The sequence below is a fragment of the Pituophis catenifer genome, unplaced genomic scaffold (genome assembly GCF_029215685.1).
Source record: "Pituophis catenifer annectens isolate HBS135680 unplaced genomic scaffold, rPitCat1.0.hap2 SCAF_7, whole genome shotgun sequence".
Taxonomy (NCBI): domain Eukaryota; kingdom Metazoa; phylum Chordata; class Lepidosauria; order Squamata; family Colubridae; genus Pituophis; species Pituophis catenifer.
Genome location: NW_027256887.1, coordinates 26,108,082 through 26,252,260, shown reverse-complemented (window position 1 = coordinate 26,252,260; position 144,179 = coordinate 26,108,082). Strand labels below are relative to the sequence as shown.

The 144,179-nt window shown below is 40.4% G+C and overlaps 2 protein-coding genes across 4 annotated transcripts; both read left to right on the top strand.

Moving 5' to 3' along the window:
• Positions 1-49,748: 49,748 nt before the first annotated feature.
• On the top strand, positions 49,749-61,278 carry CAV2 (caveolin 2). Its single transcript, XM_070946934.1, has 3 exons — positions 49,749-49,968; positions 50,455-50,642; positions 57,537-61,278. Exons 1-3 carry the CDS (start codon positions 49,819-49,821, stop codon positions 57,685-57,687), a joined length of 489 nt encoding a protein of 162 aa, XP_070803035.1. The 5' UTR covers positions 49,749-49,818; the 3' UTR covers positions 57,688-61,278.
• A 6,147-nt stretch (positions 61,279-67,425) lies between these two features.
• CAV1 (caveolin 1) lies at positions 67,426-121,091 on the top strand. Of its 3 annotated transcripts, none has more exons than XM_070946753.1 (3): positions 67,426-67,568; positions 69,304-69,468; positions 116,662-121,091. In XM_070946753.1, exons 1-3 carry the CDS (start codon positions 67,539-67,541, stop codon positions 117,001-117,003), a joined length of 537 nt encoding a protein of 178 aa, XP_070802854.1. In that variant the 5' UTR covers positions 67,426-67,538; the 3' UTR covers positions 117,004-121,091. The 3 variants fall into 3 exon arrangements, with proteins under 3 accessions (XP_070802854.1, XP_070802853.1, XP_070802852.1); XM_070946752.1 differs by lacking the exon at positions 67,426-67,568 and adding an exon at positions 67,849-67,913; XM_070946751.1 differs by lacking the exon at positions 67,426-67,568 and adding an exon at positions 69,076-69,178.
• Positions 121,092-144,179: the final 23,088 nt, after the last annotated feature.

Sequence of the window (144,179 nt, the reverse complement as noted above, 5' to 3'; positions counted from 1 at the left end):
GTTTTTACTCCCTCTGTGCTGGACATTTCTGGACAAAATACAACTTAAGTTGAGCCCCTTATTTGCTTGTAGATGGTAACAGATTTAAAATCATTTTTATGTATTGTTACCTTGCAAAATCATCTAAACACCATTAATAAATAAATGCTGATATAGATACATTTTATTTATTTAAATTTATTGGCTGCCAACTCAGCGAACTCTGAGAAGTGTACTAAACCAGAAAAAACATGAAAACAGTTAAAACATTAAATCAGATAAGTTAGACTAAAATGAATCAATAAACAGAATCTACAAAATAAAACAGGTGCTTTAGACAAATAATAAGCTTCAACCCCACATTTGGGATGAAAGCCAGGTTTTCAAGTTTATTGGAATCCTACGGGAGAGGGAGACATCCTTATCTCTGTGTGGATGCTATTTCTGAAGCTGGGGAGTGCATAGAAAAGGCATGCTTCCTAGGTCCCACAAAATGTCAATCTTTAATGGAGGGGACCTGCAGTACATCCATTCTGCTGGAACATACTGGGTGAGCAGAAACAGCTGGAGACAAGCAATCTCTCAGATGTCCAGCCCTGAACAATACAGGGCTTTATAGGCAAGAATCAGCTAGTTGAATTGCACTCAGAAGCTGAATGGGAACCAATGTAACTCACGTAGTAGTGATGACACATGGGCATACCAAGAGGTACCTGTTACTGTTCATACCACTACATTTTGAACCTACTGTAGCTTCTAAGTAGTGGTCAAGGGCAGCCCCATGTAGAGCACATTGCAATAATCCAAACCAGCTAACATATAATAAATGGTAGATAGCAAAGTTTATTTATTTATATTATTTATTTATTTATTTATTTATTTATTTATTTATTTATTTATTTATTTATTCAAATTTCTATACCACCCTTCTCCTTTCGGACTCAGGGCGGTGAACAGCCAAGATAAAAACATCTATACAAAACATCACAGTTAAAAAATAAAGTTAAAATAATTTATAAATTTGGCCCATAATTTAAAACTTGTCAATTAAAATCAATATTAAAATTTTAAAACTAACCCTAAAATCAAGACAGACCGGCTAACTGGAAAAAATGAGTTTTTAGGGCCCGACGAAAAATCCGAAGGTCGGAGATCACTCGTATCTCTGGGGGTAGATTGTTCCATAGGGTAGGTGCCACCACAGAGAAGGCTCTCCTCCTGGGGGTCGTCAGCCGGCATTGTCTGGCCGACGGCACCCTGAGGAGGCCCTCTCTGTGGGAGCGAACCGGCCGGTGGGAGGCTATTGGTGGCAGAAGGCAGTCCCGTAAGTACCCTGGCCCTAAGCCATGGAGCGCTTTAAAGGTGATCACCAACACCTTGAAGCGCACCCGGAAGTCCACCGGAAGCCAATGCAGCTCGCGCAGGAGAGGAGTCACATGGGAGCGCCCCGTCGCTCCCATAATCCCCCGCGCAGCCACATTCTGCACCAGTTGGAGCCTCCGGGTGTACCCCAAGGGGAGCCCCATGTAGAGAGCGTTACAATAGTCCAGACGAGAAGTGACGAGTGCTTGAGTGACCGTGCGTAGGGAGTCCCGGTCCAGAAAGGGGTGCAACTGGCGTATCAGGCGAACCTGACAAAAAGCCCCCCTGGCCACGGCTGTCATATGCCCTTCTAAAGACAGCCGCGCATCCAGGAGGACACCCAAGTTGCGGGCCCTCTCCGTGGGGGCCAATGATTCGCCCCCAATAACCAGCGATGGCGTCAGCTGGCTATACCGGGACGCCGGCAGCCACAGCCACTCGGTCTTGGAAGGGTTGAGTCGAAGCCTGTTTCTCCCCATCCAGACCCGCATGGCCTCCAGGCACTGGGACATCACTTCCAAGGCATCATTGGGATGGTCTGGGGTGGAAATGTACAGCTGAGTATCATCAGCGTACTGATGGAACTCCACCCCAAAAACCACGGATGATCTCACCCAGCGGCTTCACATAAATGTTGAACAGGAGGGGAGAGAGGACCGACCCTTGCGGCACCCCACAAACAAGGTGCCTTGGGGTCGACCGCTGCCCCCCTGTCAACACGGATTGCGACCGGTCGGAGAGATAGGAGGAGAACCACCGCAAAACGGTGCCCCCCACTCCCAGTCCCTCCAGCCGGCGCAACATGATACCATGGTCGATGGTATCAAAAGCCGCTGAGAGGTCTAATAGGACCAGGATAGAGGAAGAACCCCTATCCCGGGCCCTCCAGAGATCATCCACCAACGCGACCAATGCCGTTTCCGTGCTGTACCCAGGTCTGAAGCCGGACTGGAGCGGATCCAGATAGACAGCTTCATCCAGGTACTGGGGAAGCTATCGCGCCACCACACTCTCAACAACCTTCGCAATAAAGCGAAGGTTGGAGACTGGACGATAGTTAGCCAAAACAGCCGGATCCAGGGATGGCTTCTTGAGGAGAGGCCTCACCACCGCCTCTTTCAAGGCGGCCGGCAGGACACCCTCGCTCAAAGAAGCGTTAATAATCCCCTGGAGCCAGCCTCGTGTAACCTCCCGGGAAGCCAGCACCAACCAGGAGGGACACGGGTCCAATAAACATGTGGTTGCGTTCAGCCGCCCCAAGATCCTGTCCACGTCCTCGGGAGCCACAGGATCGAACTCCTCCCAGATAACACTCTCAAGGCCTGCCTCAGTCATCTCGTCTGAACTAACCCAGTCGGCGGCCAAGTCTTCCCGAATCTGAGTTATTTTATCATCCAGATACTGTACAAAATCCTCAGCTCGGCCCTGCAAGGGGTCCTCCCGCGCTCCCAGATGGAGGAGGGAGCGGGTCACCCTAAACAGGGCGGCTGGGTGGTTATCTGATGACGCGATAAGAGCGGCAAAATAGCTAGATTTCGCCGCTTTTATCGCCACTAGGTAGGTCTTAATATGAGACCTTACCAGTGTCAAGTCAGACTCGGAACGACTGGCCCTCCAACCGCTCTCTAGGCGTCTTTTCCAGCGCTTCATCACCCTCAGCTCCTCGGAAAACCAAGGAGCTAAGTGAGTTCGGTGCCGGGTCAGAGGCCGCAAAGGCACGACCCAGGCGGCCACCAGGTCATCAGCCGAGTCATGAGCTAGAGTCTCAGGAAATGGCCCAAGCTCCACCTGGAACCTATCAGGGTCCATCAGGCGCCTGGGGCGGAACCACCTGGTCGGTTCCACCTCCCTGCGATGGGGTACAGCGGTCAGAAAGTCAAGTCAAAGGAGCGAGTGGTCAGACCATGACAAGGGTTCAATATCTACATCCCCTATATCAAGGCCACTCAACCACTGACCAGAGATAAAAACTAAGTCCAGAGTGTGTCCCCCCATATGAGTAGGGCCATGAATTACTTGGGTCAGGTCCATGGCCGTCATGGAAGCCATGAACTCCCGAGCTACCTCAGATGTCTCACCGATGGATGGCAGGTTGAAATCCCCCATGACCACAAGTCTGGGGGTATCAGCCGCCACCTCGGCTATAACATTGAGGAGTTCGGGCAGGGTCATTGCCACGTGGCAGGGAGCCAGGTACGTGATCAACAGACCCATCTGCACCCCACGACCCCACTTCACAAAAAGGGACTCACATCCGGCTATCTGAGGTACAGTGGTCTCCCTCGGATCAAGACCTTCTTTTAAAATGACCGCCACCCCCCCGCCCCTGCCCTGAGCTCTCGGCTGATGAAATGCACGGAAGCCTGATGGGCACATCTCCACGAGGGGAACTCCCCCCTCATGGCCCAACCAGGTCTCTGTGATACCTGCCAGGTCCGCTCCCCCCTCCTGAATAAGATCACAAATGAGGGGGGCTTTATTTACTACAGACCTGGCATTACATAACATCAGCCGGAGACTCGGGCGCTGAGACTCTAAGCAGCCTGGGGAACGGGAAGAGCTAAGGGGACCGGGGCATGCAATCGCTCGGAGATAGCGAGCACGTGCCCCCACCACATGATATGGCCCCCTGCTCCCGCCATACCTGCCCCTCCCACTCAGCGTGTTAATAGAGAAGCCCTCACTAGAGGGCATTCTAACAGTCCCCTTTCCCCCAGAGTCCGTACCCCCTACGGCACCATTAATAGCAGCCGGATTGGTCTCCAACCCCCGTGGGTTTTCCCCCAAACCCACATAACCTCCACTACCCTCAGAACCCCTTAAAAGTCTAATTAAAAAAGTCTTTAAGAAACCCCTCAATCCCCTTTTTGCGACATGCCACCTCTCGGGGTCCCAAGATCCATCATTAAGGTGGGCCCTCGATAACATAGAGGGCCAGGCCTGCGAGAGGGGGGAATCTCGCAGCACAAGAAGCTTTGCCCTAGAATACATTTTAACACTAGAGTGATAATACAAGTTTAGCCTAGACATGGCCTAGGGGTCGATAATGATGGTTTCAAATGTCCAGGAAGCAAGACTAAGATATTATCTATATGGCCGCCTATCTGATCTTCCTAAGTAGCTCACAGCTATCTAAAATAGAGGTAAAAACAATACTCTTCTCACCAGGCCAAATGGCCTCCATGGTTAAACCTCTCTTAGCCGAATGCTGGGACAGAACCAGATCTTTGTAGCTTTCAATGGAGCTGTAAAATCTGAAGCTGACCTGGCTGAAGCCATCTTGAAGCTTCAGTGTTCCCACACTGGAGCGAGGGATAGGGAGTGGGGATTAGAGATAGCTGGGGATGTGTAGTCAAAATAAAATACTTTCTCCTGGGAACTAAGGATGTTCTCGCACCTGGCCAGGAGAAGGAGAAATGTGATGTCACCAGACGAGCAGATGCTGCATTTATTGGGCCATGTGACTGATTGTTTGGGACTGGGGAGAAAACTTTTACTTTTAATTAAGTGAAAACCAATGGATTTATTACTTGGAACCCTGACAGGAGCGCTATTCCAGAAATCCTGCTTTCTAGCGAATCTAAATTGCGCAGCACAGCTGTCCCCCCCCCTTGCTGTTCTACTTACCTTCAAAAGGCTCCTTTTTCTGTGTGAAGCACATATTTGGTGTGCAGTGCGCATGTGCATGCAGTGCATGTTTGGCGTGCACCATGCATGTGTGAGCAGAGAACTGGTAGCAACCCATGGAGGATTTTCCCATTGGGTTGCATCAATACATCCCAAACTGATAGCCATCCGGCATTTGCTTAAACATACAGTATCCAGAATTAACCATCTCTCTATGTATGTGATTCCACATCAGACTATTTTCACAATCAATGCAATCAGCATTCAGGAAATAACTTTGAAACCTACCTCTTCTGTAGTTACTCTCTTTTGTACTGAACTCCATTTGCAACAATAGATAATTTATTTAATTAATTAAATAATTGTATACTGCCTGAGTCTCAATAATTCTGAAAAAGAAAAGAGTAACACTATAAACGTATACATGATGATGATCCTGATTAAACCACTGCAAGTTGAAGGTCTCTTTAGTTAAAGTTAGGGGGCATAATCAATATTGTGGGTTAGTAAATAAATATTTTTCAGCCTTCTCATCAAGGACTGAGACTGAGCGACTGGCCCAAAGTTACCCAGAGGGAATCACATGGCCAAATGAAATAGAATAGAGGATGCACTGTCAGCTTATCAACCTATTATGATCAAGCCCATGCTGAATAAGCAGTAACAGTGCATTGCTGCTACCTAGTAAAACTATGCTGTGGAAGTCACAGGAGAAAAAAGTCATTTGCAAATGTTCCAGTTATGTGCCCAATAACCATTAAAAAGTAATACCCCAAACTCTTAACTCCTTGCTGTCATCTATTGCAGTTTGGGTTTGTACAGCCCAGATGCATTAGTCCTAGGTATGAATAAGGTACAGGTTTTGTGCAGTGCAGTTTATTTTCCTGTTTTACTGCATTTGGGAACAGATTTATATCAGAATTTATGCCCATGCATTGGTGTGTATTTGTTTAAAATGGTGGGGGAGAACCGACAAATGGGTGTTCTTAGTGTGTTTTAGTCTAGAACTCACATAATCTCTTATCACTGGCCTACTAACCGGAGTCAAAATTCAAAAGTTCTCAAGGCATTTGCTTACATTAATTTAAAACCCTCTCTAGTTATTATGAGACCTTGTTTTCAAAGTATCACTTAGAAACAAGAGACAATTCAAAGCAGCATGATGCAGGGAGTCCAGAATAGCCATACAATACATTCAACGTTGTCTTACAGCAGATGAACATGCATATATGAAAGGAGTGGAGCCTGTGTCTTGATGGTGTAGTACAGCTAATCCTCAATTTACAACCAATTGTTTAACAAGCTTTCAAAATTATGACAGTGCTGAAAAAAGTGATTTACAACTAATTCTTGTACTTACAACTGTTGCAGTGTGTTATGTGTTAAAATTCAGGCACTTGGCAACCAACATGGTTTTACAATGGTTGCAGGATTCCAGGGTCATGTGATCACCAATTTCCCAGGGAGGTTCTGCCAAGCAAAGTCATAAGGAAACTCAGATTCAATTAACAACCATGGTGACTCGCTTAAAAAAATAGCAGTAAAAAGAGCATATCTTGCCCAGCCTGTACTTTGCATTGTATTGCACATGTACACACAGTATTCAACTTGCATTCACAACATATATCTTTGTTACAAGAAGAAAATATAAATACTTCATATGACCACTGTTAATTAAAGAGTTGGGAGAATTTAAGAAGCTGCCTATTTTCCTATACTGTATATTGTTTTCTTGATGCAAACAATAGCATTCCCATCCGATCAAAAGAGACCCAATCACCTATAGAACTGCTCAACAAATAATAACTCGGTTGCCAGCCAAGTAGTTGCCAGCTGCATCTTGGAACTAATTCCAATGATACTCTTGATACTTATAGTATGTGGGAGAGCAGGCTGCCCAGACAATTGCTGGCACCTGTGCTATTTTCATCGCCACTCCCCTTTAAACCCAGTGTCAGCACGACAGCAACAGGAGACAATATAAACTAGAGACAATAACAAACCCTCACAATTTATCATCAGTTCCCAAACACAAAATTCACGAGCCTGTTCCCCACATGCATACATACACTACCCATACATACTGAAATTGCTCCTTTTTTGGCAAGGAAACAATATTTTAACAGATACATTAATTATTCCCAGCTGTAAGAAGATTGTTTCTTTGGTAACTATGTATTTCTTCTCTGACTAAAGTGTTTTCTTCTCTGACTAAAGAGATTGTGAAACAGATCTTCCACAGTTGCTATGCTTTAATAGCAGCTGCAAAGTACTGATAAAAACAGAGTCTGAATCATCCTGAGTAGGCTTTTTAAAAAATAATTTGATATTCTAACCCTTGTTCTTATGTAGTTTTCTTGATTAACCCCTACCTCCCTCTCCCTTTCCCATAAAGCTGTTATTTATCTTATACTTAGTTGTATGTTTTGATCTGAAAGACAAATGATAGCTAGTAAAGATAAAACTGGAGAAATGTTTGCAGAGGACTGTTAAGCATCATTTCAATCCTGATTCAGCCTTATCATTAAGCAAAGTAAATGATACTTTGGATAGCAGAGATGGAGAAATTGTACAGTCACAACAAATATTAATCTGTAGGACCCATCACAAATCTCTTGCTTTGGGGAGCTGTCTGAGGATAGTTGTTTGGCTATGTTTGTCATGGTCACTGACCTGCAATAAATGTTCTATTAAACCCATGACTGTTCAGGTTTAAAGTCTGACAATGCCTACTAAGGAACTTAACTTGGAATTGAGGCACTGTTTGAAGGTCTGTGTGGTGTATATACACTGATCAAAAAAATAAAGAGAACACAAGCAGAAGACATCCGAGATCTGAATGAATGAAATAGCTGTATTAAATACTTTGTCCATTACATACAGTAGTTTTGTGTTCCCCTTAGTTGTTTGAGCAGTGTATAAACTACTGTATGTAAAGAACAAAGTATTTAATAAGGCTATTTCATTCATTCAGATCTCGGATGTCTTCTGCTTGTGTTCCCTTTATTTTTTTGAGCAGTATAGTTCTTAAGGGATTGGATTTGGATTAAAGATACTTTTTAATCACAGAACTCATTGGATCAATTATTCTCTCTTAGTCCAAACTTACCCATAGAATTGTTGTAGACAGAGACATCTATGGGGAGGTTTAAAAATAAAATCAAGATGGCAGCCATGACCATCAACATGGATCCAAGTCCAGCCCCTTGTGCAATATCATATGCAAATACAAAAGATTGTAATTGTAACTGCCAGCCTGACACATACCTTTGGCTGAATAAGTAACATTTGGAAAGATCCCCTGTATCCTGCTTTGAGCTAACATAGTAAATATGGAATAAAAAATTATCCATTATTTATTAACTGCTTTGTCTCAGGTAGTAAACTGCATTGAATGGAGTTTCATTTTGTGGATAGTTTAGAAACTAGAATACTTTGACCACTATCCTATTTTTAAACATGATGAGATTTACAGAGTTTCAAAATAGCATCTGCTTGTTGAAAACAACAATTGAGCCTTTTTTCAAATTTAAAGCCAGGCAAAATTTAACTCTGCATGCTGAAATAAATTCATTTATTCATTTAGTCAATTTTTATAGCCATCTATCTCAGCAAAGCGCTCTGGCGGTTAACAATTATAAAACTATAAAACAGCTATTCCAAAAAAATAAAACATCCAAAAATAAATACATATGGTAGCTGAGATAGTTAGCCAACTATCACTTAAGTCAAGAAATGGCCCTTAACATATTCCAAGCCTCAGGCTTGAGTACATAACGAAATTCTGAAACCTTGCAAAAAGCCAACATGATTGGAGCCATTCTAATCTGAGGGGAGAATACCGTATTCTCCTCCAGTCGGGCACGGCAGTCAGGATGGGTGGTGACTTGGTAGAGTTGCTATTGGACCGGGTTAACTTGGAAAATCGGAAGTCCCTCCTCCTGCCTGCTGACTGACAGTTTTTCGACTCGGTCGAGTCAGGACCGGTCGTGTTTAGGGAGACTTCTGCAGCCTTAGCAAAAAAAAAAAAAAAAAAAAAAAAGAACAAGGCGAAAGACATCGGAAGGCAGAGATCAAGCGAGGCGGCTTCTATCCTCAGCGTGGCAGCTGCTTAGCTCCGCTGTGCCTCGCTAGGTGGATTTGCCGGCTGGCGATCCACCTGCCGCGCGCACGAGTTCGCTCCGTCGCGTCGGCCATTCTGCCCTGCAGCCGAAGGGAGCGCTAATTGGCATCGAGCGCCGGCTGCTAAATATTGGCGCGAAGAGTTCCCGCGCCATTCCAGTGCTTTGCCGGCTGGCTAGCACTCGAATTAATATTCCGCCTGCAAAGGGAGCCTCTGGACGTCGGATCGAGGCTTATAGTGTCAGCGGCGGCAACGGGGGCTCTGGAGACAGCAGCGAAGCCCATGGTGACAGCTCCTGCCTAATTGGCACGTGAGCGGCCTCTGCTCTGGTTCAAAGTGCTACGACCGGCTGGCTAGCACTTTGCGTGTATTGCCCTGACCATTTATCACCGTTGGGACGCAGTGAGTACTTGGTGACTGTAGAGGCTTATTAAGCAGTGAGTGAGCCTCCCTTTATAGCCTTGGCCTGATTAGCCTCCATTTTGTATCCTGCTTGGCTTCCTAGCTGTCCCAGCGGCCATTTTCTACAGGCTTCTATTATGGCTGATTCCATTACTAATAAGGGCAAGAAGGGAAAACGCCCTCACCATCAGCGTGACCCTGAGAGGGAAACTTCCTCTGACTCTCAAGCTAAAAAATCCAAAACGAGCAGTTCTCAGGATCCTCCTAGGTCCAGGGATGAACAGAGGAGACACAAGGCCATAGAAAAAGCATGTAATAAAGCAGCTTCTTCTTCTAGAGTGATTCCAGAGCCTTCCCCAGATCCAGAGTCTCCTCAGGCTTCTTCTAGAGGCGAGGCCTTACCACTATCCAACCCGATACCTCCCCTTTCTCCAGATATCTCCGTCACAGGGGATTCCTGGGTACCTGACTTAGCCACAGTTTTCCTACTGAACCTGCTGGGGTAGCTCCTGCCCAAAGGGCTCGCAACTCAGAGGAGGTCTCTGGTGAATTGAAAGATCCTGAGCGGCAGGCCTCTCAAAGTCATAAGCTGGATGTCACCCCGGCCTTAGCTCAGTTAATTGCTGATTCCATACGACAAGGCATTGCCCAGGGGTTACAAGAGAGAGCGTCATCCAAAGTTTCTGAATACTTAAGCCACCAGGCACCTTCAGTTAGCTCTCAGCCATTGCAGACCTCTGCTCAGGCTCCTACCAGGGCACCTTCCCCTTCTAGGGATAGTCAGGGATCCCTTTCGGGGGAGGAAGACCAGGCCGTTATAGACAATGATTTGTCGGAGGATGAGGGCTTGGAGCCTGATCAGCCCTCCTTTGTCGGTTTGTTCCGGCCCCAGATGTTTCGATCTCTCTTACACAAGGCCCAGATCACCACAGGGCTTGGCCTCCCTGCAGCTTCTGACCAACCTCAGCCTGGAACTTCAACATCTTCTTCCTCCTTATTTGATGTGCCTACAGTGCAAACTGAGATAGTTCCAGCCCCTAAATTATTTACAGATGTTTTGCAGAGGCAATGGAAGAATCCCAGTACAGGGCCAATCCCTAACAGCTTGGATAGACGCTTATTTAATTTGGCGGCAGAATATGCCTCTCTCTTGCAGATCCCCTCCGTGGACGCACCGGTGGCAGCTTTATGCTCTCCTTCACCTTCTTCGGGTCCCGCTGAGGAGTCCCTCCGTCCGGAGGAGAGAAAGGCAGAACGTACCCTCATCAAGGGCCACCAGGCGGCTGCCTGGTCCGTCCAGGCTTCTTCCGCTGCATCGTTCTTTAACCGGGCGTCGATCCTATGGCTCAAACAATTGCAAGAACGAATACCGGCCTCTGAGGTGAGAACACACCAAGACATTAACAAGATACTGGCGGCAGTAGAATATTCTGCGGACGCCACATTGTCTGCAGCCAGGTTTTCAGCCAAGGCCATTGGTTCCGTGGTCACCTCTCGACGGCTGCTTTGGCTGAAATATTGGCAAGCCGACGTTCGTAATAAATGGCGCCTGGCTTCAGCCCCATACTCATGTGACAAGCTCTTTGGCTCTTCTCTGGAGCCTCTCTTAATCGAGACCCGAGATCACCGGAAGATACTACCAGCCATTTCACGTCGATCGGAGGGTCGCTCGTCGGGCTCCTTTCGTACGCAGTCCTTTCGAGCTTCAGCCGCCGGTTATTTCCAGCAGAGGTCCCACCGTGCCTTCCAACAGCGTGGGACCTTCCAGCACGATAATCAGGTCAGACAAGGCCCCAGATTTCCCCCCAATAGAGGCCAGAGGGGCGGTAGGGGCCGTTCCTTCCGACGGTCTCGTTAGTAGCTCTTCGCCGGAGGAACTTGGGGGTCGTCTGGCATTTTTCTCCCAGGCCTGGGAGGATACGGTTTCTGACGCCTGGGTAAAGGACACCATTAAATTGGGCCTTTCCCTGGAATTTTTGTCTAGTCCACCTAATAGGTTTATTCGTTGTCCAGTGTCCCTCGATAGCGCCAAAGGTCCCCTGGTCTCTGCGGCGATCCATCACTTATTATCCATAAAAGCGATCGAACCAGTGCCTCCCTCCGAATTAGGTCAAGGCTTTTACTCTAGATTATTTTTAGTTCAAAAGGCTTCGGGGGGTTGGCGTCCTATCCTGGACTTGAAATCCTTGAACCGGCATATAACTTACCGCCGGTTCAAGATGCACTCCTTGCAGTCGATTTTACTTGGCGTTCGGGAAGGGGATTTTTTATGTTCCGTGGATTTAACTGAAGCCTACCTCCACGTCCCTATCCTTCCCGCACACCGTAAATTCCTTAGATTTTGTTTCAACAATAAGCATTACCAATATAGGGCCTTGCCCTTTGGGTTATCCTCGGCCCCTAGAGCCTTTACCAAAATAATGGCAGCCCTTATGGGTTACGTAGCTACGCTTCCTATTAGAGTATCCTTTTACCTGGACGATGTTTTGATCTTATCGAGATCGTTACAACAAGCACAGGCTGACCTATCTAGGACCCTTCAAATTCTCCAGTCTCATGGCTTCTCTGTAAATGTCGCTAAGAGCCATTTATCTCCTTCTACCCGGATCCTTCACCTGGGGGCGGTGATTGACACTTTGTCATCGGAGGTGTCTCTATCTCCTGACCGGGTTGATAGTCTTTGGAGTCTAGCGGGCCGGGTTCAGAGCCAAGGGTCTTCTTCTATCTTAATCTTATCCCGACTGCTGGGCAAAATGGTTTCCACCTTTGGGATAGTTCCTTGGGCCCGTTTGCACAGTAGGGATTTACAATGGGCCCTACTGCCCTTCCAACGCTCACACAGGGACTCTTCAGCCACGAATCTGGTGCTTCCTCCCTCGGTGTTACGGTCTCTGTCCTGGTGGACGTCAGCAGCACTACTAAAGGGAACCAGGTTCCGAGAACCGAGCCGTCTCCAAATCACAACAGACGCCAGCTTGTCCGGCTGGGGAGCTCACCTGGGGCCCCTCCTGGCCCAGGGCCTTTGGTCAGCGCACGAGCGGAGGATGAACATCAATGTGCTAGAACTGCGGGCCATTTTCATGGCTCTAAAGGCCTTCGAAGCCCAGGTGCTCGGTCGGGACGTCTTAATCTTAACCGACAATGTAACAGCCAAGGCGCATGTGAACCGTCTCGGGGGCACCCGCTCCAGAGCTCTAATGAAGGAGGCTCGGAAGTTAGGCCTCTGGGCGGAGGACCACTTGGCGTCAATTCAAGCAGCCCATATCTCCGGAGTTCTGAATCGCACAGCCGACTCCCTCAGTCGGGCACCAGTCGACCACTCAGAATGGTCCATTTCTCCTCGACTGTTTCAGGAAGTGGTCCGCCGCTTCGGGCTTCCAACGGTGGATCTATTCGCCAGTGCCACCAACCACCAGCTGCCTCGGTTCTTCACCAGGTTTCCCTGTCCCGGGGCAGAGGCGGTGGATGCCCTGCGGAGTCCGTGGCCAGCCAATCAACTTCTTTATGCCTTTCCTCCAGTCAACCTGCTTCCCAGAGTGGTACGGAAGTTGCTCCAGGAACGCGCGGAACTGATACTCATCGCTCCTTCTTGGAACCGTCGCCCCTGGTTCGCAGATCTCAGATCTCTGTCGGTGGTGCCCCCTTGGCGGATACCAGACAATCTGTTGGTTCTCAAACAGGGACAACTGGAACATCCAGATCCGCTATGGTACCATCTCACCGCGTGGCGATTGAGCGGGAGTTTATGACCAGGCTTCCCCTTTCGGCCGGTGCTATTGCAACCATCCAAGCGGCACGACGAGCCTCGACCACCCGCATTTATGATGCTACCTGGCGGGCTTTCTCTCTGTGGTGTGGAAGGCACCTTATATCTCCGACATCGGCATCAGTTCCCTGCGTCATCGAATTCCTACAGGAAGGCTTTGTCTCTGGCCTTTCTCCTAATACGCTTCGGCGACAGGTAGCGGCACTTTCCACGGTCTTGTCCGGTTCCTCGTCTGAGCCACTGTCACGGGATTCTCTGATTCGCCAGTTTCTCCGAGGCGCTACCAACATCCGCCCTCCGGCAATCCACCGCTACCCATCTTGGGATTTACCCAAAGTCCTCCGGGCTCTTACAGGCCCCCCGTTCGAGCCTCTACGGGACGTTTCTTTGAAATACCTTTCTTTCAAGGTCGCCTTCCTAGTGGCAGTCACCTCCGCACGCCGGATCTCTGAAATGGCAGCTCTGTCCGTTCGTAAGGAGCTCTGTATTTTCCACCAGGATCGGGTGGTACTGAGATTGGATCCATCTTTCATCCCCAAAGTAAATTCCATTTTCCATCGAGCACAAGAGGTGGTGCTCCCGAATTTCTGCCCTAACCCTCGGCATCCTCTCGAGAAGCGATGGCATACTCTTGACGTTCGTCGAGCATTAAAAGTGTATGTTTCCCGTACGGCGACTTTCCGGCGATCGGACGCCCTCTTCGTATCTTTCTTACCAGCTTCCTTGGGATCAAAAATTTCCTCTACCACCTTGGGACGATGGATTCGGGCGTGCATTTCGGCGGCGTATGAAGCCTCGGATCTGCCGGTACCACGCAGGATAACTGCTCATTCAACAAGGAGCGCGGCCACTTCGGCAGCATGGTCTACCAGAGCCTCCATTGAAGAGATTTGTCGGGCGGCTGCCTGGACATCGCCTTCCCCTTTTGTGCGCCACTATCGCTTGGACACGTTTGCATCGGCGGATGCAGCCTTCGGACGTAGAGTCCTCCAAGGGGTCCATTCAGCCTCCTAACTTGGGACCGGCCTCCTCCCTCCCGACTGGACACATGGCTTTGGTATGTCCCATCCTGACTGCCGTGCCCGACTGGAGGAGAATGGGCGTTGGTACCTACCTGATACGCCTCTTCTCGGACTGTCGGGCACGGCAGTCAGCCCCACCCTGCGTGGGGAGTCCGGTCCCGGCACTGTCTCCTCCGGGAGGGGGTTGGGGTCTTCTAATGTTGTTGATTTCTCTCCCTAGACACGTCTTCCTTATTACTCCCTCGTCTCAAAACTGTCAGTCAGCAGGCAGGAGGAGGGACTTCCGATTTTCCAAGTTAACCCGGTCCAATAGCAACTCTACCAAGTCACCACCCATCCTGACTGCCGTGCCCGACAGTCCGAGAAGAGGCGTATCAGGTAGGTACCAACGCCCATTCTGCAAAGCTATAGCAGAGAAAGCTCTTCTAGTTCCTGCCAGTTGACAGTCTTTAGCTGTTGCGATGTGCAGCACGCCCAATCTGCTGGATCAAATTGGGTGGGTAGAGACTCTTAGAAAAAGACGATTCCTCAGGTTATGATCAATTATTTCCTATTGAGTTCATATTTGCCCTTTTTTCCTCACTGTATTGTGTTTCTCCCAATAATCACAGGACTGGGATTATGTAAACAGGTGCAAACATTTGTGATTAATATTGTAGAGCACTTAGTACAGATCCAGTTCAATTCTTAAAAATAAAATAATTGCATGCAGTTTTGTAAATATTACACACATTTCTCTGTGGTTTTGTTCAAAAGGCTCTTAAGGCATTTATGAGAAGTTTTTCCATTGGATCCAAAGATCCAAAGCTGAAGAGATAGAACCATTTTCCTTCCATGACCTTTCTTATGTTAAAAGTATCTTAGCCTTTGGGAATGGGCTGCATGGAAATGAAATGAATAAAATAAAGTATGTATTCATGCTTTTTCTAAATTGAATAAACAACTTATGATAAAACCCATGTCAAAAAAAGAATTCTTTCATCCAATTGATGGACAATGCTAATAATGAAATATTTGAATTGTTACATGAAAGACTACACTGTTCAGAATGTTTATGCTAAACTATGAGCTATGCTTACTTTTTGCTCCAAAACAGTCTTTTTGTGTTTGCTGGAAAGCTGGCTTTAGTTCTGTTTGCTCAGAATGGACTAGAATGAGGTTGAAAGCAGGCATTTTATTGAGGCTTTTCATTACTTCCCCAAAAGTCTTTAAAAGGGGGATAGTTCCTTGCTAAACTTTTAAGTTAGGGTGAGTCATAGTTGCTATTGTACACGGGATTCCTTTCTGGAATTCATACAAGGTACAAATTATCTGTGTACATTTGGATCAGATGCAGGAAGAGATTATCAACCTCCTTTCATTAATTCTAAACAACTCTGGTCTTCCAAAATTGTAAATTAGTGTCAGAATAACACTCTGAGCTCTGTAGGGAACAAGAATAAATGTATTATTACTAGGGAAAAACATGATCTTTTGATTCAGCTCATGATACTCTTATTGATGAATTTCCCAGAAATAAAATGGAGCTTGCACAGACATGAAATCAGTCAGATGCTTTTAAATTCTGGGTGTGTTCCCTTTCTATGTTTTAAATGCACAGTGAAACAATGCAAAGTCTATATATTTGCATACAAACCACAACTATTCCATAATGAAATGGCAATATGAAAAAGATGTGAAAATTATTAAATTTGGGTGATCTTCACTGCATGATTGCTAATCTGCAGTTGTATATTAAGAGAACAGAGTAAACAGAATTTTAATTACATTTGCAGATACTACTTCACAAGAATATGTTGGGAACACAGGAAGCAAACAGGACAGGATTTAAAATTCTGTATAGAGGTGTAAGTTAAAAAAAGAAGGTGACTAAATATGTGTGTGAGAGATCAGGATAAGAGAACTTTTATCTGTCAAATTCTGCACCAACATTTTTAAAAAGATATACCGTATTTTTTACTCCATAAGATGCTCCGGAACATAAGATGCACCTAGCTTTTGGGGAGGAAAACAAGAAAACAAAAAAGCTGTCTCTGCCTCCCAACCGCAGCACGTGGCTCATCAGGGCTCCACTCCATTGTGTCCACTACCAGTCAGTTGAGTGACAGCTGGATCCTGGCCTCCTGTAGCCCCATAAATCAGCAGGTTGGCCGACCAGAAACAGCACTATTGCTGCCTCCTCTGTGTCTGCTGCCTCCGCCATGGAATGCTGGAGCCTTCACCAACATTCCACAACTATCGCTGCCGCTTGCCATCACTGCCACTGCTCACTGCTGCCTATCGCTGCTGCTCACCGCTGCCACCATTCACTACAATGGCCTATCGGAGGTTGGATCGGCCTCCCGGAATACCACCAATCAGCTGTTCCAGGTGGTGGGGATTGCCGCCGCCTGTCACTGCTGCCTGTTGCCATTGCCGTTCACTGGCTGTGGTGGCAACAGGCGACGGTGATGGGCAGCAGCGATCCCCACTGCCTGGAACAGTTGATTAGTGGTATTCCAGGAGGCTGATCCAACCGCCGATAGGCGGTGGCAGTGAATGACAGCGATAGGCAGTGGCAGGCATCCTGTGCAGAGGCTGAAAACGGGATGCGCGGTGGCCAAAAATGGGACCCGCAGAGCCAAAAACGGGGCCCGCGGAGGCCAAAAATGGCCAAAGGGTGGGGACTGACAGGTGGGCGAGGCTTCAACAGTATTCGCTCCATAAGACGGACAAACATTTCCACCCACTTTTGAGAAACAAAAAAGTGTGTTTTATGGAGCAAAAAATACGGTAAGTCTACATTGTGCCTAGAAGAGCATATCTGATATAGTAGTTTCTCTGGAACCATTGGAAAGCAGTAGTAATTGAAAAAAACTCAACAACTCATTCCTTCTTGGCATACAATTTTCAAAAGCACCCAAAATCAAACTAAGTCAGTAATTGGCAATAGATAACACATAGTCACAAGTGATATTTAAAGAGCTTTTGAAACATTCATGTATATATAGATATGAATGACGTATGATATTCCAAACAATGTAATTTTGATGTGATACATGCCAGTCCATCAGGGGTGGATTCTAACATTTTTTACTGCCGGTTCTGTGGACGTGGCTTATTTTGTGGGCGTGGCTTGACGGTCATGTGACAATTATTTAGGATTTAGCAGAGGTACTGGTCTACCAGGCTTTTAACTGCTTGCAGAGCTGTACCGATCTACCCATTTATTTTTGCAGGCACTGGTCTACCCATTTATTTTTGCAGGCACTGATCTACTCATGTATTTTTGCAGGCATTGATCTACTCATGTATTTTTGCAGGCTCTGGTCTACCCATTTATTTTTGCAGGCACTGATCTACTCATGTATTTTTGCAGGCACCGGTCTACTCATTTGTTTTCTTTTAACACTGATCAGCTGTAGGGCGGCCCTTTGAAGCCCCGCGGCAAGAGTTTAAACAGTTTTTCCCCCTCTAGCCATCAGTTGGGACTCAGGAGGCAGCAATAGATTGGGGGTGGGGCCAAATAAAAGATAAAGAATAATGCAGGGGGGAGGCAGAATCGGTTCGGTGACGTTATATCGTCACCACTACCGGCTCAGCGGAACCGGGCCGAACCGGGAGGAACCCACCACTGCAGTCCGTACACCTTTTAGATTTCAATTCAAATCTTGTGGTATCTTTAAAAATTCTTACACTGTATGAATCCAACTTTTTAAAATTATCAAAAGACTTTTAGATGCAAAAGTGTATCGCTAAGCAGAAGGCCACTGTGATTTATTAAACAAAGCATGTGTTTAAGTATCTTAGTATGATATTTAAACCCAGCTAATATATTCCACTGAGTTCAGTTGAGTTTGCTTTCTAGGCTGGGCTGTTTATTCTTGCAATGTTTGTGTTGCATACTGTATGATGACACCAGTTTAAAAGCACAACTTCTACCTATTTAGGAGAAACAGCCCAATAGTGTTTCACTGTCTCTTTATTTCGTAGCTAGATATTATGCTTAACATAATTGCACAATTGTATGCAAATATACCAATCTTCTCCCGCTAGTCCAATTTGAGTAATAATACATTATATATCCTCACAACTGATTTCATTAGGAGTGAAATAGCAGTTTGTTTCCATTGAATGTGATCTTAACAGTTGTTAGTTTGAACCTACCAACATGGTCCACTTTGTCTACAGGGGCTCAATTTATAATTATTATAGTTGGTTCCATTGTCAGCCACACGTTTAGACTGGATTTGTCATTTTTATTCCCTATTGAGTCCTTCCCAAGGTGGTGTTAAAAGTATTGCTGCAGGATGTAAGCTGTTCTGAGTAAAGCTGCCTTTTGAATATGACTGATGGTGATTTTGTCATGCCAATGTTGTTCAAGTGGTACTCCAGATATTTTGGGATTGCACTCAAGGAACCTATTATTATTGGTACTATCATTGCTTTCTTTTGCCACAGTCTTCTACTTCTATTTGCAGGTCTTTGTATTTTGTGATTTTCTCCAGTTCTTTCTCCTCTATTCTGCTGTCTCCAGGTAGTACCGTGTTTCCCCGAAAATAAGACCCTGTCTTATATTTTTTTTGAACCTTAAAATAAGCGCTTGGCCTTATTGCCATGTGCTCAAAAGCCCAATTGGGCTTATTATCAGGGGATGTCTTATTTTGGGGAAAACAGGGTACAACGTCCACTATTCTGACTTTAGTCTTTTTTACTAACAATTGTTAATTCTGGAATATCACGTGACAAGTGTTTATCTATTTGAATTCTAAAGTCCAGAGCAATTTAGCTTCTTCATTTTCTATTATTTTGTCTATTTTGCAGTCCTCCCAGTTCTTGCTTGTAATGTTATTTCTTGCAGATCTCTCAATGCACCATTGTTGCTACTTTCTCAACCCATTGTTTTTAGTCAGTCTGTGCAATCTTCTTGCAAGCAGCTATTTGGCTGATCCACTATTTCTTCAGTCTCCATTTGGTGTCTGTTGCTGCCTTCTCAATACTGTCTTTGTATGCATTTATTCTTAAGGCTTGGTCTTATGCAGCCACAATTAGTCCCTATATCTCTTTCTTCAACTTTCCTGCTCTTAGCCATTGCCAGGTCTTTTTGTTCCCTGCTTTGCCTGCTATTTTTCCTTTTAGGTACTGCCCATGTTATGCTTTGTCTTGCCACATCTCTTCTTCATTTGGTCTTTCTTACAGGCTACTTTAGTCAATTTAGTATTCAGTAAATCTTCATGATATACCAGCTTCACTGCAACTTTCCCCCCATCTTTCAGATATTCTTCCAATGTCCCTTTTTCTTCTTCAATTCTCTGGCGTACTTGTATCATTTCATGGCCACCTGCGTTCCATGGTAAGTACTCTGTCAACATCAGTGAGTGGAAGAAGGACATGATTTATTGTCATTATTTTTCTGATCTTCCTATCCAAGGCTTTTAGTTCTACTTGAGCCCTGTCCACTATTCCAGGTGTGTATCCGGAACTGCCCAGGTATTACTTGCTTTGATGATATTTCTCCATGGAATTTGAATGTTAATATTTTGAGATCTTTTCTACTCTCGTGATGTATTCACTTCTAACACTTTTTTTTTTTTAACTTCAGTATGTGTTAATTACAGCATGTGTAATTAAAATTTGGGATTTGCTACCGTGGCAAGCATGGTAGAGATTTGCTACCATGCTTGCCTGGCTTCAAAAAGATTGTGAATATATGCCCTATTTGATTTTGCTTCTTTTTTAGTTTTATTTTCTTCTTTCTACTTTTCTTTTCTCCTTGTTTTTTTGTGCTAAATTAATGACAGCAAATATTTAAAAAATAAGCAAATTTTGCAAACCAAACATAATGCTTCCCTGTCTAGCTGTGCATATTTTTTTTTCTCTATAGCTATAAGTGAACCTAACACAGTGTTGAACATTCACTACTATCTTTCATGACATGTGACACAAGGCATACACCCCTGGGTAAGGCATTGTAGTACCATTGCCAAAAGTATTTGTTATGGCATGGAAATGTAATGGTATAGATCAATTATCCCCAATGCCTTTAGGCATAAAACTACTGCATATTCCACCATTTTCTCATTAACTAGATATCTAGGGGTTTGGGTGGGGATATGTATCGCTTGTGAATATTTTTATATTTCTTAAAAACCAATATATCCTACAGTACTTGTAAAGTATATTTATATATGCAACTGCTGAAAATGTTTGATCCTTGGACCATTGTGGTGCTCAGAAATGGTTGGAAATATAAGAGCAACTGTAGAGGAGTACATCCAGAGTTATTTATTTCTTTGGAAGGATGCAAAGAATATCAAATACAAATATTTCCTGTTTTGATTGCGCTTGAAAAATACAGAATGTTGATTGCTATGACAGCCATAAGAATAGTGAGATATTGCTGGAGATTTGTTATTTGCACTATAATCCAAGAAACATTTGCTATTTTGAAGCCTTACAATTATGTAGACATGCCTTGAAATGGATATCAAGAACACTGTGTCCTAAATTCACCTCCATCCAATTAATTGTTTCAAAGTACAGGACATGGAATAATGTATTTATATTACAGGAATGTGGATTCCAAATTGGTGGGAGGACAGAGAAACTTTCTTAACTGTAAATGTTATTTGACAGTGATACCCCAAGAGGTGATGGGCATGGGCTCTGCTCCATGTATGTTCACATAGAAACTAGACAACTATCTGCTGGGGCATTTGAATTTGATGGAGCTGGGCACTGATCTTCCAACTCTTACATTCCACAAAATAGACAGTTGCATACCATCTAACTAGCCATTCCATACCCTTCTCTACTCTTCAAGACAAGTCAAGTCCTTAAAGCAGGGGTCCTCAACCCCCAGGCTGTGGCCCACTACTAGGTTGTGGCTTGTTTGAAACCGGCCTTGCAAGTGATGGGCAAGCATATGTGTGAATCTCTACTTGCGCGATCAGAGGGTGCTTGAGTGGAGGGCGCTTGTGCTCATGCACAAAGCTCCACTTGCTTGAGCAGAGGGCACTCCCGCACAAAGCTCAATTTGCACGAATGGAGCTTCACGCACAAGCACTCTCTGCTTGCATGAGTGGAGCTTTGCATGTGAGGACAAGCACCCTCCACTCATGCACAAAGCTCCACTTGCTGCCTTAAAGCACTAGTAAAACTGTTAAAATCGATTAATAAAATAGTTTAATCTAATTATTGGATTCTTAGCTACAAATGTATTTATATTTAGGGCCAAACTGGTTTTTCTCATTTATGATTGGTCACTCGTTCCATTTAATACACATATACTTAATGCACATTTGTTTTTGACCCTATCTTTTCTTGTTTTTAATACATACACTGCTTAAGTTAGTGGTCCCCAACCTTTCCATCTTGGTGGCCTGGCCTGGCTTGGCACGGGAGGGGGCATGTGAGTGGCAGGCACCCAAGTGCACCTACAGCTCCATTGGTGCGAGAAGCATGTGCCCGCCTCTCACACAAATGGAGCTTCATATGTGAGCAGAAGATGCTTGCACTCATGTACAAAGCTCCGCTCGCACAAGCAGTGAGCACTTACACTCACACACAAAGCTCCACTTGCACAAGAGGAGGGTGCTTGTGCTTGCACATGAAGCTCCACTCGCGTGAGTGGAGATGCTTGTGTGTGAAGCTCCAATTGTGTGAATGGAACTTCGCATGCAAGCGCACTCCGCTTGCGCGAGTGGAGTTCCACACACAAACACACACACTTGCCCATTGTTCGCACAGCCCGGTAGTGGGTCACAGCTCAGGGGTTGGGGACCCCAGCGTAAGTATCTCATTCCCATTGTATTCAGCATATTTTTATATTTTTGTCTGCCATACCTGGCTCTTACTTCCATATTAAAAAGTAGACATGAAACCTCTTAGTTATTTTTGCTTCCTTTAACAAACATTAATTCCTTGCAACAGACCATACGTTAATAGCCTTTCCATCAGGATGTCAAATGTCACCCAATGTGGAAATAGAAGACACCCAGCTCTTGATAAGTTAATTTTATTTCTAGGAAAATCTGAGATTGTATAAAGGCAGACTCTGAGACTCAAGCTTTATATATACAGGACCAACGTTCAACTCTGACATTTCTTTATCCTGTCCATTTGTCGTGACAAGCTGAAGGCCATTTGTTCTTGGGTGGGAGAAACAGTTGACAGTGATGCATTGTTTTTGCAATGGATCAGCCTGCTCTCAGGCCCTGTGCTTCTGCCTTTGCCCTCACAGAACCTTTTCGTAAAATCTCTTCATTCATTTTCCCATCTTTGGTAAGCATTCTATTTTAAGGCAGCGTTTCTCAATCTTGTCAACTTAAAGATGTGTAAGTTCCCAGGATTCCCCAGTCAAGATGCTATATTAAACTATACCAACCAATCTCCCTCTTCAAGAAGATGTATAGCTTGTAATGATTCACTCCAATTATTTTCTCAGGCACAAGTATTTTGGTCTTTGATACATTAATTTTTAGATCCACATTTCTCATTGCATTCTACTGTGAAACATTTGACTCCTAAACACAGTATCATTTTTATATGAAAGTATAAGTCCACCCATATTCACATCTCCAACAAACATAACACAAAAATCAACATTTATACATAAACATATGTATAAACATATAAAATAACTAAGGGATATCACATTCTCTGTGTTATTCCCTGCTCAATTTGTTGAAACATTTACCATTACATACAAGTAGTCCACACTTACCAACCCCTCATTCAGGGACTGTTCAAAGATACAATGGTACTGCAAAATGAGATTTAGGACCAGCTGCAGCTGTCATAGTGTTCCCAAGATCATATGATCACAATTCAGGTACTTGGCAACTGGTGTACATTTACAGCAGTTACAACATCCTGTGCTCACATGATCACCACTTGCAACCTTCCTGCTGGCTTTTGACAAGCAGTGAGGAAGCTGGCAGGAAGTCGCAAGTCGTAGAAACATGATGTTGCACTTAACAGCCTGCTGTGATTTGCTTAATAACTTAGCCAGAATTGACATAAGTCAATGTGGACCTGTGATGCCATACTTAAAAACCATGTTGCTGCTGCGAATTGTGGTTAGTAAGTGAGAACTACCTACAGTATATTCCATTTACTCTCACACAGCCTTACTTCCATCATATACCATTCTTGCCATATTTAAACAAACCATCAACTCCGTATTCATGCCAGGTAATCCATAATTCAAGCCCATTCAGTTTATCACATACTTTCTATAATTGAACAAAGATACAATACATGCTTTTTCTCACATCCATTCATTTCTCATAATTTTTCATTGCTAATATCTTTGATGGCTGAGGTATAGCAATTATTACAAACGGCAGGGTCATCTAAAGTATGAGTAAAATTGAAGAGCCCTCTGAGTACTTGGGAGGACCCTATCTTTACTACTAAGTAACCAAAGGCCAAGGCTTAGTTTAAGCACCATGGGATAATCACATCAGATGCTATGAAAGGCAGATGGCAGTCACCCAGAGAATTCTCCTGAATTTCTTTTGTAGTTCTACACGTTTAGAAAATCTGCTCTTCCTTTGTATTCATTTAAGAAATAATTATTTGTCATCAGCAAACTTTTGTACCTAAGCTAAAACTATTTTGATGCTATTTTTAAAACAAGGTTTTGGAAGAGGAAAAACAAAACAAAATTATTGATGGAGTATGGCAAGTGGGGGAAGAAAGCAGAAAAACAGATGAATAGAAGATAGAAAAAGTATCTTTATCCTTCTTCAAAGTATGTAGGAATGGAGGAAGAATGAATGGGAAAATGTTAAGCACTCTCTGCTTCTTACTACAGTTATATTCAGTCCTAAAAGTGACTTTGCATTGCTGTTTTTGAAAAAGGATGTTTATTTTTATCATTTTTTAAAATGTAAAATGTATTTACTTCTAATTTGTGATATTGGGATGACAAAAACGATTGGGAGGGGGGGTAAGCTATGTAAGATTCCAGATATTACTAATATTGCCTCACTACATACCAAGTGTGAAATCCAGGAGGTTCTGACAGGTTCTGGAGAACCAGTAGCGGAAATTTTGAGCCCCGGCAAATACCACCTCTGGCTGGTCCCAGAGTGGGGTGGGAATGGAGATTTTGCAATAGCCTTCCCCTGGAGTGGGATGGGAATGGAGATTTTATAGTATCCTTCCCCTGTCACACCCACCAAGCCACACCACACCCACCAAGCCACGCCCACAGAACTGGTAGTAAAAAAAATTGGATTTCACCACTGCTACGTAGTCTACTATAGATTCATTTTCCAATCTTGCTGAGAGTGATATTCCAGATATAGTTTTTCTCTTGCACATACAGCCAGGTTCCATTTGTGCTTAAATATAAATCTCATAATCAGAACCTGTCAATGCCATTGTTTAGAACAGTGTTTCTCAAACTTGGCAACTTGAAAATGCATGGACATGCTGGCTAGGCAATTATGAGAGTTGAAATCCATGTATCGTCAAGCTACCCAGGTTGAGAAACAGAGTGTTGGAGAATTTAATGACTATAGCTTGTGTTTTTAACAAACAGATCCATAATTTTCAATGATGTCAATGACACAGATGTCTAGCTTCTCTAACCTTCAGAACAAGCCTATTATTTATTTAGAGTTTCTTCATACACGAATAAGGTTATAGTTAGGAAGTCCAGCTAAATTCTTGGTCATTCAATCTGTGCCTGTCTTTTACATGCATGTAATCTTGATTATTTGGATAGATATTCAATTTGGAATGAATTGAACAACCTGCACCTATGTTGCCTCTCTAAAAAAGATTGGGGCTTTGAAAAAATAGCTCTACCTTTTGTTTTCTTCAGAAAAATGTCTACAATGGCTTCTGAGGCAAGATGGTACCTGCAAGGGCGCAATCAAAAACTCTACCTCTTTTTTATATAGCCCATATATGCAATACTTAAAAAAAAAGTGGAAACTCTAGATATAGCTGCCACTTTGACTTTTTTAACCCCCTACAGATGTCACTTTACCTATGCACTACAGCTTTTCTTAGCATAAATCTACTAAATTGTTTTAGGTTGCTATATTGCACTTACATGCAATAGTAAGCATGAAGTTAATGGCTTCTGCAGTATTAGACTATAATCACAGAGATCAAAGTAACAAATCAAAAGAGTATATACAACTTCACAAATATAAATTTCCAGATTCTTATTTCCTAATGTTGTTGGACTAATAATAAAATAAGACTCTTTCTCCTAAATTCACATTTTAAAAAAAATGTTTTTTTATTGGTGATCTTGCTGAGCTGCCATGTTGAAATCAATATGCTGTTGCTGGCAGCCATACTGTGGTTATCAGATCCATTAGGTAAATGAGGTTGAAGGTGCCTGTACTGTGTTGCATCACTGTGAGAGGGAAGAATTGGCTTTTACAAGTTGGCATGGAGCCAGCGGATCAGTCCACACTGAGGCCTTTTCCCCATTGCCTCCTCCATCTCTGTTCTTTCAAGGTACCTCATTACTTTCTGAAGAATTTCTCCCACACTGTAGCCCTTTTGGGTTGCTTTCTGAGCCACTTGTGGAAGATCAGCCAGTTCTCCTTCTCTGTCATTTAAGAATGTCAGGTTGGGAACATTGAAATGAGAAGCCACCATCCACTGGAGGACAGCCTGGAGTTCTTTGTTCAAAGAGCCATTTTCACCATTCTGATTAGTTACTATAACTCCATTTGTGCCACCTTGTCTCATATTAGATCTGACTAAAGCAGCTGTTCTTGGTCCTCCTAAATTTTGAGATGAACCATTATATTGTTTGTGTGATGTATCTCCACTGCCTAAATTTGAACCATTGCTTCCAGTCTCTAAAAGACACAATTTAGTCATAGATTTCACCAACTGGTCAATATCTAGCATGTTCATACGGTCCACATTGCCACACATATCCAGTGGTCCACTGGGCAGTTTTGAGGTAGCCTTTATTCTCTGAGGCTTGCTTTCAGGAGGAGGGGCTTGCCAAAGACTTCTATTCATGTTGTTGCTATTGTTGTCTACATTAGAAACAGCTTCACGCATGACCTTCTGGATGGTTGATGTGAGGATGCTTGAAATATCTTCTTTTCTTGATTCTTGGTACTGAGCTTCCTGCCACCCCCCTCCTCGTTTTGAAGGGCTAAAATTAGGGATAGTGACACCCATGGTCATCCCTGTCCTCTCGTAACTGGAATCCTGACGTTTGTAGCCAAGTGAAGGATTATTTGACATACACGGTCCACCTTGCTTTGCTTTTTTCATTAGCTGCTGCTGAATCTTCATTAACGCACTGTCAATAATAAGTTTGGCACAGTCATCCATTGAAATGATTTGTTCTAAACTTTTGCTTCCACAAGGATAAGGCTCTGCTTGTCGATTTCTCTTTTCCTGTCCATTATTACGGGTATACATTATGCTGTTTTGAAGCTGAGCTTTTCTGATGACCCTGCCAGACTCAAGATGTTGTCTCTTCTCTCAGCTTTCTAAGCTCTCCTGCTCATATCTAGGGTATGCCCAGTGTAGACTAATCGTTTCTATGGTAGCAGTGACATCACAAAGCACCAGTGTATTATCCAGTAGCTCTGGCCTGATGACAATGCTCCCATAATGATTTATTTTTTAAAATATCATCTCTTACTCCATAATTAGTACTTAGTGTTGTTGAAGAATATGAACGTCTATTATTTCAGTAATTGTTGAAATGTGGAAAACCATTACATTAGCAGTATTAAGCTACTACTCCAAGAATCTAAATATAAACTTTCTGCCATGATTTGGAGCTTCCGTCCCATGATAGTCTTTGTTAATAGAGTTTCAGATATCATCCTACAATAGGTACAAATAAATGATGGCTCTTAAATGTTGGACTGTAATCTTTATATTCTTTGTCATTCCAGCTCGCTTTAATAAGAGTAGGTGTGAGGCTTATCTTCTCAGTAGGGTTGGACCTTACAAGTAAACTTTTTATAATAATTCCCATTTTAGAACTGCTATATAAAAGTTAAATATGACTCTTTTTTAAATGAGTCACCAGCAACCAAATTAACATATTTGCTGATAACATTTTTCTTATAGTAACACTGTTGAAATGTATTTGAATATAAGTAGCTCAGGTTGGTAGTAGGGTTGTTGGCCTCAGCTCCAAGCTTGGCAATTTGGTTGCAAATGTTTCATCAACATTCAAGGAGACATTGTTGGTGCGCTTTGAATTGTGCTAGTCTGTCAGAGCATTGGTCTTTAAATACCTTTTTATGTGATGCAAATTAGTGTGGATGTTGTTTGTTCGGCTACTTCTGAGTCTTGGTCTGACTTTGGACTGTTTGGCTGGCTGTTACTTAGGCATGGTCTTTGGTTTAAGTATTATCTGTGTGATATAAATTAGTGTTGTTTGTTATGATACTGCTGAATCATGATCTGGTTTCGGTCTGTTTGAATGGCTGGTTATTGTTACTGAGATGTGGTCCAATTTCTTGTGAGCTGATGGGTTATGATTTTTGTTGTTGCGTAGTGGGGTGCCTGTTGTTCACTTGAAATGCTATCTTCAGGATTGCAGTTGATGCACTTCTTTCGTTCTCAGTGATTGGTAGACTGGATCAATGTCAAAATGTCTGTTTCTTGACTTATTGGTGGAAAACTAGGCTTTGAGGAATTCTCTTTCTCTCCTTGATTTCGCCTGGGTTACAAAAGTGGTTCTGGTTAGATCAAATTTGTGTCCTGTTTTGTTTTGTACTGTTTTGTAGATGCTCTATCAAATAAATATATCATCTGTATGCTCTCAAAAGCAGCCCTCTAAATATACACATTCAATATAGAAGCAAAATTACACAGACAAAAATGGTTTAAAAGATACCAAATCATATTCAATGTGATTTGTAAAAAAAAAAAAAAAACCATTCACATATAATATCAAGTCATAATCTGTGGTTTACAATTCACAGTGGCTGGATTCATACAAAACTGAACAAGTAAATCATCCAGAAATTTCAATTGGTCCAGAATTCAGTGTGCATAGTATGCATAGTTTGGGGGACCTTGCATTTCATATCATATCACTGCTGTGTTAGCATTGAATTCCACTTTCTTTCCAGATGCAGTTCAAGATATTGGCTATCCCCAGTGGTGAAATCCATTTTTTTTTACTGCAGGTTCTGTGGGTGTGGCTTGGTAGGCGTGGTGTGGCTTGGTGGGCGTGGCTTGGTGGGCGTGGCAGGGGAAGGATACTGCAAAATCCCCATTCCCACCCCACTCTGGGGCCAGCCAGAGGTGGTACTTGCCAGTTCTCTGAACTACTCAAAATTTCCGCTACCGGTTCTCCAGAACCTGTCAGAACCTGCTGGATTTCATCCCTGGTTATCCCCATTAAAGCTCTATATGGCAAGGGTCAGATTATTTGAGGGACCAGCTCTCTCTGAGAATATCTACCCATTCCATTAGATTAGATAAGATATAGTGGGATAACTTCAGATCCAAGTGTTATCTGGCAAGAACTAGGAAGTGAGCCTTTTCCATAACTGAGTTTTACAAAGTAAGGGAGATTGTCTTGCAAGAAATATATAAGCACCATTACTCAAGTAAAAAGAGCTGAAATAGTCTTTATGTCCTGAGAAGCAATATAATACTGAGAAGTGGCTCAGACAAACACTTCCCTGATTCGCTGATATATAATAGTGAGGAAACAAAAGTATAATTAGACTTGTTAAATTCAGTCATTATACCTTACCCCAATTTATTGTTCAAGTTTTCCTGTGCAACTGATTTTCTGGTCAGGTTTACACAGTGGGGCTGACAACAAGTCTCTTTTTTTAAAAAAAGAAAGAAAAGAAAAGCTGAAGATCTCATATTTGTTAGTGGAGAAGTTCTCCAACCTGAGGGCACTCCACTGTCTAGAGAATATCTTGGTGAAATTTTTTTGCAAAACCAACAACTTGTGAATTTACAAGTAATTTGTAAATCCACAAGTGTATAAATAATTTATAACAAAATGCTACCATGCAATTAAGACAACAGTTGGAAGAGAATTTACTTTACCATCAGCAGCAGAGCAGCCTGCAGGACAGATGGTATTTCTGCATTCTCATGGGAATTTACAAAAGAAGTCTGGAGGATACCTAACCTTCACAACTGTGTGTGACTTTTTATGGCAGGTCAGCCAGCAGAGTTTATATTATGCAGAAGTATTTGTTATGTTGAGTTTGCTGAAAGAAGTGGCAACCAAATGGGCCATACCTATCATTAAGGGTAGTGATCCCAGGCTGGACAAATAGCAAAATCTAATGCAAAATTTATTTATTTATTTATTTATTTATTTATTTATTTATTTATTTATTTATTTATTTTTTATTTATTTATTTATTCGATTTATATGCCGCCCTTTTTCCCGAGACTCAGGGCAGCTTACAATGTGTTAAGCAATAGCCTTCATACTTTTGTATATACCTGCTTAGTAGGGCTTTCGGTCCCCCCAAGCGGTGTTCTATTTTATACAAAGTCAGCTTATTGCCGCCACAATCCGGGTCTTCATTTTACCTACCTCGAAAGGATGGAAGGCTGAGTCAACCTTGAGCCTGGTGAGATTTGAACTTGCAGTAATTGCAGGCAACTGGTGCTACTTAATAGCACTTTAGTCTGCTGCGCCACCAATTTAGAGGTTTCTTTATGATTCTATGAGATGAGCGACCACTAAATGTACAATTTGCAAACTGAAACAATATAGGTATAAAGTGCAGGGACAGATAGCGGATCTTATTGGCCAGAAAATACTAGGTGGACTAAAGCACTTTTCAGTAAAGTTTTTCAAAATGTTATACTTATCAATGTCCTAAAGAACTTTAATAAAGATACAAATAAACTTGTTCTTCGTAAACAGATTCTTAGTAATGTACTATTAAATTAAAGAACATATTTAAACTTAATTTCTATTTAGAATAGTTATTAGTATTAATATAATTAAATAGATGAAGAGAAGTCTTCTCACAAGTTTTCTACTTGTGTACATTCAAGATCTTAGAATAAGTTTTAATTAATATTTATTCAATATAAAGAAGAAAAATGGTCAAAATATATACCTATGGCTTTCACTGAAAGATGTTAATATATGCTGTCAAAATGAACAAAATGAAATTTATGTGTTTCACCCCACAGCCTCTTGGCCTTTTATCTGTATTATTAATTTTCCATTTGATCCCAGAAGAGTATAAAATATTATTTGGGATCTCATTTATCCTACCTTGCAATGTATTCACTAACCAGGCCTTATAAATTTATCTTCATGGTAGAATATCAAAATGTTTCAGACAACCCATTTTATGCTTCTGTGTCAAACTGTCAGCACATGGTATCAAAGTTTCATGCTGACTCTATGCCTACAATAGCAGAAGAGATACAGTAGATAGAGCAATTTGCAAGTCTCCATATGTTTTGGTGGCCAAGACAGCTGGAATAATACATTTTATTTAAAATTGAATTGTGACCCAACTGCTGCCGAAATCATCTTCTGATGGTTAGCTTTGTCAAGATTTGCTATTGTTAAGAGAACAGAAAGCTAACAGAACACTGGTTGAATAAACAAGAATGTATATTTACATGATCTTCTGGCTTGCTTCAGATATTTCTTATATTTAGAACATAGAACCAGTTCTTACTTCTCAGGAAAGTCTCACACACAAAAAAGTACATTCCTTATTGTTATCCTACATCATAGGCTTAGTGACCCCAAATGAGAGTCCAAAGTTAAAATTCTATTTTTAAAACAACATGCCTTCTTAGTAATTTTCCATGTCCCCAAATATTTCTTTATTACTAGCTATTAATAATTCATAATATAATCAGAATACTTCTTGTTTGGGAAAAACCTTCCCAGGGCAAAAGCATGTTTTTGATAATGTCACCTAGATGCAATTATTCAGAAACAGTTGTAAACCTAATACCAGAAACCACTCCCATTGGACAGGAAAATTCCTCATTTTGGTCCAGTTGATATCCATAGGCATCATTTAGAAAGCTTCTTGTCTTGTTGAAAATAATATATAATAAAGTGCATTGTATAGAAGTTGCAATCTGAAATGGGCACAGGTCCATTATTTCTTTGACTAAAAACCTTCCTTATGCTGCTTTTCAGCAGCATTTGTGGTTGATCAAAATCAGCAAAATAGTGGAAGGAACATCATTGTGTCACAAGCTTTGCCCATGTTGAAGGTGCACTTTCAAAAAGAGGTGTGGCTTCCATCCAGTCATCATCTTGTTGATTTTGACCTTCCCTCTCTGGATATCATTGCTGCTATTCTCCTTGCAGGAAAACAGATATGGATAAAAGCCATGCAGCCCAATCACACTAGAACCTTGCTGAAGATCATATCGTGTGCTTTTAGAATATAGGAATGACTTCATAACAGATTTGTGAAACACAACAAAGGCCTTGTTGTCGTTGTCTCATAAACATTTACTATTGATTTCATTCTATGAAGGCAGTTGACTGTGCCTTGATTTCATTTTGATTTCAGCAACAACAAGAGTCCTTCCACATTTCAGATAACCTAACTTCCCCAGGATATGCATTTGAATAAAAGCTTTACATGCATGAGATTTATATTAAGAGAATCAATAACTAAGCAATCTAAAAACTTAGTGAATTCATGACAAAGAGATCCACAAAGGGATCCATTGCCTTGCATTTTATGATTAGCTAAAGCTGTTGAAGATCAAATACTGTATTTAAGCATTTACAGCATTTTTTATATTTTAAGATACAATTTAAAATACAAGTAAATGTTTATGATTTTTTTTTGCAGAATTTGTTACAGCACATTTCCATTAACAGTTTTTAAAGTCTGTATCTTATACCACAAGAAGTCAGCTTTTATTTCAATGCAAACTGGATCCATAATTTTTGGCATGGGAATAAAGTCCTTATATTGTGTAACATTTTATGTTTTTGACTCAAAACAAAGTGCCTAAAATATATACAGGGATTCCAAAGGCTATCTCCATTATTGTTATGACAAAAATATTTTGATAATATCAGGCATATGTTTTAGTTCTTGATTTCTTGCATACTTCATAAATGAATGTCCATACAATCTGCACCTGCATACAGGATCCAGAAGACAATGGACTTGCTGGAAGTAGCAGCTTAATTTTTGCTTTGTCTACATTGTTTGGGGGAGGTTCATTTTTTTAATACAGGAAGCAGCAAATCATTTATATTATTAATGGAGAAAGGCAAATTCTGGAAGAGATCCATTCATTCAGGGTAGTTGAGGGAAAGGCAATAAGGAGGACGTTTGTACAGGCCCGGAAATAAGGGCAGGGCTTAATTGTGCTGACAGCATGACGAAGACTAAGAAACTTCAAAGACTTGACCCTATGTACCACAAGAACAGAGGGAGGTGGGGGAGAGGCTCTAGAAGAAAGCTGGAAGAATATCTTGAAGAATTGCATCTCTTGGAAGCCACTAATTTCTGCATCTGATTGAACAATATAGCTCAATTATTGCAACAAGTTGTAAGCAAAAACAGCCAGAAAGTTCCTAATTACTGTGCTTGAAATGGAAGACCTCTGCAATGGGATTGTGAAAATAGTATTCTTTTCTGGCATTGTTATTGTGCTGATAACAAATATGCATCCTTAGTAAGGTTCAACTGGTAAACTTTTGTAGATGATACAAATATGCAACTAGTTTAGCAGCTTAATTTCTACATACATATATGTCACTCAGCAACTGAAGACAAAGAATTAGAATTCCTAGGCTGATCAAAGGAGGAGGCACATGATGCTTGGTGGACAGCAACCAAAACAGAACTGGAGGAGATTTCAAAATATAATCCCAGGGGGTATTCCCCTGAAAGCCCTAAACTCTTTAGCTCCCTATTGTTTGAATAAATGATTGTGATCAGGAAGTGAAATTTTGCTTCACATATCACAATCTAAAAAAAATAATTTTTTAGATCAAAAAACAGATCTGTGAACATCTAAAAACAAATAAAGTTATAACTAGTAGTCAGCATGCCAAACCAAATTTATTTCATTCTTTGACAGAGTGACTAAATTAGTAGACCAGCGAAATGCTGTGGATATAGTATACTTAGACTTCAGCAAGGCATTTGACAAAGTAGACCACAACCTACTTCTTGATAAACTAGAAAAATGTGGGATAGATAGCATTACCACCAGATGGATTTGTAATTGACTCACAAACCGTACTCAATGAGTAGTCCTTAATGGTACTACATCTACATGGAAGAAAGTAAGCAGTGGGGTACCACAAGGTTTCGTCTTAGGGCCAGTACTCTTCAATATCTTCGTACATGACTTGGATGAAGGAATAGAAAGGGAGCGCATCAAATTTGTAGATGACGCTAAGCTTGCAGGAATAGCCAATATCCCAGAAGACAAGCTCAGGATCCAAAAGATCTTGACACACTTGAACCATGGGCCCTATCCAACAACATGAAATTTAATGTGGAGAAAAGCAAGGTTTTACACGTAGGTGGGAAAAATCAAAGATACAACTACAGTTTAGGTGAAATCTGGCTCAAAACCAGTAATTGTGAGAGGGACTTAGAGTCCTAGTGGATGATCACATAAATATAGTTTGGCACTTAAACTGTAGTTTACCATACTATGAAAACTAAAAGCAATTGTGTTCAGCTTCATAAACAGCAGCTCGAGGATCTAGCTCAGTGGTTCCCAAAGTGGGCAGTACTGCCCCCTGGGGGGTGGTAGGATGACTTAGGGGGGCACTAAGAGGCAAGGGGGGCAGCAGGGGGAGCTAAGAGGCAAGGCGGGGTGGCAGAGAAGCGCTGGAGGTGGGCTCATGCGGCATTGGCCATTCCTCATCCGGGTTCGCAACCTGAAGCTCAGATCATCAGACTAGCTGGCCAGTGCGCATGCGTGCACCAGGAACTGAAAAATTGTTTCCCGGCATGCCCACTGGGGAGCTTCTTTTACCACACGTGTGAGGCTGAACTGCTGGATGCTTTCTTATTGGTCTCCTTGCTTGCTATTAGTCACTGCTTGGCCGAACCACCCAGCCCAGGCCCAGCTGCTCTGCTCCTCACCTGACTGACTGCCGTCGCCTTCCTGATTTTTGGTAAATTGCAGGTGGGCTGCTATGGGGGGAGAGCCTGGGGGGCAGCATGCTTGGCTCACTGGTGCCATGTCATGCCGCCCAGGAAGGAGGGCTGCGGGGGGAGGAGGCCTGGGGAGGGCGACAGGCCTGGCTGGCCACCGGCAGTGCCGTGCTGCCCAGGATCAAGGTAACTGCCACGGGGAGGGGAGCAGGCCTGGCTGGCTGGCTGGATGCATACTAGCCATCCCAGGAAGGCCTCTGGTGACATCAGGGTCAGTGGCAAAGCTCCCAATTTCACCTAATGCCTCTTTCTTACCATGGTAAGGGGATGGGCTGGGGTACAAAATGTCAGCAGCTGTTGCGCTGACGCCTGCACCGCTTGCTTGGAGCTGGTTTGGAAAGGGAAAAAACACAGTCAAATTAGATGGGACATGCCCCACCCAGATCCCTCCAAATGGGTCTCCCTACGATAGCCTCTCTGCTAAAAAGTGCTTCTTGCTTCTCCTCTACCTGCATGCTGTTATAGGCTCTGCACCCAGGTAATGGCCGGTGGCCCCAAGTAGCAGCGTCTTGGTCTTGGGGGGTGCAACAACATGCAGCGAATGAGCTGGGGGCTTTTCGCGCCCCCAGCTCATTCGCTGCAAGAAAGACCGGGCGCTCGGAAGAGCGGGCTCCGTTTGGGTGGGCGGTCACTTTTGGATCATGTAGTTCAATGAGGAGGCTACCAAAGGAAGACCCGTTTGGAGAGATCTGGGTGGGGCATGTCCCTCCTAATTTGGCTGTGGTTTTTTTCCTTTCCAAACCAGCGCCAAGCAAGCGATGCAGGCAGCGGCGCAAGAGCTGTTGAAGTTTGTGCACCGCTTGCTTGGAGCTGGTCTGGAAAGGAAAAAAACTGCAGCCGAATTAGGCGGGATATCCCCCACCCAGATCCCTCCAAACGGGTCTCCCTTAGGTAGCCTCCCCGCTGAACTACATGACCCAACAGTGATCGCCCACCCAAACGAAGCCCGCTCTTCCAAGTGCCCGGTCTTTCTTGCAGTGAATGAGCTGGGGGCGTGAAAAGCATTTCCCAATTCTCTACTGCATACTGTTACTGGCTCTGCAACCCCTCAAGACCAACAAGACGCCACTCCTCGGGGTCACCGGCTGCTACCTGGGTGCAGAGCCGGTAACAGAATGCAGGCAAAGGAGAAGCAGGAAAGCTTTTCAGTGGGGAGGCTACCGTAGAGAGACCCGTTTGGAGGGACCTGGGTGGGGCATGTCTCACCTAATTCTGCTGCATTTTTTCCCTTTCCAAACCAGCTCCAAGCAAGCGGTGCAGGCAGCGGCACAGGAGCTTTTGAAGTTTGCGCACCGCAGCCCGTCCCTTACAATGGTAAGAAAGAGGCATTTGGAGAAATTGGGAGCTTTGCTGCAGGCCCTGATGTCACCAGAGGCCTTCCTGGGGTGGCTAGTATGAGGCCAGCCAGGCCTGGTGCCCCCCTGCCGAGGATCCAGGTGGGCTGCCGTGTGAGTGTGGGGGGGGGGAGCTGTTGCTGCCGCCATTGCCGCCGTTCCGCCTGGAAAGCCAGGGCCAGTATCAGTAAGAGTTGGAAGGGACCTTGGAGGTCATCTAGCAACCCCCTTCTCACGCAGGAGGGCTATACTAGGGATTTGAACCACCTTTTAATTCTAGACACCTGCAGCCCATCCCTACCTCCTCTGAATAAAACATATGTCTGAAAAAAGTACTTGCAAAACTTTGACAGAAGGAAAAGAAAGGCTGGACTGGACTCATTATCAGTAGCTAGTAGTTCATTGTTATCAGTGACTCCCACTGATTCTAAACTCATTTTAAGTCTGGGATTGGTGACTACTGAAATTTAAGTATTCAACATTGGTCTCAGAAATCTTTGAGAACCTGCAGAGGTGAAGACATTAGGTGGCCATCAGTCATTACTTTAGTGATGAATTCAAAGAGATCAGGCATGACATTGCTTATTTATCAGAACTGTTTGCAAAGTTCAATGAAGTGAATTTGCAGTTGCAAGGAAATGAGGTCAATCTTATTAAGGCCAAATCTGTCATCTCTACATTTATTTCAAAGTTAACTCTATTCAAGTGCAATATAGGCCATCGCGAGCTATACCAATTTCCGAGCTTGTCCGAGCTAGAAGAGAAAGGCGGGATACAAGATGATGATCTGCAGGTTTTTTGTGACCATTTGGACATGCTGCATAAAGATATGTCTGAGCAATATCAGGATCTTCTTTTGATGGAAATTCCAGATTGGGTGATATTTTCAGTATTTTCAGATACTGAGGAAGATGGGGTAGTGGAGGAACAACTAATAGAGCTGCAAAATGCGTTTCCAACATCATAGTTGGTGGAACGTGGTTTCAGTGTGGTCATCCAACCACTCTCCAAGCAAAGAAATCGACTCCAGATTACTGAACGTAGTGATTTAAGATTTCTGGTAAGTGACTTAAAACCAGACATTGGGAAACTGGTATCACTTCATCAAGCCCATCCATCACATTAAGAATTTACTGAACAGTGAAGTAGTTACTAAATTTACTGAGTTTACTAAGTTAGTAGTTACTAAGGTTCTGGAGAAATGACTATCAGACTTTGAAAACCTGGTATCACTGGATCATGTTCAACATTTTTGTTCAATTAACAAAAGATTTTTAAATTGGATTTTAAATAAATGTGCAATTAATTATTACAGTTTTGAATTTTACTGTTACTATCTTCCTTAGTGGGTCATGCAAACCGCTATTCCAAACAATGCTATTTATAGGAGTGGGGGTGGGGGGCACTGAGGATGAATTTGTAGCACCAAGGGGGTGGTGGACTGAAAAAGTTTTGGAACCACTGATCTAGCTGGTATTGTTTATGATATTAAAACTTGTCAATAGATTTTTCAAACAAAGCAAAAAGCAAATCAAACAACCCCTCTGAAACAATATCAAGCAGATATGCAAAGTTGATTGTATTGGTCACAAATAAGGAAACTTAACAAATGTACATAAAACAATTCATAAAACACTGTGTGTGTGTGTGTCTGTGTTTGATAACAAACAAAGATAGCTTACTACCATTTAACTATTTAACTACACCAAAAGGTGTAAGTTAAAACCAAAGAGAAAAAAACAAAGGTACACATATAAACTGGGTGAAACCAGACTTAATAGCAGTGACTGTGAGAGGGATCTTGGAATTTTAGCGGACAACCAGCTAAATATGAGCCAGCAGTGTGCAGTGGCAGCCCAAAAAGCCAATGCAATCCCAAATTGCATTAACAGAAGGATACAATCAAGATCAAGTGAGGTACTAATACCACTCTATAATGCCCTAGTAAGACCACACCTAGAGTACTCCATCCAGCTTTGGCCACCCCACTATAAAAAAAAGATGTTGAGACTCTAGAAAAAGTGCAGAGGAGAGCAACCAGAATGATTAGGGGACTGGAGACTAAAACTTATAAAGAACGGTTACAGGAACTGGGCATGGCTAGTCTAGTGAAGAGAAGGACCAGGGGAGACATGATAGCAGTGTTCCAATATTTGAGAGGCTGCCACAGAGAGGAGGGGGTCAAGCTATTTTCCAAAGCACCTGAAGGCCAGACAAGGAATAATGGATGGAAACTGACCAAGGAGGGATTCAACCTAGAAATGAGGAGAAACTTTCTGACAGTGAGAACAATCAACCAATGGAACAGCTTGCCTTCAGAAGTTGTGGAAGCTTCATCACTTGAGACTTTCAAGAAAAGATTGGACTGCCATTTATCAGAAATGGTGTAGGGTCTCCTGCTTCTCTGTTAATCTGTTATTTGTGACTCTAGTGTGAAAGCAGCAACAGTTCATATTTAACCATATTAACAGATGCTATCTTGTCAAAACCAGAGCAGTAACTTGTACTTAAAATAATCAATGTTTAATGCTGAAATCTTTGAGTTGAACACTCTGATTTCTACACGTATATCTCTAGATGTGACTGTAGATGGTTTTGGACCTGTTGAAGTTCTCCATGCAGAGTTGCCTAACTAGGTTATGTTGCATCACATACTTTCATTGGAACATTCATCAGATGATTGGGAAAGCAGCACTTAATGAATCTCCCTCTCCAACATGGGGTTGATATTGTGGTTCTTTGGACCCTGATATGTAAAGACATAAGAGTGCATGAGACTTTGCAAAGTATTTGCATTTTATATGGCATGAAATATTCAAAGAAGGTCTGAATCTTTCATTTCCTGGAGCACAAGTGGAACTTACTTTAAACTGTTGCTGTGGAACCTCAATTTACTTGGCAGTTGTTCAATTGAAATAAGTGGGGCTTACTTTCAGGTAAATATATGGAAGCTCTGAGTTGTTAATAAACAAGAGCAACCCTATTGGATCATCCCCAAAGATTCACTACTCTGTATCCAATTCCCTGTGCTATTAGCTGCTTGCAAGAACTCTAAAAGTAGGGAGTTGGTTGTATCCTTTCTCACTGAGTTACCGTATTGTATTGGGGTGAATTGGAATATGCCTTCTGTAAATTCTATACAGTTTTTGCAACCTTTCATTTCTGAAATATTGCTCTCTCTATCTCTCCCTCCTATAATTCCCACTGTCTTACTAGCTGTAAAAATGCATGGGAGAACCAAACAGCCTTTATTTAGAAACCTTTGTTTCCCTCAGTACATTGAGGGAAGTTTGCATGGCACCATTCTTCAAAAGAGGGTTGCTCAAAGGTGTTTTGTCCTCAAGCTTACCTAAATATTATTGCTAAAGCATGCCACATCTTGTTTCTGCCATCTGTGGCTATGCTAAGAGAATTAACCCACAAAGCCCAACCCAGGCATACTCACTATATTTACCTTTCATAAAAAAAATCCATGCACTTCTGCAAGCAAATTCAAAACATAATTTGAACATTTGTGTTTCTTTATGCTGGTCAAATTCTTTTTGGTTTGGATTCCTGCCTTTCTTAATCTCAACCTTCATAAGGGAGATTCATGTTTTCTTCATGCAACACTTTCTTGGACTTCTTAATTACAGAGATAACAACCCTACTCTAACATTCTTGGTGTGGCCTCTGGCATTAAAGGTGGTTTCTAGTGATGAATCATACTTCAAAACTCTCAATTCTTGATGCTTAAATAAGGTTCATGCCACATATTGCCTGATATTTAAATATAACTAAAGGTTATTTCTTTTCAAGAATCAAGTGATTTCATCTGTTTCACTTCAGGTCAGCAAGGCACCTTAGAAGAGATGAGAGCTGTACTGCTATCCTTGTAACAACTGAAATACCATGAAAAATATTTCAGAAATGATGAAGAGGAGTTTACCTGTCATCTGGACCAAGCATCACAATCTACTGAACTTCAACATTTGATTCTGCTTTATAGTGTTATTTGGTACCAACTCTCCCAGAGTCATAATGGTAATCTCCTGAGAGGCACGGAATTTGTATACAGACAGATAGTATCCATATGTCTGCATTTCACAAGTTTCTCATACATAGATGTCTAAAATACTATCAAAATGAATAAATAAAGGTCAACAGAATTATAATAAATTCTAAACCTAAACCACACATGGCATGCTGTTTTTAAAAATTAAGATGTATGTTGGAAGTTAGAGGAAGGAATAAAAACTGAGAAGAGTTTCTTAATTGTTTTCCCTCCAGTTAAAATTTCAAGCTGCTTTTTATTCTGAAGAAGAGAGATCTAACACTTGAAGATGTGTTATCAACAATAAATGCATATATTTATTCAGCCAGTTAATCAATCTAATTTCTAGGCAACCTAGCTCCCAAAATGACTCTGAGTGACTTCACAAAATTAAAAATAACAAGATGCAACATAATATTTTTAAAAAAATTCCCTCAAGGGAACAATAAAAAAACCAATATTTTATAACACAATTATCAAATTGAATCTTTATTATAGTCATAGACCAGCTATCAGCACTAATCTAGAGGAGCCCATCAGACACCCCAAACCAAGGCTGAGGAAGAAACAGCTTTTTTAGGGCTCATTTGAAACCAGATAGTGTGGGAGCCAATAAAATTTCCAGGAGGAATCCTGTTAGTCTCAGGAATCCAACAAAGATTGTATGGTGGATACACCTAGATAACAGTGCTTAATTGCTAAGATTCTGAAGAAGGCATCTCTGTCTGATCATACAGGATGGGCAGATACCATGAGAGACAGACAATTAGATAGCTAGGCTTTATTCATGTCAGGATTTATAGATAACAACAAACATCTTGAATTGCACCTGGAAGCTCCCTGGTAATCAGTGCAGCTCATGAAACAGAGGTGCTATATGGGCATAGAAAGGGCCGCCTATCCCTGCTTATGCCACTGCATTCTGAACCAGATGTGGTTTTGAATAGTTTTCCATGGCAGCCCCATATAAAGTATATCACAATAATCCACTTGCAAGATACCAGTTGTGCCCATTCCTGACCAAAAGATAGTCCATACAGTCAGTCACTCATGTCTGACAAAACCTATAGGATTTGTGTAAAGGGTATTCTGGCCACAGCTACCACTCTTCTTTGAGTAGGATTCAAAAGTCTAGGAAGACCCTTAGATTACACAGTAGTCACAAATGGGAAAGTACCATCCCATTCAGGTGCAAGGATGACAAATATCCAAAATCAGAAGATCCAAGTACTGTTAACCACTTTGTTTTGCTAGGATTGAGCTAAGCCTGTTCAAGGAAGGCCAGATCAGATGTATCACTACCATTATAGCTCCCACAGGTAATCAACAAGTATGACCAATGCTATCTCCACACTATGTCCAACCTGATGCCTAACTGACAAAAAGATCAGAATAATCTGTTTCCTCCAACTTGTAACTTTCAATAATTTGGGATAGATCCTTTGTTGTTGTCCTCACATGAACTCAATTGAGTCACCCCAGATTCTTTGTCTATTAGGCCACCAGACTTGGGAATTCCGTTGCCAGCCCAGCAATAGAATCAAGCAGACAGGAATTTCACTGCCCAGCTGGTATGCCAGTACAACAGCAACAAATTTAAGTGCAATTTCAACACATGTTCTCACATTCCATTATTTGTGGTGCAGAACCTCTGAAAGCCATCACATATTCCTGTATGACAACTGCCACCCTTCTCCTCATACCGATATTTCAATTGTTGCCAAACACAAACCCAAGTGAACACATCTCCAAGTGGAGTAACACATATACACCAACCCACTCGGCCTCAATTATACAAGCAATGTCAGCCGACTCCTGCACAATCAAGTCATGGAGGCAGATGGATTTATTTATTCCTCAGTCTGCCATTTAATAGTAGTGTCTAGAGGATAGGATATAAAGAATCCAGTAACCTAGCACTGGGTTTAAATGCAGAGGACTAGGCTGGCAAATGGGAATGATGTATCATCACATCCATTCACTTTGTGAGTGTCTGCTCTCAGGTTCTTCTCATATCTTCCCCTTCCCATCTCTAACAGCAGTTCTTGCCCACAGCTCCCCATACCCCAAATCTCAGCCTCCCAGGCCATGGATCTAAATCAGTAGTGGGTTTCACTTACCTTTGCTACCGGTTTGCAAATGTGACCGCATGCACCACATCTGTGCATGAGCAGAAACTTCTGCACATGCGCAGAGCATCCGTGATGAAGTCCGGGCAGGTGGGCAGAGCTACCCGCCGCCACTACCAGTTCGCCCAATCCGGTGCGAACTGATAACAACCCACCACTGGTCTAAATCCACACATATCTCCAAGCCACATACACACTCCAGAGCCAGCAGTTAGGCTGAAACAAAGTAGATGTCTCTCAATTTTCATTCCCTACAAATCTCCAATCCATTAATCCAATTCTGAGGAAAAACAGCTAGAAAAAATAAATGGTGAGGAAAAATAAATAATTAAAACAGGCTTCTTCTGTATTCTTTTTCAGAATTGCCACTTCCTTTTGCTGGCTGATTTTGTCACATATTGTATTGACCCATCATCTATTCCAGTGTTTCTCAATCTTGGCCACTCAAAGTTCACTGGCTAGGGAATTCTAGGAGTTTAACTCTATAGATCTTCAAATGCACAAGGTGAGAAACACTGATCTATCTATCCATTCACATCCAAGATCAAACTAAAATTGAGATGTGGGAGCACTGCAAATATGATGCAGAACAATGAGTCCTGCTTTTGCCGGGTGGGAAAAAATCATAATAAAAGTTCTTGCACCTCTTATTGCTCTATCTGTTTTGGGCAATAATAGAAACAGCAGATATTTCTAATCTTTGTGGGACAAAGAGGTAGTAATTGTAATGGAACAGGCTTAGAAAGGAAACAGACTACAATTCCTGAACCAAATTGCCAAGCTCACTGCTTCACTTTTAACATCAAACTAACTAATCCCAATGACAATAATTAATGAAATAATATAATTGCTTACCTATTAGTTATTAGAACAGTAGTTTAGAAAATCTTGCAGAGTCCAGAGTTGCATTGTACATTGTCTTTTAATATTAATATAGTAACCCATTTACTTGTTTGTTTGAAGATTTTTTTTTTATTTATTTATTTTTTTGCTCTTCAGCAAACAGAATTGCAAAGCAGTTGTTACATAATTAATGAAAAAAATCCTTGTCTGCAGGCTGATGGTCTAATCCAGTGATGATAAACCTTTTGGGCTTGGCATGTCAAAAATTTGAAAAATAATTCCTATCCTCTAATAATTAGAGCCTAATTTGACTCTGCTAGCATGTAACAAACACATATGCCCTGAACAAAAGAGAAACAATTCTCTAACTTCCCCCCAGTCTAGGCCACTCTAAACAGCAGTGACAGAGTGAAGTTAGGCCTCATCCTTGACTTCAGCCCTAGTGCCATCTCTGCCATTCAAATAGGTCTTTTGTTGTTCTCCAAGATGTGCAAGACTTAGGCAACATGTGATTGCTTCTGTAGGCCAGCACTCCCCAGTATTTGCCACACTCCACTTATGGTATCTTCAGATGGTGTTCTCTTCCTGTTGACAGGCCTCTGTGGCCTACCCAAGGCTGCTCTAGGCCACACGAAGCCTTCACCCTGGAAACAGCTTTGGAGAATGCTTTTCTGTGGCCTCTGAAGCCTCCAAAACTATCCAAACGCATGCATCATTCTGTTGTGATTTTTCAGAGGCTCTGCAAACCGTGTGAGTGAATGGCCCTCATGCATGACTTCAAGAGGCTTGTGCAAGAACGCACCCCATTCTCACACAGTCTCCGCAGCTTCTGAAAATCACCCAAGAATAGAGCAAGCTTTTGTTGTTGGATGCTTTTGAATACTGGCATGTCATCCAAAACATGGTGGAGTGTCTCCTTTGGCATACATGTCATAAATTCGCCATCACTGATCTAATCTCAATAAACCAGGAGTGCTTTTCTGTACTGAATGTGTATAATAATTTAGGGGCACTCAGACCTTTGAAGTTAGTCAGCACCAGGGGTGGGTTCTACTTACCTTTACTAGTGGTTCAAACGGGGCCGCGCACAAGCGCAGAAGCTTCTGCGCATGCGCAGAAGCATTTTGATGACATCAGGGTCAGTGGGCGCAGCCTCCCGCCGGTTTTACTACCGGTTCTATAGAACCAGTGCGAACTGGGGGCAACCCACCACTGGTCAGCACCTTTAACATCTTGAAAGGCTGCCAAAGAGAAATGGAGCTTCCCATTCACAAACTGCCTAAGTGATTCAATTGGTACATGAAAAATGTTTTGTCCAAGTAAGAGTATTATTCATGATTAAAAGACATCTCAATTGTTATAACAGTTGTTAGTTGATTAAAAATATATGCATATAACACAGATTGCCATGATTTCCAAAAAGAAGGGTGCTTTTTCTTTTCTTTTTTGGTTGAAGAATCGATGACTCAGCAGGTGCCTAGCAGAACAATATGACCAGTTTCTGTTAGGGAAATCCTTCCTACAAAAACAAATGTAGTCCTAAACTTTTACTACTTTAGGAATATGAAGAATCCTTTTTATGTTTAGGGAAGATAGCTGTTTTGTGTATGAAATACAGAAGTCTGTCTCTTGCAGATTAAACAGGAATATCCTCTATTTGTGGATCAAAAGATAAATGAATGAACTTTACCATTTTCAGTGCAGTTCCCATTGTTTAGCTTTTGACTAGTGCTGACTTGTCTCCTTTTCACCCCTATACAACCTACAAGTTAAGTAAAGTTGTTAATGTTTTCTTTTTAAAACTGCTTATCTTATTTCTAAAGGAAAAACTTGGAATCAAGTGAGATCACAGAGGAAGAAATACTGAGAACAATACGTGAGAACACAATTTGGTGCAATTGTAGAAATTGATACAAAATGAATTCATATTGCCAGTCTTTCGTTCTAATACTCATTGAACACTTCAAGAAATTTCAAGAAACAAGAAAAAAGCTATTTGTTTTTCCTTCTTTCCTTCTTTTCTAGTGAAGCAAGCAAAAAATGTGCATGCACTATTTATTTAAATTGGCAGAAAGTAACTGTCACCAAGAAAATCAAAGGAAGATAGAAGCAGCATAATGAAATTCTATATAGTAGAGAGGTCTTCTAAGATACCTTAAAACAGTGATGGCTAACCTTTCCAGACTGAGTGCCAAAAGCACATGTGCGTGTGTGCGAATGCATGCATGTGCACCTGAACCCCCAAGATGCAATTAGCATGTAGCCCCTGTGCATGTGGCCTGCCCCCCACGCATGCATGTGTACCCCCCCTGCATGCACCCTGCCTCCCTGCCCATATGTGCGCACATCTCCCCACACACGCCCCCTGCGCATGCGGGCGCACACCCCATGCGCCCCATCTTCTTCCGCATGTGCACACAGCCCTCCCACACGCACCCCACCCCCCGTGCATGCATGGCAGAGACCCGAAGACCAGCTGGCTGGTGGGAGGCATGCGCATATGTGCAGCAGAGCACAGCAGAGCTAAACTGGGGCGATGGCTTGTGTGCCATCAGAGAGGGCGCTGCATGCCACCTCTGGCACACGTGCCATAGGTTCGCCATCATGGCCTTAGAAGATGTAATTTATTTATGAGAACCTCTAATATTAGAAGATAAAGTTTAGATTAGCAAACCAGTCATTAACAAACCAGAAGGCTATAGAATTTTTTTTAAATCAAGTTTTATTGATTTTTTTTCTTTCACACACACACACATATTTTATGAACAGAGTATTGACCATATCATAACTTATGCAACTTATCATATCCAATTTCATTTTATATAGTTACCAGTTTTGCCAAAATATTCTTTTTCCATACTTTTTTAATCTTATCTTAACACTTCTATATTTATTATATAAACAGCATCACCATCTGCCCTCAAATCCTAGTTTCTTAACATTATTTCAATTAATTATCTTATCTTATCCATTGTTAATTATATATATTCCTTTTTAACTTTCATATTAATTCATTCTTCATCCTAATAAATTTGCACATTTCTACCATTTCATCTCCCTTGTTTTACAACAATTTTTCTTCTCCTCTCCTCTCTTTCTCTTCCCTCCCTTCTTCTATCCTTTTCTACTTTCCTCTTTCCTCCTCTCCTATTCCTTCTCTACTTCCCCTTCCTCCCCCCCTCCTCTATTCCTTCCTCCCTTTCTAACCTTGTCTCCTACTCTTATTTCCCCTCCTTCTTCTCTCCTTTTCCCTTTCTTTTATTCCTCTCTCTCCTTCCTCTCTTCTCCTTCTTCCCTCTACTCCTCCTTCCATTCTCTTTCTATTGTTGTACTTCTTTTTGTTTACTTCTTACATACAATTTCTACTATTAATACATTTCCCTTAAATCAACTAATAAATGTTTTACTTCCCTTCCTTCTCTCCATTATTCTTCCCCATTTATCCATTTTCTTTTGGTCTCTCCAAAATTCCACTTCTTTCTCCCTTTCTCCCATTCTCTTAGTTTCTTCTTATTGTATCTTTTCCCCTGAATCCTTTCTCTCATTTTTAAAATTGTTACCCTTTTAATTATCTCCCTCAGTCTTTTCCCATTTCCTTCTCTTCCTTTCTTTTTTGGGTGATATTCCCCCCTATCCACATTTTGTTTTTCACTTTCAATCCCAGTGTAATCTTCAATTATTTTCCTTTCAACATTATGTTCTTGCTTCACATTTATATTCTCTTTTTCCTTTTTTTTTGTACACTAACCAGATTTCCGCTTATCACCCTTAAACGCTTCACGCACCTTCTTAAACATTTCCATTAATTCCTCATATTCCCAATGTTCCATATTGTCAATTCAAAAAATTTCTCATTTTAATTTATATGTAGTTAAAATTCAAGTCCATATAGTGTCTCTCTTCTTTTTTATTTCCAAATAGTATCCAATTCAAATATTTATCTAAACTATTCCAGTTTAAGGCTTTGTTCTTCTTTTCAAGGTCGGGATCCAGCTGTTTAAAAAAGTACTCCTTCAATATTTAAAGCGTTCGTTGTAGTACTTTCTTCTCTCTCCAGTTCACAAATTCCCAGGCAACAAAATATCACTATTAAATCCACATTGAAAATACTTTTTCTTTAATTTGTTTTCCTTTTATTGTTAAAAAATGCTTTCTCTCAGTTTTCTTTTTCTTGTATTATTTTTAATTTCTCCAAATTCAATTTTAAGTCCAGGTAGAAAGTAGGGTTTTTTGGGCTTTAGTCTTTTAATTTCCTCTTTGTTCTTTTCCCTCCAATTAACATTCCAAAGTGCTAATTAGCCGCTCATTTCACGCTGGGACCTCTTTCAAGCTTTTTCCAAAGAATTTCTTTTTACCTTTAAATTGGCCAAATCATTCATCTGGTACAATATTCCATTCAAATATCATTCCTGCACAAATCTTAGTCCGGTTGCCCCAACTTAGAGCAGTTGTTTTTATGGCCGCCACCCTCGCTGCCGGATCAAAGAGCTGCCTCGGACCCTTCGAGGAACTTGCCTCTCGGAACCCTTCCGAGGTGCCTCTCTTTCTTCACTGTCCCTCCAAGACAGTTCTGGTCCAAAGACCCCCAGCAGCTGTTTGTCTGGCTGGATTTTCGCGAAGCTCATCAGAGCTTCGCTATTTTCCAGCCAGTCTCACTGCGACGCTTCCGGTTCTGCTCGAACAAGATATTCCATCTTTGGTTATAGGGGGTGAGGTGTTGCCCCCTGTAGATAGGGCGCGCAACCTGAACGTCCTCCTGGATTCACGGTTAAATCTGAAAGATCATATAATGACCGTGACCAGGGGGGCATTTGCCCAGGTTCGCCTGGTGCGCCAGTTGCGCCCCTACTTGGACCGTGATGCCCTACGCACAGTCACTCATGCACTTGTCACCTCCCGTATTGATGACTGCAATGCTCTCTACATGGGGCTGCCCTTGAAGACCACTCGGAGGCTTCAGCTGGTGCAGAATGCGGCCGCGCGAATAGTGATGGGAGTGTCCCGACATTGCCACGTTACACCTCTCCTGTATGACTTGCATTGGCTCACCACACCCTGCCTCACCCCACCCTGCCACGCCTGGCCTTGCCACGCCATACCTCAATCTGCCATACCACACCTCGCACAGCTTCACCTTGCCCAGCTCCGCCCTGCCTTGCCCTGCCCCACCTTGCCCAGCCTGTGCCACGAGCCCCCCCTTTGAATTAATATTTTGAACCAAAGACACATGATCACAATTAATAGATTTCTACAGTATCATGGACGCTGGTTTGATTCAAAGAAATAGCGGGCTTAAAAGCCTAAGCCCATTTTTAAATGAGTTTGCAAGGGGTAAAGTTCCTTCCTCAGTTGTGCGTAGCTTAGGAGGCTCCATTTCAGAAAAATTGGAAGAAAAAATTCCAGTTTAAAAATTCCAGAAGCCTGAACTCAACTATAGAGAAGGCTGGCCTCTCTTGCATGCTTCTTTAGGAATAAATCATTTTGCATCAGAGTGTTTTTGTGGTGTCTCCTTTTTCTGGCTTCACCTATGCCCAAAATACCAGTCTAGCAAAATCATGTACCTGAACTACCAGAGAATTCAATGAGAAAGTTACCAATGGTTGCGAGAAGTAATGGAAGGCAAAAGGATTAAAACCCAGGCAGTTAAATTAGTCTGTTTGCTCTGCAAATGCAGAGTTTTCCAAATCACCCAGTTTTTGCATTCCATTTTAGACCCAGGTAAAGGTTCTTTGCCAAGGTAGATGCCATATCTGGGCAATGCCCTTCTTCTCACCTTTCTCCCTTCCTTTCCCTTCCCTTCCCTCTTCTCTCCTCCCTCCCTCCCTTCTCTTACCATTTCTTTTCCCCTCCCTTTCCTTTTTTTTTCAATTAATCTTTCCTTTTCCCTTTCCTTTTCTCAACTCTGTCCTTACACTTTTCTCTTTCCTCTTTCTTTCCTTTGTTTTACATATTTTTTCCTTTTCTTTCTAGTATATTTTATTTGTTTCCACTCCCTTTCTCTTACCCCATTTAAGGGAGGAAATCCAAGATTTAAGGGAGCTAAATCTGGACCTTGTGGGTGGACAATAACCCAGGAAGTGGCCCCAGCCCACCCCAGCCCAGGCAGGCACTACCCCTGTGCATGTGCATAAGGAGCAACGTCGAGCTGGCCATACCCACCCAGCCACACCTACCTGACCACTGTGACTCATCATAGTCTTACATGCAACTGGCCCTTTGAGGGCAACCATAATGCTGATGAAACTGAGTTTGATTCCCCTATTTTAGAGAGTCATTGAGGTCACCTGGATTGAGTTTATCTGTCTTCAGGGTCACATGAGTGGTTCAAATGAATGTGGAGCCTTCTTGGGACTGTTGAAAGGATTGTGTTGTAGACTGGAGATAGATGATATTGTATCCCTCCCCCTCTGTTGAGAGAGGGCTGTTCAATTTTGACTAGATGGCCTCTTTGACCCCTCTTTCAACCAGCAGTCCTCTCTGTCCAAAATGTGAACTTTGCTGTCTTCAAAAGAATGGTCTTTGTCTTTTAAATGCAAATAGACTGCTGAATTTTGTCCTGATGGGTTTGTTCTATATTGTGCCATGAGTTTATGAAGTGTTTATGAACCACTTTATGAAGCTTTTACGAACCACTTCGTAACCGTATGGCACAACATAGGAGAACAATTGGATGGAAAGTGAAACGTTTTCAAAGCAAAACCAGAAAGTCCAGCTGCCCCCTGAAAAAGCACCTTTGGGATATTGATAGGACTCCTCGGATAAAGTTAAATCTACGAAACTAGCTGTCAAAACTTAGACACGGCCTTTGTGAGCATGCGCAGCTACCAAGCGGGTGCGTCTGCCGCTTCCAACGGGCTCTGCCGCTCCTGCTTGCGGCAGCGTTGGCAGCAGAACTCCCGCGGAGAGGGCGTCGCTTGTGGGGGATGCTCTGGGGCGTGGTCTGGGCTTGGCCTCGTCTGCCCAGCAGCACCCTAGTGCAGGAGCCCAGGGCAAAGGAGGGGGCACCGAGAGGTGGGGGAGGGGAAGGCGTCCCCGGCCACAGCCCAGGAATTGCTCCGCCAGATCCAGGCTGCCCAGGCGAGCGATCATGGGGCTGGAGAAAGAGAAAGCGGACACCAAAATCTTCATGGATGAAGACGGCTTCAGTCGGAGCGATAGTCCCGCGCCGTCGGAGACTGAAAAAAGTCTGGAGAAAGCGCCCGACCGGGACCCGCACGGGCTTAACAGCCACCTGAAGGTGAGGCGCCCTGATCCCCACGCAGACTCTGGCGTCCCCGCCGGACCTCCGCCCTCATCCTTTGAATGTCGCCTTCGAGCCCCCTTTGTGGAAGTGGAGCCTTTTCTCTTTAGGCCATTGAATTTAGCGCGTGGGATTCCCCCCCCCCCTTCCCGATTCCAGCCTGTGCGAATTCCTGTAATCTGTCATTTGGGGTGCTGGTTTCCTCGCTCGTTCCCTCCCTTGATCTTCAGGAAGGGAAAAGAAAGCCCATTTATTTAGGCTCAGAGGTAGTTTCTGAGTCCTCGGTTGTACCTATCTTTTGAATCCACAAACTTCTAAATCCTTCCATGCTAATCAGCCAGATTCTTTCAGAACAATGACAAAAGCAACAGGTTGTTACTGCTGCCTGTTGCCCGGCGCTTCCCCTCCCCGTGAAGACCCCAGTCTGCATTTCAGAAGAGAAGCTGTGTTTGCGGTGCTCATGCTTGTTTCCCTCTGTTCCAGCTGGGATTTGAGGACGTGATAGCGGAGCCTACATCCACTCACTCTTTCGATAAAGTCTGGGTCTGCAGCCATGCTCTCTTTGAGCTCAGCAAGTACCTGATATATAAGCTCCTGACACTTGTCCTTGCCATTCCCTTGGCCCTGGTTGCAGGGATTCTCTTTGCTGTGCTCAGTTGCCTACACATCTGGTAAGAATTTCTACTGAAATGTTAATAGTTTCCCTTGCAAGTAATGTGAAAAATGTAATCAGTCATCTCTTGTGATCCCAAATATTGCAAAGAGTAATGTTAGAGTGATTTATTTGAAAGGTAGCAGGCTTACAATCTAATTGCATTACATTTACTGCAAATAAAATCTACTGAGTTGATATGCTTAATATGTATAATGAATGCCAATTAGATGGCATCACAGGGTGCCAACTTACCCTGTATCCAGCTGGCTGTAGATTGGAAGGCCAAAAAAAAAAAGACCTAGAGCCGTGATGGCGAACCTATGGCACGTGTGCCAGAGGTGGCACGCAGAGCCCTCTCTGCTGGCACATGTACCATCGCCCCAGGTCAGATCTCCATGATGTTTCTTTCATGAGTTTCTGTTTCCCTGCAAACAATGAAACAGAAGCTCACGAAAGAAAAAGATCTTACCTCTTGCCACGCTGCCAGTTTTGGGATGCCCCACCTCCCGCCAGCCAGCTAGTCTTCGGGTCTCTGCTGTATATGTGCGCATGTCTGCTGCATGCATGTGCATGTCCCTCCATGTGCGTGCACATGTCTGCACATGCACGCATGTCCGCATGTGCGCATGCACACCTTTCAGTTTGGCCATGCGTGTGCGCGCAGTTTGGGCACTCAGTGTCTAAAAGGTTTGCCATCACTGACCTAGAGATATTGGAGGGCCCGGGAGAGAGGTTGCATCTATTTCTTGGCTGACTAGTTGGTTGGTTTCCTTTTCTCTTTACAACAAAGACATCTTTATCTTCCTCTGCTTACAATGAGAATATTTTTAGAACAGGTCTCATATCATTCTCTGGCCAGACATATGGAATTAAGCAGGATTGCTTAATTACCAACCATATCCTTTGGGGAGATTTTTTTGAGGATGGGATTTCCCAACCTCAAAAATTTAAATGACTCAACAAATAAAAATAAAATAAAAATCTGCAGTAGGCCTAAACATGGGACATGATCCCATATTGATTTTTTTCTCCAGCAAAATGGTTGGTGCTCTTTTTCTCACTATGGAGAGGTTCTCAGATCAATTCTGTAGTATCTTATATGTTGCTTCAGGACCAGTGCAGCTTTGATTTGCAAAATACTTTGAAGTAATTCTTTATGACATTATTGTAGCTATAGTTTAACTTAGGGCAAGTTCATACATGCCTGTGCCTTTTTTGCTTTTCCTTACAATGGTTGATGTCTGAATGTACATATGTGTTCTATTATGAAACATTGTATTTGAGATATCATTGAGGGTGGCATTCATGATGGCTATTTGCACATGCGCATTCTTTCAACTACAGTCATCAGAGGAAAAACACACGTGTGGAGCAGAAATTGTTTTTAAGCAATATTGGGCCACTATTTCCCAGAAAGCTTAATTAAACCGTGACTTCCAAGGACCCCTTGTTTATTTATTAATATACTTACATATTTACTTAATATGTGCAGAACACCCCATTCCCTTAAGGAATGACACCGTTGTTCCCATATTCACATATGTTTCTGGGGTAAAGAGACATCTTGCCATAATCCACAAGGTAAGGTGATTGTGGCATGATTTTGTTAACTGTGGGCCTCCAACTTTTCAGCCTGTATGTACGTGAAAGATACAGAAAGTGTATGCATGTTATTTGTTGCAAGATGCACAACAATGACAATACTGTCAGAAGAAATTATTAGAAAGTGCTTTTAGAGAGTGTAAATGGCTGTAAATTATCTCACTGAAAATGTATCTCCTTATTAGGCATTACTATGGCACAAATATAGGAAAGTGGTTTTCTGCATTGTGAGCATAAACCCTTCTAAGACTGCATTCAAGATATTAACTATTTCAGAAGGGATGTGTTCATTAAACCAGGAAGTGGAAATATTTCATTAATGAGGTTTTTAACATCCAGAAAAGACTATCTCTATGCTTATTTGAGGCTTTTTGTGCTATGATTTAACTATAATTCATTTATAAGCTGTCAAGCAAGTTCATTTACTATGGTTGATAATTTCAAAAATTGTATGATCACTGAAGAAAGGTGATACTTGGTACATTTTATAAATTCTTGGCCAAGTGCTGGTCTATCCCATGGTTATCAAGTTCTTGATTATAGTTCTTAGAATTGCATTATCTCTCTTTGTTTCATGTGACCTAAAAACAGATGGAACTGCTTTATTCTAATTAAAACAGTAGTGTAACTTAGCATTTCTTAACCTGGAACCTGTTGAACTTTCTTCATGATTTCCAGTCAACATAGTTCAAATTCTTATTGACTAGCAAAAATCTACATGGTATTTTTGAAGTAGATTTTTAAATAAGGCTTTCAGAGGCAATTTTTCAATAAATGTAAGAAATATCCAACATTACCTCTTCCCCAAAATTGACCTGTATTGCTGCAGACTATACATGGTCAGCCTTGAAGATTGGTCAAAGTGATAAAAAGGCAATATTCAGGAATCCATCTTTAGTGGTTTGTGGTTATGCAAGGGCAAAAAGACCTCTGCCTTAATGGTATAGATTGCTAATAGGAACAGTGAAGCTAATATTCTTTCTATAAGCATCTGCCAGTAGCATTGTAAAATACAGGTAGCTTTGACTTATGACTAGTCGCTCAGCAACTATTCAACCACCCCAGAGCTACTTACGAGTTTTGAAGTTCTGTCAACTTGTCCTGCCTGCAATCATGTGATAGTATTTTGGGCACTTGACAACTGGTCCACATTTATGGTCAATTACACATCCCACAGTTATATGACTATGATTTATGGGGTTTTTTTTCATGAAGCTGGCATTTACTCTGGTTTCTGGCAAAAAATGTCCATTGATTACAATGGGCTCACTTAATGATCATGGTGCTCATTTAACAACTGCAACATTCACTTAATAACAAACCCAAAAGGTCATAAAATAGGGCACACTCACATGGTGACCTGCTTAATGACTTACCACCATAATTCAAGGCTTAATTAAAGTCATAAGTAGTTGCACTGTCTCTATAGGGATAAAGCACAATCACCAGCATATCTCTCTCTCTCTCTCTCTCTCTCACACACACACACACACACACACACAGATGGCATACTGACAAATCTCAAAAGTGTTGCTGGTATTATGGAGGTCACTTTGGATAGGAAAATTCATAAATGACATATTACCACTGAGAAGCTCTTTCTGTAATGAAACAGTAAGATCTTCTCCCTTCACATAAATGATCCAAATCTAGGTCCTATTTTAGTATAAAAAATAAGAGAATCCAATGCATGTTTCATAGCTGAATTCCCCTGGGAAAGTGAAAAGGCTGTATCAAGTAACTCTGCTTTTATAGCCCCTACCCATAGAAAGAGAGCATTTAAGGTCATTTCACTGTTTTACTAGGACTTTTTAGGACTCCCCAAAGAGTGATTTCCCATTCCAGTAATGCTTGCCCAAAAATCTGAAGGCTGAGTCAGGTGAATGGACACGTGAGACCATTGTTCTGTCTTCCTGTGGAATCCCTTTGGTTAAGGAGCGTGCAACCGTTGCTTGTTTTGAGGGCAGGGTAGTGAATTCTTCTCAAATGCTCCCAATGTCCTTTGGGAAAGAGCCAAAGTAATTCCAATTTGTGGATAGTTAGATTAGATTCACAGATGCACAACAAACACACATACATAAACACACACCTTGCTTCATGCAGATTCATAAGTGATTGCAATTCTAGTGCCATGTTTTGTTTTTTCACCTTCAAAACAGGGATTTTATTATTTACCTGCTTTAAGACAAAGCTGCTGAAGGTTGAATACCACCATGGGTAGAGAAGCAATTTTGAAACCGTCAGTCAAAAGCATTGCTGATGTGCCAACAGAGAGGAGTTGTTACACGGTTAGCCTGCCAAAAATTTAAAGAAGAACTTGACCTCGCATTCCTTCTGCACCCAGAACGCACCCTGAGTGGAGAAACAATTACACACCCACATTGGAGGACAGAGAGCTTCACCTCTCTATGAACTGAATTAAGAACATGCACACAAAAATAATTTCATCAGGCTTGGAGGATAATTGAAGGGTTTTCTAAAATAAATCATAATCATGAGAATACAGTAATTTGTTTTTTAAAAGCTATGGTTGCTGTTTGAATTTAATTTGGACCTTTAACTTTCTACCCTTTTGTAGGTTTTGTTATACTGGTGGCCATAGCTACATTATCTGTTAGGCATAAAAAGTATAATCTGAACCTGTGCCAATACCAAACACTTTGAATGAGCTATTTGCAAGCATGATGTAGAAAAGTTGCCACTCTGCATTCTTCTGTTGCCTAAATAGATGTTTCTCCTTTCCTTCCGTTTTTAAATGAAAAACCCCAGTTAACTAACATCAATATGTAAATGAAAACAGGGCATTAAAAGTATTACAACCATCTCATCATACTCTATGGAAAACTCCAATATTAGCAAAATTTATTTGTTTATTTATAGATATGGTTTAGAACAAGAATGAGCAGGGCCCAGCAGGCCTCAGGTCTCAATTGTAGATGCAAAATGGTGGACGTTTTGACAGAAATTAAAGGGGAAACAGGAATCTTAAGACATGTAAAAATACCCATTGTGCCCCTCAAAAAAAATACCTACCTTCAAAATGCAGATTGAACTTTTCTATTTGTTTTCTGAAAAGGATGAAGAAATCTTTCTTTAGTTCTAACAGAAAGAAGAAGAAAGGAGGACAGTTTTTTTTCAGTTTGTCAGGAATTATTAGAGAACACAAGATAGAATATTAGCAACATGTTGTTGCTATTGAATTTTGAATGGTCAAATGGCTTAATGTGATGCTTGCTTGTTCAAAAGTTATCAGAAATCTCAAGTTTATGCCAGTCAGAAGGATATACTTGGTTCAAATATAGTATGAAATAGCTATTTGAAATATCAGCCATCAACACACCATTGTAAGATAGCAGCAACCTGTCAGGTGTTGCAGGACCGCCCTCAGCTAATAAGGCCATTAGGCTGGTAAGGGGTCATGCTATTCCAATGCCATCACTGGAGTGCATTTCTAAGCAGAAGGGATTGGATTCTGATAAATTAGTGAAATACATTAGCCATAATATGATGCAGATCTTCCTACAGTTTGCCCTTAGCAGATTAGCATTTAGTACAGTGTAGTACAGTACAGGAAGAAAAAAAAGGTAAAACAGTCTAAGGATAATGAACTTTTTTTAAAAAAAACAGCACAGTGGCATGGATCAGGAAAGTAGAGGGAAAGCCAAGAGAAAAAGACTAGAGGTTCTCCCAAATAAGGGTTTGCCTATTAACTTCCAATCCTGATAGCATCAGTGCTGCTTTTCTTGAGCATAATAAGCTTGCATTTGAACATATCCAGGTTTTTAGTAGTTGCAAGAAAGTTGTATGAATGTGTAGAATGTTGTATGAGTATGTAGAATGTATAGAGCAAGATGATATTTAGCATCTGCTATGATGTGAAAATAACTCTAGCTTGCAAACAGGGAAACCGGGAGCAGATAAAATTTTCTCTTGGGCACTTGTTCTGTAGGTAGAAAAAAAGGGGGTGGGCATTTCTTTATTAGTTCTTCAGTAGCTAAGATTGTAATCCTGTTTATTGAGATCTAACTGGAACTGGAAATAAATATTGACCTACAAGATTAGGGCTACAAAAATTCAGATAACTGGGAGGAAAAAAATACAGAAAACTCTTTTCTACCATTTAGTGATTAACAGATTTTTGGAGCATCACTACAGGAGAACTGAAGGCAGGAGAACTTTTTTCTCCCTTTTTAATGTGATTAGAAAGCATTCATTTTCATACAACCAAAGAGCAAATGACAAAATAATAAATAGTACTCAAAAGCAAAGGAAGTTAACACAATTTTGCACATATTTACTAAAATTAAGACGCAGAATGTTCTATGGTGTTCATTCAGGTTATGTGTTAGTATGATTGCAGGCTAAAACCAAACAATATCCAGGTTTATTGATCATGCCATTGATTTTAATTCATGACTTATTGAATAAAACATAGTACAGTTATTCAATAGTGGGTTCCACTTACTGGTTCAGAACTGTGAGCATGCGCGTGCGCAGAGCATCCATGATGACATCCAGCAGGTGGGCGGAGCCTCCCGCCATTGCCACTATCGGTTCATCCGAACCGGGGTGAACCAGTAGAAACCCACCACTGCAGTTACTGGATCTGCATATCATACTACATAGTAAACCATGTTTCACAATCATGGTACCTACATTTACATAACAAAGCTAAAAAAAATGAAACTAATTAGATAATTGTTGATCATAATGAGTGAATCTGGCCAGTGTTATCCTAACTGATAACAAGCATAACTTGTCATGCTTATTAAAACATGTTAATCTTTATTACACCAAGGTGTATATGTGAATAAAACTTATTTTGACTATAAATATCATCAGATTTATCAGACCCATTTAATGTGATTGAAATGTAATAATGTTTGAGTAAATATTATGTAGATTAAGGTGGATGTACTCTCTCTCTCTGCTTGGGGTTTGTACTGTGTTTTTAATTTTAATCATTTTAATGCTGATTTTTCTGTTTTTAAATGTATGTTTTTATACATGTATTGTTCTTTACCAATTATTGTACGACACCCAAAGTCACTTTTCATGAGATGGGTAGCTATATAAATTTAATTAATAAATAAAGAGATATTAATTGCACCAAATTGCAACACAGGTGCTTCTAGGCTAATTAAAAGATTTTGTAGGCATCTGTAACCTACAGAAAGACCAATTCTATCTTGCTACTCATGCACTAAAATTATGTCTTATTTAGGATGTTTCAGATCTAGTTATCTTCATTACAAAGGTAATGAAGTTTAAGAAATTATTGCTAACAAGTCTCTCTTTTTTTGTCTAGGGTTGTGATGCCATTCATAAGGTCTATCCTTTTGATCTTGCCATCTGTGCAAGCTGTATGGAAGAGCTTGACAGATGTTTTCATTGCACCGGTGTGTCACAGCATGGGACGGTGCTTTTCAACAATCAACATACATCTTGACCAAGAGTGAACAATTTGGATCCAATGCTATTTTAGTCCTAAGTGCTATTAAAGTCTCCTTATTGGTATAATATAGAGACACATAAGCATTCATTCCAAAGCTACTGCTACTTAAAGGGATGACATTTCCGCCCTTCAGCTGGGTTGCACTTTTTATGGGGAGAAAAGCTTGCTCTGGGGACAGGGAAGATAACTATATTGTAACTAAAAGATAGCAAGTGACATTTAACAATATTAAGGTAATGGTACTTCTAATGCTTGGTTTCCATAAATGTGTTGTGGATAACTAAGGGAGGTCATCTTGAGGTGTATCAATCAAATTTTCATCTATTGTATTACTCAAATTTCTTAGAAATCATTCCACCAATAGATTTGGTGATCTATTACTGATCCGTTTGGGGGTACGCTGTCATAATTTTAAACTGTTTTAACAGGGTTGCTGATTTTAATTTTATTTCATTGTAATTTGTATTGGAATTTGTCACTTTGTAAGCCGCCTTGAGTCCCCAGGGAGAAAGGCTGCATATAAATCGCAATAATAAATAAATAAATAAATAAATAAATAAATAAATAAATAAATAAATAAATAAATGTTAGGCTATACAGCTCTTAGAAATAAGAACATAATGTAAAAGGTTACTTTTGAAGGATTTTCTTATCTAAATTCTGCTGGTCAGCATTTCTAGCCACACAAACAGATAGCTCTGTTTGTATCAGGGGTGAAATCCGACTGGTTCAGACTGGTTCAGGTGAACTGCTGGGAATTATTGGCATTGGTTCGCCGAACCAGTAGTAATCACCCCTCATTAGCCCCACCCACGCCCGGCTGGTTGCCGCTCACCTCTTCCAGCCGCTCGATAATCCACAGAATTCAATGTTAAATGCAGCAGAGAGAATGCTAACTTTTCTCCCTCCATTCAGATCGGAGCTGCTGCAGCCTGTCCATTTAAGGTAGTCCCCAGAAGGGAGGGGGACTGGGGGAGCAGCTGGAATGGAACCGTTTTCATGAAAGGCAGGAAAATGGGGAAGGGGATTTTCCTGCTTGTCCTCCATTCCTCAATCTCAGCACAGATTGAGGGAAGGATGGTGGGCAGAAATATTCCCCTCCCCATTTTCCTGCCATTTGGAACAAGGAGTGGCTGGGAGGGGAGGGGAGGGGCTGGTGAGGAGCCCCTCCATGTGAGTGATGTTGAGTTGGCCACGCCCACCCGGTCACATGACCTCCCCCCAACAAGCCACGCCCACAGAACCGGTAGGGAAATTTTTTTAATTTCACCACTGGTTTGCATATAGATTCTATAATATATCAGCTTCTTAAACTGTATAACCTCTTAATATACAGGTAGTCCTTGACTTATGACCACATTGAGCTCAAAATTTCTGTCGCTAAGTGAAATATTTGTTAATTTTGCCCTATTTTGCCTTTCTTGCCATAGTTATTAAATGAATCACTGCAGTTGTTAAATTAGCGACATGATTGTTAAGTGAATCTGGCTTCTCCATTGACTTTGCTTGACAGAAGGTCACAAAAAATTGGGACACTGCAACCATCATAAATATGAGTCAGTCGTCAATAATCTTACTTTTGATCACATGACTATGGAGATGCTACAACCGTCATAAGTGTGAAAAATGATTGTAAGTCACTTTTTTCAGTGCCGTTGTAACTTTGAACAGTCACTAAATGAACTGTTGTAAGTCGAGGACTACCTGTAATTCATATTTCAAGTATTGACAGTTTCCAAACCCATGGATTTCCAACACAATAGGATCTTAAAACCTGGTAGAACCCTGCACATTCATCTCAGTGAATACTAAAGGTAACATTTCGATGCTTGCTTAGAGAGCAGCAAGTCAGAAATATTTATAGTACAACACAAGCAAAAACAGGTAAATACTTAGGTGGGCACAGCCATTTGAGAAGCTTAATATAGTATTGCCTGCAAGTGATTTTTTTTTATTATTTATTATTTATTTTTTTATTTTATTTATTTTATTTTAATTTGATTTATATGCCGCCCTTCTCTGGAGACTCAGGGCGGCTTATAATGTGCTCAGCAATAGCCTTCATCCTTTTGTATACATTGGGGCCTTTTTCTCCATTTTTATGCTTAAAAATATTTTGGAACATATATACACATATCCTTGGATTATTGATTAGTTCCAGCCCCAGATCATAAAAGCCCCATTTCCAAAGTTGACAGTGAGGTGCTCAGCTGTACAAATGTGCTCCAAGTACAATTTCTAAATAACAGAAGAATTCGTGCAACCATTTGTTTTCATTTGCATGAATGCCTATAGGAAAGCTCTTGCAGGACTTCTGTGAATTAGAGTAGCATGTAAGGACTCCGAGCTGGGTAACCAAATACATGCCTCATGGGAGGAGGAGGTTATAAGGGATATATGTTAACAGGATTTGAGGGTTTCCAAAATTCTGTAAAAGTTGTGAATTCAAAAGAGTTGTAGAGCAAGTAGACACAAAGCTTAACAGGTAAAGGATACTGGCTGAATACTTTTTATCAGGGGTGAAATGCTCCTGGACCAGATTGCCTGATCCAGTAGTGATGGCGGCGGGTGGTTCGGAGAACCGGTAGCAAAAATCCCTGCGCCCCCCCCCCCCCCATGCCCAGCTGAGCTGTGCGATCATCAGAGGCTGTTTTTTTAACTTTTAAAGGCATTTTTTCTACAACCTCTTTGACCAAAAAAATGCTTTTAAAAGTTAAAAAAAAAAAAGCCTCTTGATCATCGTGCAGCTCAGCTGGGATTGTCAGAGGCTTCTGAAAGCATTTTTTTCTGCAACCTCTTAAGGTTGTAGAAAAAATGCTTTTAAAAGTAAAAAAAAAAAAGTTGGCCATGCCCACCCAGTCACATTACACCCCCCCACCAAGCCACGCCCACAGAACCGGTAGTAACAAATTTTAGATTTCACCCCTGCTTTTTATATTGCCCTCTGTGCATATTCCTAAGTATCAGAAGAAAAACAAAACCTTCCCAAATTCACTCTTTAAAATGAGACGTTGATCTGAGAGGAAAGAAAATCTTTATGCTATATTTAATTAAATTTATGACTTTTTTGTATATATTGTGTTTTGTATGTAAATGACAAAGTAAACGGTTATCTTGAAGTATTATTTTTACGATCTTGCCAAATGGTTATTCTAAAAACATGGTCTGCTCTAGAGATCTGCCTTGCATGGAAAGACAATTTCATGCATGCAAGATAGAAAGAGCAGGATGTCCAATGAGGTTGAACTCTATACAAAGAACCAATTACAGCATTTACTGTGCTTGGGAACTAAGCATCTGACATAGAACTAAGAAATTTGTAGGTACTCCTTTCTACCCTAGGATGTGCAGATACTTAATCTACAAGCTGTGTTCTTACTTTGTGCAATATTTATATACATTTTAAACACACAAATGTTCAATTAGCTGTATTTATCAAAGAGTCTTTGATTAAGTTACCGTATATAAAACTTCCATTGAAATGCTCAGGCTCAATTCCAAACATACACAAGACCTCTTGTAATTTCCCTTTAATGCTTCAAACAACCTAGGCAACAATTCTATAGTATGTATTTTAAAGATTATTTTTATTAAAGTGGTTGATACAACATTCAATTTTTTTCTGTCTTTATGGTTGAATATAAATACTTCTCATAATAAATATATTACTGGTATAGTTAGAAGGATGTTCTCTTGCAAATAACATTTATTTAGTTAAAGTTTATTATAGTCATAGACAAACATTGCAGAAAAAGGTATGTCAATTCAATTGCCAAGTGGACTTACTTTTAACAAAGTTACATTAAACCATCAATAGGCAATATAATGCCCATGACCACCCATACCGAAGTATCAATAGAATCCTGGGCATCTGCCAGGATCCTTTTTACATCTGACTTAAAACAAAACAAAAAAGTGAATGGTTGCAAGAAAAAGACAAAATTTACAAAATTTCATTTTAATGTATTCTGATTAGTACATTCAAAGTGACAATTATTCTAAGTCTAAGACAGTGAGGTATGGGATGACAGGCCAGTCCATGCCGCGCTTAGCATATATTAACATAAGAATCTAGATGTCCAGGCAGTCAGGTTTCATGCTTGCAACATGGATTGTTCTTTCTTTTAGGCAGTTAGATGTCCTGGACAATCTTGTCCAGTCCTAGGTTATAGTATTCCTTTTACTGTCACTTGACATCTACTTTGCACATGTTGCATGCAGCTGAATCAGCTGGCTGTTGATAAAAGGACAGTATAGGCCAAAGGCACCTTGTTTTACAAATGCTCATATATACCTGCATTTACAAATGAAACTCTTGGCACCGAAGTCATTTTAAGTTCTTTCAGCACCTGAATCCCCAAGTACCACTCCTTAACAATAAAAAAGTATCAATCAGAATAGAGCTGGAAAGGACCTTGGAGGTCTTTTAGTCCAACCGCTGCTAAAGCATGAGACCCTATACCAGTGTTGGTGAACCTTTTCGGCACCGAGTGCCGAAATGGAGCGTGCGTATGCGTGTGTGGGGGAGCACCAGAAACCAGAAGAGCAGCTCCCCAGTGCGCAGACACGGAAGCGGCCGAAACAGGAAGAGCAGTTCCCCGACATGCATGTGCATACCGGGAAGCTGAGCTTCCGGTTTGAGCCAGGTTTTGTCTATTCTGTACTTGTGCCTTTGGTCTTTCTTGCCTAGGTGTAAAAACTTGCTTTTCTCTACATTAAATTTCAAGTTGTTGGATAGGACCCATTATTCAAGTCTATCAAGATCTTTTTGGATCCTGACAAAGGATCCAAATCCCCTTGTCTTCTGGGGTGTTGGCTATTCCTGCCAGCTTCGTGTCATCTGCAAATTTGATGAGTTCCCCTTCTATAGTAACACATTAAGTGATTTACCCTTGCCTTTCATGGGACACCAGATTGGTGCTTGAGCAAGAATAATTGGGCAAAAGGACTATGATTCTAGAAAAAAGCAATTCGTGTGGATATCACAAAGCAGTGTATCACAAGGTCTGCTTTGTTCATATGCTGCAAAAAAAAAACTCTATACAGAATGTTTTAAAAGGCTTTAGAAAATCAATCAGATTGGATTTGACCTCCACATCTAATGTAAATGTGAAATGTGGAGTAATTTGTATTTTCAAAATCCTTTTAATGAGAATATAAATTCTCATTAACTGCAATAGAAGGTTTTATTTATATATTCGACAAAGCAGACACCAAGTGAAGTTAAATTTTTAACACAGGACATTTATATCCTATGCATCCTCTCTATGTGTTTGAATAATGTGTATCACCTTCTTTGGTTTCTGGGATAATTTAGGAAATAATGGCATGTCTTCAGAATCATCTCTTTCTGTCAAACTAATCACTGTCATAGAATGATATAAAATGAGACATCACCCCTTTAAGGAAAGTCAAACTGAATTTTTAAAAAAATCAAATGTTGGTATCATTTCTACTTATGGCCCTCTGAATGTTGCTGAACTACAATTCTACAACCTCAGCTAGCAAAAACTACAGTAAGGAATTGTAGGAGATGAAGTTCAGCTATATCTGGCGAGTTATACATTCTTCAATCCTTTGGGGCCCTAAAACTTCACTGAGAGTAAGACTTTCCTACAGCATGGTGGCAATGTAAAGAGATCAGGAGAAATATGGGCATCTGGTATAACATGTTGTCTCCAGGCCATGAGGAGTACAAAATATATCAGTGTAAATTTGCTCTTACAACAATGCTGACAGGCTGCAAAGGGTGGGTATCATTTAGCTGAAGCAGGAGGATACTTTCACTTAGCCAATGTTGCTGTTCCCTTCCTGTCCACTGTCTACTGATGCGCTTGCCAACATGCCACACACGGAATCTGATATTGTAGCTTCCTTCCAAATCTTCTATGCAAGCCGTTGACTTGACAGAGTTTCTGATTCTCAGTAAGGTACACTTTAACAATATCAAGTGAAAGTGAAGTTTATTTCTGTGTTTATTTATTTGTTCCAAATTGAATAACTGGATAACCTTTCACCAGACAGAATGGAAAGAAAGGGTGACTGCATCTTTGCCACCATTCCCTTCATAGAGCTTTTTTCTTATTTGAACCCCTTCATTCTCTGTTCTAATTTAGTATTATTTTATTAGCCATACCTGTCTGCTGAAAGAATGGTATTCATCAGAGAAGAGAAAAGTTTGGAGGGAGGAACCTGTAAGTGATTTGTTACAGTCTTTTACTAGGAAATTCTTTCAGCTCCAGTCTACCTTATTCTCCTGATATTTCTTGGTACTCTCCCATCCAACATAACCAGTGCTAATTCTGCTATCTCCAAAACCCAGATCGGATAATCTAGAATCTATTACATGTTGCAGCTCCATCTAGTAGTCAGTGCTATTAGGACTTCTATTAAAATCCTGATCAAAAATGCTTGCCACACCATCTCTACAAGATTCCTAGGCCCACATCACTGTTACTGGACTATCTTCTAAGTGAATGGTGATGTAGAAATGTGGTAAACAAACAAACAAATATGGCACCTCATGACTCTATTGTGTTATCTAGTAGACAAAACCATTCTGTCAACTGCATCTCACAACTCTGTGCAACATATAGCAAAGGGGCTCCAGAGATGGACTTACTATATTGTAGCAATTGTTTGACTTTGCTGGATCCAAAGAAGCTGACACACAGTTTATTGAAGAAAGGACAGTCCATATTCTTAGTCATATTTTATTCTCTTTTCAAGGACGTGTTATATAGCTATTATTTTTCTTTCAGTATATAATTGCTAGAAAAGAATGGAGGCATTTTCATAAAGGTGGCTTTATAGGCATTCCAGCTATTGTATTTGGACATAAATTGAAATTTGCTCCAGTGAGCATTGTGTTGAACATGGAATACATGGAAGCTAAATTCATATCATGGTGCCCGCTCTGTCCATAAATAAGCTGAAAGGTATCATTTATTTCAGAAGGGAATTTGCTCTGCTTCCTAGATATAAAAATGTTGGTTAATTCAACTATAACTGCAACTGCTTTTCTAGGTCTTAGTGATGCATTTCATTTATCACAAATTGTTTCAAATATCTATATTTCTTTTATATCCATATTTCACAACTGACTTTAAGTAGCTATATATGACCTCTTTGCCAGACATCACAATTCATCCTAGCATGTTCTGGAATTCATTTGACCAAATATAAACTGTGCCAGCATGGAACATTCCATGAACTGTGTCTTGCAATCTTGCATGGTTATTACAAAATAAAAACACACCAAACAAAAAACAGTTACATAGGATTTTAAAGTTCTGACAAATATTAATGTTTACTAAAGAAACAGACAGCATTTTTATGCCTAATGCAAATAGCAAATAAGGAAGGAAGGAAGGAAGGAAGGAAGGAAGGAAGGAAGGAAGGAAGGAAGGAAGGAAGGAAGGAAGGACAGAAATTCAATGATTTGAGATTAGGATGAATGAAGGTTTGCCTGCCATCACATTTTGCCAGTGACCCATCAAGCTCTTCAGGGAAAGCACTGCTTCAGATGCTCCCTGTAAACTAAGGATCAGGTAGCTTTTAAGAAGGAAAAAAGACATTTAAATATTATTTTCATAAAGAGCTTATCTGGCAACAACTTTCTGGAGCCAAATTTTGGCCATTTCATCCTCCTAGCTCTTGGTTTTTAACTATGGTAAACTATTTCATACAGCTCTTTTAACAAACTTTGCTGTTCATTGATTATATGTAGGTCTTTTTAAGGTATCCTTGCCCATGGGAAAGGACTTGAAATGTTTATGATAAATAATTTTTCAATATTTATTACTGAATATTTGCATCTGAGGTGTGGCAAAATTCTCCTGCTTAGGAGCCTAGAAGAGATCAACTTATAAAGGCGCTGTCCTCTGGACAATTCTAATAACTTTTTGGGCTAAAACTCTTCAAGTATGAACCTGCCTTTAGAAGTTATTTAAAGATTACCAGAAAGGCTCTGCAAACACAGTTTTACTCCCTGCTCCCATGATTTATGCAGCCTTATCCTTTGGGAGTGGGTGGGAAGGATGAGCATAGCAGGGCTGGGTTCAATTGAGGTTGGCTACTGTTGAAATACTGTAATTCACAATCCTTCTGTATCCACTCACTGGATTCAATCATGACACAAAGAAAACGGAGCAGTGAATCTGAAATACCAACACTGGAACAAAGGAAAGGAGTGGTCTTCTAAAGAATGAGACTACTGGAACACATTGAACGAATGAAATAGAGATACAAAATAATTAGTGAGATCTAATGTTAGTCTTATTATCAGCAGACCATTCAAGTCAATGGTGCATGTGTGTTGTTTTGTATGATTTCTGTTCAATTTTGACTCCTGGTGACTATAAATGTATCCATGTAGTTTTCTTGGCAACATTTTCAGGCATTGCCTTTTTCCTGGAATTGAAAGAGAAGGGACTGACTCCCAAATCACCCAGCTGGCTTCTCCATGCAGGACTAGAATTCACAGTCTCCCATTTTTACCCCAATGCTTTTAAGACCTGCACCAAAGCGGCTCTCATTACAGCCAGTAGAATGACTGAATCCTGAGCAGCTTGTTTATCCTAAGCAAGATCAAATCATTGTCCAATGTATATGCTGGACAACCAGATATTTGATTAAATTTCCAGGATTTGGCTGGAGGATTGGATCCAGTGCCCCAACTGTCCTATTCTAAGTCTCTATTTATTTTAACTCTCTGCCTACTTTACTTTCTTGAAGCTCCTTCTTACACTTTTTATTTTGCTGCCAGCAACCACACCCTGGATTCCATGCTTTCAATATGAGCAAAACAATTTGGAGTCTCTCTTTCTTTTTTCTCTGCCATTAATGCCCTTTAAAATACCTGTGCATTACCAGCCAACCCCATATGCCCTTTAAATCATCATTTCCAATGCCAATGCAATCCAGGTGGCAATACCTTTGTAGGCAACACATTTGCTATTTCTATTTATGGTACCATGAATAGGTTATGTTTTATGAAACACCATGAAGAACAAACCAGCTCTTTAATATAATCATATGCATACTGTACTAATTATGACACAGTTTTTGTGGGGATGGGGAGGGAGAGAGAACCAAGCAAATAAAAACATTTTGAAATGTAGCAGCCGGGAACAAAAGGTCCTCACTTAGCACAGAGGGTTTCCAAAGCTTGGAAGGTTTTTCATGCAGAAGCTTCCTAATGACCATCAGTTTTGATCCGGCTCGATGGCCAACTCTTTCAATCGTTCCGCATGATTCCTCGTCTTGAGGCAGAACCCCAAGGCAGCCCCGTGACTTTTGCAGCACAGCTTTGACAGTAGGAAAGAGGCAGAACAGTAGAAGCCTCTCTTTTTTTATATTTATTTAACCGTTAAAGAAAGACCGCAATCCCAGCGACGAGCAATTGCAACCGGTGTTCGGTTTTTTGTTTTCTCTTTAGCTGGAGCAACAAGACCGCTCAAGAGGTAGTGCCAACGCGTGGACCCGGGGCCTTTCAGGGTTGCTGGCCTAAAAACAGGCATCGCCTCCGGCTTTCAACTGGGGAATAAAGAGGCCGGTGGTGGACGTGGTTAGGGTGTCCTGTAGTGGGTGGCATTCCCCCGCCCCTCGCGTCCCTGCATCCTTAGGGATGTGCCTCAAGACCTATCAACTCTGCCCCAGAGATAGCAGCAGAAGGAAACTCTGGCGGGCGGCCAACCCGGCCACTTGGAGATACCTCCCACTCGGCAGCCGTCTCTGTGTGTGCGTGCGGGTGCGGGGGGGAGGGGGGAAATCCTGTGTTCTGCCAGCCTCAGGTCCCGTCCTTCGGATCCTGCAATTTATCCATCAGAAAGCCTCAAGCCAGCCCAAGACAGCATGTCTGGGAGCAAATACGTAGATTCAGAGGTAGGAGCTGCTTTGCATTTTTAAAAACTGCTTGACATTCCTGGCAGTCGGTACCTGCTCCAGCCGTCTCGCGAACCCTCTTGGCTAGCCTCTTATCTCGTTCTCTCCACCTCGGAGCCCCTTCCCGAGAGGGGAGGAAATCCGGACTTTTCCGGGCAAGGGGAGGGTATTCTCTCGGTGGTGGCCGGTAACTCGATCTCCTTGGCAGGGCACTTCTCTTTCCTTCCCCCTCCCCCCCCCGCCCCGAGCTGGGTTGCTCAGTTTCTTTCGCCCCGCAGCAGTCGAAAGACCGCACCAGTTCGGGCGTCTCCACCCTGAGGCCAGCAGGCAAACGACTCTCGGCGCGTAAGTGTGGGGCGGGTGGGGGAGGCTTTGCCCTCTGCAAAATCTCTCGGGTGCAGGACCCCAGGCACACACACACACACACGCAGCCCGCGTTGTGGTTATTAATCAAGGCGGGAGAGAGGATTTCTGGAGTACGCTGTCCCAAGTCCAGCGGCCACACGTTCGTAGATGGATCTTTCGCTCTTAGGAGGAGCAGATCTGTTGCACCCATCCAGAAGAGGGAAGCGAGGTTGGGATTGCCTTAGCAGAATGTCTCGGGTTGGGCCTCCGCCCGAGAGTTTTCATGGCTGACTACTGAGGTTTCGGGACTTGTTTTTTTTAATCCTTTGAAGTAAAACCGACCGGGCATCGGAAAAGCCGATTTCCCGTTCATTTTAGGAGCATCTCCCCCAAACTCAGCAAGGTTACAAAGCTGGTTTCCTTTTTCCCGGGCACCATCACCCCAGGCAGCTTTTCCGACGCGGTCCAGTCTAGATGCAATGACCACGCTGGCTGGGGGCTGGGTATTAGAGTGCCAAGATTTTTGACATGCTCCAAGTTGGAGAAGGCTTGAAACTTTACTTTTCATTGTCACTTTACTTCAAATTAAATCTTTTGAAGTCTCCTTCATCGTTCCGCGATTTAATAGTAATGAATAGTTAGCTATCGCCCTCTTCGTCCCAAACGTCCCTGAGGGCCAAAACTGTTGCAATTTTAATGATCGCTGCGTGGCCTCTTTCCCACCTACCCCAATTCCTTGGGATGCTCAACTAAGGCGGGCGAAGAGCTTTTATGCCAACCTCAGATCCTGCCTGGATAGTCCAAGGAGCCACTTTTGTAGCAGATCCTAGAACGAAATAAAAGGAGACTTTAGGCGATGCCCCCGTGGAGAGCAACTCTATTAAAGGGGAGCTCATGCAATGCGCAAATTATCGTGGGCACTGAAGTCAAGAACCTCCGTCTAACCAAAGGATCTGTGAAGTTTTGTCTGGTTTTCTCCCGCGGAGGGTGGGTAATTCTGGCAGCGATGACATTTATCGGCGATTTCGGCGCCCGGAGCTGGAAGCGCCGGAATTCAAGGGCGAGGTAGCCGCTCCCTGCTCCGCGGAGCTCGCCTCGCCCTATTTCTGCCTATAGAGGCCACCTGGCGGCGCGAGGTGGAATTGCAACTCAGGCCGGTTCCCAGAGGGGTGTGTTGGAGGTACTTTTTAAAAAGCCGAGCCTTGAGGAACAGTGGCCGGATGAAGTTTCTCCTGACTTGATCTGCTCCCCAATTCAGCCAGCAGGTCTGAATCGTCGCGGGAATCTTTTTCCCACCCCTCCCTCCCTCCCTTTCTTTTCCTAGGGACGCTCAGTTCAGGCAGTGCGGCGGACTGATCGTTTTCCCACCCATCTCCGCTTCCCTCTCTAGGATTTTCTCTATACGGGGCCTATCCGGGAGCAAGGCAACATCTACAAGCCCAACAACAAGGTCATGGCTGACGAACTTAGCGAGAAGGAATTCCAGGACGTCCACACCAAAGAAATCGACTTAGTTAACCGGGACCCCAAGCATCTCAACGACGAAGTGGTGAAGGTAGGAGTCGGAGATCCGTTTCTACGCCCCCCGCTCCCCCCCCCCGGTATCGGAATGGATTGAGGGAGTAAGAAAATCCACGGAAGGTGCGCAGGAATTTCCCCCAGGGAAACTCATGACAGTTTCTTTCTTAAATTCGGGCAGTGTTCTTAAGCTTCTACAGTGCTAGACGTTTGCATAATGTCGCTCAGTACTCACTTTTTTAAGGGCGGTGGGTAAAATCGGATGCACGAACTAGCTGAGAGATGAAGGATATACACCTTTATCTCGGTTAAGCAATTTTGGTGGCCGAATGGTTATCAAATGGTCAGTTAACATGTTTAGAACGAGAAAAGCACTCTACTGCACGCATGAAGCTTTTTAATGTTTACCTTCGTAGTGGATTCTTTGAATATATTATTACCTTTTACAAATGTGACTTGTTCTGTAAATAACCATCCGGAAAAGCTGCATGCAGCTGAATGTGGGTCTCTGTTTTCCAACAAGATAATATTTGAATAACTTGTTGATCACCTGTAAAATGAAACCGTGCTTGTGACAAGAGTGCTAAAACTGTGAAAAAGTAAACTATCACAAGATACATAAAATAGAAGAACAGTAGATCTTGTAGAAAAGTGTTTTGGCTTTGGAGTTTTGGAGGGGGGTTGGCCATCCTCCATAAAGTTTTTGATTTTCTACATGTGTTTATGTTTAAGATGCCATGTGATTCTGGATATTTTTTTTTAATACTGGGTAATTTTAATTCTACACTCACTTCTCACTGTTGAATAACCATTGCATTATTTTGCAACTTCTGATCATAGAAGAGAAAACAAGTTGCTACCTAGAATAAGTTTGGGAGGTTGTGTGATTAAGAGGAAACATGCTTTTGAATATAACACTGTTCACAAGAACCTGCCTTCAGAAGATTGGAAGAGTTACAAAAGGGAGGAGGAGGGGAGAACCACAAATCATTACTTGGTAAGCTAAACAAAAGAGTAGGTCTGCAATGTTTAATCTCTTTTGGATTATTTAATTCTAAAATGATGAAATTGGGCTAATTGTTTTTCAAATAGATAGGTATTTTCAACAACTGCTAATATGAAGTGCCGCTTTAGAAACTTATTCCCTCTTTTCTGTGTCACAGAAGGAAATGCCAGTTCTAAAATGATGTTTATTAAAGGAGGGAAAGCATGGATGTTGGGAAGTGTATGTAGACTTTTATTTATTTATGAAATTTCTGTACTGTCCATCATACTTGCATGAATGAGTGCTTTACAAATAAAACAATAAAATCATACAAAAGCCACAGTCAAAAACAAAGTTAAAAACAAGGTAAAATATAGGAGTTAAAAAGAACAATTGCAAAACTGAAAGACATACTTTGAGATGGGTACTGGAGGCCACACATAAAGTAGACAGGGCCTGCCAAGTCAAAAACAATATTTGAATTAAGTTAATTCTCAGGACACCTTTCACTTCTTCACCCTTTCCATCTGGTGGCAACTTCTGGAGATGGTCTAGAAGTTTCATATAAGTTTTGGGGGATTGCATATGAAAGCCATAAATGTAACAGTGGTGACATTTTGTTCTGAACTATTGCCCAGTACAAGTAAATTTAGAATGTAATTGCATGCAGATTGGCTTTAGACTAAATCTCACCAATTCTGGATGCACAGTACTAGACTCCGATTCAGAGTTTTTCAAAAGGTTTTTTTAAAAAAATTCACTCAAATGCAGTTAGCAACAACCATATTAAATTTTCTTTAAGCATAAAGTGGGACTTGTATTCCCGCAAAAAAAAATGCCATGGCCTCCATTTTGTGCTCAGAGATTTCATTAAGTTTGTTGATGATTAAGAGGTTCTGCAGTTTGAAAAAAAATTGCAAGCCCATGCTCTAAATCATTAAAGGATGGTCCAGATTTCTGTAACTGAAAAAAAAAAAGATTTGAAAATTTATATGATGTGGATTCACAGTTGAGGAAAAGAAAGTAATTATTATTTTACTCTATTTTCTAGCTTCAAATCTCAGTACTTCTGCCTACGCAGGCACTCTGGCATCATAGATCACAGATGGGCTCGTGTAGGATGGCAGAATTAGAATTTGTGGAAGTACAGAAAAGGGCAAAACCAAACTAAAATAATGGAGAGAGAGTAAAAACAATGAGAGAAGCAGGGTTTCCCAAAAGGTGGTTCTAAAGGGGTGTCAAACTGGCAGCCTGCAGGCCAGATGTGTCACACGCAGGCCACGCCCACCATAGCTCCAATGGGAAAAACATCGCAAAATGTCACGTGATGGCAACATGATGCCGCAAGTTTGATACCTGTGTTCAATACTAAAACTTTTATTAAACAATATTAAAAATGGCAGCGGTAAACATTTGCACTCAGTAGAGTAAGTCAGAGGAATGGTGTCATTGTAATAGCTGCATGGTCTGTGGAGGAAGCAACCAATATGGTAGGGGTGGGGGAAGATAGAAAATAAGGACAATAAGGATAAGGTCCAATCTGCCCTTCTTCCTCACTTTTCCCCCTCTGATACCTGAAGCAGCCAATGTACTATATGCCTACAATAATGTCCAGGTCAGCCCTGGGACCATGCAGTAGAGAAGGCTGGAAAGGGTCTGGCTGGATTCCATACTGTCAATTTGTGCTGTAAGTCCCATCTGGCCTGCACTGCTTCCATTATGTTGACCTGGATTTCATGCAAAAGGTTTTGCAAAAGAACCATTTCCAGTTTCATCAGCCCATCAGTACTTGTAGACACCTTTTACCTGTTAAAAATGTCTCCCCCCAAAAAAGAAAAATTACAAGTAATTATGAAATAGATGGACTCTTTTGAATCTCTTGTTGCCTTGTTAGTCAGACTTGATCCATTCCAACAAATGGAATGGCCAAGGGAAATTACTTGAGGGGAGCGGATTATCAAAGAGAATCCTGGGTATTTGCATTTGGAGATATGTCTATTGAGGGAGAAGGGAATATAATTGAAATCTTGGGAGCCTATCCTTCTGAAGTATACTTGACTTAAAACCGAGACATGTAGTAACTGAAAGTTGCACTTGGCTTTTCGGTGGAATGCCAGAGACTGTATGCTGAAGAACAGACCAAAAGTGAGGAAAGCTAGAATAAAAATGGTTTGGTTTCTATTTAATGTAATTAATTAAAACACATTGAAACTAATTAAATACAGTTAAAGTGATTCCTCTTAGTGTATTGTACCATTTTAATCTTTTTCCTATGAGAAATTGCCATTTGGTGGCAAATTTGGGAAGAACTTGGAAGTCTCAGTTAAGGTTGTACAGCACTATCAGGCCTGAAACTTATAAGAGAGAGAAATCCATGCTACACACCAGTGTTGCCTAGTGGAAGTTTTGTAAGAGGAAAAAAACTGAGTTTAACGCTATTGTTAGAATATTGGAGTGGGCAAGATTTTTTTAGTATTTCTGAGGAAGGTTGATAAACACGAGAAAGCTTTGTTGAATACTGCCCAGAGTCACTTTTTTTGTGAAATGGGCAGCTATGTAAATTTGACAAATAAATAAAATAAAATGTTTTTTAGCCAACAAGCAACTGAATTTGTGCTTCTGGAATTTAAATTTCCAAGTTTCTATGAAGGACTTTTATGAAATTGAAGGGGACTCAAGTTGATTCTGGTTATTTATGTATAGAATAGAATAGAATAGGATAGAATAGAATAGGATAGAATAGGATAGAATAGGATAGAATAGGATAGAATAGAATAGAATTTTTTATTGGCCACGTGTGATTGGACACACAAGGAATTTGTCTTGGTGCATATGCTCTCAGTGTACATAAAAGAAAAGATACGTTCATCAAGAATCATAAGATACAACACTTAATGATAGTCATAGGGTACAAATAAGCAATCAGGAAACAATATCTTTTTAGTTTTAGTTAGCTTTATAAAATTATAGGTAATTTGTAATAGAACAAGAGTATATAGATACTGACATCTATGAGGAAGTCAAATAATCAAATGGTGGTTATGACTACATGACAGAAGCGCCACCACATTTGACATGCATGTCACATCAACACATATACCAAAACCTCAGGGCTTTGATTGCACAGTTGTGACCTTCATCTTGACTTCTTTGACTCATCCCTGCAAACACTCCTGGTGCCTGGGTATATACAGTATATGGAGCATCCATTACAATTGAATAAACAGATGGTTTATATTTGGGATATATGACTAGAGTTTTCAAAGTAGATTTTTTTCAACTGAGGTTCAAAATCTAGTATACTCATATTTCATAGGCTTGAAGCAGTTCTTAAGCTACTTCATATCCTGAAAGGAAATTATATCATTCACAGTGTTTTGCTTACAATGTTTTGCTCACAGTGTCTCGCTTGCTTTATTAACATTTCTTTTGTCTCAAAGCTAATTCAGATGTTTCCTTCTATAGCACAAGTGGTTCAGTGAACCTGGTTAGGAACATATATTACTTAAGAGATTGTATATTTGGATGTTTCTGCCTGTTGTATATTTTCTAATGCCAGAACTCACTTCCCCGAGATTCTCTCAAGGATTTTCTTTTAATTGATTGCCAAATGAAGAATCATCACTGTCTAGTATATCTGTATTCTATAGTGGTGCACTAAAGTGAGCACTGTCACATTTCTCCTGTGGGTTTCCATTAGTTCTTAATTTTTACCAAAAGGATAGGAAACTTTCACTTTCTCCATCAAAGAATCATTGTTAGGCTAGACCAAAGGGCCTTCTAATCTAGACCCTTCCATCAGTCACTACTATGTAGGTACCTCTTCTAAACCCAACAATCATCCAGCAGAATTTTTCCCACAAGTCAAATATATTGATTTCAGCCGTTGCAAATACAAATTGAGAGATAGACTTAATTTTGAGACTCTAATATACTTTTAGGTAGAACTAAGCACTACTAAATACTGAATTTCTTTTGAGGAACAACACATTGAATTGGATTTGCATAGGCAATGTTGTCCCACAGTACATAAAGTTAAGATTTCTTGCAGAACAATGCATGAGAAAGTAGTTTAATACTGCAACATAACTTTCTTTTAATTTGGGAAGAGAAAATAGGCTTGGAGTGTTTGGGGAGTGTTTGGGGAATTCAGAGAATATATTTCTTAGCTTGTTCTTCAGAGCAGCTGAAGGTCGCAAAGCAAAAACATCTTACAAGGCTTAGTGATATAAAGAAGGCAGAATGGAATCTACATTGCTCTCTAACAACATATCCAAACAGAAAGAGATGGATATACTGGGAATAAAAGGCAGCTCACAAGAAAGAAAAATAAGGGCAAAAATGCATATTTTAGAGGAAATGTTTGCGAACTTTCCTCGAGAGAAAAATCAAACATGTCAGTTACATCCAGTGTCCTAAAGAAAAATGGGAATGCTACATTGTTACAAACAGGTTCAAATTATGGACCCATTAAATACAAAAGATTTTTCTCTCCCATCTCCATGTTCCCACATGCTACTGGTAAGGCATTTCAAAAGTATAGATTCATCTGCTGCTTTTTTAAAAAAGCTATCAAGTTGGGGGATGGAGGTTTGCAGCATTTTATTTTGAAGATAATTGTTGTTCTTTCATTCAGATAAAACAGCAGGCAACTTTTCATCACTTCCAAGAATACTTTAGAGACAGACCAAGTTACAAGTATAAACTGGGTGATGTTATATAAAGGTTATCTCAGACTGCAGTGACTAGGGGACAGATCTAATTTGTAGTAAAGTTTTGCATCCAAATTGAAAGTTGCCATTCTATGCAATTGCATCCGGGGCAGGGGAAACTTCAAAACCAGCAAGACGTTAGACAGAAATAGAAGGCTGGCCACATTTGCACAGGCAACAAAAAGGGCACAACTTGAGTCCAAATGCTCTGTTTGCTATCTTGCTGACACACACACACACACACACACACACACACACACACAGAGAGAGAGAGAGAGAGAGAGAGAGAGAGAGAGAGAGAAAGCAATGCAACTGGTTCTGCACAAGCAATTGATGAATTATGGCTAGACATAACATTTGCAGGTTGTACTTTGACTTTTCCTAAATTTTAAGTCCTTCTGGCCAGAATCTGGTGCAAAAGATGCCAATGTAAAATTAAATTTTGGATCTCTTTAGAATTCATTGAACTGAACTGGATGTACATCTTTATTACATTTTTTAAAAAAGATTACAGCTTTCCTTTGTTGATTTGTATTCTTTTGTTGCTTCTTTTAGGAAGATCCATTTTTTTTACTGTTAAACAGCTGAAGAGCCGAAATCCATGCTGATTTAGAACAGATCACCAAAGATCTACAGGTGGTTGCAGATTTACTTTCTGCCCAGTCTAATAGGGATCTTGAAGTAAATGTTACATTTGAACTGCAATTGTTTAGAATACCAATAAATCAGGGGTGAAATCCAGCAGGTTCTGACAGGTTCTGGAGAACCGGTAGTGGAAATTTTGAGCAGTTCGGAGAACCGGCAAATACCACCTCTGGCTGGCCTCAGAGTGGGGTGGGAATGGACATTTTGCAATATCCTTCCCCTACCATGCCCACCAAGCCACACCATGCCCACCAAGCCATGCCCACAGAACCAGTAGTAAAAAAATTTGGATTTCACCACTGCAATAAATACTTTCAGTCCTTATGTGAAGGACAGAGAAAAAATTCTCCTACCAAAGTCTGGAACAATAATAGGGCAAATTTGCTTTCTTTTCAAATGTATTTCAGTTTCTCAGTTTAGCCATAGCTATGGTTTTTTCTGGTTGTCTCCTATCCTACCAGCAGATGCCATCTTTAAACATTTACCCTGTAATAGTTTAACTCATGCTGTAACTGACCAGGCACAATCCTGCTTCGCTTTCAAGCCCAGACAAGTTAGTTGGGTGTGGCCCATAGCTAAGTAGCTGAATGTGCATAATTTTCTGCAAATATACCCATTTATCTATCTATTTATTTATTTTGTCACATTTCTATGCCGCCCAACTCCCAAGGGACTCTAGGATTAAGTTTCTGTGAAATGTGTTCCAGTTTTAAATGAGCATGCATGGGATTGTTAATTAAGCAAAGTGATAATACAATACATAATTTTCAAAAATAAAGTTCTAGCAATTGTCACATATCTCATTGACTTGAAAGGAACAATTCCTTTCTTGTGAGAAGTTTCTATCTATATACCTGTGTCTTTTTTATGCAAGTACACTTCTTTTAAATGAACATGGGACTTTAAGACACAGAGTAGACTCTTATGTGTTTTCTTGTGATGTTCTTGATTTCCTTGAATGTTTGATTCACCACAGCCATTTTAAGGTTTTCATCCCAGTTATAGGGGCAGCTTTTGAAGGTATTCCTGTCAATTCATTCTTCATGTTTCTTTCATAGGCGTCCATTATAAGCTGCAAAGTTGTTTCATATAATGACACACACATTATAATGTCATGATGAGAAATGATGCAAGTACATTTATTTATTTGTGTCCTGCCTTTATTATTTTTATAAACAACTCAAGGCAGCAAACATCTAATTCTCCTTTCTCCTCCTTTTCCAACAGTCCTGTGAAGTGAGTTGGGCTAAGAGAGTGTGACTGGCACAAGGTCCAGCAGCTGGATTTCATGGCTAAGACAGGATTAGAACTCACAATCCCTTGGCTTGTAGCCTCTCTCTCTCTCCCTCCCTCCCTCTCCTCCTCCTTTGCAAGATGACATAAGCATGCTTGTAATATTATTTGCTATCGCTGCTCTCCTACCAGTAGATGCCTCATTTCAGCAAGTGATAGCTCATAAGGTGTGGGTGCCCACAGCTTCTAAACTGAAAGTAGGGGCCCAATGATGACAAGTTAGAGAGCTTGTCGAAACGTTGCCAAAAAGAAAACTTTTAAAGTGTTGGTTAGAATTTTAGCCAAAGTCTCAAAAGACCTTACGAAGTGTTTTGTTGGGATTTTGGAGGATTTTAAACTGGGATTTTAGCCAGGATTTTAAGTATTTCAATTAACAGACTTTTAATGACGCGGGAAAACACCCGAGATTTTAACTTTTTACATACACACACCCGCGAAAACTTGAGAAGACATATATATATATATATATGCAAAAATATCGCATATATATATATATATATATATATATATATATATATATATATATATATATATATATATATGTAGGTCTTTGGTTATTCGGGTTTTCTCCCGCGTAAAATTGGAGGTTTCTTGGCAACGTTTCGATGAAGTCTCATTCGTCATCTTCAGGCTGGTGTCTTTGGCTTCGTGCTTCTAGGAGCAATGTGTGTGATCGCAGCTGTTTCTTCCTTTTAACTGCCAGTGGGGGTGTGAACTGGCAGTTAAAAAGAAGAAACAGCTGCGATCACACACATTGCTCCTAGAAGCATGAAGCCGAAGACACCAGCCTGAAGATGAGGAATGAGACTTCGTCGAAATGTTGCCAAGAAACCTCCAATTTTACGCGGGAGAAAACCTGAATAACCAAAGACCTACATACAAACACCCGCGAAAATATATATATATATATATATATTCTTACTTCTTCGTAGGATTTATGTGTGTTTTTCCTCTAGCCAGGTTTTTCCTACGTAACCAAGGTTTTTCTGCAGCCCTAGCTCAGTAAAATCACATCCACTCGATTCTGGGCTTTTTTCTTTTCTGGCAGCCAGCAAGTTCCTCTCACCTGGCAGCTCGAACTTGCTGGCTGCCAGAAAAGAAAAAAGCCCAGAATCGAGTGGATGTGATTCTACTGAGCTAGGGCTGCAGAAAAACCTTGGTTACGTAGGAAAAACCTGGCTAGAGGAAAAAACACACACACACACACACACACACACACACACACGTATGTGTGTGTATGTATATATATGTATATATATAAAAAGCCATACAGCATGGTGAGAATTATAAAATAGCAGTCCCACACCTACCTGCCTCCTACCAATGACCCATGGTTACTGTCAATAATTGAGTGCTTGTGAGCCAATGTTTTCTCTAAGATGCCTGGTGGGGGTGCAAGGTCTTTTTCCATGCAAGTAAGTTTCTTAGAGTAGAAACCTGTTTCCAGGTTTCCTTGTATGCATACAGGGGAAATAAATTGAGTAATGAAGAATACATTGGATACTGCTAATAGATGTACACTATTCAGAGTCACCTTTTTGCATGTATGGGATCCCTGGTTTATTCCAATTATTTGGTTTATTTTTACTCTGTGCATTGTAGCCATTGTTTAGGATTTTTGCATTGTGTTTCCCTAATGCCAACATCTACACAAAAGCACAGCCGAACACGGACAGATGATTAAGCAAAGGCCAAGGAATCTGCCCTGTAAGCAATTATTTGCAGGGCCTCAGTATTGTTTCACAAAGTGCCTCATAATGTTATGTATTGGTTCATTATTTGGGGCTGTCAGTGTGTCATGTGCCAAGTGCATAAACTTCATACCAAAGGGGACAGAGATATTTACAAGGCAGAAAGTAACAACCACGCAGAGGGAAGTCTCAGAAGGACTAAATTTCATGTTGCTGGATAAATGTTGCTAGTTTGCATGGACAATGTTGAGTTGCTGACACTGCCTAAGCTCCTTGACCTTCCAATGGAATAACACAAGAATAATTCACGCAAAATAAAATGTCAGATGTAAATGCCTTATTCTCTAATGTGTAAATAATGTATATATGGAACATCAGGGGTTAACTTATTCTTTGGACTTTAATGTATTCATAATTTACCACTCCCATTCCAGGCTCCACCCCTTGTATATATAAGGAGCCATCCTCCCCATTTTCATTGCTTCTATCTTGAATATTCAGCGAATATAGAATGCCTATTATGATTAAAGAGAAATATATTTAAATCTCTAACTTCTATTATCTTTATTGAGTCTGATCCTGAAAATATTGCAACAAGCTGGTAGCAGAGGATGGTTAATTGACTCAATAAGTAATAAAAATGTCCAAGAAAGATAGGCCCAACACCAGGGCCTACAGCAAAGAAATAGAAACTGATCAAGAGACAATCAACGAATCCACTAATGCGATTTCGAGAGAATCCGAAGAATACACCACTGAAGAAGAAGAACTGATGAGTAAAAATAACGACCAGGAAGAAATCGAGATAGAAAATAACGAACTCAGGTCAGAGATATTAAAGATACTAAAAAGCCAAAAGAATGATGAAAGCCTCATCGCGGACCTCCAGGAGATGCTGAGAAACAGCGGAGCAGCGAGAGAGAAAAACGTCATTAAAGAAAAACCCAAAGATCAAAAAACTGTGAGTGAAATGACTACTGAGAAAATAGTTGTAAAAAAGAAAAGATGTGACATCGCGCGAAATTTTGAATGGCAGCCATCTTGTTTTCAACGAACTTCAAAAGAGAGTGAAGCGGAGCCTATCAAAACGCTCAGTTCAAAATTTCTGGCGCGAAAAACGCTATCAGACGAAGAAAGTGAAAAAGAAGTCTCAAACTCTTCAGATGAACCAAAATCAGAAAGTGAAGACGATTTAACAAAGTCTCAAGTAAAGTCAGCAATGAAAACGCTTTTTGCTGCTTTTGGGCCAAGATTGAAAATTTCCAAGACATCAACAAAGAAGCAAGAAATCAAACCGACAACTCAAGACCTGCACGCTCCCATCCTGACTTCGAAAACGACGACACCCGAGCCCAGAGAGCCATGCCGATTCCGTCCTACACCGCAGACAGAATCGAGTGCCAGCGCACACAAGAGAAAGAAAAGAACCGTCGCCATCACCAAAGCCCCAAAAACCGAGCCAGAGACCGACTCATCTGAAGAGGAGCGGATCGAGAGAGCTGAAATGGAGAGAACCTTCCACAACGGCGCCAAAGAAGAAATGAGCAACGCGCATGTGCAAAACTACGTAGACGGCCCCGAAAGACTTGAACTGGCCAGAGAACCGCGCAGACTCGTTACAAGCATCCCAATGCCGTTCTGTAATTTCCTGCACTTGAGAGACCACGGACTGCCTCAGGTTGTAAGTAATGGACAGAATAATGTAGGGAATTTACCCAGTGACTTCCCAAAACTTAGAGTTGATGGCATTAATTTACAAGAGTGGTACCAACAGCTTCAGGTTATTTTTATGAAAGAAAATTTACTATTCTTTATAACTAGTCCTCCAAGAAGACCTTGGACTTTAAAAATAGATTGTTTACATCATAGAGCATTTTTCATAATAATTTCTAGCGTGTCTCCTGCAATGTATCATAGCATCAAACCAAATCTAACTGTATCAGAAATAATTCAATGCATGTTTAATCTATTTCACAGCGATAGCGTAGCCACAACCACAAGAATGTCTAAAGATTTCTTTTCTTCTAGAGTGAAACCAGGGGTTTCTATAAGTGAGCATTTGATAAATCTAAACAAAATAAGAGCAGAGCTGCAATTGAGGGGGGAAGTGATTTCAGATCAAACAATGAAAAGTGTTATTATCAATTCACTTGATCCATCATGGGATAGCTTTATGTCACACTTAGATACCATTAATTTGGGATATTTATCAATAGAAAGTTTATCTAACAAATTGATAGCAGAAGACAATTCAAGAAAAAATCGTTTCAGTAACCAAACAGAACACAAATCTTTTAGGAAAGTAGTCTTTCAAGATAAATATAATGAGGCCTTTAGATGCCACAATTGTGGATCCAGGGAACACAGTAGAAGAGACTGTCCCAAAGTCCCAAGGGAAAGACATAGGCCAGAATACAGGAGCAAATACAATTACAGACAATCTTCCACAGATAGACACAAATATAGAAGTCCACCAAATTACAGAGAAAGTAGAGGGGGTAGAGAAAATTCAAAAGAGAGAAAATCTGGGTCACTAAATGGGCTAAATAAACAAGACAGCACCAGAACACAACAAGATGAGAACAATAATTGGCTTATTGATTCTGGTGCAACAAATCACACCACTAACAACAAAAGTCTATTGTCTTCATTTACAGAAGATAAGTTTGTGATAAAGGTAGCTAATCAAGAAAAGGTTCAAGTATTAGGCAGAGGAAATGTGACCTTGCCTGGTTTAGGGAAAATAGAGGGGGTATTATTAATCCCAGAAATACCTCACAACATACTGAGTGCCATAAAACTAAGCAGAGAATCTGACATCAATATAGTTTTCTCAAAGGGGAAAGCAACTATAGAAAAGAACAAAACAAATGTAGGCACTGTGATGATAAAAGGGGGTCTACCCTATCTGATAACCAAAGAAAGATGGTTACATAACATTGATTCAAATATGGAAGATTGTATTGAAGCAGATGATGAAAATGTCAGTAACAGTGACAATGATGAATGTAAAATAACTCATGATAACAAAAATACACACAATGAGAAGAAACCAAAAATAGGTAAACCAATTCATGATGAGTGTGCTCATATCTTACATAGGAAGTTAGGACATGCAAGCTTTCCTGTAGTACAAAAAATGACTGAACACGCAGAAGGTGTCAAAATAAAAAATTGTGAAAATTATTTGGAATGCTCAGTATGTAAATCCACCAAACTAAAAACCAGTCCCAGACCAAAAAAATCTAACAGATCAACCAACAATATTTTTGATTTGGTACATATGGACTTAGTTGGTCCATTAACTCCATCAATTACCTATAGAAAACGTTACTTCCTAACAATAGTGGATGATTACAGTCGCTATGGTTTTGTTTACACATTAAAGCACAAGGATGAAACCTTTCAGAAATTTAAGGAATTCTACAAACGCATAAAAACACAACATAATATTAGAATAAAACAAATTATGACAGATAGGGGATGTGAATTCATGTCTAAAGAATTCTCCCAATGGTTAAAGGATAGAGGGATGCTACATTTCACGTCCAATCCATTTTCTGCATTTCAAAATGGGATTGCAGAGAGAAAGAATTCCACACTACAAACCATGATTAGATGCACATTAGAGGATGCTGGTTTAGGCAAACAATTTTGGTCAGAAGCCTTACATTATTCAAATTACACTCAAAATAGGACATGGTCCAGTATTGTGAATAAGACACCATATGAGGTGATGTACAATAGAAAACCCAAATTAGCACACATGCACATATTTGGAGTTACTGCAGACGTACACATACCTAAACAATTGAGGAGAAAGGGTGAAAACGTATCCAGGAGATTAAGATTCATGGGATACGAAACTGGAACCAAAGGGTACAGATTCATTGATAATAATAACAAATTTATAGTATCCAGAACAGCAGTGTTCCATGAGCAGGCCAATTGGTCTAAATTGCACCTTAATGAAATATTTCCTAATAAAAGCAAAGATAATATATCTTGCGAGGAAGGAACAACAGAAATTCAAAGTATTAACAAAAGTAAGAACAAAACCAAAACTTGGACAAACAGTCAGCATAAAATAAAGACAGACACATTAACAAAAAAGGAAGCTAGATTTTTGCATGACAACCATAGCAAACCTGAAAGAAATATTAGAAACAATAGAAACCAAATACCAAATAAATACAAAGATTACATAATGCATATGGATAGAGAACAAATAACACCTAATACATATGAGGAAGTATTGAAACTTCCCCGTGAAGAAAGAGAAAAATGGGAACTAGCTATGGAAAAAGAGATGGAAAGTTTACAAGGATTAAATGTATTCACACCTACGATCGCACCTAAGGATAAAACAATTATAGGTACCAGGTGGATTTATAAAATTAAGAATTTAGAAGGAGGTAATACCTTATACAAGGCCAGACTAGTTGCACAAGGTTATGCACAAAAATATCCAGAAGACTATACTGACACATATTCACCAACAGTGAGAACAGAGAGTGTCAAAACAGCTCTTGTAGTAGCATCTGCACTCAATCTGGACGTGTTTCAATATGACATACAGACTGCATACTTACATGCAAAATTAGATAAGGAAATATATGTAAGAGCACCACACAGTCAATACACTAATAAGAACGAAATTTGGTTATTAAATAAGAGTCTGTATGGATTGAAGCAATCTGGAAAAAGATGGTACGATTGTTTGGTAAAAGTACTTAAAACCATGGATTTCAACGCCACCACTGCTGATAACTGTTTCTTTGTAAAAAAGAGTAATGATCATATTGAATTTGTATTAATTTATGTGGATGATATTTTATATATTGGAAAGCATAAAGAGAGCAGGGAAATCTTTGTAAATAAGTTAAACGAACACTTCTCATTGAAATCACTAGGTAGAGTGAACAAATACCTTGGTGTACAAATTAACAAAACAAAAAGGGGATTCAAACTTACTCAGAAAGATAAAATCATTGAACTCCTAAACAAATGTAACTTAAATAATGCCAAGACATGTGACACACCTATGCAAACTGATTTTCTCAGAAACATTGATGAATCTTCCCCTGAGTTTAAAGACAACACATTTTACAGATCAGTTATAGGTTCACTCCTTTATATATCCAATTGGACTAGGCCAGATATTGCATTACCTCTCAATTTATTGTCAAGATATGTTAGCAGACCAACCTTGTATCATTGGGAAGCTGTCAAAAGAATTTTAAGATATCTAAAAAGTACATTAGATTTTTGTTTAATATTGGAACCCAATAATGACAAAGAACCAAAAATTACTTGTTATGCTGATGCAGATTGGGCTGGTGATACATCATGCAGAAAGAGTACCTCTGGTTATGTTTTTCTATTGAACGATTGTCCAGTTTACTGGTATACTGGTAAACAAGAACTGGTAGCCACTTCTACCACAGAAGCGGAATATGTTTGCTTGTCTAAAGCTGCAAATAACCTTGTATGGTTCAATGATTTGATCACAGATATTTGGAAGAAACCTACTTTACCATTTATTATGCATGAAGACAATAAAGCGGCCATTGAAATATCTAGATCCGATGCAATTGGACAAAGGTCCAGGCATATTGATATAAAATTTAAGCACGTGAGACAACTATCTCAAGACGGATTCATCAAAGCAATACATTGTGATACTTCTGAACAATTAGCTGACATATTAACAAAACCCTTACCTTCTAAACAACACAAATATTTAACTTCTAAATTATATGTATTATATTGTCCTGAATCTGAATGTAACTGGTGTTGTATAACGAACCGGCATTTAGAGGGGGATTTGTCAGATGTAAATGCCTTATTCTCTAATGTGTAAATAATGTATATATGGAACATCAGGGGTTAACTTATTCTTTGGACTTTAATGTATTCATAATTTACCACTCCCATTCCAGGCTCCACCCCTTGTATATATAAGGAGCCATCCTCCCCATTTTCATTGCTTCTATCTTGAATATTCAGCGAATATAGAATGCCTATTATGATTAAAGAGAAATATATTTAAATCTCTAACTTCTATTATCTTTATTGAGTCTGATCCTGAAAATATTGCAACATAAAACAAGTAAGCAATTCTTCAGATGACATCAGTATTGCTTCCAAAAATCTTTTGCAATCTGTGAAAAACAATAGGTTTTTATAATTTTATTATTTGCATCCTCTGTATAAATAGAACAGATATTGGATATGAAGTTTTGTTATGGTAAACCAGCAATAAGAAACTTAAAAGCAAGTCAGAAGATGCTCTGAGCTAGTTTATGGTAAAATCACTGACTTGGGCTTAGAATTGTATTAATTTACTACATTTGACCTATAAAAGTCCAGACAGTGATAGTGGAGTTAGAATTTTCTGTTTCACTTGGTTGCTATCTAGCAATTATCTGGATTCTTACAGACCTCAATAAACCCGAATTGGGAAAGTTTCAGTGATCAGATTGAGAAACACTAGCATAGATAATTGGCAATGGAGTGTGGGTTCTGAGGTGGTAAAGAGAAATTTGAGCTGCATGCAGCCCTTAAATCTTAAATTTCCATATATGCACTAAGCTATATCTTAATAAGAAACCATTTATTTCTACAGTATTTTGCATTTAGCAATATGTCAAAGCAAATTGGCATTTTTAATCCTGCTTTTTATGGACAGTTACCTTTAACAAATTATACAGGCATGAATATAATTGGAGAAAACAGCTTGGAGAAATAAAAAGGCAATGAATTAAAACATTTTTTCCAATATTCCCTCTCCTTTATTGCTTTTCCATATTACCAATGAATGTTATCTAATTCACATTTAAAGATGCTCTTTGAAAAAGTTATATAACTTTAAGAAATGTGGACTTCAACTTGTAGAATTCCCCAGCTGGGTGGAGAATTCTGGGAGTTGAAGTTCACCCATTTTACAGTTGCTTTGAGACACACTACTTTAGAAGAGAGGCTTGTCACAACTATGCTGTAATAACTCAGTATAGCCCAAATGGAATCCAGGATTAAAGACAGCTGCTTGTAAATAATCAGAAATTTGAGATATAGAGGGTAGGAAAGGCTGTTAATTTTAAGCAATTTTTGGAAACCCTGGAATGATCTGGCTGACAGGGTTGGAAGCAGGTATTTGATCAGTCACTGTACAAATAGCTCATGCTGAGAAGTTTTCCTTTGCTGTTCAAAACTCTTAAGAGAATTTGAAAGCTTGCTCAATTATAAGATGGTGGTTAGTTCCCCCATAAGTAAGTCTACTGACAGTGCATTTGCCTTATAAAGCAGCATAGCCACTTCACTTTTTATATATTTTACACAATCATAATAAAAAAGTCCCTAGACCCACAGACCTGCTTTAGAATTGGAGAAAATGAATATTTGTTTATTTTTGTCTGAACTTTTTAGCATCTAATGCCAGCATGAATAGTTGAAAGCTGCTGTTTAAAATTTAAAAAAAATCTAAAACAGACATGATCTAATGAGTAACATGGGAATTTTTTTTTTAAAAAAAAACAGCATTAAAATTGTAGTATGAAATATGTAAAGAGTACACAGCAGAGAGAGAGTGAGGGGAGTTAGTTAATTAGTTAGTTAGTTGCTGGAAGAATCTCATTACACAGAGTCCAGAAGCTATGTGCCGTCTCACATGTATAAAACAGTTGTGAAGTTTATGCACATAATTCTATATGTTAGGGTGGATGAATCCAGCTTTTTCCCCAATGCTTTTTTGTTTCTTCCCCAAGTGCAGTCTCTCTTTACACCCACTCATGGCCTTTCTCTGAATCGGTAAATATTGCCACAGATGCACTAACGGATTATTGTTTTCAGCCTGCTTGAGCACAGCCAGTTAAATTATGCTGCTTCTGAAAGGGTGCGGCCGAGAGAAAAGGGCCTTGTATATGTGTGTGCCCTTTGCCAACTCCTACTCATGGTTGTCTATAACTTGTTTCTTCTTAGTTGCTTTTTAAACTAAAGTTATAATCTTATGCATGCTTACTGGGAAATAAATGCCTTGCCAATTGGTTCATATTAACTTGCAAAGAAGACCAGGATCTGGCTATTAGGCCCTTCACACATTTGTTTTCATCAGAAGCAATCAAGCCATTAAAAGCATGTGTGGAATGGCTTGGTATTACTGAGCAAAGATCAGCAACATTAAGCCATTGCACAAGGGCAGTTTTGTTAGTCAGGTCATTCACTTTAGCAACTCTTTCAGCAGTCTGGTATTAACTCTCATCAGGATTAGACATAGTCCAGATACTTAGTTTGGAGATTAACAAACTCTTGCCAGCCCCGGCTAGATATGTTGGCTTCTGGAATGATGATATTAGTTATACTTCAGTGCTGATCAGAAATGTTGGATTATGCATTTTAAGAGAATAACTGCTGAAGATGAGTAAAGTCAGGTTGAATGGTTCAAATGAAGGCATTACTCACATTAAAATAATGCCCAGAAATACAGTTTCAAATACATTGGGAATGTAGAGCTGGTTTATTATTGCTGTTGGAATTACTGATGGGAGTACCTTCAATGTTAGCCTTTGCATTTAACTGATGGGCATTTTCTCAAGATAATCTCTTGGAAAATAATAAATTAGTTGGATTGCTATAGCTCTGGCCTTACATATGGGCTAATAAAACTAATCTGCTGCACCAACAGCCCATTCAGTTTCAAACTCCTTTGCAATGCACCGTAAATCCGGCCAGCTTTTCCTTCCCTTTGCTGTCATCTACTGCAGATCACAAAAACTTTCAGGCTCCTTCTGCCATGACTGAATGACAATCAAATCAAATTAAATCTTAATTACATTCATAGTTGACATAAATAACTAAGAATCATGAGTTGGGCAGGCATGGATGTGGCAGGCAGGCAGTGTTTCCAATGAAAAACAGCACACTGGAGAAACATGCTAGAATGTGCATTCCATCTGAGACAGCAGCACGGGATGCAGGAAAACACAGTTTCCCATAATAATAAAGTAAGCTATTTATTTATTTGCTGCTTGCATTGTGCCAGTGTTAGAACACTGCTGCACTATTGTTGATGGGGCATATGTTGCAGCAAATAAGGTATAATTCTACATGTGAAAGACACATTTCCCTACTTGGCTTCCCCCTTCAGTCAGATTTTTCTATCCTAAAGCCTCAATTTTAACGATAGAATTCAAAGATGCATCATCCATTGTATATAACTCTAAACCAACAACATTGAAGTAAGGTAGTCCTCTACTTACAACCATAATCAAGGCAAAAAATTCTGTTGCTAAGCAAGATAGTTAAGTGAATTTTGTCCCATTTTACAACCTTTCTTGCCACAGTTGTTAAGTGAAACATTTCAGCTGTTAAATTAGTAACCTGGTTTTTAAGTGAGTCTGTTTTCCCCATTGACTTTGCTAGTAACAGGGTTGCAAAAGGTGATCACATGACCCAAGATACTTGCAACCATCATAAATATGAGTCAGCTGCCACCTATCCTCTGCCTTAGCATGTCTGTTAGACTTACAGTAAAATAGTGGCAAGAGAAAAGAGAGCTGTGCAGCTCTATGCATTTCTGCTTCTCTGGGATATCAGTAATCTCCCACAATCAGATTCTGGATTGTATAGATCCATGATGGCGAACCTATGGCACATGTGCCCAAAGTGGCATACGAAGCCATGTCACCCGGCACACGCAGCCTTGCTTGTTTGTCTTCCAGGTTTCTAGTGCACATATGCGTGCAAAGATCAGCTGTCTGTGCACACGGCAGTACCGAAAACCAGCCTGCACATGCGCACTGGCCATCTGATTGTCGGGCGTGCATACGCACTGGAACCCAGAAGTTCGGCTTTTCCGGAGTGCAAGCCCAATGAGCCCACGTACACATGACATTTCCGGGAGACCTTTTTGGCACTCGGTACTGAGAAGGTTTGCCATCACTGGGATAGATGAAAATATATGCAGCTGAGCCTGTACTTTTATTCAACCTTGGGAGTGAAGGAATACGTAAATTTACATTTCCTTTCTCTACATTTGATTTGGCATCTTGCAGAAATACTGGCTCACCAACCTCATTTAGACAGGGTCTATGGAATGTGTGTAGGGCAGACCAAATAGATGTGATAGAACATAGAATAATAGAATTGGAAGGCACCTTGGAGGTCTTCTAGTCCAACCCCCTGCATGAGCAGGAGACCCTATACCATTCCAGATAAGTAGCTGTCCAGTTGTGGGGAACACCCACAATTATTGAAGGCAAGCTGTTCCATTGGTTGATTGCTGTTATCATTAGGCAATTTCTCCTTAGTTCTAGGTTGCTTCTCTCCTTGGTTAGTTTCAATCCATTGTTTCTCGTCTTCCTTTTGGTGCTTTGAAAAATAGTTTGACCTCCTCATCTGTGTAGGAGCCCCTCAAATATTGGAGCACTGCTATCATGTCACCCTCTAGTCCTTATTAGTCTAAAGAAACTGAGACTGATTAGTCTAATGAAAAGTCCTTCTTTTCATTAGTCCTTCACTAATGAAGCTAAATTTTCGCTAACTTTTCACTAGTCCTTTTTTTCATTAAGCTGATCTCAAAATGCACAGATTATGAGTATGTATTCCACTCTCTTCTAATTCACAGATATAAATAGATATCCTTCAAAACGGTAGGGAAACAATATATGAGGTGAACACATGTCTGATGGAAGGGGATTTTGTAACAATTAGCACATTATTTTCTGATGTCAGAAAAAAAAAGATTAAAAAAAGGAATTTAAAAGTTACAGGACAGTACACCAAGCAGTGTACTTCAGTTTGCTCTTCCTTTCAGGACATTTCTGTTCACAGATTTAAACTGTGACTTTGCTTGAGTAAAGACCAAATTCATTCATGTTGTAGAATTACATGAATTTGGTAAGAATTACATGAGAGATGAAATGATCCAAAGCTCTATTTATATCTGATGCACTTGCTTCATTTTCAACAAAGTGGGACTGATAAGGTCAGTTCCTGAAATAGGAAAGAGAAAGATTCCATCACAGCTAAGAGTGAAATTGCTGCATTCTTTAGTAAGCCTGCTTCCTACATAAGCAAAGATTTTTAAAGGACTTCTCCCCCCCCTTTTTTTTTTCTCTCTCTCTATGCAAACTCTATGGCAAAAGTATACATTTGCAGCAGGCTCTGGATAATGCATCCTTTGAAATGACAGCATATACGCAATTTTGGCTGATCACAAAAAAAAGAGAGCGGAGATGGACTTGTCCTTACAAATTTCAGGGCTTCAGGCTAAACTGCAAAGTCAAACAAACTATACTGGAAAAAAGCAGTGGCTTTTGTACTGTTGCTAAGAAACAAGATGGGCGTGTCCATGAAGTCACCAGGCATCAGACTCAGTTGGAAGGAAATTTACTTTCTTACTTTATTTACAGAAGAAAAAAAGAGAAAGAAAGCATTGACATACAGCTCTTGAATCAAGCTCTATCCTCAAATGTGCACCTAAGATCTTCTTGTAAGATCTAAAATCTTTATGACTGCTGTGCTTGCTTCTGATTTAACACTGCCCATCAGCTGAAGCTAGCATAGTCTCATTGTTTGTAAAAATGAGATTAAAAGGACTGGAAAAAGATTAGTGATGTAATAAGATGTCTATAAAACATTTTTGGGAGATGTTGATGTCTATTTATGATAGTTAAAACTTCCATTTTAACAATAAATGATTACTCAGCAATAAATGTCCACATAATGAAAACTATAGAGCAAAAATTGGATGTAGGATAATCCATCTTCTCTGCTGTGACCTTCTAAATCCAATTTAATATTATGATTTGTTCCAGCTTAGTGTGATGTGCATACAATACTTGAATCTATAAGGCTAAATTGTGTTATATGCAAATTATATCACTCAAACCTTGATTTAAAAATCCTACTCATCAGTGTAATGTGAACAGAACAGAACAGAACAGAACAGAACAGAACAGAATAGAATAGGATTCTTTATTGGCCAAATATGATTGGATATACAAGGAATTTGTCTTTGGTGCAGAGTGATGGCATTCGGGAAAAAACTGTCCATGTGTCTAGTTGTTCTGATGTGCAGTGCTCTATAGTATCGTTTTGAGGGTAGGAGTTGAAACAATTTATGTCCAGGATGTGAGGGGGCTGTAAATATTTTCACAGCCCTCTTTTTGCCTTGTGCAGTATACAGGTCCTCAATGGAAGGCAGGTTGGTAGCAATTGTTCTTTCTGCAGTTCTAATTATCCATTGAAGTCTGTGTCTGTCTTGTTTGGTTGCAGAGCCAAATCAAACAGTTATGGAGGTGCAGATGACAGACTCAATAATTCCTCTGTAGAACTGAATCAGCAGCTCCTTGGGCAGTTTGAGCTTTCTGAGTTGGCACAGAAAGAACATTGTTTGTTGTGCTTTTTTGATGACATTTTTGATGATAGGTGTCCATTTTAAGGCTTGAGATATGATAGAACCTAGAAATTTGAAGGTCTCTACTGTTGATATTGTGTTGTCTGGTATTTTAAGAGGTGGTACTATAGGAGAGTTTCTCCTAAAATCCACCACCATTTCTGTGGTTTTGAGTGTATTTAGTTCAAGATTGTTCCGGTCGCACTACAATGCTAGTTGTTCAACCTCCCAGCTGTATGTAGATTCATTGTTGTCTTGAATAAGACCAATCACTGTTGTATCATCTGCAAATTTCAATACTTTAACAAAGGGACCTTTTGAGATGCAGTCATTGGTATATAGAGAGAAATGACGAGAGCAGGGGGGGGGGCTGTGCTAATTGTACAGGTATCTGGTGTGATTTTGCCTAATTTACTTGCTGCTTCCTGTCTGTTAGGAAGCTTATGATCCATTTACAAATGTGGTCAGGTACAGCTAGCTGATTTAGTTTAGTTAGAAGAATAATTGGAATGATGGTATTGAATGCTGAGCTGAAGTCTACAAAGAGGACCCTTGCATAAGTCCTTGGAGATTCAAGGACTTAAGGAGATTCAAGTTGTAGGATATAGTGCAAAGCCATATTAACAGCATCATTTGTCGATCTATTTGCTCAGTAGGCAAATTGCAAGGGGACTAACAGTGGATCTGTGATGGTTTTCAGGTGGACCAGCACTAACCTTTCAAAGATTTTCATAAGTATGGATGTCAGAGCAACCATTAGAGCAAGTCATTCAGTTCCTTGATGAGGATTTTCTTTGGCACTGGGATGATAATAGAGCGTTTAAAGCAAGAAGGAACATAGTACATCTCTAGTGATTTATTAAAGATGCAGACCAGTTGGTCAGCACAAGCTTTTAAGCAAGAAGGAGTTATCTTGTCTGAGCCTGGTGCTTTTCCTGGCTTTTATCTGTGAAATAGACCTTGCACCTCATTTTCTGTAATCACCAGAGGTGGTGGGCCCAATGGGATGGGATTAGTTGTAGGAGGCTTGGCTATTGTTGGTGTGTCTGAGATGGAGATTTTGGAGATAGGTGGCAGTAGTTTTCTCTCAAACCTACAGTAAAACACATTCAGGTCATCTGCCAGTTGTTGATTTCCTTCTGCATGGGAAGGAGGTTTGCTGTAATCAGTGATATTTTTAAGAGTTTTCCACATGTTTACTGGTTCACTTGTTGAGAACTCATTGCTTAACTTTTCAGAGTAGCTTCTTTTTGCTGCTCTGATCTCCCTTGTTAATACGTTTCTGGCATGATTGTACAGCATTCCATCGCCTTTTCTGCAGGCTTCCTCTTTGGTACAACATAGTTGCTTAAGTTTAGCTGTGAACCAAGGTTTGTTGTTACTGGATATTCACATAGGTCTTCACAAAAACTGACATAGGATGTTACAGTATCTGTGAGTTTATCTAAGTATTAATTAGTATCAGATGAGCAAAACCATTTCCAGGAGCAACTATGACTGGGATCAAGAATATTTAGATATGGCTGCTCAGTGTGTTGAGCTCCTAGAACAGTGTTTCTCAACCTTGACAATTTTAAGATGTGTGGACTTCAATTCCCAGAATTCTCCAGCCAGCCTTTCATGTCTTCCTATTGGTTAATATTATGTCAATTGGATCCATCCACTCAGAAAGAGTACACAAGGTTTCCTTGTGCAAGAAAATTTTCATGGCCTCTGTATATTCTTTCTATCTTAATCCCTTGAATCTGTTCCTGGCACTGCTTCAGCTTCCTGATACTGAGAGTTGTCTGTACAACTTCACATCCACTTCTAAAAGATAAAGGAATTCAAATAGACTCTTGTCTTTTTTGTTAGCCACTAAACTATAGAGTAGTATTGCTGACTTGGTAGAGAGGAGAGAGGGAGAGATGTTTTTGTGTGTGTGTGCGCACGCGTGCGCGCAAGCATATCTACTTGCATACATATACGCAGACAGAAAGGTATGTGAGAGATATTGTGCAGAGATTTACAAGGCTCAGTAATATTTGCCTGCCCCAAATTATTTTCATCAGATAGTTTAGCACTAAATGTTTTAGACACAATCAGACCCATGTTTGTCCTAAATGTTATCTCTTGCAGCCATGTGGACAGTGACCTATCATGGTTTTCCTCTTCAAATGCAATGTTTCTTTGATAAGTGGAGTTAATGTCCGGACGTCTGTGGGTTACATGTATATTCCAAAGGAAGTGGAAAAGTGCTGGTCAGAGAAACTTTGCTGGCTCCGTATTCCTCTGTAGCTTTTTGAAAATGGTTTTACAAGTTAGGTCCAACTTGCAAGGTTCTCCAAATATTTTAATGTCGTCATCATCGTCATCACCTCAGAGTTTATGGATGAATGTAGTGTCCATTTGCCTCTTTTAATCTGGCAAAATTAATTGTTTGGCATAATTGTATATTTGGTGTTTTCCTCTCCTCCACAAATGTAGCTTTGTAAGAGTTACTCATGATCATTTTATGAGCATTGTGTATTTGAACCCTTTTAATTGTTAAAAAAAGGGAAATAGAGCTATGTGAGAACATGACTATGCTAACAAACTTTCTCTATTGTGATAAACCTATTTGTTTTCAGCTGTACAGTTGGGACATTCAGCATTCAAAGATACTGGCCTTGACGTGACCTATTTGTATGATTTCCAAAAACAAGTTTGTGTCAAGTCTTTAGATAGATTCTCATCGATATGCAAAAATGAATATTTAAACAATTTACATGATCATGTCAGTAAAGAGTTGGATACTCATTTATGAACAATATCAGTCCTCTGAACATGCTTATTAAGCACTTTAATAATGTCAATATAACATTACATAACCTTTGTGTTTTCTCAAACACAAATGGGGTTATTCCAAGATAAGTAGATACAGGATTGGAGGCATAAAACTGATTAACTTCCCTTAGTCAAATTTACTAGGGACTTCATGTTGCCTCAAAAAAATCATATTGACTTGATAACATATAATTATCTAATTATATGTTATCAAGTCAATATGATTTTTTTGAGGCAACATAGATCTTCTGCACAATTTCATGATTCCCAGTCTGCCCCTTCGGGTTTTCCAAAGGTTTACCCATTGCCACTATAATCAAGTTCATCCCATTCTCTTTCCCTTCACATTTCCTACAGTAGCTATATGGACTTCACAAGGGAACTAAAATTGTGCACAATATGTTCAAAAGATTATAATTTCAGCCAGATCATTTGGGCTTTAATTAAGATCTATAGGATGATTTGTTTTTTGATTTATTCATTTTATTTCTATTTGTGGTATTATCAAGTCTCTCTCCACCACCAACGTACAAAGGCATCAATCTTTCTTCTATTGGGCTTCTTTAATGTTCATCTTTGTTTTCTATAGGGTTTTATGGGGAAAATATTTGTCACCCCTATTCTGATCTCTCTCTCTCTCTCTCTCTCTCTCTCTCTCTCTCTCTCTCTCTCTCTCTCTCTCTCTCTGTGTGTGTGTGTGTGTGTGTGTGTGTGTGTGTGTGTGTGTGTGTGTGAGAGAGAGAGAGAGAGAGAGAGAGAGAGAGAGAAGATCAGAATATATCCTCCTATGACTGGGGCCTTGATGAGGTGAAGGAGCTTGTGTGGGCTATGTCATCAGACATGTATATGTGCAGAAGGGTTTCCCAAGGCAAACAGACCATGATGGATAAATCAGACTAACACCAATCACATCTGCCAACCCGCATTAGACCAGTGTGGCAGATTATGGTCTATTTCTTCTACATGCCAATACAATCTCAAAAACGGCTCACATTCTCCAGAGGCCCTAGGGCAACTGTCCACAGCAGCAGGAAGACCTGCCTGAAGGCAAAGGGTGCTAAGAATCACTGGGTTAAATCAGGCTGCCTTTGGACATAGGAACAGTCAACATTTGAAAGTATATCACAAAGAATAGCCCAATGCATCATTCAGTTGAACAAGCAATATAAGCTTACGTGCCAACAATAAACTATAGTGATGATGTGGTCAAAAGAGTTTTATGATGATGTGGCCTGCCTTCAAGATGAAGAAAACTGCCAATACAAAATATTAATTGGTGACTTTAATGCAAGAATAGGAAGAACAATGCCTGGAGAAAAAATGACTGGCCTGTATGGAAGTGATGAAGAAGATAATAGAGGCAACAGACTAATAGATTTTGCTGAAGGATAGGAACTTTATATCATGAACTCATCTTACAAGAAAAAAGCTAGCAGAAAATGGACATGGAAGAGTCCATCTGGGTACACAAGTGAAATTGACTACATCATGTCAAATGATAAAACCATATTCTGCAATTGTACTGTCATCAATCATTTTAACATTGGAAGTGACCATAGAATGGTACAAGCTAAAGTGAAGATAGATTGACAAAAAGAGTGTATGAAAATGATAAAGATGTCACAAAAAAACCATAAAAAAGAGAGTGATAAACTGTTAGAGGAGAGCACTGATTTTGAGATTAATCTATCAAATCACTTTGCTCTATTGCAAGATTTGGAAGAGATTAACATTATGGACCAAAATGAACAAATAGTCAAAAATGTCCTTGAATCTGCTACATCTATAGCACCACCAGAAAAATACTTTTTACAGTGAAAATTCTCTGATGAAACTATTGATTTAATGGAAAAACAATGGACAATGAAGAATACCGGAAGTTTCACTAACTGGAGAATGTTGAACTTTGCAAGACGATAAGAAAAGGTATCCAAGAAGAAATGCATCAGTTGAATGTGAAGCTTGTGAAAAAGGCAATTGAAAAAAACAAAGGGATTAATAGAGAAAAATGCAAGCTTATAAATACAAAAAAGAAGGTTTTTGCATTAAAACATGAACAAAACAGGAAATGTTAGAAATAATTTAAAAATTCTATTCAGAGATAAACAAAGATCAAGATCACTCAAAAGTAACAACACCCATGAAAGAGGAAATGCCAGATACCCTAGTGGAGGAAGTATCAATGCCACAAAATCAGGGGTGAAATGCTCCCGGTTCGGACCAGATCCACCTGATCCAGTAGTGATGGCGGCGGGTGGTTTGGAGAACCAGTAGCAAAAATCCCTGCACCCACCCCCACCATGCCCAGCTGAGCCGCATGATCATCAGAGGCTTTTTTTTTACTTTTAAAAGCATTTTTTCTACAACCTCTTCCGATGAAAAAATGCTTTAAAACGTTATTTTTAAAAAGCCTCTGATGATTGCGCGGCTCAGCTGGGATTGTCAAAGGCTTTTCAAAGCATTTTTTTCTGCAACTCTTGGCCAAAGAGGTGGTAAAAAAAATGCCTTGAAAAGTCTCTGATGATCCCAGGTGAATTGCCTGATCGGCAGAGAGGCATTTTTTAAAAAGCCTCTCTGATGATCCCAGCTGAGTTGCCTGATCGGCAGAGAGGCTTTTCAAAGCATTAGAAAAAATGCTTTGAAAAGTTTTTTTTTTTTAAAGTTGGCCACGCCCACCCAGTCACATTACCCCCCCCACCAAGCCACGCCCACAGAACCGGTAGTAACAAATTTTACATTTCACCCCTGCACAAAATCAATGAAAAATGGCAAAACTTCAGGAAATAACTGTGTTACAAGTTGAAATGCTGAAAGCTGATGGTCACAGTTTACACAAGATACCAGCAAAATTATACTCGAGATGCCTCAGAGAAGAAAAAAATACCCGATTCATGGAAAAATGCTGAAGTGATTCTTATACACAAGAAAGGGACCCAAGATAATTTAAAGAACTATTGCCCGATAAGCCGCCTTTCAGTCATCTATAAGGTTTTTACCAGTGGTGGGTTCCTCCCGGTTTGGCCCGGTTCTGCTGAGCTGGTAGCAGTGACGATATGATGTCACTGAACCGGTTCTCCCACCCACCCCACCCCACCCACCCCCTGCATTATTCTTACCTTTTATTTGGCCCCACCTCCAATCTATTGCTGCCTCCTGAGTCCCAGCTGATGGCTAGAGGGAAAAAAAACTGTTTAAACTCTTGCCGTGGGGCTTCAAAGGGCTGCCCTACAGCTGATCAGTGTTAAAAGAAAACAAATGCGTAGACTGGTGCCTGCAAAAATACATGAGTAGACCAGTGCCTGCAAAAATACATGAGTAGATCAGTGCCTGCAAAAATAAATGGGTAGATCGGTACAGCTCTTCAAGCAGTTAAAAGCCTGGTAGACCAGCACCTCTGCTAAATCCAAAGAATTGTCACATGACCATCAAGCCACACCCACAAAATAAGCCATGCCCACAGAACCGGTAGTAAAAAAATTTAGAACCCACCCCTGGTTTTTACCAAGATAATAGAAAAAGAATATTAAGAACATTAAATGATGCACAGCCAAAGGAGCAGGCAAGATTCAGAAGTGGCTACAGCCTAATGGATTACATCCAGATTGTTCACTAAGTCATTGAAAGACACAATGAGTACAACATGCCTCTGTGCATGGTTTTCATTGACTATGAAAAGGCGTTTGACTCAGTATTCCAACAAGCAATAATGAATGCATTGCTCATCCAAGGCATAAACTTATTACAATAAATATACTCCAAAAAGGCAGCAATTTGCTTTAATGATCTTAAAGTGGGAATCAATATAGAACGAGATGCACAACAAGGCAATACAATATCACCTGTCCTTTTCTCAGCCTGCTATAGAAATATTTCACAAAATAGACTGGGCAAAAGATGGAATAAAAATCAGTGGCATCTACTTAAATCACTTAAGATCTGCAAATGATGTTTTCTCACAAGACACAGAAGACACATACAAGAACTGCACAAAGCAGGAGAACTATTTGGCTTTAAAATAAACATGAAAAAGAGTCAGGTTATGTTTAATAAATTCACCAAAGAAAGAATTTTTTTTTTTTAAATCTAGAGATGAACTAGACATAGTAGATACATCCACATATGCCTTGGCCAATGGATCTCAATGGAAGGCAATTCAATAAAAGAAATTGAACATGTTAAATGTGGTTGGCAGGCATTAGGCAAGCTAAGCATAATTTTCAAGAACAACCTCCCCCTATGCCTGAAGAGAAAAGTTTTCAATCAGTGTGTGCTACCTGCTCTAACATATGCTAGTGAAACATAGGCACTAACCTCACAATCGATACAAAAGCAATGAGTGGCACCAAGAGCCATGGAAAAATACATGCTCGGCATTACCAGACAAGATAGAAAGACCTGCACATGGATTAGAGAACAAACAAAAGTATACAATATCATCAAGAGAGTAAAAGAATTGAAATGGAGATGGGCTGGTCACATAGCAAGAACTGATGTCAGGTGAACAAGGCAATCATAGAATGGATCCAACTTGATAAAAAGCATCCACTAAAGTGACCTAAAGAAGATGGATTGATAACATCAACAAGTATTGCAGGTCCAATTGGCAAAAGAAAGCTCAGGATAGACAATGGCTAAAATGGTGACAATATATCTATATCTAGTGTGTGTGTATATGTGTGTGTGTTAGCATATGAATATTTTTTCCAAGGCTTTCAGTGCTACCTAATAAGTGCTAGTCTCTGGTGTGTTTCTTGACTGCCAGTTTCTTCCATGATAATCAGTCTTAAAGGCAGAAGCTAATACTTCATTCTCAAATCTAAAGCTAGGCTGTTTGCTGTATGAATTGTTGTTAATTGGGTCTTTTTTTGTAATAAATTTAGTCACTATAATCCATGACTTTTATTACTAAAGCGTGGAGATTACCATTTTCCGCTATCAGCATAATATCATCCGCAAAGTGCAGATTACTGATGTTTCTTCCTCCATGCTATCTTCTTCCATTGTAGCCTCCCACAGTATACATTCAGCATAAAGGTTGAAGAAATAAGAAAGAGTATGTAGCATTTTCTCTGGAGGGAGGCTGTTTCACCATGTTTTGTCTTGTCTACAACTTTCTACCTTATGTATAGGTTTCACATGAGGACAGTAAGAAATTCTGAGATTCCCATTTTCAAAAGTCTTTCTATAATCAATGAAACACATCTTGACTTCTTTTTTTAAAAAAACTTTCTCAGTTATCTAGGATGCTGTTCTGTCCCCGTCTCACACGCACACACACCAACAGACGTCCAGGAGTTAAAAACCAAACCAGCCGACAAAATCCTTTTCCTTATGATAATGGAACTTGGCAGCAACCTAGTGGCTGCCTGCCAAGAGTTTATTACTCACGAAGAGATAACGTCTCTCCGCTTCTGGTACATCAAAGTAAAATGTTCAATAATTACAGAGTAACTTAAGTCCAAATATAATCCAGCAAAGTCTATAGCAAAAGTTCGGCAATGCAGAATGGTGTGGAAGCTTTCAGCTTTGTTCGTCGCAAGGTTTGACTGGCCACCACGCTCCCTTTTATAGCCTGTGGGGTGTGGTCCAGTGACTCAGCCTAATCTCAGGCACGCCTTTTCTTCTGTTGCGCGCGCTTATCTCTGCGACGCTGGTGTGGATCAAGCCAAGACTCATTACTCTCATCACTGTCCACCTGTGGCTGCGTGGACGTGCTTGGCCCCAGCCCTATCTCTTGCCCTTCGGCGGACACCAAAGGCATTGCCAAAGAGGAGGGTCCTGGAGAGGGAGGCCTTGCCAACTCCTCTCCTTCACTCTCGGAGTCCTCTCCTGCCGATGACACAGGCTCAGGTAATGGAGCCACAACAGATGCATCAGCAATAATGTTCTTTGTTTCCTGTCCTTCTCTAAAACCAAGTTGAATATTTAGCAACTATCTTTCCATGTAGGGTTCAAAGTGTGTTGGATGATTCTAAATATTATTTGGCTAACATATGAAATTAAGATTACTGTGAATGAACTTTCTTTGGCATTGGTATATATATTTCATTCTGTAGGGCAGGGATGTCAAACTCAAGGCCCACGGACTGGATCCAGCCCACGGGATGCTTAGATCTGGCCCACGGGACTGCCCTGGAAACAGCAAAGGACCAGCCCGCAGTGCCTCTGCCAGAGGAAACGGAACTCCATTTTTGCTGGCAGAAGGTTGCAGGAACTCCGTTTTCATTGGTAGAGGGTTGCAGGAAGCTGTTGCAGCCAAAAACAAAGCTCAGGAACCCATTTTCACTGGCAGAGCTCTCGGGCCATCACCACAACTGATGTTGAGCTGGCCACGCCTATCCTGGCCCCCAAGGCCAAACACAACCCTGATGTGACCCTCAATGAAATCAAGTTTGATACCCCTGCTGTAGGGCATTGTATCATTCTTTAGATTTGCTGCCTCTTACTGATTCCTCTTCTGTTGTTTGCCATATTATTGTAGATATTCCATTCATTCCTACAGATTTGGTAATCCCAGAGTGCTGATTTAATTTCATTTTCTATTACAAGAGCTTCTTGTAACTATGGAACATCTTTCTTGGAACTTTTTGAATCTGTTGTTATCTATCCACTGGTATATTTTACCTACCAATCTGAAGTTGGAACCTCCTTCTGAGTTCAGACATCTTTTGAAAGAATGTACTTGTTTTTCCACATTAGTTTCTATCTTTGATGCCTTTACAGAAATTGTAATATTACTTCTTGCCTTTTTTAGCAGCTCTCTGATGTCTGTGTTAAATTCCTTTGCCTTTCTTGGCTTTTAGCTTCTCTTATCTTGCCAATGTCCACTATTTATTCTGACATCCAGTTTGATTCCTTCTGTTTGATTTTTTTTCTGGGTCTTTGACAGTCTCTTTTCAGATTTATCCTTAACAGCGTCTTTAATTTCATTGTACAGTTCCTCTGGTTCTCATAGTGATTCCTTATGTTCTCCTTGAAAATGGGCAGGGGAAATATGTCCAAGATCATATTGTGAAAACTGGTTGACTTTGTTCTTCTATTTTAGCTTGGCATGAGACTTGCACATGAGCATTTCGTGATCTCTTCCACACTCAAACCCTGGCCACAACAGAGCTCTTCATTTTCTTATATTCACAGCACATTCAGTTTTGTTTCTATGTACTTCATCTGATGATGCCATTTTATATAAGTATCATATTGGTAAGGAGAGAGCAAAAAAAATATGTGTGGTAATATTCCACTCCACTTTTGTAGAAGCTTCTTCAGCCAATTCCAAGAATACATCAAATATGCGTTCTAGAAAATACTTACTTTGAAATAAATACCTTAATACTTTGGAAATAGTTCTTAAATTTTATTATTATCTCTTTTTGTCTGCATTTAGATGGAAATGATGTTACAGAGCATATACTCTACAATGAGAAGTACCCATTTTTGTCCAAATATTAGGGATTTACTCAAATTTCTCTTATAGGAAATAGCATGTAGTTTTATGTTATATAGGTAGTCCTTGATTTAAGATTAGAATTTCTACCATAAGTTGTTGTGGTCATACATCAAGTTGGACCTCATTATACAACCATTTTATGATGGTCATTAAGTGAATCTGCAGTCATAAATGCAAACCCATTCTTCAAAAAGGGTGTTTTCGTGGAAACTGGCAAAAAAAGGTCACAAATGGTGATCAAGTGAGTGCAAGACACTGCAACAGACTGTAAATGTGAGCTGGTGCAAGCACCTAAATTACAACCACATAACCATGGGATGGTGTGACATTAATAAATGCAAGGTCCAGGACTTCCGGTGGCACCGCAGGCGCCGAAGACGCTCCTATTGTGAGCGCCAGCCCCGTGATCTTGTAAAGCCTCTAGAACAGCGCAAATCAGCTGTCTAGCAGCTTGGAAACTTTCTCCCCGGGAAAAGGGGAGGAAGAGGGCAGACGGGCATAGGTAGAGCTCCCCAAGAAGCCCCAGGAACAATTCTGGGGCTCGAAGGGTGAGAGCTCCCTGGAAGCCCGACAGAGCTCCGGATCCGGGATGTTTCTGCTTTAAGCAGAAGAAGACGCAACGACCACCCCTGCAAACAACGCTTGGAATAAACATCATTAGGAAGCAGGCTGAGCAAACTCAGGAGAGAATAGATTTGCAAGTACTGAACTTTAACTCCAAATGTGTATTACTTCCTTCTGACTCATTAAGGGGAGAAAGTGAAACCAAGATGGCGATTGAAGTTTAATGGGGCATGAAAAAAAAATAAATAAAAAAATAAATAAAAAGGATTGATATCATTTAAAGACTGGAAATCTCTGGATTTGGTGGATTTGTTGTTCTGGTTGCTGCATAAATCTAAATTGGAAATTAAAAATGGCTTCAAAACAAATAAAGACTATTGTTCCTAAAAGTGCTGGGAGCTCACCAGCTCAGACATCCAAATTGCAATCTCTCTCAGTTCCAACGGAACCACCAATATTAACATTTGAAATGTTGCAGGAAGCCCTTAAAACACAAGCCTCTGTTATAGAAAAAAAATTACTTCGGTGTTTGAGGATAAAATTCGAGATGTTGCTGAGGAGATAGTACAAATTAAAGAGATTATTCAAAAACGAAATCAAGAAATTAGAGAAGATATTATCATGGCAGTACAAGGTCTGGCAGGCCACATTGAAGCAATAGATGAAAAAGTGGAAGAAATTAAGCAGTCTAATGAGAACCTGGAAAATAAAATGGGGGAGGTCCAGAATAAGATGGAAAGAGCAGAGGCCGATGTGCTAATGATACAATATAGAGATATGGAATTTGCTTTGAGAATAAGAGGCCTCAAAGAAATAAAGCAAGAGAATTTGAGAGAGATTTTTTCAGAAGCATTTGCACAGATAATGGGAGACCAAAAAGCAAATCTTGAATGGCAAATTGACAAAATTTACCATGTTAATTCATGGGTTGCCAGACAGAAACATCTACCAAGAGACATTGTAGTTTATTTTACAACAAGGAGAATACGCAATGAAATCCTACAAGTCACTTTTAAGAATAAACTTCAGGTGCAGGGGCAGGAGGTTTTAATACTGAAAGAAATCCCCCCCAAAATGTTGAGAGCCAGAAGGGATTATGGCTTTCTGGTGGAAGAACTGAGAAACCGTCAGATACAGTACAGATGGGAGGTTCCAGCTGGATTAGTGGTGAATTATTCAGGAGAAAGACATCGTCTTAACTCAGTGTGAAAGGCAAGAGATTTCTATACCAATGTACTAAAGGCTGGACGCCCACAGTCCCCAGAAGCTAGAAGGAAGGCAGAAGCAGAAAAGGGGGCAAGAAAGGGGGAGAAGGAAGAATTGTTGGCACAGGCTCAGGGGGGAGTTTTGATTACTCAAGAAGACTTAATACAACTTTCGACTACTGCTCAAGCTTTGGAGATATTCGAAAAAATAGAAGAACCTAAGGATCAAAGACAGACCCGAGCGGCAGCCAAGCGTCAAGAAGAATTAAGAGTGCAGCAACTCCAGATGATTCAAGAAACTACAAAAACAGAAGCAGTGGGAGGAGCAAGGCCAAAAAGTAAAATGCCTTCCAGCAGATGCTCCAAAAGATTCAGGGGCCCAAGAATGGCAACTAGATTTTTGACCTGGAATGTTAATGGCCTAAATTCACCACAAAAGAGGAGAAAAATATTTCATTATTTGAAACAGTTTAAAAATGATGTAATCTGTTTACAAGAGATTCACATTAGAACGACAGATCAAAAATATTTAATAAATGCAAGGTTAGGTATACATTTTGTTTCATCTGCTCCCAAGAAGAAGAATGGTATAGTTATATACCTAAAAAAAGACTTAATTGCCAAATTAATTGAAGCAGATGATCAAGGAAGATTTATAGCAATTGAACTTTTAATAAAAGGAGAAAAAATACTTTTAATTGGAGTTTATGCACCAAACCAACAACAGGAAATATTTTATAAGCTTTTACATTCCAAGTTACTACAATGGGATTATAAATCATGTATTTTACTGGGTGATTGGAATGGAGTTTTGGACGCTAAAAAAGATAAGAAGGGGCTCTTGCAGAATATTTCAACGTGTGCCAGATTGACAAAATCGTTTTTTGAAATGATGGATGATATGGAGTTGAGAGAGGAACCCCGAAGAAAAAGACTTTACCTTTTTTTCTGATAGACATCAATCTTTCTCTAGGATTGATTTTATATTAATTACAAATGATCTTTTCTCTAGGGTAAAGAAGACGAAGATCTGCCCAAGAGTTTTAACGGATCATAGTCCAGTTTGGATGGAATTAAAGTATGGAATGGGATCTAAGAGGTCTTGGAGGTTAAATGAAAATCTGTTTAGATATGAGGAAAATGTAAAAGAATGTAAAAAATTTATGAAAGAATTTTTCATTATAAATATGCATAAGGGTACATCTACGGAAATGGTTTGGGATGCAAATATATACCTCTCAATATATGAGAGGTATTTTGATATATTTGAATAATAAACATAGACATAAACAGGAAAAAAAAAGGAAGGACTTAGAAGAGGAAATTAAAAAAAAAGAACAAACTTTGATATTGAACCCAGCAGACAAGAAAATAAAAGAGGCAATTAACTTATTGTGAGGGCAATTTAATATGTTAATGGCAGATCAGGTCGCAACTAATTTGCAATATGCTAAACATAATACTTTTTGCAATGCTAATAAACCAGGGAGATAGCTAGCATATTTGTTAAGGAAAAAACAAAAGTCAAGGACCATAGAGAAAATAGAATATAAAGGTAAAGCGGTTTATCAGCAAAATATGATTAAAAAAGCATTTTTAGAATTTTATACGAGGTTGTATGCTAGTGATAAAATTCAAAGTATAGATATAGATAGATACTTACAGAAAGAGAATATTCCTACAATTACAAAAGAGCAAAGGGAGGTTTAAATCAACCAATAACTTCTGAGGAGATTATGTTTGCAATTAAGCAGTTGAAAGTGGGTAAAGCTCCTGGGACGGATGGTTTGACAGCTGTTTATTATAAACACTTGCAGTTAGAAATGGTGGGACCACTCAAAGAATTATTTACTAACATACAATCTGGAGGAGATGTACCCCCATCGTGGAGGACAGCTTATATCTCTCTGATTCCAAAGGAGGAGCAAGAACACACCCAATTGTTGTAATACTTGTTAAAACTTTTTAATAAAAAAAAAATGCAAGGCCTGAACTTTTTTGGCACCATTATAACTTCAAACAGTCATTAAATGAATGATTGCAAGTCAAGAACTACCTATAGCATACCAATGTTCTTCTGGCACACTTACCTCAGGCAAAATAAAGCAGATGTCTCAGTCAATTTATTAGTTGTATCAGAAAATGACAACAAAATATGTTTTAATATTTACTTTATAAAGAGATAGAGATCTGGTGGTAAGGGAAGTTTTTGTGGATTTATTGTCTCTCTGTGCTAATTGGTATGGATTCCACATTCCAGCCTTTGGAGTCTTTCCCATTACCCAGTCATTGGATATTTTGGCTGCTACTACTGAATGCCAAGATAGCCTATAATAAATGCCCCTTCATCCAGCTCTTGATGCACATCATCAAGACCTAGTCGAACACAAAGAGGATTTCACTTCTGGAAATGAGCCATCTTTGTTTTATATGTGGCACCAAGCATTCCCAGGAAGGGTGGGGTGTGGCTAAATTCTTATGAGAGTGGTTTTCAGAGGCATTGCTCTTCAAAGAATTAGATGTGAGATTCTGTGAAGTTAGGTCAAGGATGAGATCAGATGGGTTAGCAGCTATTGTGTCAGCTTCCCTGCTGCAAAGCTTCTTCCCTTCTTGGAGGGCTTCATGCTGTGGCTTTTTGGTAGTGGAATTACAATTTGTTTTCTCTAGAGGCCGTGGTGGCTCAGGAATTCATGGCTACCATGGAACTGATGTTCTAGAGTTGTGTGATGACCCGGGGTATGGCACGAAAGCAACACAGCCAGAGAATAGGTCTAACTCCCCTTTATTGATCCAACTTTGCTCCCAAACGTCCTCACATTTACTACACGTCCTGGAGCAAAGCTCTCACATGTGCCTTCAGCAGCCTCTGGCTGCGAGTAGTCCAGTAAGCAAGGTTAGCCAAACAGTAGTCTTCAGGCGGCAGCAAGTGCACACAAGGCTCCACAGATTCAATGCTTGTTCCCAACAAATGTCCCTCCCACTAGCACCTCTTTACATCTCAGTCCCTAGGTGTGCCTTGTGAAGGGGGGCGGGGCACTCTCCTCCCTTGTAGCCAGCTCAGTCTGCATTGTTCTCGCCTTTTCTCTTCTCTGCATGCTCTAGGAGCAGGAGTGGATGGTCCTTGCTGTTCATCTGAGCTCTGTCTCTCCTTCTCCTCCCTGTCTGCAAGCCTTTCTAATCCTGAAAAGCCTTGCCCAGACTGACTCTGCCCTTTCCCAGTTTCCTCCAAGGCCAACGGAGCTGCCCTCTCACTCACTCTGTCAGCTCTTGCTTATCTTCCCCCGCAGATTCAGACTCCAATGGGAGCATGACAAGTTGGGTGATGTTATCATTACTGTATTTTTTGGACTATAAAATGCTCTGGACTATAAGATGCACCTAGCTTTTGGGAAGGAAAACAAGAAAAAAAATCTGCCTCTGCCTCCCAGCAATTTGCCTCCTTGCATCAAACAGCAAACAGCCTGGTTAGATTCAGCACAGCCTGATTTAGCACAAGCAGCTGATTGGCAATTGGATCCGCCTCCCAGAATACCACTTATCAGCTGTTCCAGGCTGTGGGGATCATCGCCACCATTGCCGCCCATCACCACCGCCACCTATCGCTGCCTCCACGTGCCCCATTTTCAGCCTCTGCACGTCCTGTTTTTAGCCCTTTCCAGATGGCAGGCATCACTGCCACTGCTGCCTATCCCAGCCGCCTGGAACAGGCTGAAAACAGGACGTGTGGAGGCCGAAAATGGGATGCAAGGAGGCCGAAAATGGGGCACATGGAGGCGGTGATAGGTAGCAGTGGCGATGGATGGCAATGGTGAACCCCGCAGCCTGGAACAGCTGATAGGCGGTATTCCGGGAGGCAGATCCAACCGCCCATCAGCTGCTTGTGCTAAATCAGGCTGTGCTGAAGCTGACTAGGCTGTTTGCTGTTTGCTGCAAGGAGGCAAATTGCTGGGAGGCCGAGGCTGGGGGCTGGGGGGTGGGTGGGGCTTCAGCAACATTCACTCTATAAGACGCACAGACATTTCCACCCTCTTTTTTTGGGGGGGGGGATGCATCTTATACACCGAAAAATACAGTACTTAATATCAAGTATTGTCATGATCAGATTAGTGGTGGGTTTCTACCAGTTTGCCCCAGTTCAGGCGAACCGGTAGTGGTGGCGCCGGGAGGCTCTGCCCACCCACCCGGATGTCATCACAGACGCTCTGCGCATGCGCAAAAGGTTCTGTATGCGCAGAAGTACTGCGCATGAGTGAAGCAAGCACACATGCACGCACACTCCTGGTTCTGAACTGGTAGCGAAGGTAAATGGAACCCACTACTGGATCAGATCACCTTCTGGTAGTTGGGAGTTTTCTGTAACTGCTCCTTGCCACACAGGGAAGAATGGTGGCTAGGACTGGTGCTCAGAGTTCTATTCACTGCAGCGCCCCCCCCATCACATGATTGTGATCAGGGTGCTTGGCAACCCATTTGTTCTTACAACAAGTTGCCAAGCACCTCATGGTCATGTGATTGCCATTTGGAACCTTCCCTATTGATTATAATGGTATGTGGGAATTATCTCAGGAGATGGGAAAGAGATGCTGCCTTGGGAATGATCAGATAATGAGAAATACACCTTCCTTGACCCTCCCTTGTGCAGCCCTACTCATTCCCTGACTCTGTTTCCCATCCATACTAGCCATATACTTGCTTGTAGACCTGGGGTTGTGGGAAGCCAGCAGGAAGTTGCTTCCCTAACAATTATAGGATTCAGAGAATGAAGGTAACCAGAATTACAGGAATTGCCATCAATGTGGTTACACTTTATAACTACATCACTTAGTGACAGAAATTCAAGTCCCAATTGCCTATAAGTTGCGGTCTTGCTGAATATAACTAGGCAATGGCCCCAGTAGGGGGTTCCACTTACCTTCACTACCGGTTCGGAACTCTGCATGCGCAGAGCGTCCGTGATGACGGCCAGGCGGGTGGGCAGAGCCTACTGGTTCGCCTGAACTGGGGTGAACAGGTAGAAACCCACCAGTGGATGGCCCCCTAATGAATGCTACATGCTGTAAATTAGGTATTGCTTTATGTTTTTATGGCTTTTACTCTCAGTTTTTGAATGCAGGGATCTTTGCAGAGTTTATAGTCTACAAGTGCTTCTGATAAATACATAAGTTGCATACTCAAACTGTCCATCATGTGATATTACAAGAGGGATAGTAATCTCATTTATTTAACAGTGTGCACTGCAGTGTGATTGCTAAAACTGTATATTGCCAATCAAAATGCCTTGTTAATTGATTTTCTTCAAGGAGAGGTGATGATCTTTGTGACAAAATTGTGCATAGCCACAGATATTCTTCTGTTTACTTTGGTATATGCAGTGCCACCAGTATGGTATCTATTTAGCTAGAAACATATTTTGACATCAAATCCCTGTTTTCTACACACATTTCTTGGCTGAGAGTCTAAACTTCAATTTTCACGCAAGAATGCTTGTTTGAAACTGCCCTGATTAAAATACCAGAATTCACTGCATCTATTTTTTTAAAAAAGGTAAATCATGACCCAAATACAACACTAGCTTTTAGTATTTTTATGGCAAAAATGAACAAAAGACATTGTAAAAATAACATGCCCAAATTGAATAGTAGGAAACAAAGAAGCACTGAGATCAGGATGTGGGTTGCAAATGAAAAAGGGAAGCTGTTGCAATTTAAAACCTTTTGCCCCAAACAAATGGTTTTTACAAAGCTTATTGGCTCTAGTCAAAATGTATGTTCTTTACTTCCTGTAATTTACTATAGTATCATTAGCATTTTAAATGTCAGGGTCACTTCACAACATGCCTTGATAACATATATAATTGTGTAATATATAGAGGTTGTATATAATTTATATATTATAGGAATCAGCCTATAGGAATTTATGAGTTTGACCAAGGTATATCATAAATAAATTATTAATTGATATTGGCAAATCTGGTAAGCTGAATTGGTCAAACTATAGGAAAAAATATATTACATTTCTGTGATGCTAAAACAGCCTCTTCAATCTGAAAATCTTCTAGTGATTATTGCACTTCAATTTCATCATCATCATGCTAGTTGTGGAATAGATCATCTAATCTGTTTTTAATCTTGTTTGCTTGCTTGCTTGTTTGTTTGCTGCTTTTATTATTTTTATAAATAACTCAAGGTGGCGAACATATCCAACGTACCTTCCTCTTCCTATTTTCCCCACAACAACCCTCTGAGGTGGTGTTGGACTGAGAGAGTGAACTAAAGGTCTTCTAATCTGGTACCTTAACCACTAGACCAAACTAAAAGACTCCAAATTAAAGAGTTTATCAGTTTAAACTAGAGAGATGTTGGTTTAAATCCTTATTCAACTGCAGGACTTTCTGTGTAATCTTGGGCTATTTATTGAGATCAAACCTAAGACTAAAATACAATGTGGTGGTTTAATTTTTGCTTAGTGTGTTTAGTAGCCCTGTTAATTTCCTCTGGTAAAATAAGCTGTGATGGCACAATGTGTGAACAAAGCCTTTCTCTTCATTTCTCCTCAATGGATTGTTGAAATAGTAAAGCGTAGGAAAGAAGCACATAGACTACGTGGTAATTTTCAGAAGGAAAAAGAATTAAATGTATTTTAAAAAGTATGTCTATAAAACTCTAATAACCAAATTAAGAGTAAAATTATAGAATAGTTATAATAAAATTACTACAGATTTAGCATTGCATTCCTTCAACCTAATGCTATTTTGTTGATATAAATCAAAGATAAGTGAGATTTCCAGTTCAAAATGTGCTGTTCAAGTCTTGGAAGTCTTACCCAGCTGTTTAAATCAGAAATGATTTATTCTGCTAAGTGTTTGGAAACTATTGAAGTAAAGAATGTATCGCTGACTGTATTCTGTATTTATTTAAAATTTGTGATCCCCAAAGACTTTATCATACATTCATTGTGGATCAATACAACGGAACATACAATCTAATAGTGTGATGCAGACAATGACAATGACATAGAAACTTTTTGAATTCTTGGTCTTGGCCTTCAAAATAAATTATGATGTTATTATGATATTGTAATTTGGGGGGGAGGAAGGAATACAAATAAGCCTTACTCAATGTTAGACAAAGCATTTTGCAGGACCTGATCTATCTCTTAGCAAGAATGATCAACATTTATTAAAGTCAGTCTATAATCTGAAATACTTAGCCTATAATTTTGGTTTTTGTAGATTCTGGTACAAAATGTAACTGGTACAAAATTTGTAGTACATATAACAGATGCAATGTTTAACATAAAATTTTCTAAAGCAGACTCTCTCTCTTATACACATACTGCCTTGAGTTTTATGCTTACTAGACTTGTATATTACCAGTAATTTAGTCTTCAACCTTGCATTCACTATAAATTCATTTGATTTTTCCACATTTCCTAAATATGGAAACTTTAAACTTCTTGACTCAATATCCAGCATTCAGACTTACATGTATTCATTCATTCATCCATCCATTCATTCATTCATTCATTCATTCATTCATTCATTCATTCATTCATTCATTCATTCCCTGTCCTTTGCATATTCTTTTTATTTTTTCCAACACAACAACATTTTAGGAAAAGAGGGTCAGAACTCTATCTATCATCTATCCATTCATCCATCCACAGAATAGCATCTTGGGAGTTAAAAAAACAGGTAAGGGATATATGATATGATGCGAAAAGCCAGCAAAAGAACTAAAACTGGGGTAAAGGGGGCTTAGATCTGCAGAAAAATGTCATTCAGAAAATATCCTAATGATAGAAACAATTAAGAAGCAGCTTAGAATATTATTGACTGTTTCATTCTAAATTTGCCTCCTTTCTGGTCCTGTGACATAAAATGTAATATATGTAGCCTGTCCTATGTTTCCCAATGTACATGTATACATATAAGCATAGATACAACACGAAAGAAAAACAGACACATACAAAAAGAAATGCAATATATTATTCTACTAGACCCATGATGGAGAACCTATGGCACGCATGCCAGAGGTGGCACGCAGAGCCCTCTCTGTGGGCATGCGCCCCGTTGCCAGCTGCTCTTCTGGTTTACGGCACAGGCATACATACCGAACAGCTGGTCTTCGCACGTGCTGGATCGCCAGAAACCCAAAGACCAGCTGGCCGGCACACACATGTGCACCAGGTAGCTGGTCTTTGGGTTTCTGGTGCTCCGGCGAGCATGCATGCATTCCAGTTTGGGCCCTCTGTGCTGAAAAGGTTCGCCATCACTGTAGTTGACAGAAGAAAGGAGAGGCCACCTCCCTCTACCACAACATTATGATAATTCATTGATGCCTTCATGTTGGTGCTGACTCTTAGCAACCACATAGATATTATCCATAAAAATACATACATATGTAGATTTTACCCTCTTCTCTTCTCTTCTCTTCTCTTCTCTTCTCTTCTCTTCTCTTCTCTTCTCTTCTCTTCTCTTCTCTCCTCTCCTCTCCTCTCCTCTCCTCTCCTCTCCTCTTCTCGTATAATGTTATGTTATATATTATACTATAATTTTATAATGTTATAAAATAATTTTACAAATATATATAATATTGTAATTTGCTATTGATTAATCTGCCTTCTATAAAAATATTTCTCTGAGAAAAAATTGCCTACTGTAATAGCATGCTTCCTATTATGCTAGCAAAGCAGGTTATTATGAAATAGATGGTAGAAATATCTAAGTATCAGGCAATATGTGGATTGATTGTTTAAAGAAAAGTGATAAAGCAGGTGCAGTAAATAATTCCAGAAATACTGCTTCCTTCCAGTTCTTCAGGTCATTTAGGGTAATTCTTTATGAAATACATAATTCCAAAGAGAGGCTTCCTGAAAACATTTGCTACACAAAATCTTACCTTCAATAGTCACAGTTATAGATTGGTGGCCTGACAAGCATTATCTATAGGCAGAGACATTCTCTGATTCATGTGGTGTGCAGAACAAGGCATTCTGTTTGCGACATGATACTGCTGGGCCTTATATAGTGTAAAACTGAAAGATATCCTTATATGAAGCTACTTGTCAGCTTCTGCTTTCTAATTACTGAAAAGAAACTTAACCTCATAGTTTAACACACATTCATATATTGACAGATTTAACTGAAGCTTATTTGAGTATTGAAAAAGAACTATCAATACTATAATAATGCATGTCAGGATCCACCTCGAATCTCCCTATCTTCCTGAAGAAAACTAAAATATCATCAGTGGACACACAAGATTTTAGAAAATATCATATAATTCTAGTGCCAGTGTATCTGATATCTGCTCTTTCCCTGAGTCAGTTTTACTGTTGAACATTTTAAAAATGCTTTCTGGGGATGTGGAAGATCTGCTATGAAGCAATATAGAATACGGGAGCCCAATCCCCGGTCCATGGCCCTGTATCGGTCTGCAGCCCATTGGGAACCAAGCCACACAAGTGGTGGATGAGCACAACACAAAGCTCCATTTGCACAAGCAGTGTGTGTGTGTGAAACCATCCCCTCCCTCTACTGTTGCCACCAGTTTCCAAACTGGACCACTGATGTAGAATGTTTCAGACAAATCTAACATATCATACCACTTGTAAAGAACAATAAAACAATCTGGTAAATTCCAGATGCTTAATCAAGCATAACAGATTATGAAAATTGTCATGTTCTCAAACAGCTACTACTCTATTGTCTTATTTAATTGCAGTAGGTTCCCTAGCGATCTGTAGCTCCTTCTCAGGAATCTGAGAAACTTTGACTGAAGAGTTTCTCAGAAGGACTATTGTGCGCGTTTAGTGTATAGCTGATTAAATTCAAGATGCTGTATTATGTTTTTCCTGTGGACTTGACATACCTCTATTATTTGGTTATTTTAGCTGCAATAAATATCCTGTGCTGTGGATTATATCAAAGACATGGTCATGTGATACATAGAGGAGATCTTTTGTCTCAAGTTGTTTCTGTTAATTTTCTCTTTTGAAATGTTATGACAAACCTCCTGGGATATTTTGGCATTTTATTTGAATAAATAAGAACTTCCTTGGATAACATTTTTCCTTTTCATGGGATACCAACATTCAAACTCCCAAAATTAAAAAAAACCTGATATTTCTTCTTAATAGTCAAATTACATGTTAACCTTTCAAATCAAGATCCGGCATTGCATATAGAAATATATTAATACTTCCATAATAGCATGAATCACATAAATTATTTAGATTATGTTTATGTGTGACATTATTTCCACAGATAATGCTAAAATAGTAACAGAGTTTCTAAAAGTATCATCTAGAAATTTGGAATTCCAAGTTATTAGCACACTGATGGACCTTAGCTCTTCTGTCTTTCTTTCCACCTGTAGCTTCTTGACAGGTGCCTCGACTTGATTAGGGTCCAGAAATTAAAACTGAATGCAGATAAGAAAGAGGTGGTGTAAAATGGGTGGTTGTCAGCCTAAGAAATTAGAAAGCGGCCTCTGTATGGCTGTGTGTATAACAAGTGGGTAAGGTTAGGGTTCTACCTGTTTCCTATGTATCACTAGAGGCATGGGTATACTCTGTGACAAGGAAAGTCTTGAGCTGCATCACTGAAGTTGTGCAGTATTCAGATATGAAGTAGTAAAGTGCTTCAGAATTGTCTTGGACCTGCCAGCAGCTCCATAAAGAAGTCTTACTTTTTCTTAGATATTCACAGTATCCATACAGATTCAGGAAAAGAATTGTCTGTATTCAGTTGGCATTTATGGTTTCTCATACCAAGAGAATTCATTAAAGGAATTCTTGGGAAATGTGTTCAAAATTGTACCTTAACCAGGTTAACCAGCAGTGTGCCAAAAAAGCCAACACAGTTCTAGGATGCATAAACAGAGGAATAGAATCAATATTACATGAAGTGTTCATACCACTTTATAATGCCTTGGTAAGGCCACACTTGGAATACTCCATCCAGTTTTGGTCACCACAATGTAAAAAAGATGTTGAGACTCTAGAAAGAGTGCAGAGAAGAGCAACAAAGATGATTAGGGGACTGGAGTCTAAAACGGTTGCTGGAACTGGGTATGTCTAGTGCTTATGAAAAGAAGGACTAGAGGTGACATGATAGAATTGTTCCAATCTCTCAGGGACTGCCACAAAGAAGAGGGAGTCAAGCTATTCTCCAAAGCACCTGAGGGTAGCAATGGATGGAAACTAATCAAGGAGAGAAGCAACTTAGAACTAAGGAGAAATTTCCTGACAGAACAATTAATCAGTGGAACAACTTGCCTGCAGAAGTTGTAAATGCTCCAACGCTGGAAGTTTTTAAGAAGAGATTGGATAACTATTTGTCTGAAATAGTGTAGGGTATCCTGTCTAAGCAGGGGGTTAGACTAGAAGACCTCCAAGGTCCCTTCCAATTCTGTTATTCTATTCTATTCTATTCTATTCTATTCTATTCTATTCTATTCTAACAATTAGTAGAAGAATCCTGCTCTGCCATCTTTACTGGCTTGGCAGACGTTCTGACAGCCATCCACCACCAACACCATGGAAGTTTTTAAGAAGAGATTGGATAACTATTTGTCTGAAATAGTGTAGGGTATCCTGTCTAAGCAGGGGGTTAGACTAGAAGACCTCCAAGGTCCCTTCCAATTCTGTTATTCTATTCTATTCTATTCTATTCTATTCTATTCTATTCTATTCTATTCTATTCTATTCTATTCTATTCTATTCTATTCTATTCTAACAATTAGTAGAAGAATCCTGCTCTGCCATCTTTACTGGCTTGGCAAACGTTCTGACAGCCATCCACCACCAACACCATGGTCAGATGACCTCATTTTGGGGACTCAGCAATCAGCCTGTTTTTACATTGTTTTGCAGCATCCCGCAGTCACATGACCACAGTTTGCAATGTTTTTGCCAAAAATCAGCATTTACTTCCAGTTTTCAGCAAAAACATCCCATAGTGAACAATTCACTTAATAATTAAGTACAGATAGCCCTGACGTTATAACCACAGTTGAGCCCAAAAATTATATTGCTAAGTGAAACATTTGTTAAGTGAGTTTGCCCAGGGGTAAAATGTTCCCAGTTCGGACCGGATCGCCTGATCTGGTAGCGATGGCGGTGGGTGATTCAGAGAACCGGTAGCAAAACTCCCTGCCCCCCCCATGCCCAGCTGAGTCGTGCAATCATCAGAGGCTTTTTTTTTTAATTTTAAAAAGCATTTTTTCCACCGAAGAGGTTGTAGAAAAAATGCTTTTAAAAGCCTCTGACGATCCCAGCTGAGTTGCCTGATTGGCAGAAGCTTTTAAAAGCATCAGCCGAAGAGGTTGTAGAAAAAATGCTTTTAAAAGAAAAAAAAGCCTCTGATGATTAACTCTGTTAAGTTAGTAAAATGGTTGCTAAGTGAATCTGGCTTCCTCATTGATTTGGCTTGTCAGAAGGTTTCAAAAGCTGATCACATGATCCCAGGACACTGGAACCATCATAAATATGAAGCAGTTGCCAGGCATCTGAATTTTGATCATGAAAAACTGTCATAAGTCACTTTTTTCAATGCCGTTGTAACTTTGAACACTTATTAAATGAACTGTTGTAAGTCAAGGACTACCTGTATTTGCTTTACACCTGCTGAAAAAAAATATTGTAAAATTGGGTCAGTTATGTGATGACCAATTTTATGGCTGTCATGACCTATGAGTGTAATTAGCCAGCTTTGTTACTATTGAAGTTGAGGACTACCTATATTTTTTTGGTTGGCCTGCTGAGCTCACAGAATTGTACTCTAAGCATGTTCTTGGCTCCTGCTGGTATTGAGATTCAAGATCCCTTTATAAATTCAGCAAGTCTTCCTATTCAGAACTATTTTAAAAGTTCAAAATGTGCAGAATGCACTTGCTCGCTTGAACTTGTTAAGATTTCAGTGGAGGATTTTTTTTTTCTCCCTAGAGTTGTCAATGCAGAAATCTAAGATGTGTGGCACTCTATTCATCCTCTTATTCATTGCTGATGTAGTGCATAGAAATTTTGCTGAAAAGCATAATTGAACTTACTGGTTTGATCTTTCTACTATAGTTCCATTCCTTTAGCATTTCAAGTGTAAAAAGTGTGAATAACTCATGATTGCTATTTTGCTCTGCAAGCTGCAGAAGATGTAAATGTAATTAGCTTTTAGGATGTAGGTAAAAATTCTGGTGTGGAAGACAGAAGATTTGAAAAGGAATATGGAATGTGGGTTACTTTTTCATATGTAGCATGTTGTCCATTTATTTAGCTTGTGGCCAGGGGCAACCTCAGCAGAGCTGAAAAATGTCCGTACTATGCAACATTCATAAAAAAGGAATGGGACTTCAACCTCATGCTGGGAGCTGCCACCTTGATGTTTTTGGCCTCCACTTGTGGATACCACTGATTGTGACTTAAAAGTGCATGTGTTGGAGCATCTATTATGAGTTTCATTCTAACTTATGTCATCTTTTGTGTATAGATTGACTTTGAAGATGTGATTGCCGAACCTGCAGGAACCCACAGTTTCGATGGGATCTGGAAGGCCAGTTTCACCACCTTCACTGTGACGAAATACTGGTTTTATCGCTTATTGTCTGCAATCTTTGGCATTCCCATGGCTCTTATCTGGGGCATTTTTTTTGCCATTTTGTCATTCTTCCACATCTGGGCCGTGGTGCCTTGTATCAGAAGCTACCTAATTGAGATCCAGTGCATTGGCCGAGTTTATTCTATCTTTATCCATACCTTCTGTGACCCATTCTATGAGGCTGTTGGCAAAATGCTGAGCTCTATCAGAGCAACAATACGAAAGGAAGCATAAATGACATTTCAAGGAGCTGAAGAATGAGGTTTTTTCCCCCTTCCTTCATAGTTTGGTGCCAGTCTCAAGGCTGCCATAAATTAATAAAGTGACTGGCACTTAAGAGCATCACTCAAAAAAAAAAAAAAAAAAAAAAAACAACCAACTTGAATGCAGCAAATAATTCCTTTTTAACTTTCTTTGCTATTTAATCCCTCCTGGGTTTATGCTATTTATTCTTTTCAGGAGGAAAGTCAATTTGCATTAAACAAACACAAACAAATTAAATAGCTGCTCGTCCATTTCACCTGCTTGCTGTTTTGCTGACCTTTGATGAATTGACTTCTGTTCTGCATACCCCTTCCATTCATTTGTTGCAAGTTAAACTCACATTGATTATAATGCAGAATTGCAAATACGCTTTCCAGCACTATCATACTGCTCTTCATTTTACTGTGAGTAAAAGAGGTATAAAAGCTACTGCAGCATAATGCACATGGCAACAAGCTGGCAGATGTCAACAGAATGTTCCTTTTATAGATGTATTGTCAGATGACTATAGCGCTTTACTGTAGTGACCATATCTACACACAGATTTAAAGAAATGACTACTGTAACACATGTGCTGAGAAAAGGAGATCAAGTGTCTAAAAAGACAAAGCTTTCAATTCAAATAACTGGTCATGTTGACAAAAAGCTAATAGTATTGCTTCTGTCTTATTTTGTAATCCCCATGAGAGAGTATTTGGATTATAAATATATAATATATGTCACTAAGAGAAAATGTAAGGGGTGACCTTAGTGTTTTTCTTTAACCAAATAATTTATGAAACCCTGATGACATTTGCATGCGAAGCTTCATGCAAAGAATGGACCCTTTTCACTGAAATCTTCTTAACTAGAAATGGCAGGATCTGAACAAACAGCTTTTTAGAAATACAACACAATTTTATCTCTGAACAAATACTTCTAAAAATTTCAATATATAAATCAAAAGTCAAGGTAGGAATATAGTTGGATTTATTTTCTGAAAATGCTTCCATCAAGAAAATCCTTATGGCGTGCACATATTGAAAGTTAATTTATCCCTAGATTTAAAATAACACTATTGTGTTTAATTTTTTTAGCTTCATTCCTAAGAACAGATGTTCTAATTAATTTAAATAAAACTTACTACAAAGGGACTAATTGTTCTCTTAAAAGTAGACAGCAAGGTATGTACAAATTGTGTTGAATCATGCCAACTATAAACTGGGTTTTAAGAGTGATTTGGCTGTTTTCTATGAGAACAGCTTTAAGAATCTTTAAAACAAATTTATTAAATCCAAGCAGGTTCCCCAGTCTGCTAATCCTGTTTACACATTGCTAACTTTTTCCCAATCATCCATACAAGTGGTTTGGGCAGCACTATGTTATGGTTCACCTTCCCCACCCAGCCACCCCATTCTAAACTGAGCTATACATAATTCAAGGAGTCTTCCAGGTGCATAAAACTGTATGAAAGATACAGAAATAAAGCAATTATAGTGTTATTTAATATTGTGTTGCAGAATCTTTACTGTCCCCACAGTGACAATGAAGTGAGAGAATAGCTTCATTGGTTTTGCATGAATATGCTGCTTTCCTTATAGCTATTAAACAAGATCAGCTTTCTTAGATATAAACTGAAGAATTTCAAAGTGTGTTCTGCTTTTGTTAGAAACTAGTTACAAAGATGGCTTACTTGGATCTTGAGTATCTAGAATAGGTTCCGGGTACAGCCCTAGCATAATTAACTAGCCCTGGCTAGTTTTTTTAATTATCTGATTGCTTCAACCTGTCTATTTTTTTTTAGTGTAAGCCTAAGCCTATTCACTAAGAGATTGGTCTCCATCAACTGAGGCAGGCAAGTGCTGATCCCAAACATGTTGCTTATCTGAACTGGAGCTCAAATGGCACTTCTCTTCTCCTACACCAACCTAAAGTTGCCCCTGTAAAATAAAAATAAAAATCCACTTATATCCACTCAATACTTCATCCTTCTATATGACAGGACCAGTCCTGAAGGGGACATCTTCATGGTAGTTGAAACTTAACATTATACCAAAATCGCTTGGATGGTCTGTAAATGTCTTGCTTTTTGCAAATACAGGTTTTACTAAGAGTAATCTTGGTGTCCTTCATTAAATTACATTTCTACTACATTAGATAATTAGTTGATTAGACTTATCTTTCATGTCCACATGCATTGATACAGGATCATAGCAGCTCATTATTTTGAATAAAGGATGAGCATTTTATTGACAATTGGCAATGTTTGCAGTAGATACAGGTGTAGAATCATTTTTTCTTTTATTACCCTCCTATACTAATAGTTTGTGTATATGAATGCATGTGTGTGTACACGTGTGCGCACACACGCACACACACAAATGCAAGTAGATAAATAGGTATCACTTCGTGATGTCATGCAGGCCACATGACCATGGAAATGTCTTCAGACAGCGCTGGCTCAATAGCCTTGAATCGGAGATGAACAACACCCCCTATAGTCAACAACAATTAGCAGAGTAAAATCCATAGGGACTCCTTCACTTATGCTAATAGTATAGTAAAATACTAAATTGAGAGGCTGAAAAAATCCAGAAGAGAACAATTATATACCACATTATTGTCAAGAAAAATGTGGGCATATGAAGCTGAACTTCAGAATGTCTTTATTTGTACAATATAAGATATACATTCAACTATATTTTGACTAATATTTTATTGCTTGAAAAGTGCAATGTGCCAATTATTGCATTTATTTATTGGCTTCATAGGGGACAAAAGTCTGCCCCATCTTTTGGATTACCTTTTCATAAATCACATTAATTTACTACAAGGAGCTATTGACAACAGTAATTTAGTGAAGGAAACAAATAGTGAGCACAGCAGACTGACCTCGATTCTCCCTAATGATTTCATTTAAGTTTGTTCTCCCAATGCTTTAGTCAGTTCTTTCTAGTGTGTGATCTACACTTAACAAAGTTTATCTCCCAACTAAACTTTGTCGTGAGTGGAATAATCTTTCTCAAACTAGTACGCTCCACATGTTTTGAACTCTACTTCCCATGAATTCCATCCCCTAGAATGCTGGTTAGGAATTATGGAAACTGAAGTCCAGGAGTTGAGGACATCAAGCTATGGAATGCTGGTATGGAATATGGAAGTAGTATTTATTCTTATATTTTGCTCAAAAATGGTTAATATAAAATGCATTCATTTTATGACAGAGAAAAAGGATGTGGTTGTATATGTAATCCAGACCATTGAAATGAGCTTGAAATCACTTGAAGTAATGAGAATGTAGTTATATACAGTTTGCTCAATAAATGTAAAATTGGAAAAATCTTGTTGGCCAAGAAATTAGTGCAGGAGCCCTGGTAGTGCAGTGGTTAAAATATGAGTATTGGAAGCAAACTCTCTGCACAGCCTAGAGTTTGATCCTGATGGGGCTGAAGGTTGACTCAGCCTTCCATCTGACTTCGAAGTCATAAAATGAGGACCCAGATTGTTGGGGCTAATATGCTGACATTTTAAACTGCCCAGAGAGTGCTGTAAAGCACTATGGTGTGGTATATAAGTCTGAGTGCTATTGCTACAAGTGCTGTAGAATATTACCCACAAATATCAGTTTTACTAGGGAGCAAATCCCTATAAAATTTCATTCAGCTTTCAGTACTGTAACTCTAAACACTAGAAGTAGACATTTTATAAAAGTGCTTTTTTTGTGTTCTGAACACCAGTTTTTGAAATATAAATAACTTTATATGTTTTCCTTTTGCATTTAAAACATACACTGGTCTGGCATAATTTTTATAATGTATATAAATAAGATATATTATTTAGATATATATCTATATAAGTTGTAATACAGCAACAACACACTTTTTATGAGAATGTAAACATATTTTAGTTTTATATAATTAAAAAAAACTTTGAAATATATTGCCTCGAACAGTATATTCAGAAAATGCATCCCAAAGCAAATAACATTATTGATCCAAGATATTCACATATGCTTATAAGATGTAACTGTCATTTTTTTTATTCTGCATGTTCAATAGCCATGGTTACAATCTGCACAATAAAAGCTGTTTTAATACAAACACTTGTCTGAATCATTCTTCTTTTTAAGTTCTAGCTACTAGTACAAGATTTTGGATAGTTTCGAGAAACTATAGTCTCTTCATTGCATCTTCCATATGGTAGTTTGTCAAAGTCTGAATAATGATGCAGATTGATTTGGTTTACTCTTTGATGTAGAATGGCCAGGTTCACATATTACACTAAGCCATGGTCTGTTTAACTATGGTTTACTCCATAAGCCATACTTATGGCTTATGTGGTATGTTGGGTCCGATTGACCCAACATACCACAATTGCCAGTGGTGGGATCCTCCTGGTCTAACAACCGGTTTGGTGATTGTGCGCTTCACGTGCACAGTTTGAAGAAATCTTCACTTCTGAGTTTCTTCGGAGGAGGCGCGAAGTTGAGGCGCGGCAATCTGCTCTGCGTGGATCAGTTGAGAAGATAAAGATAAGAAAATAACACAGGCGGGCGGGTGGGCACATCTGATCATCGGGATGAACCGGTTTGCTCCCAGCTGATCATTGGAGCTACCGGTTCGCCTGAACCAGTCCGAACTAGTAGAATCCCACCTCTGACAATTGCTGATTTCATACAAAACTAAGCTAAAACCAACCAGTCCACATCATGACTTAAGACAGTGGCTCAATTTCCCAATTTTGGAGAGCTGGTCAGTACATTTGAAATTTAGAGAATGTGGAATGTTCCATCTTGGAGAATGATTGCGATATTAAAAAAAACTCTGCTTGACTTCTGTAATACTCTTGTTCCACAGAGCACTTGAAGGAAATGAACTATCTGGACCCATTCAGTTGGGCTTTAGACTGAAGTACAATACATAGACAGTATTGGCTGCACTTGTTAAGCTGTGACAATAAAAGTAGTGCATACATTTTTGTATTCCTTGATCTTTCAGCAGCTTTCAATACCACCAACCATGATATCTTTCTGGAATGGTTGATTTGTGGTACAGGTCATTATCTTACAGTGATTCTCATTCCTCTATGGCCAATTGCAGTAGGCATTGACAGGAAAGATGATGTCAAGTCTGCAGTCCATCTATGTCACGGGTGTCAAACTCGCTGTGTCATGTTACCATCATGTGATGTATCATGATGTTTCTTCCCTTCACAGAGCTGGGGTGGGTGTGGCCTGTATGTGATGCATCTGGCCCACAGGCCACCAGTTTGACACTCCTGATCTATGGGATGTCTTAGGGCTCAATATTCTCCTCCCTCTTGTTTACCATCTGCATGAAATTGTAGAGTGAGGTCATACGAACATGTGAATGATTTTTTAAATGTTATCTAATTCTGGGTTTTATTTAATTGACCAAACTAAGTAATAATTTTAATTAGCAATTTTATGATGTTTGTGTGTCTATATTTTTCTTGACTCTACACCGCCTTGAGTCCTACGGGAGAAAGGCGGTTTAGAAATTAAATAAATAAATAAATAAATAAATAAATAAATAAATAAATAAATAAATAAACAAACAAACAAACAAACAAACAAATAAATAAATAAATCTGTCCATTTGGAATTCTCTATCATCAATATAAAGAGAATACCCCAAAATACATTTTAACCCTAGGCTGTCCAGGTGATATTGTGAACATCCTGATTTAGTATCTGAAAGTTATATGGGTCTGGATGGGAGGAAACAAACATGGGCTCTATGTTGACAACACCAAATGACATTTGGCCAGTCCATCTTTGCTTTTGGATAGAGTTGTGCTACCCCATTTAAAAATGGTGGGCAATCTGAGGGTTGTCCAGGACTCACAGATCCTGTTTGAAGAGCAAGTGGCAGCTGTGGCCAGTTGAGCCTTTGCACAGGTCCCTCTAGTGCACTAATTATCCCCTTTCCTACAGTAGGAGGCCATTCTGAAAGTCACTCATGACTATGACTTAGTCAAATTACAAATGGACTACTGTAATATACTCTATATTGGTTATATGTAGTACAGTGCAGTGAGCCATGTGCAGATCTGTACATTGGGGAAACAAAACAACCAATTCATAAATGCATGGCACAACACAGGAGAAAAAAACCCATCAAGACAAGATTCAGCAGTCCATCTGCATTTAAAAGAAAAAGGCCACTCTTTTGAAGACAGCATGAAAACCATAGAACATAAGTTTATTTTTTTCTGTTTAATGCAAGAAGCCCATAAGGGGTTTCCAGACAGCAATAAACATAGATGATATTGTCTTTTCTTTAATCAGCAAGTTCTTTCATCTTCACCAAATATTCCTCCATTTGGATATTGCCAAATTTTTCCAACTTTGTGCCTATAATAACCCAACTGCTGTTTCCGTATATAAAAACAAAGTTCCATGACTTTTTTCCAAGTGTTTATCCATCAGTCCCTTGTATATCAATGTTTAAAATGCTCTGAAACAGTACTATATACTGTATGCACCTGAACCCAAAATAATCTAGCTTTTTTGCATGTCCAACAAGCATAGTAAAAATGACGTTGCTTGTTATTCACATTTCCATCATAGATTTGAATCACTTTTATACAGGGCATTCTAGATAATTTTTCTGGTGGTCATATATCAATGTCAAGGCGGCTTGACAGTCCATAGTCCATTCGAGTGGTTTCGAGGGCCTGGGTTTTACTTCACCTTTTGTTTTTAGGAGGTCTGTAATTGGCAGTGCAATTTTTGCAAACGAGGGGATAAATTGTCTATAAAAATTAGCAAAACCCAGGAAACTCTGTAATTGTTTGCGGGTGCGTGGTGCGGCCCATTCCAATACTGCCCAAACCTTTTCAGGGTCCATCTCTATCCCCTCATGCGATATGCGATATCCAAGATAGTCGATCTTGTCTTGGTGGAATTCACATTTAGAAAGTTTGGCATATAGTTCAGCAGCCCTGAGTTTTTTCAGGACAGTTCGCACCAATTTGACATGGTCGGCCATGTTCTCAGAGTAGATAAGAATGTCATCCAAGTAGACTAGCACCCCCTTATACAGGTGCTCATGCAATACTTCGTTGATCAACTGCATGAATACAGCAGGAGCTCCCTGTAACCCAAAAGGGAGTACTCTGAACTGGAAACATCCCAGTGGGCAATTAAATGCTGTTTTCCATTCATCCCCCTCTTTAATTCTCGCTCGGTAGTACGCTTCTCTTAAATCAAGTTTGGTGAAGACCTTTCCCTTCCCTAAATGGGCTAACATGTCCTTCATGAGTGGGAGGGGGTAAACATTTTCCACGCAAATAGCGTTTATATTTCTATAGTCGACCACCAAACGGAAGGAGCCATCTTTCTTTTCATGGAACATCACTGGCGCCGCCACCTTGGGTTTGGCTCGTTCGATGAATCCCCGTTCTACGTTCTTGTCAATAAAGTTTCGCAATTCCCCTAATTCTCGAGGGGTCATGGGGTAGATTTTTGGTTTGGGAAGCTTCACCCCGGGAAGTATTTCAATGGTGCAGTCGGTAGCCAGGTGGGGAGGCAGCGCGTCTGAGGCCCTTTCGCTAAAAACTTCCCTGAGGTCCCAATATTCTTTTGGAATCTTCTCCTGCCCTTCAATATAATCTATTGCTACTTCCACCCTTTCTGGTTGTATATCGTCCTTTAAGGGTAAATTTTCCTTCTCTGGGTTCGGTTTTGCCATGCGGATGCGCAAGACCCCCGTCTTCCAATTTACCCGTGGGTTCCATTTTCAAAGCCAGGGCAGTCCAAGTATAAGGGGTCTTTCCATGCCAGGGGCCACAATATATCTGAGATTTTCTACATGGTCACCCAACTGCAATTCCAGGGGTTCGGTCATAAAACTAGCTGGGCCCCCTCCTGCAATCGATCCGTCTAACTGACAGAACGCAATGGGTCTTTTTAGCGTTTTTAGTCTTAGTCCCATTTCCTCCACCACTTGGAGGCTAATTATGCATCTGGTGCACCCCGAGTCCAACAGGGCTAACATTTGGGCATGGGTCCCTGTGGATGGCACCCTTACTTCTACGGGGATTAGTAGGGGTTCTTCCGTGTGACTCACCCGATCGTCGGTGTCAGAGTCGGAGTCCGTCTCGCTGTCGTCATCGTTGGTCAGAGTTCCCAACTCATCCTGGTTTTGGGGAGCGAACTCAACAACTTCTCCTTTCAGGGCGGTGCCGCGGGTCTTGGCGGGTATTTTGTCGCCTTTCTTGGGCCTGGGGCCGGCAACTTTTGGCACTGGTTTGGAGAAGCATTCGGCAGCTCAGTGTCCCTCCTTCCCACATTTGAAACAGGTGAAGGGCTTTGATTTGGGTTTGAATTCTGCTCTCCCACTCGTCATCTTGGGTGCTCCCTTACGGTGGAAGGATGATGACTGATCCCCCGTACGCCCTCCTCGGAGTTTGCTTCGGGTCAATTCGATCTCCACATCCTCAGCTACTATGTACCATCTCTGCAAGTCTTCGGGGACCCCCATATTTCTGCAGTCTCGATATATCTCTTCATTCAGCCCATCTTTGAAGCTCTCCAATAGAGCCATTTCTGACCATCCTGTCATATAGGGTGCCAGCTCATGAAACTCTTGGATGTACTCCGCCACAGGTCTCCGGCCCTGCTGGATTCCCTTCATCCTGAGTCTCGCCTTACGTTCAGCTAAGTGGTCTTCAAACCGCCTTCTAAGGGCCCGCATGAACTGGTTGTAATTTGTCAGTAAGGGGGAGTTGTTATTGTGGAGAACCACCATCCATTCAGCTGCTAATCCCTCTAAGGAGTTCGTGACACATCTCACTCGGGTGGCATCTGATACGTAGTCTTCCCCCCAGGATCCTGCATGTGGTTCCACACTTGGGTCAGGAAAAACCCCAGGGTTTTCGGATTTCCATCATATTTTCCAGGCGGGGGGGGGGATTTTTGGCTTTTTACGTCTGTGGGGGGGGGGCTGCAAGGCTAGGGGTCCCGGGCCGGCTGCATCCCTCCCTTGAGCTGCAGAAGCCTGGGATGTTCTTTCCTCAGCTTCTTCCTCTCCCCCACAGGCTATCTCTTCTGGGGTCTTCTCCCTTCTCCACAGGAAACCCAAAAGACTCACTGCTCTCCCGGCTTCTCCTGCTCTCTTCCACATCGCGGATAAGCTGCAAGGCTTGTGCCATCATGAGACGTTCCTTTTGTTCCTGCATCCATACTGCCTCTTTCTTACGGGGTCTGGAGCTGGTCACCCCCCGGGGGGTCTCTCCCCAGTCTGGCAATCTCCCAACTCCTTTCGACCATCTGGCTTCTTCAGGTTCCAGCCGGAGTTTTTCCAACCATTCTGCACTTTCTCTCTCCGCTTGGAGGGTAGCTGCCACGGAACTCGCTGCTTCCATCTGGTCTTCGTCACTCCCTGGATCTGACATAATTTAGATTCCAGTCTCTCGGGATTTTCCGGGATAACTGGAGGGACTTCCAGCTTAATGTCAGGTATGCTTCCTTCAAAATCCAGGAAAGAAAGACCCAAACTCCATATTTTATAGAGATTAGTACTTTTACTGAATTTGAAATGATCGCAACCCAGGTAAAGCTGGAAGTGAGCAAAACGCGCGAAATAGCATCTAGATAACATCCCCCCCCCCCTGTGTTCATCATCCATCATCCAATCCAAAGGTCTCCCAAAGGTCAGGTGGAATCACGTCTGGCAACGTCATCCATCAGGAATGTGTGACAGTTGGTCTAACAGCTCCTTTGGAGAATAGGTTTTGTTTCCTTGAAAGACACCTCCTGCGCTCTTCCCCCCCCTCACCCCCCTGACTGGTTCCCCCCCGCCCCGTTTCTTATGGCAGCTGAAGCAGTGAAAGCTGAGGCTGACAGTTACATCATTTAGTTATACTAGCAGTCTTTAAAGATCTGGTTTTGTTCTCAGGCCTGGGGTTGGGGTGGTTGCTGAGCCCCTAAATGTAATTATTTTAGATTTTTTGGTGTGCTGTGTCTATTCCTAAGTGCATACAGTTCTTTTTTATGCTATTGTTTCATGTTTTTAGAAGTAAGCCACCTAGATTCATTTATAGATGAACAGTCTCCATATAAATAAATATAAACATTCAATGGACAATATGCTTGAAGAAGTACTACATCATGGATTTATCTGTACAATTCTGAACTCTGCAAACAAGCATAAAAAGGAATGTGACTAAAAAAATACCTTCAGCTTAAGGTGGACACTGGAGACACTGCACACCGAGAAAGCAAAAATGATTTTCATACATGTTTAAAGCTCTGGATTTATTACACAGAGAAACACATACACATAGGCAGAAAATATTGAGTCATTGGAAAAGGAACAAGGGACCAGAGGAAGCTGACAGGGTAAAGAATGGAATCTGCTGGTGGTGAATAGAATATAATGGCAGAGGCTGACTGAAAGTCTTGCAATAATTGAATAGCTAGCCACAACAGAAAGCAGAGTGCAGAGAGCGTGAAGTAGAATATAATCCAACTGTTCTGTCTATATCTCAGGTATCCTTCTTTATATCTCTTTTTAGTTATAGTTTTTTCTACTTTCTTTCTGAAAGAGGACTGAGCAAAAGAGACAGAATATATAACCTTCAGAGAGAACCAGTCATTGTCTAGAATGGTCATTTATGGTCATTTATAAGTTTTCACTGGGCTGCCATTAGGACATTGGAGAGATGCCCATTAGCTATCAACAGAGAAATCCAGTACAGCTAGGATTGGCCCCAAGAGTATCCATGCCACTATTGCCAAAGTAAAAAAATCCCTCATGCCGCTCAAGTTGAACGAATGCCAATCTCTCACTGTGTCTCCTTTGATCTTCTAAACTGGCTGCATGTAAAAAATGTGTGTTCCATTGATTTGATGCTTTCATTTTTAAAAAAACATTTACACATAAATAAAAGTCAAGATTCAAGATAGGATTTCTTTTTGCTACTACTATTGTTAGCTAAACACATCAGAAGTGCATTCCAATTTTGCATGATCTTACTCGAATATACTAAATCACTACTTAATTCACTGAGTATCCATAGCCAAAATAATACCATCTGTACAGAAGCTGTGAAGGGTGGGGGTGGGGAGAGTTAACGGAAAAACAAATTTCAAAATACATCAATGAAGCTTGCACACTCTTAGTGGCTACATAATTTTATATTTTTGCTGGGAAGTGAATGAAGAAACAAATTCAGGCAATGGTCATGTGTTTATAACAGTTGCAGTGTTCCAGGGTCATGACCATTGCCTGTGTTTTAATCACATGATTGTAGGGATGCTGCAACAGTTATATGTGCAAAAACAGGTTGTGAACCACTTTTTTTAGTGCCATTGTAACTTTGAACAATCACTAAATGAACAGTTGTAAACTGAGGGCTACTTGCATTACACTCATATGTACTGCTCACATTTTGTTAAAATCTAACCATTTCCAGCTATGGGAAAATATTTTTTCAATTCTTCTTACCTTCCCATCTTTGCCTAGCTGTCTTCCCCAATCTAGAGTTGGACATACTGCCTCGGAATTAGGGACTAGGAATTAGGTCCAAAATGTCTCAACAAACCAGGCTGAATTAAATCATTTAGTCATACAGTCCGATATGCTCAAGGAGATAAAATATAACATGCTAAGCTTTTGCAAAAATGATACTCCCTAATAGGCAAGTCTTGATAAACTAAATGCAGATGTTGCCATCTGGTGGTTGTCTGCTAAAAGGGTCTCTAGAAATTTATATATAGGAAAAAAAAAAGCCTTTGATCTTGAATGACCTAATAGTTTAGGACAAACTTCATCTGCTACTACTGTCTCACTCTACCAGAAGTCATGAAGAGATTCTTGTCTGGAGTGCAATATATTACAACTGTGTAAAATAATCAAACTGATTAAGCCAAAAGTTTTTGAAGGTGCACAGCAAGTTTCCTAACTATTTTATGCACTAATTATGATTTTAATGAATCTAATTTCTGGTACCCAGGAGCTATTTTAATGGTTTAGTTTAATTTAACAGTTTATATAATTTGTTTCATTGTATAATTCACACTTAGGAATGCAACCTATTTTTGTAGATTTTGAAGTATTTGTAAACCTCTCTTGAGACACACTTGCTTTGAAGCCTATGATTAATTAATTTCAGTAATTTTTTTACCTAGTTGACTGTTGAGCTGAAATAGAGTAGAAATGAAATGACAGGGGGGGGGGATTTGTACTAGAAACCTTATTTTGACCCAGAAACCATTCAGCAACACAGGCAAAAAGGATTCTTACTATTAGGAAAAGAGAGAGAAAACATTCAAAATGTGCCCAGAATTTTAAAACTGTTGTTCTCCACAAAAAACTCAGGTTTTGGATATCACTGGGAAACCACTAATGTGAATGCCAGAGATCTCGGCATAAGTGTGTCTAAACCCAGCTCTTCTCCAGCTGTTCTTTAGAAGAGCCATCTAATGTTAACACAGGAGGTTTCACATCCATAACACCTGTGCCTTGACCTCTGCTCCAGGAGGGGGGGGAGGAGCCAGGAAGTGGAAATAAATGCCAGACAGATGTTCAGCATCAAATGATTTCTCTTTTGCAAGAAATACTGACATGGTTATTCTTCTAGAGGTAATTCATTACTGAAGAATTGCAGCACTTGGAGGTTGCACAACTTCAGCCCCATCCCCCACCCTCAGAAGAACCTGAGAACTTGAGGGTCTGATCAAATGGGTCAAGGGCTTGAAGATGATTAAAGGAGTTTTCATGGCATGTAATTTATTGTCATATCAAATGGCTGCACCATATGGACTTATTGCTTATGCATATTAGTTTACAGATTGTTTCAAACATCTCATGTGGAGTAAGCCCTGTCAAGGTGCTTTTATAAAACTCCATATGTTACACATTTTTCACCAGCATAGCAGTAATTTTTCCAGTCTCCTTGAATTGTGAACTTTTAATCAAGAATAAACCCATTTTCACCCACAGACTTCCAAAAGAGCTTGACGTTATAGCACCTTCTTAGCATTACAGGTTCCTTCAGTGATCTCTGTATATTTTTTGCATCTCACCTTTTACAAGAAAACGCGTAGGAAAGACTGAAACATACTAAGATATTATTTCAGGTGGTATAAGTTTCATCTAAGTGGGATCAAACCAGACTAAATTCTTTAGCAAACTAGCCTTGGAATTCCAAGGTATATTAATATTATGTTACACTATATCTGCTGGGTTTAGAATTGGTTGTTATATCAGATAACTGCAGTGAACAAGCTAACTATATTTTAGATAGGCACTATTTGTTTTCTGGCCAATAGTAATACTGGCTTCAACCAAGGATGCTAAAAGGCTTATCTGGAATAAAAATAATAGAACTTCTGTTGCAGTAACTGGAAAAGCTATCCTTTCCTCATGGCTGTTGTGAATTGCAATGCAAGAACTCTAGATTGGCATGTAAATAATGTATTACTATTATATTACACTAAAGCATTATTATTATATTACACTAAACCTTTTGGGCGCCAGATGTTATATATTTTATTTTATTTTATATGTTACGTTATCACAAATATAAGTTATGAATATAAAGGGTCTTTTCATGAATTCACTGGGAAACTCACATTACTGGAATGTGTGTACTAATGATAAGGAAAGATTCTGAGTGTGTGTATGAATGATTTATTGTTGGTGATACCAGGTAGAACATTAGTGGGGGTAAGGAATCTAGTGGATTCATGGATCAGGGAGTAAGAATGTGAAATTCCTGAGATCAGGGCAATATATAACAGGCACATGGATTCAGAGTAAACAATCTAGGTATAAAGAGAAGACTGTTGGAGACGACTCTTGATGGAGTAGGGGATGCCCTCAGTCTGCTTCCCAGCCCATTCTAATGCAGCTTGATCACCTGTGTTGAGGGTGTGAGTATTGTATGAATGTGCAGCCTGGTTGGGCAAACAATAGTTACAGCAACTTGAGTAGCCTTGTTGGGCATAGTTTTTTTAATAGCCTTGTTGGGCATAGCAACCTGAATAGACTTGTTGGACAAATAACTTGAATAGCCTTGTTGGGCATAGCTTATTGTAATAAGATAACTTTGAAATTAGACAAGTACATGTACAAATATAAAGGAATTAATTAAGCTTAGTTGCACACTTGCTTTGCTTTTTGTCCGAATAACAAGAATAAAAGAACTATTGAAAAACACTATTTGGAATGGCGTGAACTCAAATTTATGATGCAGGGACCCGTTCTGTGGAGAAAGTTTTTTCCTTGGACCAAAGGAGGTGTGGTTTTGTGTGCTGCCTGCATCCCACTGATAGGACTTCGCTTGTTTGCTTTCTTGTTTTACAGAAATGATGCTGTCATTTCAGGATTTTCTCCTTATGCACACAGCAATAGGCAACATACCTAGATTAATCCGAGGCATTAAAGGTCAATAATACAGTAGTGTCAATATTTAATCATTTGGACTAAAATCAAAAACAATATATGAAATTGACATGCCAAAGGAGCCAAGGTGGCACAGTGATTAGAATGTAGTATTGCCAGCTAACTCTGCCAATTGCAAGGAGTTCAATCCTGACCAGCTCAGAGTGGAAGTTCACACATCTTAAAGTTACCAGATTTGAAAACACTGCTTTAAAATGAGAAGAGAGTATACTATAAAGCAAAGCGCCACCCCACAATGTGAACTTTCCAGCTTGTATTAGCAGTTTATTGATATTTGTTCCTATTTGTTTCAGTTTCTATTGGCACACTGTTTTTGTTGGCCTCAATCAGCTCCCAGCACTGAAGAAGCTTGTTTGTCTTCTGGATAAGCCAAGAAGTTGGGTTCCATCTTATTCTCCTTCTATCTGGAACTTTAAGTGGTAAGACATGCTTCCCAGCTATGTTCCATATCTATGTTAAAGCATTTTTTAAACAACTTCTTGGTTATTCTTTTTTTTTTTTGCAGGTTGGGTGGGGGGGAGATGACAATATTATCTACCTAGTAAGGATACATGCCCATCTGTTGCTTTTGAATCTGGAATAAAACCATACACAAACCTTCCCTAGACAAGCACCAGCTTTAGTTTCTCATTCCAGGCTGCCTTGCTGCTTGCCTTAGGCCTTAATCTTTCTTGTGAAGCTTGCATACCAAGTCTTTCTTTCCTGGTTTTAATAAGTCAGATAGCAGCTGCATGTGGATATCTTCTTTGATTTCTCTGTGCAGGAAGGCAATCTTTACAACAAGATGAAGAACACCCATGTTCCTTACAGCTAAGCTGAGCTGTAGCATGCTTTATCACTGGCAAAAGTCTTCTACTTTCTTTGCCTTTTTCTTTGCCTTTTTGAAGGGAATTATAACTACCAGTCTAGCTCCATAGCACTGGAGATTCCTTTCTACATCTTAGTTGATCTTGAGATGTAAACCCATTTACATCCCATAGTTGCCTTCCCTGTGGGTAGATTAATGGGTAGTTAGTTAATTAATGAATTCCTGATGTTATTCTTACGGACTGCTTTAATTTCTTATTCTGCAGCTTTTCTCATTCCATAGATTCAACAGCTGACATTCTCTCAATGTCTTTTCATGAACTTCTTTTTTTTGTTATTCTTGGTAAAGTAGGAAAAATGGAATGAAAACCCATTGTTGAATCTCTTTGGGCACTTTTGCTTCAGTGCTCCATTTTTTTCCTCCTAGCTCTAGCTTGCTGTTGAATTTCAGGTCCACGGTGAATGCCCCATTGAAGGCTATGGACTGAATTCATTGCTCATCTGAACATGGATGACAAGATATTCAGGGTTATTCTCTTTTTTTTGTCATCACAATAAGCAACATTGCATGTTTTAAGAATCCTAGAATTTGGCATACTTTGCAGTATAGGTAGTCCTCAATTTATTATCACAATTGGAACCAGAATTTCTGTTGCTAAGCGAGGCAGTTGTTAAATGAGTCATGCCTGATTTTATAATCACTTTTCCCTTGGTTGTTAAATGAATCACTGCAGTTGTTAAGGAATCATGTGGTCATTAAGTGAATCCAGCTTCCCTCATTGACTTTGCTTGAAAGAAGATGGTTGGGAAGATTGCAAATGGTGATCACATGATTCTGCAACTGTTGTAAATACACACCTGTTGCCAAGTGTCTGGATTTTGGTCATGTGACTGGGAATGCTGCAATGGTTGTAATTGTAAGGACTGGTCATACATCACTTTTTCAGTGTCACTCTAATTTTGAACAGTCACTAAACAAATGCTTGCAAGTTGAGGACTAGCTGTATTAGATGTATTTAAAAAGGCCTCTTCCTGACATCTGCACTTGAGATGTTCAGTTGAGATTCTCTTCTATTCCTGAAAGGTAAGCATAAACTGCTAAGTCCTCGTGGTTACGATGCGATGGCGAGGAAGTTCATGATTGACTAAGATGCATGGTACTCGCGGCGGGAGAATGAAGCCCCGCAATTGGTTAAGCGCATCTAACAGCTTCTATATAAAAAGCTGTCAGACAGGAAAGTGGTTGTTGCTGTTTGGAAATTATTCCTGCTTGATAGTTGTTAAGCCAAATAAAGACTTGTTAATTCTAACCTGACTCACCTCAGTCCTTTCCACCCTGCTGTTAGCAACCAGAGCACCGGCGATGAAGGTGGGATTGGAGCTGAGGTGACAGGGCAGTGAAGTCACTAACAAGAGCTAAAGCGAGCAGAGCCAAACACTGCCTTCAGACACTGGTTACAATATGTCACACTGAGAGCACTTAGTCCTACATACAGGACTGCCTGTCCTTGTAAGGATGGCACCTCTGACGTTTGCCCCATTTAGCCTGGCAACCAAAACCTGGGATTCTTATGAGGAATGGTTTGAGTGTTTCCTTGAAACCAATGATACACCAAACTGTCAAGCAGCTGGAAACGTGCACATTTTCTAAACTTGTGTGGGCCTGAAATGTTTGTGATTGCCAGAGCTCTGATGGCACCTCAGCCCATCCATACGGTGCCCTGGGACACCTTGCAGGATAAACTGCAGAATCATTATGCCCCGACTCCCTCCCACATAGCCCACTGATTCATGTTCCTCCAGTGAATCCAGGAGGGAGAAACCATTAATCAATATATGGCCTCCCTCAGGACAGCCACCTTGAACTAAACTCTAAGTTCTTAGAAGACTCACTCCTTGAACAATTTGTGTGTGGGGTAAGAGACATGAGGGTGCAAAGGCATCTACTAGAAAAGAAAGACATTAATCTCAAGTCAGCACTGGAGGAAGCTCAGGCTTGCGAGCTATCCAATAAGTCCAAGGCGGAGATAAGGAAATCAAATCACAACCAACGACCCCTGTCAGCTGATCAACCACTATCTATTATGAAGAGATGGACCCAGGGGAGGTGACCAATGATGAGGACGAAGTCAGCCGCCTCAAAATGTTGCAAATAAAGAAATGGCCCTCAGAGAAGACAACGTCCCTATCACCTTGTTTGGGGTGTGGCAAGAATAATCCAAGATTGTCATGCCATTTAAAACTGTCATCTGCCAGTGTTGCAGCAAGAAAGGCCACTTGGCATGGGTTTGCTGGGCCAACCTACAAATGAAACACTATCAGCCTAACAGGCGACTGAATAGCAAGTCAGCCAAACCTGGCAAAGACTGCTTCACCATACTCCACGATCGAAGATTTCCTGAGGTAGCCATCGGCCACTCCTCTACTGCTGACAGCCACAAGATTTACTTCACTATCAGCATAGAAAGTGTCCCATGCAGGATGGAAGTTGACACTGGGTTGTCAAAATCACTAGTTTCGTGGGATACTCTTAATAAACTGGTAGCCACCGTCATGAAAAAACCCTTGAACCCCTGTCAAGTTTGGCTTCGTGACTATCAGGGAAATTACATTCCCATTTTAGGGTGCAGCCAGCTCTTGGTAGAATTCAAAAATTTCACTGGGCGCCTTCTGTTAATCATCATAAATGGCCACTTCCCAATTTTGCTGGGGCTGGACTGGTTTGACTCCTTGGGGCTCAGCATTACTGGCATCCATTCAACTCTTTCTGACGACTGCGGGGATGTGACCAAAGAATTTGCAGAGGTCTTCAGTGACACCCTGGGTAAATATACCGGCATCCCTATCTCTCTTAGCTTAGATCCCCAGATAGCTCCTATCAGATTTAAGCCTCAATGCGTCCCTTTTTCCCTCCATCCCAAGGTGGACGAAGAGCTAGACAAATTGCCCAGGGCATCTTAGAGCCCGTCGATCACACCAGAGGAAAACTCCCATCGTGATCCCAATCAAGCCAGATGGGTCAATTCACATCTGTGCAGATTATAAGAGTACCCTGAACCGAGCCCTTCAGGCTAATCCCTATTCAGTGCCAGTAGTCCAGCACCTGCTCCATTCCCTTGGCCATGGCACAATCTTCACCAAATTGGATATGGCTCAAGCTTATCAACAGCTCCTGATGCCACAGCTGAGGCACAGACTACTGTCACCCACCGGGGAGCTTTCAAGTACCGGCGCCTCCAATTTGGCGTAAGCGTAGCTCCTGGCTTGTTCCAGGGTCTCATGGAGTGGCTGCTGCAAGGGTTACCCGGAATCGTCCCTTATTTCGATGACATGCTCATCTCATCCACCAGTCCGGCACAACTTAAGCAATCACTGCGAGCCATTTTAAGCCGTTTTAAAATGGTCAGCCTTAAACTAAAGAAGCAAAAATGCAGGTTCCGGGTACCTAGAGTAGAATTCTTAGGCTGCCTCATCAACTCCACAGGCATCCATCCAACACCTTCTAACGTGGAGGCTATAAAAAAGGTGCCAACCTCAACTAAGAAGACCGAATTACAGGCCTTTTTGGGACTGCTAAACTTCTACAGTGTCTTTTTACCCCACAAAGCCTCTGTGGCAGAACCTCTCCATAGGCTTTTGATAAAAAGACACTATGGTCCTGGGGCAAGTGTGAGGCCATGGCATTTTCCGACATGAAATCCCTTTTGACATCTGAGGCAGTCCTAGTTCAATACAACAACTGCCTTCATTCTGGTGCAGACGCCTTGACGTATGGCATAGGCACGGTCCTTAGCCATAAACTCCCTAATGGAACCGAAGCACCTATCGCTTTTTATTCATGTACCCTTTCGGCAATTGAAAGAAATTATAGCCAAATCGACAAAGAAGCCCTAGCTGCCGTTGCCGCAATTAAACGTTTCCACGATTATGTATATGGCCGTTTTTTTAACCTCATAATGGACCACAAGCCTCTCCTGGGGCTTTTGGCGGGTGACCGGCAACTCCCCCAAATTTTGTCCCTGTGCATGTCATGGTGGACTGAATTCTTGGCTGCATACTCTTACCAACTTCTCTACCGCCCTGGAAAAAATCTTTCTAACGCAGATGTCCTTAGCTGCTGCCCGCTACCAGCCACAGTGCTGGACCCTGCCCCTGCTCCTTTGGTCCTTTTATTTGAGACTTGTCCCTTCCCCATAACAGTTGCCGAGATTGCAGCTCACTCTGCCAAAGGCCGCATCCTTCTTAAAGTTTTAGACTGGGTGCACAGGGGGTGGCCATTGGGGCAAGTGCCTCCCAAGTACATGCCATACCAAACCAGACAGCATGAGCTGTCTGTCGAAAGGGGGTGCCGCTTGTGGGTTAATAGGGTGGTGGTCCCCCCCCAAACTGCAATGGCACGTCTTAGACAAATTGCATGATGGTCATCCTGGCATTGTCAGGATGAAGGCCTTGGGACGCAGCTACGTGTGGTGGCAAAAATTTGACCACACCATCTCTGAGCGGGTTGCTGGATGCCAGGAATGCCAACAGTCCCGAGCAGCTGCATCTGCTGCCCAGTTAGGGAATGGGAGACACCAAAAAGCCCCTGGTCCTGCATCTATGTGTCTTCCAAGGGCAGACCTTCTTGGTGGTTGTGGATGCCTACTCTACATGGGTAGAGGTGGCTACCATGGCATCCACCACCTCGGACGCTGTCATCAGAGTTCTGCAAAAGCTATTTGCCACCCACAGTTTACCGGATGTCTTAGTTTCCGACAATGGGCCCCAGTTAACATCTGCCCAATTCCAAATCTTCCTTGCTGAGCACAGAATTCACCATGCCCAGGTGGTCCTGTTCTGCCCAGAGAGCAATGGCCTGGCTGAACAAGCTGTCAGATCAGCCAAAGAAGCCCTAGCAAGGTTCAGGATGGGAGACTGGCAGGAAAAGGTGACCAGATACCCAATGGCCCACCATGTAACTCCATGCACATCCACTAAGTGAAGCCCTGCAGTGTTACTAATGGGCCAACGGCTCCGAACCGACCTCGATCGCCTGCACCCCAGCTATTTGCCTGATAACCCCACAGACTCGACCAGCGGCACCAGAGGCTTTAATGTGGGGGTTCAGGTATATACCCAGAACTATGGGGGTGAGCCTAGATGGCTACCAGGACATATAATTCAAATCACTGGGCCCAGTTCCTACAGGGTCGAGCTGGACGACGGGAGCACCATATCAACCAACTGCGGGGAAGGTCAACCACCATCCTGCAAACACACCAGGGAGAATGCGAACTAACCAATGAGGAAACATTAAACAACGGTCCAACACACCCCAACAAGTTCATCTTCCCCCTTGTCAACGCGCCCCCAGTGTACAACTCACCTAGAGAAACAGGCCTTTCGTCTGAGGTGGAGCCTGACGCCTTAGTTCCAGAACAGTCTCAGGGAATTCCGCAGTCTGAGCAACAACTTCCTCCTCTGGCAGAAGCTGCCCCTGAACTGCGTAGATCTGCACGAACCCATCAGCGCCCTGCATATTTCGACGACTACGCATGCGCTATCAAGGAGGAAATGGGTGTTAAATCCTCATTTTTTATTTTTAATTTGGTTTATATGCCGCCCTTCTCCGAAGACTCAGGGCGGCTTACAATGTGCTCAGCAATAGCCTTCATCCTTTTGTATATTTATACAAAGTCAGCTTATTGCCCCCACAAACTGGGTCCTCATTTCACCTACCTTAGAAAGGATGGAAGGCTGAGTCAACCTTGAGCCTTGGTGAGATTCGAACCCTGCAGTAATTGCAGGCAGCTGGTCTTAATAAGCTTAATAACAGGGTGCCTTAAACCTCTGTACCACCAAGGCTCTTAAATCCTCATGGTTATGATGCAACGGCGAAGACACATGGTACTCGCGGTGGGAGAATGAAGCCCCGCAATTGGTTAAGCTGACAGCTTCTATATAAAGAGCTGTCAGACAGGAAAGTGGTTGTTGCCATTTGGGAGTTATTCCTGCTTGTTAGTTGTTAAACCAAATAAAGACTTGTTAATTCTAACCCTGACTCGCCTCAGTTCTTTCCATCCTGCTGTTAGCAACCAGACCTCAAACTTTAATACCAACATTCTGATGTGCCTGAAGCTTCCTTTGTTGTTATAATTCATAGGACGTTATGTGGGATCTTGGCTGATAACCTATTTTAGAAGTAATTGCCAGTATTGACTACTTTTTTTTTTAATTTATAAATTCGGCATCTTGCAGAATACATCTCATGATTTTTGTTAGAGAGTAATTTTTCTACCCTTCCATATCATTCTGTTCTGAGATATAGAGTATTCTACTTTGAGTACAGTGTCATGCTCATTAAAGTCCTTCTTCATTTTATCTGTCATACATTCATCTCCAATACATATGCATAACTGGGACCTTCTGCCAAATGTATTCCTCACCAAAGTTGCATATTCCTTTAATATATTTTTTTGTATTTGATTCTTCACTAAAACAAGTACTAAAGCAACCATCTATAAAAGTCAATAAGTATTTGTCTATGCATGATGTTACTTGTATTGACCCACACATATTACTATGGAACAATTCTAGGGACTGCTTTGTCTCTTTTCTTCCAGGAAGTAAGGGACATTTTTTTTCTTTTCATTGTTGGGGTCAATTGGATTAAGTTGCGTATGGCTTTTACCTCAATCCTTTTTTTCTATAATTTATGAACAGCATCTGGATTTTTATGCTCCATCATTCTGTGCCATAGTCTTAAATAAATTCTGTGACTGCATTTTTCCCACCTTATTCTCTGCAATACATAATCCATTGCAATTTCTTGAAGGATGATGATTTTAAGTCCCATAACAATGATTGTCTTTAAATGTTACTTTGTATTCTTTTGTGTCATATTTTATTGGAAGCTAACTGTATTTGTTCTAAATTTGGCACATTCAATACATCCAAAAGAATGTAAGAAAACCTTACTGGTATTCTCCTTGTTAAAATAACTTACCCATCTGCTAAATAAATTGCTGATTATTGTGTCTAATTGAATAAATCGCCTTTTTCTTAACAAGGTTATTTGTAGGACCAGAATCAATGTGCATTTCATCTTTGAACCAGGAAAGCAAGGTTGAGACTGATCTCTCTTAGTTTCATTATTTATTTACAGTCCATTTTTCCCCCTTGTGGTATGATGATTCATTCTCTCTGAAATTTTATTGAGCTGGATTTCATGACTTAGATTTCTTAGGACAATAAGCTTGCAAATAACTAAGGCCATTACAATGAAAGCACTGCTTCTCCCTGAACCAAAAGTAATACTGTAGATGAACAAGTATAGCATTACTCATCCATAAGCAGATGATTCATTTGTAGCATCTCAGGTTTTGATGCTGCCCTGCACCTGTGCATCTTTCTTTGATTAAAGGGGGATGCAAATATAATTAGTCATTCAATCCGTTGAAGTTTCAGAAGCATTTTTATTAAATTCTGCTCCTTTCAGCTTTTCTATTCTGAGAGTTGTCCACTTTCCCCCACCCCCAAGTTTTTTCTTCAGTGACTGAAAATGACCTTTCTCTTTTTTTTTTCACAGAACATTTTATTCATTCCTTTGGGCCCATAACTTTATTGGAGGAAGCAATCAGAGTGTTTTTAGAGAGACCAGGAAACTAACCTGAGGAAGAACCCACAGGGCCACCCTGGAAATGCTGAGGGGCTAGCCCCCACCACCTTGGCCCCGTCCCACAGGACTTTATTCATGTAGATCATTTTTTTTTACCTAAAAGACATTATGAGATTATATTAGAAATGTTTCCTGGAAGAAAAAGAGCGTGGAGGGTCTGGCGGTGCCTGGAAGCAGCCGCAACTCTTTGGCTTCACCTGGCTTCACCTCGCCCTGCCTGACCTCATCATGCCCCACCTGGCCTTGCCTTGCCACGCCCAGCTTCACCTCACTCCACCTGGTCTCAACATTCCACACCTCACCCACCCCATCCCACCGTGCCCCACCTGGCCTCACCCCACCTGATGTCATCCTGCCCTGCCCTGCCCTGCCCTGCCACGCCCTGCCTGGCCTCACCTTGCTCAGCTCCGCCTGGTCTTGCCCCGCCCCGCCTCACCCAGTCTCGCCACGCCTCACCCGGCCTCATCTCATCAGGCTTGCAGTAACCTCTAGGAGGAGGTAAGCGTGGCCGGGCACCCCCTCAGGGAAGTGGGGCTGGGCTGGGCTGTGGATTCCCAGTACCCTGGGAGCTCAAGGCCGGGCTGGGCACTTGCCTTCCACTCTCAGGGCTCTTGGAAGCCTGCATTGTTCTGGTGTGCAATGCCCTATAGTGTCATTTTGAGGGTCGAAAGCAACACTATGGGGCATTGCACACCCGAACAACTAGACACAAAGTCAGTTTTTCCCCCATGCCATCTCTTTGCTAAACAACTAATTCCCACAACACTGTCAAACTATTTAGTAAGGCTTTATTACTATTATTCTTTTCATCTTTCCTATTCCCTATCTCCTTTTCTATTTATGACTATAATCTTATTGCTTGTATCTTTATGATTTATATTGTTTTATTTATTTAGTTTCCTAGTATGATTTATGTTGATTACTTATTTAGTATCCTATGGCTAAGTGTTGTATCTTATGATTTCTAAGATACAACATAAGATTTATAAAATCTTTTAGAATGCTTCTAAATGCTGATTCTATTTTATTATCATAAACATTTTGTATAATCACCAAACATGTCCACTTCACTGTTCAGCCGTAACACCAAATCATTCATATAAAAGTTGAAAAGCAAAGGCCCCAGTCCAGATTCTTAGAAGACCCTAACCCAGTATGAGAACTGTATATTTATTCCTACCCTATTTTCACTTTTTAAATCAGTTGCTAGTCTGCAGAAATGTTTCTTAAATGACTGTAATTAAGTTTGCTCAAGAACCTTTAGTGAGGAATTTTGTCAAAGGCTTTTGGAAAGCCAAATATATAATATCTATTAGACCATCTTTGTATACACACTCACTGACACTTTCAAAGTTTACAGTTAGATTGCAAAATCATGTTTGATTCTTTTCAACAAGTGTTCTATTTTTGGGATTATTTTTGCTTTAATAATACTTTAGCATCTGTTCAAGTTCTTATTTAAAGTAACATATTCTCCTTTGATCCTTTTTTTAAAAAAAATCAGAGTCACATTGGCTATTTTCCAGTACTCTTTTCATTTGGTTTTTTTCTCTCTCTCCCCTATCTATCCTAATAGGTGGTCTTGACCTTTAGCCCTCTGCCATCTTTAAAACCATCTCGCTATTATTAGTATCTCTGATGCTTCCTGCTAATCACTCTAATATTTGCTTGGACTTGTGGTATCTTTCCTGATCTGAAGTATGTATTCTACTTGGATGTTCAGTAAACTCTGCACATTGGCCCCATCAAAGTTGGGAGGTTGCCGACATAGTAAATAGCCTCCAAATCAATTAAGTTTCTATCATATCCAAAATATGTGGATATAAGTAAGGATAAAGATTTTATTTGGAGCCTAAATAAACTATATTAAACAAACAAACAGGTTTAGCTTCTAGAAGAGGAGAATTAATGATGGATGCTTTGGGCACTATGATGGATATTTGCAGACTGAGAACAGTAGAGAAATAATCTTTTCCACATCAATAATAAAGATCTTTAATTCTGTGCTTCCACTTGAGATGATCAATAGAGGTTACAAACGTTCAACATAAAGCAATATATTCTGGTCTAAGTTTACATTTAAAATGCCAAATGATTGGGCACCAAGCCAAGTTTAATAAAATAAAATGCTTGTGTGAATGATAAATCATTCTTTGGAATTCTTCGCCAGCATGCTAAAGTTTTAACACTTGAGGGGATTATTCATTGTGTTGTTCTCATTTTACATCCATTTAACTTACAGGAATCAATAAATTACTCAGGGCTTCAAACCTAATGAAATCAGAAGCATTTAAAATATACAAATGATGTTAGATTTATGCTAAATATTATTGGAATTAGAATTATTTAGGTTTTTCTGTTCCTGTTGTAGTTTACACACATTATTATTCTGAAGAAGGGTTTTCTTTTACCTCAACAGGAACTTTCTCCCAATACTATTTGTAATTTCAGAGGAGTGGTTTTCATTAAGATTTCTGAGAGAAGAGGGAAACTCCCCTTACAATGCTTGCTTAAGAAATGGCAACAACTTTGGGAAAGAAACTACAAATTAACAATGGCAACAGCCTATAAAGAAAACTTGTATAAGGTGTTTTATAGATGTCATATGCCACCAGAAAGATTAGCTAAGATGTTTAAAGATAAATCAGCTAAGTGTTGGAAATGTCACCAGTTGTTGGGATCATACTATCATATGTGGTGGTTGTGTAAAGAAGCAAAACAATATTGGGTGAAAATACAGACATGGTTAGAGGGAATGCTGCAGCAACATATAGAGTTAAAATCAGAGATATTCTTATTGGGAATTGTACCAGAGAAATATAGTAAAGTAGATACATATTTGATTATTCATATAATAACAGCGGTTAGAATTATATTGCACAAAACTGGAAAGCAGATAAAATCCCGTTGGAAGGAGAAATTATAAAGAAAATTTTAGAGTGTGCAGAAATGAATAGATTAACATTGAGAATAAAAGATAAAGAGGAGTCGATGTATTTCAAGACATGGGATAAATTTTATGATTGGTTAGAAAAGAAATATGAATAAGGATATAGAAATAAAATAGATAGAGAATAGATGGGAGAAAACAATTAGAAAAATAGATACTCAGATGATGTCAAGTAAAAGGAGAAAGGGGAGGGAGGTAAAAGGGAAAAAATTGAGATATTATAAAAATGTGAAGTAAAAATAAATAATAATAAATAATAATTATATTATTATATAATAATAAATAATAATTGAATAAAAAATTGAAATGAGAATAAAGATAATTAGAAAATCAGGGCAGCTTGAATACCACTTTAGATTGAACTGAAAAGGGAAACAACAGCAGAGAGGGGAAGGATAGAGAGAGAGGAAGGGAGAAGAGAGGAGAGGAGAGAAGAGGAGAAAGAAGAAAGGGAAAAGGAGAGGAAGAAAAGGGAGGGGAAAGAGGAGTAGAGGAGAAGGTTAGAAGGTGGGAAGAAGAGAGGAGTGGGGGAAGAGAAGGGGAAGTAGGAAAGAGAAGGAAGTAGGAGAAGAGAGAGGAAGGAAGAGAAGGGGAGGAGAAGAAGAAAGGTTGGAGTAAAGGTAAAGGGTAAAAGAGCAGTCCCGAAAAAGTAAAAATTAAAAATGAAAGTTAAAAGAAAAGATGAATGAAAAATTATGGAAATGACTGTACATGTAAATGTGTTTATGAGAAATAAAAATTAAAAATGCTTTAAAAATGCTTGCTTAACTCTGATAATTAACATTCCTTTCTATCATTCCTAGTTTTTATAGTTGGTCTTCAATTTAAAACCACAATTAGGCTGAGAATTTCCACTGAAAGTCATTGAGGTCATAAGTCAAATCAGACCAGATTTTAAAACAATTTTTATCACAGTTGTCAAATCAAAAGTTATATTTAACTATTTTCCCTTGCCATATATATTTAGTACATCTTTTTGCCATTATATGACTATTGTCTGGAACAAAAGCATCATTCTAAACAAAACATTTATTTTTATTACAACATTTTTCCTAACAGTGATAAGTTTAATATCCCCTTTTTAACATCATCTTGATTTCATTCCATGTCTTAACATAATTATTTTGAAATAACACACAGTTCATATTTGTCATATAAATATCCAAGTACTTCAGTTTTTTCTTAAAACCAGTTTTCTCTATTAGTTCTATTGGATCTTCTAATTTCATTTTAACATCTTCATCTTCTGATCATTAATCTTAAAAGCTGCTGGCATACTAAAGTCATTTAATTTTCCTATTAATGTTTCTAAGTCACA

Excerpts from the sequence above, each read along its gene's own strand:
- CAV2 (XM_070946934.1), top strand. The coding sequence starts at position 49,819 with ATGGGGCTGGAGAAAGAGAAAGCGGACACCAAAATCTTCATGGATGAA. Across the intron at positions 49,969-50,454 it reads GGCTTAACAGCCACCTGAAG|CTGGGATTTGAGGACGTGAT; the intron begins GTGAGGCGCCCT and ends CCTCTGTTCCAG. Across the intron at positions 50,643-57,536 it reads CTCAGTTGCCTACACATCTG|GGTTGTGATGCCATTCATAA; the intron begins GTAAGAATTTCT and ends TTTTTTGTCTAG.
- CAV1 (XM_070946753.1), top strand. The coding sequence starts at position 67,539 with ATGTCTGGGAGCAAATACGTAGATTCAGAG. Across the intron at positions 67,569-69,303 it reads GCAAATACGTAGATTCAGAG|GATTTTCTCTATACGGGGCC; the intron begins GTAGGAGCTGCT and ends TTCCCTCTCTAG. Across the intron at positions 69,469-116,661 it reads TCAACGACGAAGTGGTGAAG|ATTGACTTTGAAGATGTGAT; the intron begins GTAGGAGTCGGA and ends TTTTGTGTATAG.